The sequence below is a fragment of the Oppia nitens genome, unplaced genomic scaffold (assembly GCF_028296485.1).
Source record: "Oppia nitens isolate AA-2021 unplaced genomic scaffold, nextdenovo-longstitch-racon4-pilon3 scaffold5_pilon_pilon_pilon, whole genome shotgun sequence".
Classification (NCBI taxonomy): Eukaryota; Metazoa; Arthropoda; class Arachnida; order Sarcoptiformes; family Oppiidae; genus Oppia; species Oppia nitens.
In genome coordinates this window covers 832,555-976,733 of record NW_026533243.1, presented here as the reverse complement: position 1 = coordinate 976,733, position 144,179 = coordinate 832,555, and the positions used below count along the sequence as shown (strand labels likewise).

General features: G+C 22.5%; 17 protein-coding genes and 2 non-coding genes across 22 annotated transcripts; 9 read left to right on the top strand and 10 right to left on the bottom strand.

Annotated features, from left to right (window-relative positions):
* Positions 1–108: 108 nt before the first annotated feature.
* Positions 109–182, bottom strand: Trnai-aau (transfer RNA isoleucine (anticodon AAU)). The gene has a single exon. It is a non-coding gene; the product is annotated as a tRNA-Ile (tRNA).
* A 6,428-nt stretch (positions 183–6,610) lies between these two features.
* On the bottom strand, positions 6,611–8,177 carry LOC128961108 (uncharacterized). The gene is made up of 3 exons (XM_054307314.1): positions 8,153–8,177; positions 7,589–7,948; positions 6,611–7,518 (listed from the first exon to the last, which is right to left on the bottom strand). Exons 1-3 carry the CDS (start codon positions 8,175–8,177, stop codon positions 6,611–6,613), a joined length of 1,293 nt encoding a protein of 430 aa, XP_054163289.1.
* Positions 8,178–23,843: 15,666 nt separating this feature from the next.
* Positions 23,844–37,896, top strand: LOC128960954 (uncharacterized). Its single transcript, XM_054307134.1, has 7 exons — positions 23,844–24,377; positions 30,839–30,906; positions 31,083–31,126; positions 35,367–35,839; positions 36,816–37,021; positions 37,297–37,743; positions 37,831–37,896. Exons 1-7 carry the CDS (start codon positions 24,064–24,066, stop codon positions 37,854–37,856), a joined length of 1,578 nt encoding a protein of 525 aa, XP_054163109.1. The 5' UTR covers positions 23,844–24,063; the 3' UTR covers positions 37,857–37,896.
* A 32,708-nt stretch (positions 37,897–70,604) lies between these two features.
* Positions 70,605–88,771, top strand: LOC128961106 (peroxidase-like). Its single transcript, XM_054307312.1, has 10 exons — positions 70,605–70,782; positions 72,001–72,526; positions 79,726–80,276; positions 83,469–83,570; positions 85,124–85,382; positions 86,666–86,951; positions 87,230–87,423; positions 87,866–87,943; positions 88,305–88,474; positions 88,575–88,771. Exons 1-10 carry the CDS (start codon positions 70,605–70,607, stop codon positions 88,769–88,771), a joined length of 2,541 nt encoding a protein of 846 aa, XP_054163287.1.
* Positions 88,772–91,862: 3,091 nt separating this feature from the next.
* Positions 91,863–92,534, bottom strand: LOC128961970 (uncharacterized). The gene is made up of 2 exons (XM_054308314.1): positions 92,082–92,534; positions 91,863–91,909 (listed from the first exon to the last, which is right to left on the bottom strand). The coding sequence occupies exons 1-2, from the start codon at positions 92,439–92,441 to the stop codon at positions 91,892–91,894; spliced, it is 378 nt and encodes a 125-aa protein (XP_054164289.1). The 5' UTR covers positions 92,442–92,534; the 3' UTR covers positions 91,863–91,891.
* A 4,755-nt stretch (positions 92,535–97,289) lies between these two features.
* On the bottom strand, positions 97,290–98,041 carry LOC128961229 (uncharacterized). Its single transcript, XM_054307446.1, has 2 exons — positions 97,592–98,041; positions 97,290–97,532 (listed from the first exon to the last, which is right to left on the bottom strand). Exons 1-2 carry the CDS (start codon positions 97,971–97,973, stop codon positions 97,378–97,380), a joined length of 537 nt encoding a protein of 178 aa, XP_054163421.1. The 5' UTR covers positions 97,974–98,041; the 3' UTR covers positions 97,290–97,377.
* Positions 98,042–98,764: 723 nt separating this feature from the next.
* On the bottom strand, positions 98,765–99,984 carry LOC128961223 (uncharacterized). Of its 2 annotated transcripts, XM_054307437.1 has the most exons (3): positions 99,903–99,982; positions 99,291–99,759; positions 98,765–99,211 (listed from the first exon to the last, which is right to left on the bottom strand). In XM_054307437.1, exons 2-3 carry the CDS (start codon positions 99,712–99,714, stop codon positions 98,991–98,993), a joined length of 645 nt encoding a protein of 214 aa, XP_054163412.1. In that variant the 5' UTR covers positions 99,715–99,759; positions 99,903–99,982; the 3' UTR covers positions 98,765–98,990. The 2 variants fall into 2 exon arrangements, with proteins under 2 accessions (XP_054163412.1, XP_054163411.1); XM_054307436.1 differs by having other exon boundaries at positions 99,291–99,984.
* A 956-nt stretch (positions 99,985–100,940) lies between these two features.
* Positions 100,941–101,701, bottom strand: LOC128961227 (uncharacterized). 2 transcript variants are annotated; one of them, XM_054307444.1, is made up of 3 exons: positions 101,512–101,701; positions 101,175–101,442; positions 100,941–101,090 (listed from the first exon to the last, which is right to left on the bottom strand). In XM_054307444.1, exons 1-3 carry the CDS (start codon positions 101,575–101,577, stop codon positions 100,954–100,956), a joined length of 471 nt encoding a protein of 156 aa, XP_054163419.1. In that variant the 5' UTR covers positions 101,578–101,701; the 3' UTR covers positions 100,941–100,953. The 2 variants fall into 2 exon arrangements, with proteins under 2 accessions (XP_054163419.1, XP_054163418.1); XM_054307443.1 differs by having other exon boundaries at positions 101,175–101,701.
* Positions 101,702–102,208: 507 nt separating this feature from the next.
* Positions 102,209–103,261, bottom strand: LOC128961228 (uncharacterized). Its single transcript, XM_054307445.1, has 2 exons — positions 102,698–103,261; positions 102,209–102,603 (listed from the first exon to the last, which is right to left on the bottom strand). The coding sequence occupies exons 1-2, from the start codon at positions 103,095–103,097 to the stop codon at positions 102,467–102,469; spliced, it is 537 nt and encodes a 178-aa protein (XP_054163420.1). The 5' UTR covers positions 103,098–103,261; the 3' UTR covers positions 102,209–102,466.
* Positions 103,262–105,452: 2,191 nt separating this feature from the next.
* Positions 105,453–106,156, bottom strand: LOC128961226 (uncharacterized). Its single transcript, XM_054307442.1, has 2 exons — positions 105,721–106,156; positions 105,453–105,643 (listed from the first exon to the last, which is right to left on the bottom strand). Exons 1-2 carry the CDS (start codon positions 106,118–106,120, stop codon positions 105,498–105,500), a joined length of 546 nt encoding a protein of 181 aa, XP_054163417.1. The 5' UTR covers positions 106,121–106,156; the 3' UTR covers positions 105,453–105,497.
* A 2,827-nt stretch (positions 106,157–108,983) lies between these two features.
* LOC128961105 (uncharacterized) lies at positions 108,984–110,141 on the top strand. The gene is made up of 4 exons (XM_054307311.1): positions 108,984–109,062; positions 109,158–109,394; positions 109,483–109,702; positions 109,964–110,141. The coding sequence occupies exons 1-4, from the start codon at positions 108,984–108,986 to the stop codon at positions 110,139–110,141; spliced, it is 714 nt and encodes a 237-aa protein (XP_054163286.1).
* Positions 110,142–111,029: 888 nt separating this feature from the next.
* Trnad-guc (transfer RNA aspartic acid (anticodon GUC)) lies at positions 111,030–111,101 on the top strand. Its single transcript has one exon. It is a non-coding gene; the product is annotated as a tRNA-Asp (tRNA).
* A 3,452-nt stretch (positions 111,102–114,553) lies between these two features.
* Positions 114,554–116,815, top strand: LOC128961216 (BTB/POZ domain-containing protein 9-like). The gene is made up of 3 exons (XM_054307430.1): positions 114,554–115,145; positions 115,598–115,996; positions 116,076–116,815. The coding sequence occupies exons 1-3, from the start codon at positions 114,791–114,793 to the stop codon at positions 116,756–116,758; spliced, it is 1,437 nt and encodes a 478-aa protein (XP_054163405.1). The 5' UTR covers positions 114,554–114,790; the 3' UTR covers positions 116,759–116,815.
* A 945-nt stretch (positions 116,816–117,760) lies between these two features.
* Positions 117,761–119,007, bottom strand: LOC128961225 (mitochondrial inner membrane protease subunit 2-like). The gene is made up of 4 exons (XM_054307441.1): positions 118,725–119,007; positions 118,285–118,660; positions 118,078–118,180; positions 117,761–117,996 (listed from the first exon to the last, which is right to left on the bottom strand). Exons 2-4 carry the CDS (start codon positions 118,565–118,567, stop codon positions 117,780–117,782), a joined length of 603 nt encoding a protein of 200 aa, XP_054163416.1. The 5' UTR covers positions 118,568–118,660; positions 118,725–119,007; the 3' UTR covers positions 117,761–117,779.
* A 218-nt stretch (positions 119,008–119,225) lies between these two features.
* On the top strand, positions 119,226–120,761 carry LOC128961217 (uncharacterized). 2 transcript variants are annotated; one of them, XM_054307432.1, is made up of 3 exons: positions 119,226–119,790; positions 119,857–120,599; positions 120,740–120,761. In XM_054307432.1, the coding sequence occupies exons 1-2, from the start codon at positions 119,355–119,357 to the stop codon at positions 120,591–120,593; spliced, it is 1,173 nt and encodes a 390-aa protein (XP_054163407.1). In that variant the 5' UTR covers positions 119,226–119,354; the 3' UTR covers positions 120,594–120,599; positions 120,740–120,761. The 2 variants fall into 2 exon arrangements, with proteins under 2 accessions (XP_054163407.1, XP_054163406.1); XM_054307431.1 differs by lacking the exon at positions 120,740–120,761 and having other exon boundaries at positions 119,857–120,624.
* Positions 120,762–121,377: 616 nt separating this feature from the next.
* LOC128961219 (deoxyribonuclease-2-like) lies at positions 121,378–122,720 on the top strand. The gene is made up of 2 exons (XM_054307434.1): positions 121,378–121,875; positions 121,938–122,720. The coding sequence occupies exons 1-2, from the start codon at positions 121,447–121,449 to the stop codon at positions 122,580–122,582; spliced, it is 1,074 nt and encodes a 357-aa protein (XP_054163409.1). The 5' UTR covers positions 121,378–121,446; the 3' UTR covers positions 122,583–122,720.
* A 766-nt stretch (positions 122,721–123,486) lies between these two features.
* On the top strand, positions 123,487–124,664 carry LOC128961104 (deoxyribonuclease-2-like). Its single transcript, XM_054307310.1, has 2 exons — positions 123,487–123,915; positions 123,980–124,664. Exons 1-2 carry the CDS (start codon positions 123,487–123,489, stop codon positions 124,622–124,624), a joined length of 1,074 nt encoding a protein of 357 aa, XP_054163285.1. The 3' UTR covers positions 124,625–124,664.
* A 635-nt stretch (positions 124,665–125,299) lies between these two features.
* On the top strand, positions 125,300–126,539 carry LOC128961222 (deoxyribonuclease-2-like). Its single transcript, XM_054307435.1, has 2 exons — positions 125,300–125,790; positions 125,842–126,539. Exons 1-2 carry the CDS (start codon positions 125,362–125,364, stop codon positions 126,481–126,483), a joined length of 1,071 nt encoding a protein of 356 aa, XP_054163410.1. The 5' UTR covers positions 125,300–125,361; the 3' UTR covers positions 126,484–126,539.
* Positions 126,540–133,400: 6,861 nt separating this feature from the next.
* Positions 133,401–136,111, bottom strand: LOC128961218 (arylsulfatase B-like). Its single transcript, XM_054307433.1, has 5 exons — positions 135,721–136,111; positions 134,525–135,022; positions 134,415–134,471; positions 134,146–134,307; positions 133,401–134,084 (listed from the first exon to the last, which is right to left on the bottom strand). Exons 1-5 carry the CDS (start codon positions 136,109–136,111, stop codon positions 133,510–133,512), a joined length of 1,683 nt encoding a protein of 560 aa, XP_054163408.1. The 3' UTR covers positions 133,401–133,509.
* Positions 136,112–144,179: the final 8,068 nt, after the last annotated feature.

Here is a 144,179-nt window from a genome sequence, read left to right as displayed (position 1 = left end):
AAAAATAAAACAATATTAATAGAAATAACGTATAGGTTATACAGTATATATGATATTAACAATTAAATAAGTTATCCAATACTTAAATGCAAAAATAATAAAATATACTGGCCCGTGGGGGGATCGAACCCACGACTTCCGCGTTATTAGCACGGCGCTCTAACCAACTGAGCTAACGGGCCTTGGTAGGATGGTGCTCTCTATATATACAAATACTAGCATAGGTAACAAAAATAAGCTTGCTAATAAACATTAAAGCATATTACAGTATGTATAAATAGATGTACAAGTGTTTAATAATATTTATTATTATAAAAAATATAATGTGTAAATATATATATATTTACTACTATTGAATTATTAATATTTTTAAATTATTATCTATTGTACAATAGATTTGTATATTGATACATAATGTACATAAACTCAATTAGCAAAACATCTATATATATATATATATATAAAACAATTAATATTGTGATAAAATTAATTAAAATAATGTATTTATAGATTGTAATGTGAAAAAAATTAAGATAGAATACAAAATAATAATATAACATGGTCCATTTACAGTTATATACTAGTAAATAATAATTAATAAACACAATGTTAATTAATTAAATTTTTTACAACCTTTTAAAAACAAAATCTGTATAAAATAAGATATATTGTATTGTAATTTAAGATTTAGTTGAGTAAAGTATGTAAATAAATTATATATTAAATAATGCAAATAATATACTATGCAAATACAGTATTTTACTCATATCAGTCAAAAAAATAATAATAGAAAATATAAAAATAAATAAAATGTAAATATTTGTATAGTTTTTTTAAACAAATAAAATCATTTCTATTTTTTCATTTAGTTTATCTAATATTTAATTAAAAATATTTTTATTGTAGATTGAAACTATATTTAAACTAAAAATGAAAAACAAAAAAATTTCATTAACATCAAAGAAAAACTTAAACTTTAAATATGATTTTTAAAATATTATTTACACAATTAGAAAAAATAATTTTATTTGATATAAAAATTAAATGACATGAAATTTTTTTCAAATCCATTGATTTTAATTGCAAAAACATTTTTGATTTGTTTGCTAAACAAGAAAAAACTCAATTATTAAAATAAGTATTAATAATAATCAATGCTATTATAAGTAATAACATTCAATCAAACTTAAAGTTTTTGAATGTTAAATACAACATTAAATGGTAAATATCTCTCAATATTACTAAAAAAATAAATTATATACAATTTGTTTGTTTTTTTCACTGTTTATTTTTGTTGTTAATTCATTCAACTGAACATCAATAATATTGATAAATAAATACAGTAATTTTATTTAATTGAAAATAATCAATATATATATATATATTAAGGTTAATATTTGTTAAAGTTTATATACATTATATCCTATATACTGTATAAATGTCTATATTTTTTTAGTTATATTTAAATTATCTGATAGACACTCAATCAACAATCAATTGATGTTAACATTAAGTTTTTTTGCATTACTATTGCTAACTATTCAGTAAATTAAGTAATAATCCCAAAGCAAATGTTAAATTACTTTCATTATTATGATTGTTATTATTAATTTGTTTGTATTTTTTTCAACAAAAAAAACTATAGCCACGAGTGATAAATAAATGAGAAAATAAGAGGCAAACATATATATATATATATATATATATTTGATAAATGTCATAGAAATTGGTTGCATTTTAAGATCATTATAACAGTTACAAAAAATAATAATGATTTTAATAGTAAATAATAATAATAATATGTGGACCTGAACTTGAAATAATTGTTTGTTAGTTTGGGGCCACAATTTTGACCGATAATATTGTCATTATTTATATATATATATAGTTTTTCTATTTAAGTATATATACTTTATATATATATAATTTATTTTTGTAGCAAAGTTTATGCAAAATCTAGATTTTTTTTTGTGTATTTTTAAAATACTTAAATTCTATTAATTTGATACACTTTATAGTGTTTATAGGTTAGTATTATAGTAATGCAAAATAGCAACAAAAGTTTAATATAATTTTTTTATTAAAAAAAATATTTTAAAAATTTATATTAAATTCGTGTTTGAGTATTGAAATATAGAAAATATTTATATTTACTTTCGTAATAAAACTATATAATAATGAAAACAAACTAAATAAATATAAAATATTATTATTTTATATTTTGTAATATTTTAGTTCAAATACATATTCAACAGTAAAATAATATAATAAAAAATTATCTGTTATTTTTTTATATAAAAATAGTAAAAATATTAATTGAAATCATTTATACGTTTGACTTGTTATCTAAATATAGTACACCAATATATTTATATATATTATATATATACCAGTATTTGTGTGTTTGTTATATAAAATAACAATATTTGAATTTAAATTCAAAATTATAGTTTTTGAAAATAAATATCTTAAATTGTATAAATAAAATTAAATATATTAAAAGTTATTACATAATAAGATTATACACCCAATATAGTGTATAATAATAATAGAAAATCTGTTTTTATATATTAGTTTTACTACAAAAAAAATTTCAACAACAAAAAATAACAGTTTATTTTAATATATTTGATTTATAATTAAATTAAATGCATTTGAATTGATTTTATTAATATAAAAATATTCTTAAAAATAATTACATGTATTTTAAATGTTATCATCCCATTAATATAGCATAAATTTGGAGCATATATCGCATCAAATTTAAAAATATAATTTACTTTTTTTTGATAATAATGTAATAATAATAAAAAAGTTTAACAAAAAAAACTTTGTATTAAAAAACTTTTATTTTTGTTATTTAATATTATTATTATTGTTATATATATATTCTTTTTTTATGAATATAAATAACAATTCATCAGCAAATAAGTGCTATACTTATGTCAAAAATAACAACAATATTTTAATTAAATTGTATGTAATGTATTAAAAAATAATTTTATCTTTTATTTTTCAAAAAACAATAGATTCAATATTAAATCTTTATTCACATTTAGATATTTATACATTATTTTTCAAATTATAATAAATAGGAAAAACATTATTATTTCAACTATTATTATTATTATTATTATGTATATTAAATTATTATAATACTGTGATCCAATATTTATTATAATGAAATAAATAATAAATTGTATAAAAAATTGTAACAAAAAATATATGCATTTAATTTACCACCCTTTTCCTTATTATATRWAAAAATAATAATAATAACAAACTGTGCCATCGATTACCATATATTGTGCCATATATTTTATATACATATAAAAAATTGTTACTATTAATTTTAGACAAGTTATGTAAATTTAATTAAAAAAATAAGTTTTTTATTTCATTAAAAATTTTTGTGAATATTAGTGAACTATTATTAAATGTTTTATTTATAAACACTTTTATGTTAAAATATTAAAATAATTATGTTAATAATAATAATACTGTATAAATTTTACAATATATATATACTAATAATTGAAAATATTTTATTTGAAAAATATCGATACTATTATATTGTATAGTTATATTAATATAACAAAAAATTAATTAACAACTAATACTTTTAAAAATTAATTATTTAATTAATTGTTTAGTTTCTGACAATACAAGCTATAATTAACAGATAATTTTTTTTAAAAAATTTAATATACAGCATATAATTGTGGAAAAAATAAAACACACGAAAAAAAGTAAACATTTATTACAATGAATGATTGAAAAAAAAACTTTATGACTTTTTTTTGGTGAACTTCAAATTATTTAATTAGAAAAATTGCTCCAAATTTTTCAACAACAAAAATATTATATTATTAATGTTAATAAAGCACATCATATTGTTTAGTAGTTACTGTACTGTAAATTCTATGCCAAATATATATATATATATATATATATATATATATATATTCATATATACACCATATGACTGTCAAATGTCTTAAATAAAAATTTATATTTTTGGCATTTTGTGAAAATTAATTAATAAATTTTATTTAAAAAAATATTTATTTATATTCAAAATGCATAATATGTAACAAAAATTTACAAAAAAATAAGAAAACTATTAAAATAAATTTGTTCAAAAAATAATTAAAAAAAATTTTCTAGTAAAAATACTGTATATTATCTATAATATTAAACAGTAACCAATTTATAACAGTAATGGGTTATGATGTTATCAGTTATATTTGTTATCTATCACCTAATCTATTATCCAAAGTGACATAAACATTGACATATGAGCATGTTTAATTTTTATTATTATTATTATTATTATTATTACACAAGTTATTTAATAAAATTTAAACGATATTTAACTAAAGATAAATCATTGAACAAAATATATGGCAGATTCTAACTAACAAAAAAAACTAATAAATTTTGATAAATGACTTGTATTTAATAAAAAAAATTCAAATAATTTAAATGTACTGTACTGTATGCTCAATTAAATTATACATACAGTAATCTATTTAAAAATAATACGTATAGAAATTTATTATATATTATACATTTAATTATTATTTTTGTGTTTGTTTGAAAAAAAATAAATAGTAATTCACATTTAATTTGAATTGCAAACACGTTTAACTCACTCATATAGTGATCTTGTTTTATATATACTGTATATATAGTATTTATATATTTGTGTGTTTGTGATATATATATATAAAATATAATTTTGAAATAAAAATCAAAAAATTATTCTATACATATATAAATTTATATGTGTTATATTTATAATATATAAATATATATTCATTTTGCAATATTATAATAATAATGATAATAATATTTCAGACCTCAAAAAAGTTTTTTAACTCTCCAGTTATACAAAATTAGACTTTTATTTATATAACTATAACTATATAYATATATATATATGTTTTAATAATGATATACTTACTATTTATATAATTGTAATTTTTCAATGCATATGTATTGTTATTGTTGATTATTATTATTATTTATTGATAATAATAAACAGCATCAAAAAATTAAAACATACAGAAAAAAGCTATAACTAAAATGATATAATAATTATAATAAAAAGTAAATTAAAAAATTAAATTTACTTTACCTATAAAACAATTTTGAATAATATAACAATTATTTCATGTGTAAAAATAAAAAATAAATATCATAAAGATATGCAATTACTCTAATAAATTGATTACAATTAAAATATATGATTATTATTCAAATGCTATTTTCAAGTGTATTGTTATTCAATTTTCAAGTTTTATTATTTTTCAGTAGTTTTTTTTGTTTATTTGTCTGTATAACACATTTTGCTTTATTATTTTGTTATATAGTGTTTTGTTTGGTTAAGTTTAACAAAAAATAATTTATATTTTTTTATTATATTATACATTACGGTATATACTATATAGCATATAGTAATAAATACACTAAAAATAAATATATTGTATAATAATATCTTCAATAAAAAAGTATTGACAAATAATAATAATAATAACTATTATTATTATTTACAACTTTTTTATTTCTAATTTATAATTGATAAATTATTTTACGTTTCTAAAATAATAAATTATAAAAATATTTAAAAAATATTATTAGACAATAATATCAAGTTCAATGATTTAAAAACTATAAATTACTGATAAATAGGTTTATGAGACAATTATAAAAATTTAAATTTTTAATATAATTATCAAATATATCAGTAAATAATTGTCTAATAATATGACATCAAAATTACGTTTATTGAAATTTTTATTAATAAATTTTTACAACCATTTAGTTTGAAATATATGATAATTAATAATTAAAAATTGTTATGTTATATTGATTTTTAGAAAAATAGAAAAAAATGAAAGATTTGTTACAAAATATTTTTTATAGGTTTTTAAAAATATATAAATATATAATTTAAAAGTTAAAAAATTAGCAGTTTTTTTTAGAAAATTTCAAAATAAATCTATAAAATACACACCTATTAACAAATTATACTAAAATTGATGGCACATTATAAAAAAAATGAATAATAATAATAATAAATTATAAATAAAAGTATATTAATAGAAATCGTTGTTTAAAACATTTTACAAAATAATATATATTAATATAAATATAAATTGGATAATAAAATACAAGAAAAATGATAATAAAAAAATGATTTTTCAAATCTTACATATTATATCATTGTTACACCTAATTGAGGGCAATCTCGATATTATTTAAACATTATTATTTTATTATATATATATTGTATATTTATTATACTGTTATATTCTATATAATATTAACCTATAATAATGTGTTTTTTAAATAAAAAAATATAATAATTTATTGTTAAAAAATATAATGATTGATTTTGTTGGCGTTACCATTATCATCATTATTATTATTATTATGCTAACTATGAGTTAATAACAATAATATATATACTAAACTGCTATAAAAACAATTTATAATAAAATTAACTGAATTGAAAAAATAATATATATTGTATTGTTATTAGAATATTAATGATTTTATTATTATTATTATTATTATTATTATTAATTATTAATATTTAAAATATTTATGACTTAATTTTGATGGCATTTTTCTTGATGTGTCTCCACGAGTCTTTTCTGGACTCATGAGGTCGAAACCATTTATTATAGACATAAAATTTGTGACTTTTATGACATTTGACCCCTTCAAGTGGCTGACAGCTACCTGTTTGCTGATTGAACGCCTTATTTGGGTCACAGTATAACTGATAGTCTTTTAGTTTTCCTTTTGTTAGGGGAATGCATACGTGAAACATACGACAGTCGGCTTCAGGATCGGCGTATGCAATGCCGGGCACTTTGTCCTCGCAGTTGAATGATGTTATTATATGAGAAGCCGATAGAAAGTCAAAAGGCGACGGAAGTTGACCTTTACGTCGGGCGGGTGATGTAGTGTCACGTTTGCTACGGGCGGCACCAGCAGCTCCTGCAGCTGGTTGGACACCACTGACAGGTCGATTAAGTGCCGGCAAAGTTTCATTTGGTAACGGATAGTCAACATATTCGTATTCATATTCTACGGGTGCCGCAGCCGGTTGTGCTGGAGAATGCGGTTGCGGGGCAGCCGGTGCTGGTGTGACGGGAGCTGCTACAGGTTGTTGTGGTTGCGGTACAAACTGACTGCGTCTGGATGTCAGAGATGTTGGAGCAGCTGGTGCTGCGTTAGGCGTTGCCTGTATGGCAGGTCTAATGGGTTGAAGCCGGTCTCTTTGGATCTGTGGTCTCACCTGAGGCGCTGGCGATCTCGATTGAGGTTGCGGTGCTGCCTGAGGAGGACTGGGATGTGCCGGTGGTGGTGGTTGGGCTGGTCTGACGTTTTGTTGCTGTTTACGCCACGGCTGTAATGGCGTCGGTCGGTAGTGTTCTTCCTGGCCTTTGCTGTCGATATTTCCGTGAACGGCATCATAGAATCGCTCCGATAGTTGACAATAGACTACATATACAGTTCCCCACCATTTAGTTATCAATATTAGTAGTAGAAATAATACTAAATATATAAATACCTTGCTCGTGCGACGCGCACACACGTGTCGATTGGCTAAATATTGTGCCGTTAGGACAGGCAAAGCTCTGGGGACTTAGACCACCTCTTTCGTTAGCTATGCAAACATAGTAGACGGCGCACTTGGTCTCCGGGTCGGCGTAGTACTGGCCGGCCTGTTTGTCTGCACAGGTGAACTTGGTTTTCGGGTGTGTATAAACGTTGACAAACACAGGCACATCCCGGGAACCGGGAGCCTGAATTCCTGATATGTCGTCATCGTAGTCAATGTTGGCGTTATTGTTGTTGTTATTGGTGTTAACGGTTTGTGGGGGCCGTTGGGTCCATACAAGTGTTACACCCAATAGAGCGAAACAAAAAGCTATGAATAATAAGAGTAATAATTATATATAGAATAATCACATATTTATGAAATTTTTTAATTATATATTTCAATATTAAATTACAATAAATTATTTRACAATTTATTTATATAATCACTAGAAAAGAAAATTGCATTGCAATTACATTGCAAATGTRAAAAAATTAATTAAKTAATTAATTAACAAAAAAAATATATTAATACCTCTTAGAAAGTAATATTCAATCATTATTTCTGGTAATATAAYAAATTCACTGTTAAACTAAATTATTGTTTGGTCGACTAACTATACAATAAAAAAATGGACAGTTGTTGGAGCAATATAGACAACTTTCCTCTTGAATAGATAGAGATAGGATAGGATAGGGAGACAAATCACACGGCAATGGCTGACAACTAAAACTTTTAATGATTTTTTAGTGTATATAATCGCACACCAAAAAAAAAATCAGTCCGAAAAATGAGGAAAAGAAACTTTTTTTACATTTAGAGGAATAGTAGTAATTGAAACAACAAAAATAATAATAAAATCGGTGCACAGGTTAGGGCACTGGGAGCTCTCAAGGAACGACAGCTTAAACTAATGGGGTTCAAAGTCTCTCTCTATCTCACCAAAAAAACTTAATTTTTTTCAAAAGTAATATCTCTCTCAATACGTGTGCACACACTTAAGGTCGGAGATATTTTTATGAAACTAAACTGTGATTTTGTAATTTTGTAATTTCTAAGAAACCAAATGTTAATCACTTTTTTCATATATATATTTTATATAAAAATACTAATAAAATATATACAGTATATGTGTGTTTTATAGATAGACACCCAATATTGGCACCCAATCTGACTGTATTGGCAATGCCTCCCAATATTGGATGCCTGCGGAGTAATGCCTGTTCAATAAAGTAACAACAAAAACAATTATATTTATAAGGGAACTGTATGTTAAAAAACTGGTGTAACCATTGATGGATAGATTGTTAGCCAAATGATTAGCAAACACACCAAAAAAATTTTTTTAATCACCATTACAAACAAGTTATATATATAAAAAAGTGTATATATATATAAGTATATAAAATCGTAAAATTTATATATAAAATATAATTTTGGACTCATACACACAAAATGAGACCTCAATTTTACAAATTAGAGCACAAATATATATATATATATACAGTATATATATAAAGGGAGAGACCTTATTGAAGAAAATAAAGCTAACGGTCCTCACAGCCTAACACTAGTACTTTATTAATCCGATACACCAAAAAATGTATTAATAAACCATACGATTAGTTAGCATTTATAGTGTATATAATTAAATGATTTTATTGATCTCTTATTTTTTAGTGTGTGTGTGTGTATGTGTGTATGTATGTGTGTATGTATGTGTGTATGTATGTGTGTATGTATGTGTGTATGTATGTGTGTATGTGTGTATGTGTGTATGTGTGTATGTGTGTATGTGTGTATGTGTGTATGTGTGTATGTGTGTATGTGTGTATGTGTGTGTGTATGTGTGTGTGTGTATGTGTATGTGTGTATGTGTGTATGTGTGTATGTGTGTATGTGTGTATGTGTGTATGTATGTGTGTATGTATGTGTGTATTATGTGTGTWTGTGTGTGTTTGTGTTTGACATAACACTATTCCATGTATTAGTTATTTACAATAGTGTAAATGCTTGTTATTTTAAACTAGAAAAATTGATAAAAATAGAAATATATATTTTTAAACAAAAAAAATATTATTTTTGATTATAATTGACCTGGGAGGGGTGACTTAAAATATACTTTTTTAAAAACCTAAAAAATTGATTGACTTGTTTATACTATGAACTTCATAGTACAATATTATATGATAGATAATTGGTATCAATTTACTCGAAAAAAATAATTTTTTAAAAACAATTTATTTTATCACTTAATTTATCAAAATAAACAAATTAAGCTACCTTAGATTTAAATTGTAAACTACAAATTAATAAAAAAAACTAATGTTTATAAATATTTTATAATTATATATTACTTTATTAATGTTAGTAATAATGTTAGTAATGACATCTAAAAAATAATGATATTTAGTAATATCAATTTTTTTCTTAATGACCATCAATTTTAAGTTATCAAATAGTATACAGTATATACAATACAGTGTATATAATAAATATATATTTTTAAATTATCAAAATTAAATTACAGTATTATTTCTCAATAAATAAATAAATAACTGTTACTCGAAATAATTAGCTAATAGTGTAATATATATATATATATATATATATATATATATTAGATATTTGATGCAAACAATTTTTTTTGTTATCATTATTGTTATAATATTTAAGAAATTATTATTTTGTTTCACTGAACTTATGGCATACAAAATGTTTTTTTCTTGAATAGACTTACAATTATATCATACAAATATAATGTATTATTTTATATATTTTGTTGTTTATTTGTTTGTTATGTAATCCCAATTGTTTCTTCTCTCTYTCTCTCTCTCTCTCTCTCTCTCTCTCTCTCTCTCTCTCTCTCTCTCTCTCTCTCTCTCTCTCTCTCTTTCTTTCTCTCTCTCTCTCTCTCTCTCTCTCTCTCTCTCTCTCTTTMTTTATTCCTCTATCTACTGGTGAATCACGAAATATTTAATTTAAAAAAAATATTTTTATTTTATTTGTGAGGCCTTAATCATGATTTAAAAATGGGTTTTTTAAGTTAATTATAACAACAGTGTATTACCGTTTTGTTTGTAAATAATAATATATTATTTAAAATAACAATAAAAATTATATTTTTATTATTAATTATTATTACTTTATTGTATATATGTATTAATATAWTGTGTTGCCATAATTGCTACTTTTAATAATAGTATTATTGCAAAACTATTAATTATAAAACAAATAAATAAATTTTATTATTTATTTGTTTTTTGTGTTTATTTTTAAAGATCTCACCGTTGATTAGGAAAACATTTGAGAAATTGTTAAAAGTTTTAGTTTTAGTTTTTTATTAATTGTATTTTTAAAGATATTTTTGATTAAAAAAATGTAATTTCATTATTAATGTTATAATTAGTTATATATATAAATACTATATATTTTTATAAGAAAAAATGAATTATTAAATAAATAAACAAATAAAGGAAAATCAAATAAATTATAATAATTTCTCTCTCTCTCTCTCATCTATTTATTAGTTTTTAATTATTAAAAAATAAACAATAATTTTATATAATATTTTTTAGATGCCATAATATAATGGTATTTTTTTGTCTATAAATTGCATTATAATTATTCTCTAAGAGACATATTTATTATTATATTATATTTATAATTATTAAAAATAAATAACCTTTAATTAATAATTTTTTATTTTTGAAAAAATATAATTTAATATCTTTTTAATAATATACTTTCAGTGAGAAACTTTTGGTCTAATCTATATAATTGTATTTTAAAATTATTATTATTTGTATTTTTTCTTTAACTAATTAAAATAAAAGATATATTATAAGTAAACATTAGTCAAGCAAATAGCATATATTTAATTTTTATTTTTCACTGACATTATGTTGTTATATACTGTATATACGTATTGTAATACTTGTTGATTAACTAGAAAATAGTTAACTGAAGTTGTATTTAATTATTGAAACACTTGATTATTATTAAAGTTTATATTAAAAAAAAGTCGGAAGTGTTGTTTAAATAATGATAACAATTATTATATGAATACATAAAWTGTTTTTAATTTATTACACGAATTAGTTTTTATATGTAATCATACATAAACTGATGTCCAAAAACTGATTAAATTAATTTTTATTTTAAAAACATAAAGTTCATAACATTATTACATGTATAATGTTTATTACATTGATGTCACATAATAGTAATTTGTTTGATAAAACAAAAATGAAAATAAAACTAACTAAAAAAATTAAGATTATTATTTCCCATAAAATTATATAGTTTAATATATTATAATTAAGATTCAATTAGTTTAATTCAAAAACATAGTGATTATAAATTTTACATTATATGTTACCAGTTATTAAATTATTGTATATTTTAATAATTATTTYACTATAATTTTATGTACTATAATACGGTAGTATATTTTTAAAAAAAAATCAAATACAAATAATTTAGTTAATACTAATATTTAAATTTTTTATTGTCCACAATAAACTAATATAGTTTTTAAAAATAGTTTTAATAACATATTTATTATTATTAAAAATATTATAAAAATATTTTTGATGAAAGTTTAAATTATGTCATCAAAAGCAGTAAATAATCAATAAGTTAAGTGAAATTCTCTCTCTCTCTCTCTCTCTCTCTYTCTCTCTCTCTCTCTCTCTCTCTCTCTCTGTGTGTGTGTGTGTGTGTGTGTGTGTGTGTGTGTGTGTGTGTGTGAGTGAGWGAGTGAGTGTTAATAATATTAAAAATTAATTTAGTCTTATATAAAAAACTAACGGTGCATTTCATTGAGCACACATGCAATTTTCATTGATACAAAATTTTATTTATTTATTTATTTTAAATCTATTAATACTTAAATATTATACATTATTTATTGAGAATTTTCCCCCCAAAAAAAATATATATTTTAATTTACTATAAAATCAGGAAATTTGCTAAAACTAAAATTGTATTATTATTTATTTAACAATTTTTTCTCGTGTAGTATTAGTTATAATCTTAAAAAATTGTTTGATTGATTGAAAAGCGATTAATTGCAATATTTATAGACATAACTTAAGTAAGGCATAACTGGTAACAAAAAAATATCTGCGATTAGATTATTGACTCTTTAATTATTATGTGTCTCATTAGACAAGTGATTGAAAATTATATAATTTATTTTAAATTAACAGTACATGTGATCTAAATTATGACTTATTTGCTAAATATTTGAATATTAATAATAGATTTGTAATCTAATAGCTTAACCATTAATTATGCCATTGATTGTTAAAATAATTATAAAAAAATATTATTATCGCATTATTAATTTTAGATATGATTAAAATAATAATAAATTATATATCTAAACAATTACTATATTAAGCAGTAAATTAATATCATTTTAATTATTTTATATTAAATATAGATATATATAATTTAGAAAAATATATTTATAATAAATTAATTTTTTTCTGGCATTTTAATTAAAAACAAATATAAATGATTAATAATTATATAGATATATAGATTAATATTTAATATATTTGTAATAAATTTGTACTTAACTATAAGTTATTAGATAACAAATAATAAATTGTAAAAATAATTATTAATAAAATATATATTTATGTAATTAATTGACWATTTAAAAAAATATATAATTATTAAAATACTATTAAATGTTTTAGATATTGTTATATAATATAACAAGTTTGTCATTAGTTGTTAAACTGAAAATAAATCATTTATTTTGGATATAATCATAAAGTTTATTATGATTTTAAAGCTATCTATTAAGTCAATTGTGATATAGATAAAATTTTTGGATAAAATACAATTGTTTTTTTGTCACGAATTTTACAAACTTTAACACAATCTAAATGTATGTCTYTTTTTCCTAAAAAAAACAAAATTATTTAATTTTTTTATAAAATAAATTTGTTACCATTATATAAACAATTATATATACTGTATTATATATACTGTATGTATGTGTGATTGTTTATTATAATAAAATTTTAAATCCCATTTTCAGGTTTGTATCTTTAATTTGTATCTCAATTTAAACGGTTTATTATTATCATTTTACTATAGAGTTGTTTTAGACAATTGTTGAATAAACTATTATTTTTGTTGTTGTTATATATTTATTAAAATAATTGGTCATAAAAATGTGTCTCAAAATTTTTTTGAATTTTACTACCAAAAAAAATAAATAATATATACAAACAAAATAATATATTGACCTCTCATACAAATTGTTTAAAAAAAAGTCGGACATAATTTAAGCAAATCTATCAAATAAAAAATCAGTAATAATTATATATTTCACATAAACATACATTCATAACAATATCATATTTTATAATCACTGCTAAATTAACATTTTAAATATCAAGTATAATGTCATGTATTAACATAATAAATGTTTTTCAAACAGAGAGAGAGAGAGAGAGAGAGAGAGAGAGAGAGAGAGAGAGAGAGAGAGAGAGAAAGAGAGAACACAGTTATCTACTCAACAAAAAAGTGCCGATAAATGTTAGACCAGTTAGACTACGAAGAGATTAAGAAAAATAAATATAATATTTATTGTATGAAAAATGACACAAATTATAACAATTCATATTATTATTATTAATATTAAACGACTTAAATAATATTTAAATTTTTTTTGATATAATAATACAAACAATATATATATATGGTATATAAAAATAAGTAAAAAGTTTTGATCCGTTATTGTAATGAGATTTAGGTCGACACACACATACATACCATAAAAATGCTATTTTATTCTACAATATCTCTAACATCTTAGAAAAAATATGCAAATATTTCTCTTAATTTTTTTTTGTCAATTATTAGCTATATTTGAATAATACATCTATAAAAATACATTACATTTCTCAATGTGTGATATCAGTATGTTTTTTTTAAATGTGTATAATATATATGTCTTAATTTTGTATTCATAGCACGGGTGGTGGTGTGTGGGTTCAGTTAATAGAGTTATAAACTCCAAGCTTATCATATTATCTGAACAATATATATATATATATATATATATATATATTTATAAATTTTTAATAGACCACATGTCAATTACAACAACAAAAAAGTACAATAATTGTATTGAAAAATATGTCAAATATTTTTTCMCCAAATTAAAAAAAATTACTATTAATTCTAAACAATAATTTGATTTAATGCCAAAATAATCTAATTATTATTATTTTTATTGATTTATTAATTGCCCACAAATTAATTCCTAAATAATTGACTATTTAATAGTAGTAAATACAGTATAATAATAAATATTTTATAACATTGATTATAGGCGTTAAGAATTTATTTAAAATTATTATTTTATAGTTATTACTATTAATTTTTTATTTTTTGAAACAAAAATTATTTAGTATTAAACTATTATTATTTTTTTTATTGAATATGTTAAGTATTTAGATTGAAAATTTTCTACATTTTTTTCAATTAATATAATATATGCCAATTTTAGTAACATTTATTATCTTWACAAACATGCAATTTTGCATATTAATATATATTTTATCAAATGTTATTATCTCTGATATGCAAAACACGATCTAAACTATATTTACAAAAAAAATATATTTATTAACCCAACAATTGGTTATCCATTATTTTTTATATAACACACTACTCGATTAGAGTTGCTAAATAATTTTTAATTAAACACTGGACATACTAAATAATTAAAAAAAATAAAATTGGACATTAAGTAAAATATTTTTTTGAAAAAATATGAGACAAAAAATGCTAATTTTTTTTATTTAAAAATTGTAATCTAATTTTGTTTAATGATTTTATATGTCATTTAATGTGTATTGTTCATCAAGTATGTAGTAAACGTTTAGCAACCCTACTCACCAGTGGCTGCCAAACCTTTATGTTTGTCAAACATATATAATATTAATTATATAATTATATTGATGATTTATAAAATATTAGTTTAAACTATGCCATTAAACAGAAACAAAAATAAAACAAAAAACAAATTTATAATTAGCAGAAAATAATTTGTTTATTAAAATTTATATATCGATTAGTAATAGTTTATTAATATACTATACATTATTTATGAAATATATATATTATCGCTAAATAAAATCTATTTTTTTTATTTTCAAATTAATTGCATTTTTTATATATATATGTAATTATATTATCTATTTTTGCTGTTCATTCAATATTGTTGTTTAAAAGCAATTATAGAAAATAATTAATCCATTATTTATCTCTCTCTCTCTCTCTCTCTCTCTCTCTCTCTCTCTCTCTCTCTCTCTCTCTTTCTCTCTCTCTCATTAATAATTTGTTATAAGATATCAATTTAATTATATATAAATATGATATTTAGTTAATATTTATATCTTATTTAGTTAATATATTTATATTTTATTTACATATATATATAACATATAAAAAATATTTAGCGCTAAACACTTTATTTAATAAAGTTTATTATAAGTGTATAAATTATTACTTATAATAAATATTTAATATTATTTATATAAATATGTTTGTGTTAATTGTCTATAAAAATAATAAGAACCTAATAATAGCGTATTTTCATAATTACATATTATTTAATTAATATTTAATATCTAGTATTAATAGAAAATTTTAATTTTTGGAAAATAACGTTAATTACCATAATTTATTAAATTGGTATTATTTGTTTTATTTCTATAGTAATTACAATATAATAATATATTTTTATACCTTAAAACACAAAATTATAAAAATTAAGTAAAAAATTATTTAAACAATAGCTATTTATATTATATTATACTGAACTTACTGTAATTTTATTGATATTATATAAAGTATTGCAAAAATTATTCAAATCATTGTATTTTCAAACATGTTGTATATAATTTAAAATAAAATTATAATAATTAAAAAATAATAAATAACTCTTAAAATATTGTTTAGCGATTTTAAAAAACTATTAATTTAGTAATTATTAGTAATAATTTATTAAGACTCATAATATATATATTTAGTTTAAAAATTATTAAAATATATGTAATTTTTAAACAGTATTATTGTAAAACAAAAAGAGATTATCATAATAATAATTTTAATTAAAATTTATAAATAAATAGCATATGTTTTGATTTTAATTTCTATTTAAAAATTTGATGACTAATATAAATATAATACACATAAATAACATACAATTTAATTTAAAATAGTAATATAGTGTATTCAGTATAATAAACTTATAGTTTGAAAATTAAGCTATTATTTTAAAATGACACGCTAAGTTATAAATAGTAAAAATTTAAAATTAAAACAAAATTATTAATTATAGTGTATAAACATATACTAAATAATCGTGATTTTATATATAAGATAAAAAAATAAAAATTTATTACTAATAAAAATTTTTTTTGATTAATATAAATATTTGTTAATTTAAAACTGTATGAAATTATCCAATAAATATATATTTATTTATTACTTAATAATACATAGATTTTTTATGATAAAATATTTTTTGTTTATAAAAACTACAAATTTTGTTATTAATTGTTTTTTATTATAGTTAAAGTGACAGTCAGTCATTGGTGTCAAACGTCAAACTTATTTATAAATTACATTATTGTTATGTACTGTAAATTACAATCTGTAATATACCACAGATTTTTTTGTGGCAAAAAAAACTATTATTAAATTTATTTATATTTATGAAAATCAATGAAATTCATAAATAACAATATTTAACACAAAACAAACCTAAATATATAACAAATTGTTTAGACAGTCATTAATGATATTATGATTATTGTAACTATTATTGTAATGACAAATGATTTTCGTATTTTAAGTAAAATAAAAACATTTATAAATTATATCAGTGCTCTACATATTCATAGCTAATATATATATATGTTATTATATTATATATATATCACTCACTCTCTCASCCACTCACTCACCCCCAACTCAATCCATTTATAATATAATACATATTTAATTTATCAAATATTTCACATGACTTTTACCACCAATTTTTTCCGCCACACAAACCAAAGTCAATGCCTATTTAAATATTAATATCCATTTTTGTTATACATTTATAGTATTGTATAAATTGTATATATATTTTTAAACACGACTTTTGATATAAATGTCTATTTATTATATAATACAATATGTTATACATACACACTATTTGTGTATTATAAATAAACATTAAATTTGAAAAAAATTATATATAAAAATCAATTTGAATTATAAAGCCCTACATGAATAGGTTATTCAACTTCTAATGTTTTAAATGTATATATTTTGGCAAACCTTGTATTATTAAAATTTATATTTATATTCAATTTTATATTATATTTAATACAAAGTTTATATCATTAATATAAATATATTATTTTTGGAGGGGAATCACAAAGAGTGAGTTAAAAAAATGATGTTTTAATAATAATAAAATATCAATAACTAAAATATCAATCAAAATTTTAACCGATCAAATAAATTGAAACATGTTATACATAATATTATCGATAGTAATCTATATACATATATAATGTAATATCATATTTATAAAATAGTGTAAAATTTTCCAATTAATTAATATTATAATTTATTTTGTTGTCAATAAACTTTTTAAAAATAAAATATTTATTATTAAAATGAATATTTCTAAATGTTTAATATAGAATCTGAACAATAATTAAATATTTTTTTTWTTATATAAACATGTTTTTTATAAAATTTATAGTAATTTAAATGCAATAATAAAAGAACAATAAAGAAAATTTTAAAATAAAACTTTCTTTTTTATGAACTAATAATAAAATAACTAATGACTGGTTTTTATGACTAATTGTAGATTTAATTGAATTGAAATATCTCTCTCTCTCTCTCTCTCTCTCTCTCTCTCTCTCTCTCTCTCTCTCTCTCTCTCTCTCTCTCTCTCTCTCTCTCTCTCTCTCTCTCTCTGAGTGTCTTGAGAAGAGAGAGAGAGAGAGAGAGAGAGAGAGAGAGAGCAAAAAATGTTACATAAAAACGTGATATATTTAAATAATTCACCAAAAAAATTATATAAATATTCAATTAGTTTTTGTGGTAATACTCTGTTACCCCCAAAAAAAACATACACCACTATCACTCATGACATACAAATTGAGGACATTAGGGATTAAACCAAAACCAAGTGTTATATATAATATTTTTATAGTTAACAAAACGTTTCACCACTTATTTTTAGATACATTTTCTTTCCCCACATAAATTCCAAACTATTTTTGACTATATTATACATATTCATACCGTTCCCTTTGCTTTGGGATATTGACATTCACACACACACACACACACACACACACACTATATATATATATATACATGTCTGCCATAAATAAATTAATAATGATATTGTGTCGATGTTTCGTGTGATTTAAACAGTGAAATAAAATAGCAATTTGTGTGATAAGTTAAACAATTGAAAGTTAAATTTATTTTAATAATAATAATAACAATAATAACAATGATTATAAAAATAATAGTAAATGCATTTAACAAATATATATACAGTATATATATATTTTTTATTAATTTTTGTTATCACTTGTGGGCATTGTTTTGTTGTTTATTTTCTTTTAGTAGTTTTTTCATATTCACTAATCATCTCTCATTATTTTATTGAAAAATTAAAAAAATACAATTATATAATTATTAGTTTTTTTTGAAAAAAATCTATTCATTTTATTTATAAATGAAATCTATAAATATAAATATAATAATAAATTTTTAAATATAACATAATATTTATATTTTCATTGTTACAATAATGTTAATAATAATAATAACTGTTTATTAATAAATATGCAAAATAGCAAAAAATGCAACAACAAAAACTTATATTATATATATATATATTTTTATATAATTTATATATTTTTAGCAAATTTCTAATTTTCATGACTTACTTAGTATTAGTAAATATTAAAAAAGACAAAAAAATATTGAAATTTTTAGTTTAGTTTTGTTTATTTTGTTCATGTATTTTAAATAATAGTTATTTATTTGTTATATATCGATATTTATTTTGTTAACAAAAAAAAGTAATTTGTCTTAAATTTAGTTAAAAAAACAAACAAACAAATTAATGATTTTGTGTGTTATATTTGTTTAAACATAAATTAATGTTTTGTTTTGAGAGAAAACAAATGATGTGTTTTCTTGCATTACAAAACTTCCTTAAAAACAATATTATTATTATTATTATATTTTTAAAAAACCAAATTATTGGACACTAATTGTTTAGCTATATTTACACTGAATATACAATATATATATATATATATATATTGCTAATACCGGTTCAATTGACAGTAAATATAGGAAGATATTATTACATAATTATTAGAAAATAAAAATAAAACTATAAAACATTTGTACGCAAAAAAAACAAATAGTATTTTTTAATTTTAATTTAATATTATATTTACACTTTATTTTGTTAAGTAAAAAAATATATGAAAGAATTAGTGTAGTGTCTAATAATTAATATTATATAATATATTAGTGTTAGTGTTGGTTATTAATAGTTATATTAAATAATACTGAAAAAAATATCAATTGAATAAATATACTGAAGTTTTTGTCACAACAATAGTTGAGCAAATAATTTATGGTTTTTAGATGAAAAAAATATTTTTACTATAAAAACAATTTTTGCTGTGTGTGTGTGTATGCATGTGTGTAAATAAAAATATTATTATTATTTTATATATTTATATGATATAAATAGCTTTCAAACAAAAGTGAAACAATTTATTTCCTTAAATTGCAAAAAAATAATCACATTTTTGTAAAATAAACAAACTTTTATTTTTACAATAATTTTTTATAGCAATAAATAACTTATGTGTTTATGTATGTCGAGTGTCACTAAATTTAATAAGAAAGAAAAATATTGAATTTAATAATAATTTTTTTAAAAAAATTAATAGCAAATATATCAAAAAATAAATAGTTGTATTAAATAAAAATGTTTATTATAGTTTTTATATTTATTTTGACTCATCATAAAAAATATAAATATTTAAAATAAAAATTCAATTACTACAATGATATTAAAAAAAATCAAATGCTATTTTCAATGCAATTCATGTGTTTGAATAAAATAGTGTCAAAAAATCTAAAATATCGATAAAATATCAAAAACTATTGTGTACTTAACAATACATACATATATCTATACACACAGTAAATGTTATTTCAATAAAATATAAAAATAGCAAAAAAATATTTTTTGATAGTTTGTTTGGCAAGAAAAAAATTATGAGATAAACTAATGTTTAAATAATTGTTTTATTATTTATAAATAATAAATGAGAGATGAGTTGATAAAGCAAACAAACAAAACAAAAATACCATCGATTTATTAATGAACTTTCAAAATAGTTTTCTTTTATTATTTATTTATTTTTTGTAGATAAATAATTGCTAAATACAGTTAGTTTTGAAAATGTATGTATTATAAATAATTATAATGAAAACAATAAAAGTTATAATATATATATATATATATATTATACACTATATAATAACAATTATATTGAGTTAAGTATTTGCAAAATTTTTTTAGAGATATATTTGATAATAAATCTAATGTTTATATATATATATATATATATATATATATATATATATACTGTATATTTATAGTAAAGACAATGTAAGTAAAAACTATTTAAAAGAAAATATTATTATTATTATAATTATTATTAAACAAATAACTTTTGTTTTGCTAGATTTGTTTGTTTTGTTTTGTCGATAAAAAAGGACAAACAACAAGAATATTATAAATTAAAAAAAATCAATTTTTATTAAGTGATGAATGAGTACCAAATGTTTTTTGTTTTTGGTTTTTTGTGTTACGGTTTATCACAAATAGCAATCAAAAAATGTTGGTTATATTTTTTACGCTATATTTTTGTTAATTTTGTTGTTGTTGTTGATATTATTATTAATATTGTTGTTTATTGTTGAAACAATCATACAAATATAATATAAAGTTTACTTTATATATTGTATACAAACAAATATAATTTTTTTTATAAATATATATTGTATAAACTTTTTATTTAGCAAATATATTATAAAATTTATGATTTTTATTTTATTTGAATATATGCATAATTATTTTTAAAAATTATATTTTGTAAACTAAATTAATAGCCAAATTAATGTTAAAGTCTACACCAAATTTTTGTTGCAATTATTATAAACACATTTTTAAAAAACTATATGTATGTCTTGTTTCGGGACAAATGTTTCGGTCACTTAAAAACAAAGCAATTGTTTATTATATTTTAATTAAGGCTAAAACAGTTATATATTTATATTTAAATTTTTATCAAAGAGCAAAAAAATTACATAATAAATATTGTGATTATTTTATTTATGTCACATACATAAAAGTTTAATAATATTTTATTAGTGTTATAATAAACAATATTTATTTATGTTTTATTTTAGTAATAATACTATTAATAATAATAATCATAAATAAAATTAAAAATCTATTGTAAAGGGTTATTACAAAGTTGTTTATAATATAAATTATAATTTTAGTTATTATTTTACAATTGAAAATAAATGTTAATTTTTTCTATGAAAAATATAATATTATTAATATTATTATAAACATATAATAAATTTTAAAATGCATATTTATTTGCACACAAACTAATAATTAAAGTTTTATATTTTACGTAGAATTTGGATAATAAAAACAATAAAACTAAAATATAATTAATATATTTAAATAATACAAAAAATAATAACAATAATAAATATTTAAAAAAAATAAAAATAAATAAAATTTAAGGAAAAATAGTGCAATATAATTTTTTAAATCATAGATTAAGTAGACTTAATGTCTAAATAAACTATAAATTTATTGTTTAATGAATTACTTAATTAATGGTTTTATTATATAGTGTATAAACATATTAACAAAAAATAAAATAATAATAATAATATTTTTACGAAAACTGTTGACACAAAATATATCTATTATTTAAAATACATGACACTTGAGTTTTATAAACATATATAAAAAAAATTATTTTAAGATTTTTACAACAAATAACAATAACAAACACCTCTTATTAAATTTTATGTGAGTGAGTGAGTGAGTGAGTGAATGAGAGAGARTGAGAGAGAGAGAGAGAGAGAGAGAGAGAGAGAGAGAGAGAGAGAGAGAGAGAGAGAGAGAGAGAGCAGTTCAACAAACTTTAATTAAGTATTAAATGTTGTTTTTCATTACAAATAAAAGTCAAAAATATATCTGAAATTTACTTTTTTATATAATTTTATAGGGAGAGAGAGAAAAAAAATTAAATACAGTATAAGTGAAAAAATAGCAAAAAATGATAACAAATTCTATTTGTTTTTTGGCTGACAATAGAGGACTGAAACTATGGGTTAGGTATATAATACACACATACACATACACATACACATACACATACACATACACATACACATACACATACACATACACATACACATACACATACACATACACATACACATACACATACACATACACATACACATACACATACACATACACATACACATACACATACACATACACATACACATACACATACACATACACATACACATACACATACACATACACATACACATACACATACACATACACATACACATACACATACACATACACATACACATACACATACACATACACATACACATACACATACACATACACATACACATACACATACACATACACATACACATACACATACACATACACATACACATACACATACACATACACATACACATACACATACACATACACATACACATACACATACACATACACATACACATACACATACACATACACATACACATACACATACACATAGTCTATGTGATCCCCGTTATATGTATAATATGTATGTCAGCACACCGTTAGGGATAACTAGGGTAGTGAACCATCCGTCCCAATGGATGTATATGTAATATACAAAACCTAAAACAGGTTGAGCCGCTTTTTGAAGCACAGCCAACAACAACAACAGCACATACCTGTGCATAGCCTAATAGTTATAGAAAATACAGTAATAGTAATACCTGTATAACAAGTCCAGGTGCTGTGTTGATGGTGGCGGTGCTGTTCCCGTACTGTTTTATACTGTTGTAGTTATATAACTGTTTTACGCCAACCGCTGATTAGGCCAACTCTCCTGTTTTTAATACTATTAATACTAATACTACTACTATTATTGCTAATAATAATTTTTAGTCAAATTTGAGCGCTAGTAGTATAGCCGAAATATTTTTCAGTTTTAGTTATAAAAAGCTATGCGATGATGGCTGGAGCTCATTGTGCCCAGTGTTCAGACACCCGGAACATCTATATAAAGACCTGTGACTGTAGTAAACAACGAGTAGTCAATAATAGTAGTAATAATAATAAAACTATCAGTGCTGCAGCTGCTGCTGTTGATAATACCAATAAGCCATTGAATGAGAAGCTGCCCGTAGTATCAGTGATCAGCCATAATAATAATAAGGAGTTCCCGATAAAGACATCAGCTGTGGATCAAAAAACTGATAAACACCAACAAACTGAAGACACCGGCATAAAAGCCGTTAAGGCTGTTCTCTATCGCGTCGTCAGGTATGTTGAAGATCCCTGTCCACCAAACAAACAAACAAACATAAAATAAATATTTGTTTTTTTGTTGGTTTATTTTATGTTTGGTTTTTCTAGTTATTTGCAATAATTCCCAGGGAATTACTTAGTATTTTACCTCCCAGTTCTCAGTAATAGTTAATAATAATACTATATATTGCATATCAAATGTTTGCATATATATATATATTTTTCAAATTGCAATTATTTTTAATGTAAATTTTTACACAAAAAAAATTATTAATATCTATTTATTGATATRATTTATGATTTTTTGCTATAAGTTTTTTTTAAATGGTTTGTTGTTGTTTTTGTTTTACTTATAATTTTCAATTATTACTCATTTCATAAACATTTTTAAAAGCTTAAGGATTTTTAATAATTATTAATAATTATTCATATTATTATTATTATTATCATTATTAAGTACTGTATTATCGTATTATAATAAATAATTTATTCATTAATAATATAAATATAAAGTGAATTAACCTTATGTTTGGTTAGAATATTATGAGATAATAAAAATATTTTTAAAAAAAATTAGCATTGCATTTCAAGGATAATATTAATATTAAAATTTTTTAGTTATCCTATAAGTTATTATTATTATTATTAATTTTATTACTTATTATGATTAATAAGATTTAACTTTAAGTGAGACAATCAATAAAATAAAATAAAAACATTTCTCACAATTTGATGGCTTATATTAATAATTTGTTGAATAAAAACAAATAAAACACAAAAAACAAATATTATTTATACGATTTATAAGATTTGATTTAAGTTTGAAAAAATTATTTTAAAAAAACATAAATAAAAATTGAGTTCAAATATATATATCTTTGAAAATTATATGTAAGTAATTGTTTTTTTATATGTGGCAATCATTATATGATTATACAATTATAATATTAAATAAAGTATTGCAATATTTTATAAGCAATTTTTTAAAAATATTTTTGTTGTTATGTTTTTCCGTAAACATAAAACAAATGATTATAAGATTATAATATTAAATAAGTGTCTCTGAAATTTTTAAATGYTTTTAAAAACCTCAAGATTTTTATTATTATTATTATTTATACCATTTGTGTGATGAGAGATAATTGCCATTAACTTCAAGTACTCATTTTAAATCGCATAATAAATAAATACAACCAACAAAAATAAAAACAAAATAAAAATAAATGTTTTAGACATATAATTGACAATGAATAAAAAGTTAGACCAGTTGACTAATACAATGTCAATTAGGATATCAACAAAACAAAAAAATATGATATCGTGTGTGTGTTAGGACATCACCGACATCGGCACCAACCAAACACATGAGACTACTGGTCCTTATTTTTTTCAGTTAATCAACATTTTGATTATATTATCATATTAAAAGAGCTGCCTGAGCTCTGGGGTAGTTTAGATTAAAGCTCAGGGAAGTCAATGAAATTATATATACTGTATATATTTTTTTGTACAACCATTTCACACACCGTTAATGGATTGATGGTATATAATGCCCGACATATGTCGCGCACATCTCTCTCTTTTTTCTCATCTAATTTCAAACACAACACCAAAAAAAATATATGATATTATTATTATAGATATCATATAATCATATTTGATGTCATTTTAAAATCAGTGATATTCACCAGTGATTCTCATATAAATATAAAGACTGATTTCTGGTACCTATTGTTGGCCTGCTCTCAGCTGCTGGAAGTGTACCAACAAATTACTGTCCTCTGGAAACACCTGTAGGCATATCATAGCCAACAGTTCATTAAAAAAATAATTTTATACAATAATAAGGACTTTGTTTTGCCAATAAGTTAGTTAGTTATACAATATATATATATTATACAGTATATTATTGCCTAAAGACTGTGTCAACTAATACTAATGTATATATACTGTACAGTATATATAAAGACTTGGCCTGTCGTTTGACAGCATAACTGAGCCAATGATATATATGTTTATTATTTAAATTATCACTTTATATATATTGTATATATATATATATATATATATTTCTGGCATTTATCTCAATCTCTAAGACATAACTAATCATTTATTTTGCTTAGACTCTCAATACTAAACAAACTGCTTATTTAAATAGCAAATTGAGCGCAAAAAGTATGACAATCGACGACAAGAAGTCAATTGATAATAAAGATAACAACAACAAGAAAAAGTAGTTTTCAATTAAAGAAATATAGATATCTATTATACGGTATAATAAAAAATTTATATTTTTATAAAATACAACTCTTCTTCCGGTTTTGTTTTGGAGAGAAAATTTATAAAATAATTTTTTTGTTGATATTGTTGTTGAAAGCCATTACTCTCACTATTTGCCTAATAATTATTGAAGAGAGAAAAAAAGAGGTTACGGATCAACAAAACAAGAAAATATGTTTAAATTGCAATCATAATCAAAAATAATCATAATATACAGTACAGTATTATAATAATAATAATAATGATTATGTAATAGCCATCACTAGAAATAATTTTGCCATTAAATACATATTTATTTCATACAGTAATTACACTTTTGTATTTGATTTCATTTGTTTGTATGTATTTGTATGGAGAGAGAGAGAGATAGAGGGACACGACTTTTGCTTAAAAATTTTTGTTGTTGAGAGTATATACTGTATATTGAAAACCATTAAAAGTTTTTTTTAATAACAAAATTTAAACAATATTGGAGTGAAGTATACAAAAGTATTGTTTGGTTCTGCTTTACTAACATTTATAAACTATTATATATATGATTGTATATTAATATATTATTGTGTATTTTATTTATTTATATTATTATTATTTGAGACTAATTATATATATATGTTATAACTTTCATGTATATATATTAATAAACTGCATATACTATACAATATTGTCTAAAACATTGGAAAATTTTGTGTTTATTTATTTTTTCTCTTAATAGGAAATAATTTATTAGTAATATTTGATTTGATGATAAAAAACATCATAATAATAATAATTTATTAATAAGTAAATTGTTTTTTTTGTGAAATAAATGAGTTTAAATTATTACTTCCATATTAAGGAGAGACACAAATAGATAATAATAATACTCACTATATATTAATGAAAAAAACTTGTCTTTTATTATCAAATATTTTTTGGTTTTGACTTTTAAAATAAAAATGTTATTTCAATTAAAACCCAAACTGTTTGCTAAAAAGGCGTTCAATTCAATGTAAGTCATATATTTGTGTTATAAATAAATAATAATAAAAATAACATTAAAAACTTTAAAAACCTTTAAAACTTTATTTTTTAAAAACATTGCCTGATTTAGGGTTAGATAACCTCTCACTGTTAGTAGGAATACACACACACACACACACACACACACACACACACACACACACTATAAAACTGTATTTACAAACCACTTATAGATTTTAAACAAAAATTTACTGATCCCTCTATTTATGAGTATTGAGTATATTATAATAATAGTAGTAATAATAGTTGAGTTTTAAACACCTAAAATGACTTTTAAAATATTTTTTTTAAAGCTAAACGAAAATTATTATTATTATTATTATTCATAAACACACTAAATGACTGTTATAAGTATACTTTACAATACTTATTGAAATTTATATACAGTATTTATATATATAGATTTATGAATTGTATTTTTCAAAATTATTTTTATTGTCATCTATTAAAAGATATAATATTTTGTTGAACAAAAAAGGGGTGTATATTAAAAAAACATATATATATATATATATAACTTTACAACAATTACATACATAATTACAATAAGTATTATTTGGGATTATATTCAATATATAATTTTTTTGTATTATTGATATAATAATATTTTTACAAAACACAATTATAAATCATAACTTATTTTTTTCACTGTTGTTGTTGTTGTTGTTGCAAAAGTTGTAGTTATTGTTGTCGTTATTAACGATTGTGTTGTAAAAAAACATTCATAGCTTATGATTATATATAATATTTCTTTCTCTTTGGATTTTTATATGTTTTATCTGAAAATTTCGTGAACTTTTCAATATTAATGTTTTTAAAAAAATATTTTTTGTTATTCCAGTGTTTTGTTGTTGTTTAAAAAACTGACACCTTTTTTGTAGAAATATATATTATTGTAATTATTATCGTTTGTATTATGTAAGCGAAAGAAAGAGAGAGAGAGAAAGAGAGAAAATAGCATAAAAAGTAAAATTCATTTATAAATTGTTAGCTAAGAAATTATTATTGTATTGTATTATTATTATTTCAAATTTATATATTAATGTTTTTTTAAAACAAAATTATAATTCAATTTATTTTATATTTTCTCCTCAAAAGAAACTTATGTATTAAATGATACAATTTTTTTTTTGGGAACAATCAGAGGGTTTAATAGTCATGTTGTCTAATAGGTGTTGTAGTAGTAGTTATAATATTATATCTTGTGGTTCAGGGAGTAGTAGTTAGTTGTGTCTATCGGTGTGTAGAGAAAGTTATAACATATGTCATAACTATATGTATATGAAATTACACGACTTTATTGGTCATATCATACATTATATTGATCTGAATTATGGTTGTCATTGTCGTCGTCGTTGTTGTTAATCGTTGTCCGCATGAATTGTTTGGCCAACAGGTATGACAAACAGCTCTGTTATTGGGGTTTTCACTCATCAAATGATGTGATGGATCAGAAAGAGGTGTCAGAAAATCTGTGGTGCAGTCAATCATCACTTTTTTGGGATATCATCAATGGTTAGGATTTTTTTTGGAAAAATTGATCTCTCCTTTCACATACACACATATTATTAAATAAAAATTATAGCATTTTTTTGTTGTTGCATACCTGTCCCTCCTCTATGACAGTTTAATATATAATAACTACTGGTGTAGGTATTGAAGTCGTTGATCAGCTTTTGTATGTTCATTGGCCTAAATTAATGACAATCGCTTTTTTCGTCCCATTTCTCACTCGACTTCACACCATATGATTGAGTGATAGAGAGAGAGAGAGAGAGAGAGAGAGAGAGAGAGAGAATCAGGACTACAAAAACTGTATTATTATAGTTATTATTATTATTATATAGTTGTGTTAATTTTTATATTACAATATGATTGTGTATGTCTACTGTATAATAGGATCGGGAGCTGACAATAGATAAAGAAAGACAGATATAATTTTTATATACTATAAAACACCCATAAATTCACTACAATTCAAATCATATCTGTATATTATACATATTAAACATAAAAACAACAGTTTTTGTAACTGTTGTATTGGTGTGTATGGGGTTATGTGTCGAGCACTGATAGTAGGAGCTCAGGGCACCGTTAGCTCAGTTGTATGACAGCAGCCCAGGCAGTAGCGCGAAGGTCAGCCCAGGTTATCGTCCGCAAAGACACCTCAAGCAAATCATTAGACTCTTTTCAAACTTTAATAGCTAACTGTGCTGTAGTTGCTGCTGCTGTGCAGTCCTTTTATTATATTATTAGAGTCATACAAGAAAACATTTAACACACACATACATACACAGACATACACACACATACACACCTTATAAAGTCATTTATGAGAGGTGTTGTCTTACGACACGATAGGAGTATATCTGACAAATAGTATAATCTTTATTAGACAATAATAGTAAACACAATGCAATTTCATAGACAAAGTTGTCTCAACACTTAAGTGGCTTTTTAAAAACTTTTATATAACTATTATTATTATTATTTCAATTAAATTATAATTGGAGAGAACCAGTRTGTGTTTATAATATAAACTTTATATCACACTGTCCTCTATACTATATATCTCTCTCTCATTCAGTCATTTATATACAATCAGTTTATAACAGTCTATGTCTTAAAGTGGCAATCAATACACACTATGACATTAGCAGTAATATCAAAAAGTTGTGATCAAAAATCAAATACAAATGCTGTGTCCACTAAAAGTGATACTAACAATACAACTAATAATAATAATGATAATACTAAAAAATCTGGTCATAAATCATATCAACCAATAGTTAATAAAATTTCCATTTATGCCAACAAGTTAGTGTTAATAAAAATATTTTTAACTAATTTATTAGATATTTAATATAATTATATTTAACCAAAAAATATTTAATCGTAATTGTTAAAATATATGCATATTTTTTCTAATAATTAAGTTTTTTTTAAATTTTCTATTTGTTATTTGAAATATATAATATATGATACATATATTCAATATCATAWTATATGTGTTTTTTCTTTTAAAAAAATAATTAATTGTTATTACTTGACTGTCATAATCATAATCAGTAAAAATACTACAATGTTTTGTAACYGATTTTGTGTTTTAACTAAATTATTTGATTATTTATATATATATATATATATATATCTTTTCCTATATTTTTTGGTGTTAGGGTATATGAAACGGTCCCATCAAAAACAATGAAGTTTGTCGGAGCCATAACTTTGCTACTATTATTAGGTAAATAAAAATTATTATAAATAATTTAAATTTTTAAAATCTTTCTTTTAACCTAAAAGTTAAAACTTTTAAGTTTTAAATTGAAATATTTTTGTTGTTTTTTTGTTTATAATTATTATTATTAAAAATTATTTATTTTCTATTTAAATTTATTATAATTAAATCAATAAAACCAGTGGCCGTGTGTTCAATCGCTTTGGCACAGAATAAGGAAGAAACGGTATGTATATATCTAACTGTTCCGCTCCTATCATACCTTATTTTTATCATAACATAGCCATAACATACCTTTAAAAAATACATATCGCACATAACATATACGGTAATCGTATATATAAATCTAACCCAAATTAATATATTAATTTTTTAAAAAAATTTTTAATTATAAATTATATATTCATGCATATTATTAAAATATTATATAATGTTTATATAGTGTATATATATATATATAGCGCGCTATTCATCAATTGTGTGGTTATTTTTTGTTTGTTTTTTTATTATTGTTAGCTGTAATTATAATTATATGATTATTATTTTGAAATAAATACACTAACTTTCCTTATAATTAAGGACGTGTCCCTATTTTTTGCTTATATTTTTTTAATATTATAGTTTCATATATGCTTTCAACAAAAAAAGTATAAATAAAAATAAAATTAAACTTATAGATAATCCTAACGCTAAAAAGTAAAAAAACTAAAAAACTAACAGCACTTGAATGCTATATATATGTCTACCTGTGCTGTATTGTGTACAACAACCCAAACATAGAAATAATAATAATACAGTAAACATGTATTATATAACAGTTTTAAATATAGAAAGAAAAATAAAGAAAAATTTTATTTTTCATTCAATGTTTAGTTAAAATTGAAGTCTATATTTGTGTTATAATGCATGAAATAATTTTTTGTTTATTTTATTGTATAGTTATTTATATGCTATTTATGTTAGTAAAGTACTGTATCTAATGTTTAAAAATACTTTTAACTATTAAACATTTAGATTTAAATAATAATAATAGAAAAATAAAAATATTTGTATAATAACTAAATAATATAATCAAATAACTTTTCATTTGTATWTTAAAAAGACTTTTCGCTTATTTTCTCTCTATTCAAATGTTTTTAAAAAAATGTTTTTAAATAAAAATAGTGTTTTATATTCATTTTATTCAACAATGTTTTTATATTTACATTTTCTGTTTATGTATAAACTATGAAAATATAATACTATGTATATTWTATATATATATATATATATATATTATTTATTTACCCTGAATATTTATTTATACGATGAGAAACTACTATAGTTATTAACATTAACTACCAGTAAATATCTATGGGAAAATTTTTTTTATAATGCTAATTAATTGGCTAGAAATTATATATACTGTATATAAATTTTATAAATAACATTTAATTATAGCAATATATTTAGCATATTTGAAAAATACAATAATTATTATACTTAATTATGGTGACATTTATTAATAATAATAAAAAAATATTTTTTTGTGAATACAAAAATTTAGTCACACAATAGTAAAATTAAATTTAACAAAAAACAAATTTTCATACATTTATTTTTTGTTGTTGTATTGTTATATTCAATACATTTAAAAAAGTTCATTAAACTATATCATGTATTTTATTTTGAAAATTATTTTTTCATTCAATATTATTATTATTATTATTATTATATATATATATAAATTTATAAAAAATAATTATAATTTTAAATGTTATGCCAAGTCATGAAAAGTGATATCTATTTTGTTTAATATGTTATTCACTATTTACTAATGTTAGCTTACATGGGAAATGATAGACTAATGTTAATTTTAAAAATATATTTTTAGTATATTTGTTATACAATTATATTATATTTTTAGATGCGATCCCATATCATGATAATGCTAACTATTAATATAAGATAAATAAWTAATAGTAACTATGTTTTGATGATTTTACATTTGATTATCGATAGTAATATCAATTGTAAAAATATTTTAATTTAATTATTAGTTGTTTTTTATTACTTTATATATTTATRATTAAAAAAATTATTTATAGTTTTATAACTAATACAGTATACTATAAAATAGATATTTATTTGAGACTTTATTTTTCTAGTAATTGAAATATTAGTCTCACGTTTGTGATATCAATCTGAGATATGATATATTTTTCTGATCCTTAAAATACACAATTACTTAACAAATTAGCGGACAATTAAATGATAAAAACTTTATTTATTTCAATTATATTTAGGTTAGTATTTGTATAATAGTATTTCAAAATAAATTTATAATAGTTTTCTTTTTTTAAAAAAACAGATATTTATCTATTTATTATTTTATTCTAAAACAATTTACAAGTATTTATTTTTTTAAATTTATAATCATATTATAATATCTTTATATATATTGTATGTTGTGTACAATATTGTATAAAAATTTTTAGTTTTAATTAAACAACAAAATTTTAGGCTAACTTTTTTTATGAGTATTTAAACTTTTAAATTATACCACTAATTACTATAGACTCACAAATGTCTACTAAAATTAATGGGCAAATATTTTTGTTGTTTCTTTAGTATATTGTCTCACAAAAAAAAGTGAGTCAACCATTTCTCTTGAGTAAAGTTATTGTTTCGTTATATTTATAATAATAATAATAATAATGAAAAAATTAAGATATAAATTAAACTTAATAACAAACTAAGCAAAACTGTTGACGGATTCACAACAACAATCATAATAATAATAATAATAATAATAATAATAATAATAATAATAATAATAATAATCACAGCTAACAGTGCCCTAACAGTTGAACAGTGCCAACAGTGCCCGATAACATACCCCATACGACAATATTAATTGATCTACAATTTTGTTATTATTTTATTTTTATTATTTTTTTATTTTTATTATTTTTTAAAAAAACTTTTGTTTGTTTCAAAACTCTATTGTTATAATATTATATAACGCATATAAATTATATATATATATACTGTATATATATATATAAATTAATGTATTAATAGATAAATAATTAGCAAAAGCAACTATTTTTCAGCTCTAATTTTATATTTTAGAATTTAAACAATAAAAAACAAATAATAATAAATCAAAACTTTTAAAGACATTTATATTATTTTAACATTATATGATATCTATCTTGTACAGGTATAGATAGCATATACTATATATATATATATATATATATACTGTATATATAAATAAGTAAATTGTCTGTATTTTTAAAAGATAAATTAAGAGAGCATTAAAAACTACTTTTGTATCTAAAAAATTGTATTATAAATTATAATATTGTGTAATCTATGTATATATATACTGTATAATATATATATAGTTTTTTATTTATTTATTTTTTTTAGTTCAAACTTTCCTAACAGACATCCCCTGACAAATGCTAATTTATTTTTAATTTTTATCATTTTTAAAAAAGTCTCTCATAGAGATTACACACAAATTTGAATTTAATTTAAATTAATTATCATTCAAATTGACTGTATATATCTAATCGATGAGAAAATAAACATACTTTTTTTGTAGAAATAGAAATAGTTACAAAAAAATATAAAAATAAATTATTACTTAAAATAAAATAAATATTCATATAAATCTGTATAAATCTTTTGAAAAAAAATAATTTTTTATTTCTCTAATTTTATTAATGATAACTTCCTATTTGCTAATAAATTTATTTCTGCAGTTATAATAATYTATTAGTTTCACAGAATAAAAACTTATTAATTTTTATTTAATATATACAATATATATATATATATTATAGTACTTAAGTATACAATTGACAATTAATTAATCAATTATTTTTGTTTGATTTAAAAAAATAATAAAAACAGACATGAATTGATAATACAATATAAATATTTCATATATATTATAATATTTATTAATAATATGTAATTTATTTTATTAATCATTTATAAAAACAGAAGTTATTTTTAATTAAATAATTTGAGTAATTTTAGAGATAATTACTATTAATATTTATAATAATCTAATGATTTTAGTTATTTTATAATTAAATTTTGTTGTTGTTGTTGATTCAATGATATTAAATCTAATAATTTCATGAGAAAATTTTTTTTGATGCGTAAACAGACAATCAAATTATTATTAATTAAAAAATTAATGCACTTTTTAAAAAAATAATATATATAGACATTCTAACTAATAACACATTAGATAACTGAAAATTATAATTTTGATTACTAAATATAATCCTTGAATTATATTAATATTTATATAAAAAAATTAATAATTAAAAAAACAATTTTATCACAACATCCTAATTATTATTATTATTATTATTATTATTATTAACTAATTACTTAARATTTAAATAGATTTAATTTGATAACATAATAATGATTCTGTCCTCTAATTATATATATATTAGAAAAGTCAATATGGAATGGCATTCCCTTTGGAGGACAGTCAGCCGTTAGGCTCAACCGAACAACGAATATCGATAATAGGTTCGGTTCCCGGCGAAGGTGTTCCGTCATCGACCGTAGACTCGACAAGCGAGTCGCCGGTGACAACAACATTGACGCCGACCACCGAAGAGTCGGTGATCACCACCACTACCACTTCGGATGACTCCGAACGCGGAGGAATCAACTCTGACAGCGACAGCCAAACTAATGATAGTCCGGCGCTTATTATTGCCAACGCCAACGCCGCCGACGATGACGAGGACAAGATTGGAGATAACGGTGCCGTCGGCGATGAAAAGCAAAACCCTAGACTGGTGTTCATCGAGCGGCTGATGGGTTTGCATTTGAGTGCACCGTTTAATAAGGACAGGGAGGAGGAAAAAGATGACAACAGTGCCGTCAATGACAATAATGAGGCACAGTTACCGTTCAGGTATGATATTAATGTCATATAAAAATAATTGAAGAATAGATGTCACACATCATAATTGATGTGTTGTTGTTGTTTTTGTATGACTTTTTTGTTGTATATATTTGACATTTACTATACAATACTATATATGATCAATGAGATGATTACTCAATGAGATGATTGTATGTATGTATGACAGTTCCCCTATAATTAGCCCTAAAAATTATGAGGACATGGATTAAGAGTAGTTTGTATTTTGTTTTTTTTCTATCTCTCTCTCTCTCTCTCTCTCTCTCTCTCTCATTGTCTAAGTGTTTGTGTCGTTAGGATTACATAATGTTTGATAAGTTTTTTTTGCAAACAATAGTGAAGATATCTTTGAAGGTAATATTGAATAGTATTGTCGGCATTCAAAAGCATTGGTAGTTTGGTTTCATAAGTGACATCTAATATATAAGTGGTTTCTTATTTGAATAGAAAGTGATTGAGTGATGAAAAGGAGAGAAAGAGAAAGAGAGAGAGAGAGAGAGAGAGAGAGAGAGAGAGAGATTGCAAACAATAAGTAAAAGTTATAATTAAAAACTAAAAATTTATTTCAAGTAATAGTTTATAAATATAGAAAATTATATTTTCTAAACTAACCATTTTTTGGTTCAATGACTGCCTTTAAATAGTAATAAAAATCATAATAATAACAATCACACAAATATGATGATAATAATAGACACRCAAACAATCAGCACGGTTTGGGCACGGGATTGAAATAAAAATAGTAATAATAAAAAAATGTTTAATGAGTTTTTAATAACCACACCAAACATAATTATATACATAAATAGCTAACAAAACAATACACACAAAAAAAACAATTAAAAGAAAGAAAGTTTGAAACAAATAAATCTCTAAAAATATAACTATTTTACTATATTTTTATACTATAATATTTATATATATATAAAATAATAATATTTGTTTGACATAATAATCAATCTACCAGTGCTGGTGGTGGTGACAGTGATGACTCCCGTAACCCATTTGACAAAGTAAACGCTAAATGGGCCACAAGAATGAGGAAGTTTTCAATTCCGCTGCAAATGCAACAACAGTTGACACCACCCGAAACACCCAACCCGTTGCTCCGGATGGCCGCCGCAGCTATGATGACCAGATTGTTGGCCGCCGCCGCACGAGCTCATCATAATGGTTAGGACCAATTAATAGAGAGACTAAACAATCAAATTAAAAAAAACAGGCATTTGAGTAGTGGTCAGTTAGATTAAAGTCATGTATAATCCAAATTAGCGATAAAATTGTTGRACAACAATATGACAATCAATATTATATATATAATAACTCTAGTATTAATACAGTATAAGTTAGTTACAGTAGTTATATTAGTTAACAATTAGTAAATAATATTATTTATAAAATTTTATAAAATGGAAATAAAATTTATTAAAAATAATGTCAAATATTAGGTCCAATGATGGCTAAAGACAAGGACGATGATGCCGAAGACGAGACAATGCCCCTATTGTTGGCCAGTATGCGGTCAGATGATAGCCGCGAACCTCCGATGTACGGTCGACCAATGCCGCGACCACCGATGATGCGCCAGCCTATGCGTCCACCAATCAGAATCATTGCCCAACCGCAACAGCAGCGCATGGCATCGATAGCTATACCGCAACGTTCCTATGCAGCACCTATGCTACCACAGAGAGCACAGATAGCCCATCGACCGTTGCCACCCGTCCAGCCAGTGCTTGTCATGTTGGCCCACGTGCCAATGCCCATGCAAATGGCCGAATCACGTATGAGCCATCATAGCCAACCCGATSATCATTATTACGGCTCACAACAACAACAACAACACAGAGTTCAATGCCAATGTACCAACAGATGCCTTACGCTCTACCCGTCGGGTATGTTGTCCACAACCAGAGTTGCTATTTAAAGCTTTGATATTAATGAGGAAAATCTCATCCCATTGTTGTCTCCTCTTGTTTTAGATACCATTCCTTGCAGCGACAAGTGATTCCGGTTGAAATTCCGACTCCAGTCCATATGCCCGTACCGGTGGCCTCATACCAAAGACCAGTATATCAGTCCCCATATCAAAGTTCCGCTGCCAACGGCGGACCTACCATCCAGTATCAGCGCCAATCTATGCGGCCAGTGATCGAGATTCCTATTGAAATCCCGGTACCCTATCACGTACCGATGCCCGTCCAGTACCAATCGGCCGGTGGCGTTCAACAACAGTCCAATCACATCGATTCGGATCACGACACGTCCCCTTCCGAGGCCGCCGAACAAGTGGCCATTGTCTATTACGATCCGGACGGCAACGATGGGCCCAATGACGACAACAACGATCAATTGGAGCCGCAGACGTCCGAAAGTCACGATAATATGTACGCCATGTCTCCCGTCGGACAGGGAAAAGGTTTTCACTTTATGTCCAAACCGTTGCCCGATATCCAGTCGGCTACAAAACTGAAACTGTGGCGCGAATACGTCGGCGCCAAACACGCCGCCCAACCCGGTGTCCGATACATACCAGTGGCCATCAATTCAGGTCCGGCCGCTGCCGATTCGGAACCGATGCACCAGCAAGTGGTCATCAGTTCAGATCAGATCGATAGTCAATCTAATGGAGAATCGTCAGCCGGTGAGACATCGGCTGCCGAATCTCAATCGCAGCCGGCATTTGTTATATTAGCCGACGATTCGGCCAACGGTGCCGATAATACCGCCGAATTACCGCTAAATCATTAAAAAAACATACAAAAAATCATCGAATTTTATTAATTTATTTTTTTAGTATTCAATTGAAATTACACTAAAAATTACACTTATTTTTATTATCGTTTTTACAATTTTTATTTGTTTAATTGACTTAAATTTTTTTGATTCTTATATTTTAGACTTTATTTTAAATATTTTATTTAATTATTACTTTAACTTTATAACTTTATATTTTTCATTTATTTTATTAGTATAGTTTAATCTGTTAAAATAATCAATTATTTTGTTATTTACTTTAATAGTGAAAAGATATTAATTTTTAGTTTATTTTAATTTTTTTAGTATTTTAATTTATATGATAAAAATATTTATCCATATTATCCTTAAAAATAACATTTTGTTTAAACTTTTTTTTTCATTTACTCAATGTTCAAAATACTAACAAATATTTAAACATTTATTATAATTATAATAATAATTATTATTATTAAATAGCTCTCTAATATTTAATTAATATTTACCGGTAGATGTATTTTAATTGAATACTGAAAAACAACATAACATAATGTTTTTTTGTTGAACAGTATTATTTAATGTTTGATGTAAATTTTTTTTTCTTAAAAATACATATATAAAAAAATAATTTATATAATTATATTTATATATATAAATCTCAAACTAAAAAACCAACTAATAATAAGTGATATAATTATTGTTTTAATTAAAAAAAATAGTCTCAAACATCTCAAAGACTGACTATAATCCACATAAGATCTTAAAAAAATATTTTTGTATAAAAAAAATATTAGTGAAAACAAATAGCTTTGTTTTATAAATATTAAAATTATTATAAAATTCATTAAATTTTCTGTTAAAAATATATATATAAATCTATTTTGTTTGCCCAGACAAACAAATTAAAAACTGATAATTATTTTATGTAAAATAATTATAAAACTCTATATAATATATCAAATATTATTATTATTAATATTATTATTATTTGTACAGAAAATGAAATGTTTGTTTTTATTTTATAAATTGATTTTTTGTCATAAAAATATAATATCAATAAAATAAATTTATATTTTACAAATTTTTTTAATTTGAATTTATTTAATTTGATAATTTAAAAAATTAAAAATTATTAAATTAGCATATGATTAGCAATTAAATCAATTAAATATAAATTTTGTCGTAAAAATTGTAATTATTTTATCAATAATTTAGGTTAAACTATAAATTTATATTTCTAATATAAAAGTTTAAAAACAAAAATAAGTAATTATTAGATATTAATTAAATAATTAAATCCTTTGAATTTTTACTACCAATTATTTGATAATTTAATTAAAAAGCATTTTAATTGTTAATTACATATTATAAAAATAGTCTAAATATTTTATATTATAAAAAATTTAATTTAATAATTTTTTAATTAAACAATTTTAAGTATGCCAAACCATATAACTAATTGTTTAATGAGTTATTTATTGTAATTTGAAAAAATATATCTAAAAAACATATATAATCGATAAAAAAATTTGGATTAATATTAATGATAAGTTAGTTAAACATAAATTTTAGCTAAAAGTTTTTATAAATATACAGTAAATATTGTATTTTTTATTGTTTATTTTAAAAAATATATTACTTATTTTTGTTGTTGTTGTTTTATATTTTTTTAAAAACTCATTTAAAATTCATATAAATAATAAAGTACTTAAAAATGTTTTTTTTAAATAAGTATTACTTAACAGTAATTTATGATTAATTGTCGCCTAATGAGAGCTATAGTATTGTATTTTGTAATCATTTATTGTGCGATTAAATAGTTCAATATCTTTGGATAATATTATATAAAATAAAACAAAACATGTTTTTTTAAAAATATTATTTTAATATAAAACATTTTTTTTATAAAAATGATTATCTCAATGATTTATTAAAAGTGATGGCCATAACACCACCCATCTCATAATGTATTATAAAATACAAATATAATAGTTTATGTAATACCTGTGCTGATAAAAATTTATACACCCTTTCCCTTATATTTAACTTATGAGTCAACAGATGGCATAACATGTTTTGCATTTCAATATATTGTTGTGTTTTTTGTTATAACAGTAAATAATGTAATAAAAAAAACTGTAAGAAATATACTGTTTATTAGACAACGATTTGTGTTGAACTGTAAGACTTTATTAACTTTTATAACATATTTATTGAAAAATTTTTAAAAGTAAAAGATAACAAATTTTGTTGTTGTTGTTTAGGTTAATATTTGTTTTATTTTTACTAAATATTTGTATATATATTTTTTAAGGAAATACCTTTTAATCACACTTTTTTAGTATATATATTTATTGTACAATAGATAGTGATTTAGTTAGGTTACTGGTTAGTTAGCTTAAGGTGTGTCCAGTGATAACAAAAAAAACATAAAAAAATATKTTTTTTATATTTAAAATTCATYAATGATTTTTTGTAATGATAAATTTTGTTGCACTTATGTGTTTTTAAAATCAAATTTATATTTAATTATTAAGAAAGAGAGAGAGAGAGAGAGAGAAATGATTTAATTTTAAATTTATTAAAAAATAACACTTAAAAACATATAAATTATATCTTTTAAATATAATTAGTTTTTAAATTATTTGGGATATGCAGTATATAYCTGTACTTATACTACAGTATTTGTGTAAATACTRTATATAATTTTTTTCATTTTTCATAACCGATAATCACATAATTATAGTTTCGCATTATATTATATCTAAATCCTATTAAATAATAATAATAATAATATAAATTTATAATGAAATGAGATATAATAAACAGATATATTTATATAAATCATATATTATTTATATATACTCTATATGAGAGAGAGAGAGAGAGAGAGAGAGAGAGAGAGAGAGAGAGAGAGAGAGAGAGAGAGAGTAATCAGTTTTAAAAAGCCTGTCCTTAGCCTGAAAAAATATTTTTTAATTTAAATATATTTTTATTTTGTTAATAATAATTATAAATTATTATAATATATTTAAAAACACAAATTCACTTTCAAATCTCATTGATTTTTCAAAAAGAAAAAAAAACTGATTTTCTTGTCTTTTATTTGAGATTAAAGATTATTATTATTATATATATATATATATATATTATCACAAGTTTGACATCAATTGTATCGTTTGTTTCCCACCTCTTATGTCTGTTAATTATATATAAATTTTGTATTAGAAAAAAATAAATAAAAATGATTAACAAGTTTTGTTGTTAAAATAATATATTAAATAAATATTAGTCAATACATAGACAAAATAATGAGTGTCGAAAAAAGTAAATTTTAATCGCTTTTATATTTAAAATAAGTTTTTATTATAATTTTACGATTATATTGCACTTAATATATTATTATATTAAAGTTTTTTTTAAAGGTAATAGAAATATCAAAAAACAATATCAATAGAAAAAAATGATAATCTGTTTCATTAATTTATTATATTTTATATGCCATTTATAATTTTATGAAATAATGTTAATAATAATAATAATATTAAATAATAATTATATCAAGAAAAAATTAATTATATTCAAAAACTTGTTTTAATTGCTATACTATTGTAATTTCAAATTTTCAATGTCAGTCAAATTAGTAAAGTATTATTTTATATACATTTTTCAAATATTTTTTATATAATAATAATTATAAAAATATGATTATTATTATTATTACAAAACAAAAGATTTTTTTATGAAAATGCTAAAAAATTTTGTGATACTAACAATTCACATAAGATTTTTTAAATCAATGATTTATTGACTTTCATTAACACTAATGGTTTATTTGTTTTGTTTGTTTGCTTGAATGTTATGGGTTTGTACTGTTAATTACTGTATTATACCGTATATACGATAATTTATACGATATATACTGTTATCAATATTACTAAATATATTATTTTATGATAAAATATCAAATAATAATAATAACAATTTAAAATAAAATTGTATCACAAAAGTTTGAATTTTTATGAGAATTTTGATTTAATAATCCATAAATTATTTTTCATAAAATAACCTTAAAGTTTGAATACATAGTTTTTTAATTTTTAACCAATTTTTATTAAATAAATTTATTTTGATATTATAATAAACACTATTTTATATTAATTATGTATAAAATTTTAAATAATGAATTTAGATTATATTATATAAATTAAGATTTTTATGGGAATCAATTGTTTTTTATTATTATTACAAAAAAAATAATTTTAAAATAACCTTAAGTTTTATTGATATGTGAGTAAAATATGTAAAAATTAATTGTTAAATAAGTTTATAAATTATATTATATATTAATAATATGAAAACTGTGTGAAATTTTTCCAATTGTTTTAAATTAGTAATAAGCTTTAGTAATAATGTAAAATATATTTATCAAGTTTGAAATAATATTTTTTGTAGTTTTAATATAAAGATTTATTTCTATTAAATTATAATTTCTAATATTTATAATCTATATCTTAATAATTATCAATAATATTTTCTAATTAAGATTTATAATATAACAACTTTAAATGACAATGATTTTTGAAAATTATAAAAAATGTAATAAAATATAAAATTTTAAATTATTTATAAGTACAAAATTAATGATTTAAAAATAATAAAAATTTACTAAAATTATCGATTTTAATTTATTTTTTAGTTATTTGTATTAAAAAGTTTACTCTAAATAAAAGTTGTTAATGAATTATCAATAAAATAAAATTATATTTAATTAATTTTTCATTGACCTCTAAAACTATTTTATAATTGATTGAATGCATTAATAAACACATCATAATAATGATTGAGAAACAATGAGATACTAAACACCATTTAATGGATTCAAAAAAAATTTAAACAATTTTATTTTATTTATTATGAAATATTAATAATGAAAAATTAAATTAATCTTTTATTAAAAACATAATAAATCGCATAACTAATGACGAAATGAAATATTCAGATTTAATTAAAACATAGAAAAATATAATTTTGTTTTGTTTTATAAAAGTACTCTAATTTATAATTTTTAAAAATTGATTTATTATAAAAAATACTTTTTTTCTTAGTTTTTAAATACTTATTGGAAGTAATCTGTGATTATAAGTTTATAATAATATAGAGTATATCTACTATTTGTTATAATTATAAACAAAATTATTAATTAAATTATAATATATACTGTATTTTTAAAATAAGCAGAAAATATTTTAGTTGTCTCTCTCTCTCTCTCTCTCTCTCTCTCTCTCTCTCTCTCTCTCTCTCTCTCTCTTCAATCATCTTTATAAATATAATTAGCAAAATTTAATATATCAATTAAAATATCAAATAAATAGTATATTGGTAAAAAAATAATCATACTATTAAATAAATAATTTATACTATAATATAATTTATTATCTATAATTAATAAATAATAAATTTTAAGGTTTATTGCCAACAATTTTTTTTCTGTCGGTATAATTTTGTGACCAATTTATGCATTTTGGTCGTTGAGGACACACCTTTGTGTTTCATTATATATCATATTATATATAAAAAATTAATAATACTGTATAATATACTGTAGTTATACTTAATACATATATTGACAAAATCAATAGTTCAAAAAAAACTAATTAGAGATTATCTTATTTGACACTTTTTGTTTTTTTTGTTTATGATTATAAGTAACACAAAAAACTTTATGAGGATATTTGACTAAAATTAATTGAATATTTTAGACAATTTTTTGTATATGTTTTTTATGGTCGCTATTAATTATTAACTAAATTATTTGCCAAGCATTTGCTTCATTAAAAAATCATATGATTATATTGTTTATACAGTAAACTTTATATATATATAAATATAAATTTATTAAAAAAAATTATATATAAATCAATCAAAATTTATGTTACAAATAGCTGACACATAGTGACTGATTTGATTGCAATCTATCAGTCAGTGAATCGTTCAATAATTAGGTTTTATTTTGAATTAAAAATATTTTTTGTTTGTTTGTTATACTTTTTTTTTGTTTTCGTAACTATCCTCAAGTGTATTGGCAATACAAACAATTTTTTTTGTATATTTATTAATAATTTTATAATAAATTTTTATAATTTAAGTCAATTGTAAGCCAATCAAGTAACTAATAAATAATTTATTAAATGTTAATTAAATTGTTTTTATTTATATTATTTTTTTAAAAACATATAAATATAAATTTAATTTAAAAGTTAACTAATTATTTTATGATCAACATTTTTAAACTAACCAATCAATAATTAAAGTAATTGTGTAATAAAAGTAAAAATGTGTTTTTTTAAAAAGTTAGTATCAACCAAAAAAAATCAAAAATAACTTTTTAAAACAAAAATATATATTAAACTTGTATAATAACTCATCTGATATTTTTAAAGTTATTTTTTAGGCTGTAATTTATTAAAATTAATAGAATAAACATAACAAATCATTAATTTCATTAGCAAATGATGTAAAAAATAAGTTAAAGAAAACTAAATTTTTGGGACATATGTTTGTTATGTGTACTGTATTTGTTATACATTAGATAAAAAATTTTTGGTATCATTTATTTAATTTTCTAACATATTTACTATAGATATTTAAAAATATTTTTTATATTATATCATATATATATATACACATGTATACTGTATATAAAAATAAAACAAATAAATTACAGAGATTTTAAAGAAAATTTTTTAATAATTTTCTCATAAGATTTTATCGATAAGTTAAGGAAATGTTAGTTTACAGAAAGGTTTTTGTTTTTTTTATTATTATTTATTTTTTTTTGTTTATTTGGAAAGTTTTAGGTAAATATTCAAATTTATATATATATGGTTAGTTTTTTTTGCAGATAAAATAAAATCATAATTGACTAAACGATATATACGAAAAAAATATTTTTTTATAGCTTTTATAGGAAATAAATATGAAAATAATTTTGGTCAAAATAATAATTCAACTTTTTATATATAAATTTGTTTGAATCACGATTTTATCAATATATTAAACTAAATCCTAAATCCAATTGATTTTTGCCTTTAATGTAATTTATAATAATAAAAAAAAAGTTTCAGAGTTTTACTTTCAAAAATGACATTAATATGTTTTTCAATCAGACTAATGAAAATAAAATTAAATACATGTTTATATTTAATATTAAATATTTATATACTATATATACTGTATATATACTGTATATATACTGTATATAAAGTTATATATATAAAATCATATATTTATATAAAGTCATATATATAAATTGTCTGAACTTTCAATTAGTTTTGTTTGAACTTAATTTTTTTGATTACATAAAACAATGATTGCATACTTATATACTGTACATTAAAGTATATAATAAATAATATTTAATAAAGTTACTTAAAATTAAATTAGATTTTTTTCACTATATAGTCGATTAAGACAAAATCAAAAGTTTTTATTTTTTAGATTATATAATACATAATCATTGTGTGTTTGTTTATTCAACAAAAAAAAATATTTAATAATAAAATTATAAAATATTGGTTAACCTGGAGTATGATTAATATGTTTTAAATGAATAGTTTATATTATATAAGTAATATATGAATTATTTTATATTAAATAATATATATATATATATTGTGGGCTTAACATTATTGATATATTGTATTTAAAAAGCGGGTAAAAAATGTTGATTTAATTGTTTTTTATATAAAAAAATAATGTTTTTAATATTTTAATATAACGTTTAAAGAATCGTAACGGGAATTAATGACTTTTTTGCAGACAATGAAATTTATTATACATTAATCTCTTAGACATATAGTAATAGTGTATATTAAATATTACTATGATTTCATAATGCGTTACATTTTTGAACAAATTTTAATGATTTAACTAAAACACTGCCCAAAAAATAATTTAATATATATTTTTTAGTAATAACTGTAATATTTTCAACATTTGTTTTATTATGTTATGTAAGTAAAGAGTTAGTAATTAAAGAGAGAGAGAGAGAGAGAGAGAGAGAGAGAGAGAGAGAGAGAGAGAGAGAGAGAGAGTAATAATTTAATATTTAATTTTGTGATCAATTTATAAATGAGAGAGAGAGTGAAAAAATATATTAATGTTTACTTTCTTTATCTGATTGATTGATTAGTGAAATAATTGTAAAAATTATTAAAGATATTAAAGACTCTTATCTTAAATAGCGTATCGGATAAACTGTGTGATTGAATAACCAATTATTTTTCATTAAAAATTCATTCATTATTTTTTTGTTTTGGTTAATAAGTTTGCCATCAATTGCTATGTATTTATAGACATAATAATTATAATTGCATTTCGATAAGTTTAGTTGTTTTTTGATAGCATTTTTTTGTAATTAATGTCCGGTTTAATTAAAATAATACTTTAATTTTAATATTATATAATAAGTCATATTAGCAAAAAATATATTAATAATTGTTATTAATTTGATCTAATAATAATAAGTTAATAATATTAATATTATTTTTAGGATTAGGTTTTTTCTCACGTTTTATATCATAAGTAGATATATACAGTAAATACATTATATGTTTCCGCATATAAATCATTATTTATTAATTATAATTATTTAATAATAATTCACTATTCAAAAAGTTGAACAAAATTAGTATTTATTTTTATTTTATTTTCTAAATATTAAATTACAGAACTGTATTATAAAATTTTACTAAAATAGCAATTCAATAACAAAAATATAAATTTTTATTAAATTTAATGACACTTATAAAATGAATTAGTTTATAAAAATAGATATTAAAATTATTTTAATATTAATTTTAATACTGTCTATATATATAATATTATGTGCTATATTTACATATAGTAATGCACTTAATAATTGAATATTTTAATATAAATATTATATACATTATTTAAGTTGACATTAATTGTTATACATAATAATAATAATGATAATACTCGACATATAAATTTATATTAATATTTATAAATAAACACAATAATAATTTTTTATATATATTATATAATGTACTTTATGATTAAATGACAATTGAATATTAATTTAATAACTATTATTTAATAGTATATTTTTTATAAGGTATTGACAAATTATTTGATGTATTATATAATATTAATAGTGTAAATATTATAATAAGCTATAATTAGAAAATTTTCAAACAATCATAAACTTGTTTATATACTAAAACTAAATAAAATAATAATAATTATTTTACATAAAAATCTAACTGTAAACAATACTATTGTTTTATTAATATTATTATTACGTTTTAATTATTATTTATTTTTTATATATCTATATATAAAATATTTTTTTATATTCAGTATATTGGTTTAATATTTTATACACTAAAAATACTTCAATTACTTTTATTAATATATTTATTGACACACAAATTTAGAAGAAATAAATAGTAAACAACATTTATTATATTATTTAATAAAAAAAATTATTTATATATTATTTATATGGTTTGTTATACACAATTGAAAATATATATTAAATAAATAAACATAATACATATTTATTATTAGATTATTTTTATTTATTGTTTGAATATATTATTAAAATTTAATTTTAATTATCTATTTAATTATTTTTTAATATAAAAAATATATTAAAATATATGTCTATTTTAATAGCTATATAATAATAATACTAATAATAATAGTTTTAGTTAATAGTCTACAATAATAACTTAATTCTATTTTTTATATATTACAATATACAACAACAATAACAAAAACAACATAAACATAGAGATAATTTTTAATAAAAAAATATATACAAATTACTATTAAATGCAAAAACAGATAATTGTTAGGTTAGGTATGCACTGTATGGTAATTCTTGGTAATGAAAAACTAAGATATCATATTATTATTATTATTAATAGTGGTTGAATAGGGCACAGGGATGTTCCTACTGTTCCTACTAATAATACATACATACATACACACACAATATATATACACTATATATTTTGCGATACGAAATTAATTTATATATACAGTATATATATAGTGTGCAGTAAATTATCTGCTAATACTTACGGTTATTTAATGCCATTGTAAACATATACACAATCAGTGCATTACAACTAACAATGCATTCAATTTCAAAGAGTTATTACAATAAGTTTGTACTCACAAAATATGATATTAAAAATAAACTATAGTTTCGTCTACCAGTCCTTAAATCCATTTCCCAGTGAATAACAAAAAATATATAAATAAAGGTAAAGTACTCGAGTACTGAATGTTCGACTTTTGCATATTTATTATATATTGTATATATAGTACAATATTTATAACTATTACCTCCCTGTGCTTCAACAACAACAAAAAAAACGATATGTTCTCTACAATGTTAAACAATGATAAAAATTGTCTAAATTAGTCACAATAACAGTATTAGTTGATTGTCTCAATCGTGAAAAATTTTAAGAAATTGTTTTTTCCAAAGATTATCTGTTATTTTCAAACTATTTGTCTAACTATTTATATTTGAGTTTATAGTTTTTTTTATTATATAATATAATATGTAAAATAATTTTTGTATTTAAATGTATCAATTTTTGTTTTATTTTCTAAAAATACATATATAGACGCACGCAATCGTTGGCCACAAAATTTTTCGTAAAAAATACATACAAATTATTATTATTACATATTTTTAKTATATTTTGACAGTATTTTTGTTATTTTCTTGTGTATTACTACTACTATTACCTTAATATACCTATTTATATATATTGTTTACACAAAACAAAAAATTTAACAATTTTTGAATTATTTAAAATATACGCCTTTACATGTATGCGTAAAAAAATAAATCAATTCAAATATTATTTTATAATTATATAATATTTATATATAATTATAAATTTATTAATGACATTCAAACACACACACAATAAATAGATATATTAAATATAATTTTAGTAAAATAAATTAATATGAAAATTTGTAGATTGTTTTGCAGCTTATATATTATTAATATAAATTAAAAAAATTATTAAWTTCATTTAGTATACTGATAATTAAAAAATAATATAAAAATTAAATTTTGTTTATTAGATTAACACATCAAATGTTTTGATACAATAATATAAATTTTTTAAAATATATTATTATTATTATATAATAATAATTATTATCACATTTGTTTAATATGATAAATGCCTACACATCATTAATTTTTCATAACTGTGTTTAATTTAAATTTTGAAATTTAAAATAATTACTATAAATGCTCTGAATTGTGTAATTATTTATATAAAACACATATAAAATAAATAGTTTGTCTGTATAAATACAATAGAAATTAATTGATGATAATTTTTTCGGGTAAACTGTTGATTAAACTTTTTGATTACTTATTAGATTATACTGTACTCCGTTTAAATAAATTATTTTTTTATTTGAATATAACTTATATATTAATTATTATAAATTATTATTTATATTATGGTATTTAATATCATATTTGTATATATAAAAAAAAWATATATGAAAAAAACAGATTGAAATCATTTGACGTGACATAAAAAAATAGTTTATTTTTTCTCAGAGATATCTTTAAGAGATGCCTTCAATTATCACTAATTATAATCAAGTGTTTTATATATCAGTATTTTGATTGTGATTTTTATTTTATATATTTTCTATTAAATTTGTTTGTTATCGATTGATTAGAAATTATGATTTTTATGTCAATTAATTAGTTGTTAATAAAATAAATAATAGCTTACAAAATAATATCAATGAAAAAAATTTGAAAGTATTTTCTTATTTGTTGAGAAATGCCGGAAAAATATTATCAAACTTTGATAAGTAGTTATATAAATATAATTTAGTATAAAATATTGTAAAAGTTTTTTTAGTAGTCTATAATAATAATGAAAATGTGTGTAAAAATTCAATATTATAATTATTATTTTTTTGTTGGTAAAATTTTTCAAGTGAAAGTTTCCCATTTAATTTATCAATTTATTTATTTTTTAAATATAATATGTCAGTATTAAACAGTGTATAATGATAGACCAACAATATATTTTATAGTATATATAAAATAAATATAATTATATTTAAGGAAAATTTTGTTGACTAAATTATTATAGATAAACTATAACTTTATAAAATTCCATAAAAACCATTACTTTAATTTATAGATATATAAAAAACAAATAATTATATACATAAAAAATTGATAATAAATTAAGAATATTAAATAACTGTTAATTTGGTATATGTTTTTAGTTAAAATATTAAAATATTAAAAAATATAAATTATTAATTTGTAAAAATTTAAGTATTAAAAACTTTATTTTTTCTAATGTACATAAAAATAATTACAATCAATCATAAAAAATAAACTTAAAATCTGTTACAATATGTTTGTGTGTTTTGTCGTGCATTTGATGCCCTAATAGAAAGTAATTTTCATTTTTTTTATTTCATTTATTAAATATGATTTCAAATATATCGGTTAATCGATTAAATACACAGAAAAAACAATATTAAAAAAATAATGTTTGCGAGTGTGTGAGTGAGTGAGTGAGTGAGTGTGTGTGTGTGTGTGTGTGTGTGTGTGTGTGTGTGTTAATAAATATTTTATTATAGTCTTATTTAAACAACGTTAAGATTAATTACAGATATTTTTAATACATGTAATAAAAAAAAGTATTTTACGAAAAAAATTTAATTAAATTTTTAAAAGAATAATAATAATTAATTAATAATAAAATTGTATGCAAAATAATTACTCATTTAATAAAAAATAATAAAAAACAATGTGTCGCTTATTACTTAAAAAAATAATTATTATTTTTTAAAAATAAATTTTTGTTAGTATTAACTTAGATTTAATTGACGTTAAGAAATTGATGTTAAATACCTGTATAATAAAACATTATTAAAACTAAAAATTAATGTCATTTATACATTTAAAATATTTATTGAAATTAACATGTAATTAATATTGTAAAATTTATTAGTTAACATTTATTGAAAAAAATAATAAAATATATAATTTAAAATATAATATACAGAAATTTACATTTTATTATAATTAAACAAATTTTTATAATTTATAATTTGATATATATAATATATATAATTTCTCACATAATTTAGTTATAATTGATTTTCATATAAATATATTATAAATTTTTATTAAAAATAATATTGTGTAATGCTTTTGAACATTATTCAAAGGGTTATAATTATTAAATATTAATTTTTTTAGGATTTAACTCATTTATCAATTTAAAAAAACTAATTGAAAATAAGTTTTCAATAATTTTAACAATTTTGTCGATTATTTATTTTATTGATTTAATAAAACTAAATTAGCTAAAATATTTTTTTAAAATATAGATGAATCTAAATTTAAAAATATAATATTGACTAATAATGTAACCACAAAAAAACATAACTAACAAATGTACAAATATTTAGTAAAAAAATAAATTTTACAAATATATTAATAGAAACTATTTATGTTTTAAAAAAATATAACTTTTAAATCTGATAACAATTTTCCAGTGAGTGAGTGAGTGAGTCAATGAGTGGGTGAGTGAGACTAGTATTTTTCACCCAATTATATTAAGTCCCCCCAAAAAAGTTTCAGACACTCTAGTAATGAACTTCAAATAAAACTAAAATTGTCAGTAAAATCATTTTATTTTATACATCAAATTAATTAAAACCTTAGGATAATAAATCTATAATTATAATTTTTCAACGAAAGCATATATATATATATATATATATAAACATTCAAATAAACTAAACTACAGAATATAAATATATATAACTGCATGAGCACCGGGATATGTCATTAGATAACAACTGTCTCCAAAAAAAATTAAAATAAAACTTTAAACATTTTTCTGGTTTATTTAGATTTACTGTTTGTCATATATATATATATATATATATATATATATATATATATATATATATAAAATTTAATGGTATACTATATATTTTATAATTATTATCTCAGTATTTAATCGGGTTTAACATTACATTTGGTTACAAACAAATATACCGTTTATTTTACAAATTTATAGTATCAAATGATATACAGTATATAATATAATATATAAATATTTTTTTTATATAGCAATTCATCACAATTTTTTGGTTAAATAGGATTAGATAATATCATTTATCATTATATTATACAGGTATAGAGTATATAAGTTTTATTTACAAATAAAAATAAAATCAAAGTTAATAGCAAAAGATGCTTTCAATGTTATAATACTGTATTTTTTTTATTTCTATAATCAAAGTTTCATGTATTAGATATATTTTACATTTTCACCCAATTGTATACTTATAATAATAATTACCATTAAAAATTTTAATACACTTGTGAATAGATGTTTATCATTGTTATATTGTTTGACTGTGTGTTTGTATTTTAATTTAATAAATAAAAACACATACAATTGTATTTAACAAACAAAAAAAAACATTATGAATAAATTTTATGGTCAATTATTTGCATAATTAACTGTGAAACACCTTTATAGTGGACGTCCTATAGAGTGTTATCATATCTATGGAAAAATATCCTATTCTGATGCACATTGAGTTAGACGGTGGACGTCCTTTAAGCTTAGTTTCTAATAAAGTGTATGTTTAAATAATGCAAATTTGTTACAAATACATAGCAAAAAAATAAATAAAAATAAAATTAACATAAGATGTGTTGTTATTGTAATACAATATAAACGGTAATTGTTATGAATGACCGGCAAAAACAATGCCGTAAACACAATAATAATGGGCAACAAATATGTTAAACTAAATAAAATATTTATATATTTTTTTAAATTTACAATTACTGTAATAATTTAATAATAATATAGTTTGTTTGTAATAATAATCGCTATATTCTATACCATACAACTTATAGTAAATTTGTATTAATCGAAATTTTTGTTTATTATTTTTTTATAACACTTTCGCTATTAAATATAATATATAGTTTTAAATAAATATATTATTTATTAGTGATTTAAAAAAAATAGTAAATCAATAGCTAATTTATTATGTGCATGTTTTATATTAAATTATCGTATCGTTTTTATTTTGTTATTGTTTTTTTATCTAAATAAATATACATATACTGTATTGACACAAGTTATGTAATATATAATTATAATGTACATTAAATACCGGTATATATATATATATTTAATATTGTAATAATAACATAGGGTTCATATTACTACATAATATACTGTGTATTTGTTTCATCATTATTGGCGTTAACTTTTTATTTCTAATAAATTCTAAACCAATTTGTGTATTAAATAATTTTATTTTATTTTTACTATTATATCATTCCTAATATATATACAATATATATATGAAATCCTTGAGTTATATATCGTTTGAAATATAAATGATATAATTTTTTTCTCGCTTATATGCTATCAGACAAACACAATTGTACAACAAATAAGTCATTTAATACTTTTATTTTTTATTTTGTTGTTGTTATGTATTGTTGTGTTATGTTTTGATATTTGTAACATTTTATAACACAATAATTAATGGCATTTTATATTGTTTTTTTATTATTATTATTAAATGCTGTACATATTTTTTGATGAGTTTATGATTAATAGTTATTTATTTATCAAATATATTTTTTTAAAAAAGTATGAAAGGCGCGATCATAAGTTACCATTAAATAATAATAATAATAATATCCTTGATATATATAAATATATTATGATATTTTTTTGTAGTGAAATATAGGTTTGATTTGGTATAAATATGAAAAAAAATATATTTTGTTGTTTTATTTATTATTAGATTTATAATTGACTTGAAAATGATTTTGCAATAATTTCATAAATTAATAATAAGTTTTAAAAAATTTGTTTTTTTAATTGATTAACTAGAAACACGCTATAAACTTTAAATTATTTTAATTGATTATGTTAAAATATTAACAATTAAAACACACACACACACACACACACACACACACACACATTAACACTATAATATTTTATCTATAAATTAATTGCTATACCTATAACTTTAGGTCAAGTAAAAAAATATTATAAAAATATGTATTTTTTATAAAACCTAAATTTTTAAAATTTATGGATTTCATATTTGTTAATATAAATTTTTTAAAAAAATTTCCTAATATTTATAGTAAACATTAATGGCTTATTAATCTAATTAATCATAAATTAAATAAATAATTTATAATACAAAAATATTTTATCAGTAAATTCAATCAAAACATACATATCATATTTGTCTAATAATTTTTTTTTCAAATTAGATTAAATGGTTTATTATCAATATTATAATATAATGATTGTTAAAATGTCAATTGATATTAGAGATTGTAAGTATTAAATAGCATTAGACACCATAAAAAATGAATTTATAATAAATACAGTATTTATAATATATAATGATATTTGATATATCATACAAAGCAATGAATATAATTACCTTACAATTATATATCTTAATAATAACTATAATAATGATAATAATATAATAAAATATTTTTTTTATTGTAATTTGTTTTTTATTTGAATTTTTTATTGACTCCGGGTTTGGTTCAGCCTTAAAAATATTTAATTCAATTTAGGCTTTTATAAGTATATATTATTATTATTATAATAATTAAAAAATTAATATACTGTATTTTAACTATTTATAAAACAAAAACAAAATTATTATAGCAAAAATAAAATAACAAATATTGAAATGTATTTTTATTTGAATAAAAAGATAAGAATGTAAAGGACTTACTAATAATAACAATTATTTATCAAATAATATGCAAAAATAAATAAATAAAATATTTACTATAATTAATAATAATATTTAATTTATTTGGTGCCACACAACTCTATATAATTATAAATTATTGTATTTACTGTATTAGTATATTAAATATAATAAACTTAAGTTTAGTAGAGAGCCCTTCAAATATATGGCACATAATGTATAAAAAAATTTAGAAAAAATTAATAAAAATAATAATAAAATATTTTCCAATAAAACAAAAATATTAATTTATCAAAAAAACTAGCAATCATATGAAAATATAACTGAAAAAAATTATTTAAATATTTATTAAGATAATATTTATCAGTTATACATTGAAAGTTCATTTACWGAACATTTATTTTATAATTTACATAACATTTATATATAATAATAATAATAATAAATAAAATCAAATATCTTTCAATAATTTTTTTATTAATTTTATTTTTATAAAATGTCAATTAAACTTAAAATACTATTATGTCATTTATTTTTTTTCTCTCAATTTATTTATTTATCCTAACATTTTGTGGTTTCAATTTTTGACCCCTAAATGAGTGCCCAATAAGTTGCTAAATATGTGTCTATAAATTAATTTTGATGACTATCTTTAAATACAACTCTCATAGATTTATTAGTTAGTTATCATTAAATAGAGAGAGAGAGAGAGAGAGAGAGAGAGAGAGAGAGAGAGAGAGAGAGAGAGAGAGAGAGAGAGAGAGAGAGAGAGAGAGAGAGAGAGAGAGAGAGAGAGAGAGAGAGAGAGAGAGAGAATTAAATTAAATGTTTTTAAGGTCTTAACAAACATTACTTATTTTAGTTATAGCAAAAAAAATTATAACACAATTTTTCTAAATATTTAATACCTAAAATTACCGCAAAAAACTAAACCATCATATCTTCATTGATGTAGTTTTGATAACAGTTTAGTTTGATTTTTTGGGTAAAACCGTTTGGGACTTAATTATATTACAATTAATTGTAGCTTAAATTATATGTGCATCTCATTTAATGACATAAAAATTTTATTTAATAATCGCATTGCTAATGATTTTTACTTTAGTTTAGTATTGTGTCACACAATGTGTGCAAATAGTATACTATGAATAGTATTTAGATAAAACATTTTTAGAAAAAAAAATATTTATGTGGTTTACAAATATTTATATTACATTAACAAACAGTTTATATTTAAATACTAAATAATATTATATATATATATATATAATATACTGTATTATAAATATATATGTCATTTTATGCAAATAATAAGGACTTATAATGTGTATAATATGGTTTGACCTCTAAAAAATTAAAATGTTAATTAAATCCAAATTTACTACTATTATTACTAGACGGGTATAACTAAATTATATTTTTTAAAAAAGTCAAATTTTATATTAACATCAATRATATATAGACATTAAAATTGATTTAAAAGTTAATTATAGTTGAATTATTTCCATCATTATATTCTATCTTTATTATTATTATTATTATTTTATTATAATATTATTCATGAGTAATTTATATATTATTAAAATATAATACTAGAATTTTAATATAAAATTATTAAATGTATTTTTTGTTGTTGGTATAGAAATGCTCATCAAAAACATTTAGGTTTAGTCAATGATATTCAACATAAAAAATATACACAATAAATATAATATAAAATATATTATAATAATTATAATAATATATAACAATAWTTAAATYCATATATTTATAATAAAAAATATTTTGTATATATATTATTACATATGTGTTGAATAAAAAACTGTTTAAACAMATCATTAACGGGTCAAATACAATATAATATATAAATATATGTATCAAAACAATTATGATTTTTTTTGTGTGACATTTTTTTGGTATTGTATTTGTCATACCATATGAATGACTAAGTAAGTGGTAGTATCTATGTTAGCTAACTGAGCGAAACAATACTATATTATTATTATTATAAATATTGTACAATAATATACACATACAGTAAATAAATTGTCGTCAGATTAGCACCCGATTTAATTGTATAGTAATCTTAAAGGAAAATGAGATTTGGTTTTCCACCTGTCTGTTAGTATTTACTGGCACTGGTAGGTAACTAACTGGTCGGCACAGACACCTCTCTCTCTCTCTCTCTCTCTCAATAATAAAGACTGTGCCCTATAATTGACATCGTTTTTCAAGTACTCGTCACTAAAACAATTTAAAATTTTWAAAAAAATTTGTTTCATTTTTTAACATAARCATTTTTTGTTTATATAAAAAAAATAATTATTTATTTATTATACGTGAATATAATTTATTWAGTTAGAATAGGAAAAATATAAATAATAATAATAATAATAACAATAAAATTAGTGCTAAATATACATTTAAAGTCTATGTATATAAATAAAAATAAAATATTAAACATGTTTATATAAACTTTAAACTATAGTATATTCTTTATAAATATATATATATATATATATAAATTGCGGTTAAATGATTTTTCAATTGCTTTAATAAAAATAGTTTTATGTTACTAAATAAATAATAAATAAATAGATTTAAATGTAAAATAATATGTTTTCAATGATATATACCTTTCATTAAACTTGTACCACACATACAAATAAACACACATTGAGGCAATAAATTTTATTTATTTGTCATATATTTATTTATTTATTTAGATTATTAAGGATCTAATTTTAAATTAATTTATATTAAATCTAAATACATTATATATATAGTGTATGTGATGTGTGTGTTATAATATTTATTACTAATTACAAAATTATTTAAATTAATTATTTTATTTTCAAAATTAATTTATAATTAAGGAATTGAATAAACAGTAAATGTTTTTTAAAAATTTATATGACATTTACTATTATTTATATACTTTAATTAAATTATAATTGTTTAAATAAAATTTATTTTTAAAATTAGCTTAATTAAATTATAACCCTGTAACTGTTTAAATAATAAATTAGCATACTAAATATATAAAAACTACATGGTATAAGCATTTATTATTGTATTTTATAATTAACTAATAATGTTTAGCAAAATCAACTTTACTTGTATATTGTATATAACATTATACAGTAAACTGTATTAATAATTTGAATAAATTAAAATATAATTGTTTGATAAAGTCATTGATCATCAATGAATATAAATTTATTTTATATAATGTTTATCATTAAAAGTAGTAAARASTATACGTGAGTTATTTGTTTCAATAAAATAATTATATTTATTTAGTTTTCTGTCATTATTTATACATTATTTATATAATTTTTAATATTATATATACATAATTATGATTATATAAACAGTGTAAATATTATCGCAATATTTAATCGCTGAAAACATTGTATTAAACAAATCACAAAACAGTAGAAATTACTAATAAAACAAATTATATTATTGTATTTCATTTGTTTTTTGTTGTTTTATTTAATAAATGTACAGTTTATACAAAAAAGTATTCAAATATTAGTTTTAAAAAATGTAATAATAATAATAATTATAATTAAAAAAAATAATTATAATTAAGAAAAATAAATAAATACTATGATTTAGACAATGATTTATGAATGATTTTTGTATTATTTAGTATTGTTATAAACAATAATTTTTTTGCAAGTATTTAATACTTAAGGGGATTTTTTTTATAAATATAAATCGTTTTTATATAATAAATGATTTAATGGTTTAATTTAATTCCAAACAGTTATTTTAAAATAATTATATAAAAAACAGTTATATATCATATTATTTTAATTTGTAAGTTATGTTATGAAATGTATATTTAATATTGTGTTTAATACTATTTAATAACAGAAAATACAAAATAATATTTTTTTATAAGTAATTTTAATGAATGAATGAATAAATAAGTATTTACTAGTATATGACAAAACATTTATATTATTATATATTTATGTATAGTATATAATTATTAGAAAAAATAGATCAAAAAAATTAATACACATTTAATCCCTCACATAATTAATGGTTTGTATTAATTTTTTWGTACAAAATAAAATAAATACTATAATGATATGTATACTATACATATAAAATTATTATTTAAGATATTAAACTGTTTTAATAGATTCTAGCAATTAATAGTCACACTCACACAACAAAAAACTGCAAATCGATATATAATATAATATTATATAATAATATTAATAATCGATATGTTTTTTCACTAATGATTGACTGATTGGTAAAATTTTTTTTTTAAAAAAGAGAAATCGTTTACAAAACTTATTTTGTTATATATATATAATCACTTAATCAAATATATGAAAGTATTATACATATTATACAAAGTGGTGAAAGCAATTTAATAATAATTACTATTACAGTATTAAAATAATGTTAATATCTACTCTAGTTATCTACCTGTGCTCTCTCTCTCTCTCTCTCTCTCTCTCTCACTCACTCACCCATACATACCCACACATTCATAAGCTTTCATTGTGTATTAAATCTTACAAATATCTAATATCTGATTGAGTTGTTTAATATGAAAATTAGTTTTTTTTTCATTTAGTGTTATATATTATTAACAGATCCGGAAATAATTTTTAATGTAAAAGTTTTCTCACACATTTAAAAAAATAAATATAATAATAATAATATTGTATCTCAAAATACAATACATTTTTGCGGTTTTTTTATTATTATTGTTTATACTATTTAAAAAAAATTTGTTTGGACAAGTGATATGTAAATTAGTTACAAATAAAATTATAAAAATAAAGATTACAAATAAAATGCACTAATTGTTTGAATGAGTTTTTTTCATATAAACACAATTGAGATATAAATTACTGATAGACAGTAATTCAATGAATTTGATGTGTATTTTATTTAATATAGTTAAGAGTTAATCTAATTTTAATATAGAGGAACTTATTTTTTTAATATTAGCATCTATTATATTTATTTATGTTTTATTTAATAATGGATACATTAGTTAGAGAGTGAGTTAGTGAGTAAATAAGTAAAATTATTATTTATTTTTTTAAAAAATAAAAATTGTCAGACATTTAGATTAAAATGTTTTTTAATATTTTTAAATTAAAGGCACCATTAAATGCTAAATGAAATGTGAAATGAAAGTATTATAAAAAAAATTAAGTCATTTTATTTTTAATAAAATAATTATAAAACAATTTTTTTCCCAGTTTACAATTGTATTATATTTATTTATCTGTTTTGTTACACTAATTTTTTTTATTATATTTAATAATGATGTTATGATATTTGCTTAATAAAGTTTTAACTCTCTCTCTCTCTCTCTCTCTCTCTCTCTCTCTCTCTCTCTCTCTCTTTCTTTCTTTCTTTCTTTCTTTCTTTCTTCAATTGCCCCAAAAAATTACTTTAAATTTATTTTAGATTGTTTTTTAAATGCTTGAAAAGAAAATATTTATTAAAATTATTATTAATAATAACAATAATAAAAACAAACAAAAAAATAATAATAGTTTTGTTAAGAGTTACGCAAATATTTAAATTAGTGACAAAATTTCAATTATGAAGATTTATAAACATTGTTATTATTTATTATAAAACTTATTATTATTTATTTTAGTATAGATAAAACATAGTATTTTTATTACATTATTATATTTATATATTAAGTACATAAATTACAGTATATTCACATTATGTCAATGGCTTGTATAGTATACTTTTAAAAAAATGTATTTATATTTGTTTTTAATTTTATTATTATTATAAAAAACAATGAATATATTCAAATTAATTAAATTAATTTGTAGACTCCCTATAGGCTGTCATAAAATAATGGCTTAATTATATAAGCATTATAAATAAAATTTACATATTTTATTTTTATTTTTAAATATTTAAAAACAGTTAGTTGTAGTAATAATAATAATAATATTAAAATAAAAATAATATAATTGTTTAGACAGAGTGTATTTACCTTTAATAGCAATATTTTTTTATAATATACTGTATATTACGTATATTAAAATTGTTATGTAACATGTTATAAATCAATTTATATCTAAATATTTTATTGGAAATTTCAAAACAAATTTTTTTAATATCTAATGTATAAATAATACAATATTAATAATGTATTTCTATGATTTCATATATTGTATATAAATTATTTATGTAAATCAATTTTTGAAAAACTAATTCAAAAGTATTGCATTATTTATTGACAAAAAAWATATTATAAATTGAAATATTTTCTGCAATTATAATAATAAATATATTATTTCATATAAGTATATAAAAAGTATTTTCTTTCTTTACATTCATTTGACTGAACAACAAAAAAAATTGTTGAATAATAATGATGTTTGTATTTAAGTGAAGTTGCATTAGTTTGACATTAATTGAGTATTTGTTGTATTATTTTGTTGTATGATATTTAATATTTTAGTAAATATTTTTATTATGTAATAAATCCTTAATAATAATAATAATAATATAATATCTATATTTGTATTAACAATCAACTTAACAGAGCGTTAGCACCATATCTGATATATTAATTGACTTATATAAATGCAAATATCTATTATTGTAAACTATATTAATATAATAATTAAATATTGTAATTAATTTTAACCGATTCAGAGTATAGTTTGCGTTTTTACAACTAATGATAGTTGAAATTATATTTAATATTATTTAATTTCAATGATTGACAAGTAATGAACAAACAAACAAATAAATTTAAACACAATATTTTGTTAAAAATATTTTTTATATATCAATATAATTAAGAGACAACTTTATATGTAAAATGTAAAACATTAGTTGAGTTTTACGGCATTTACTCATTTGACGCACCAATAGATTAAAAAACTAATTTTATTTTTATTAAAACATTTTATTTTAATATGAAATTGTATTACAATTTTAGTTTATATGTTGCAGTCGTGAAGCACAGGTATATCTAAGCATAAAATGTGAGGTCAGTGCTGACCCTTATAAAGGGATTTTAGGCAATACTTGACCCATAAAATAGTCGGCAGTTATTTGAAAACTAATAAACATATAGAAAGTAAATACTTTCTATAAATGGCAAAAATGCTAAATTTAAGTCTATTTGATAATTAAATTATTGCTAAATTTTAGTGAAATATTGATATTTAAAAGTTATTTTTAAACATAAAGTGTTTATACTTTACATATATATATATATATATATATATATTAAACATTTTTTGTTGTTAAGATATTTAATTTATTTGATGAAATACTGATGAAATTTGATAAAGATAAATAAAAACAAATAAATAGCTTATATTTTTGTTTAGTTATTGTAAAATATTTTTTTGTAAAATAATAAAAATACTGTATTTACCTCTAAAATGGAGAGAGACATATTTATTTTTATTTATTTATTATTATAATTGTTACAATATCATAATGTTTCAATTGATATTGATCTATATATATATATATATATATATATAGATAGATTTGTGAGTTTGTTTGCAATTAAAGTTTTTTTTTTTTGTTGAAATTTTACTAAATTTCAAATTAGTTATTAAAAAAACAATACACAAAAACAAAATAAGGGTTTTCCTGACATACAATTGCCAGTAATGTCACGAAATCGTTATATTATGGCTAAAATAAATTTAAAAACCAATTTTTTGAAAAAATTGAAAAAAATGTGATCAATAAACGATAATATTTTTAAATTTTTTTTCTAAACATTGAATATATTGATAATAATTATTGAGTGTTTGAGTTGGGAGTGTGTGTGTGTGTGTTATAACTGTGAACAACAAAAAATAGGTGTTCAATAAAAACTATACTAATCTAATAATTTATGAGTTTATTTTAAATAGATTTTTTTCAATAGATAGATAGATATTATTGATACCCAAACAATTCAGTGTTAAATAAATGGCAGTTTAACAAAAAATAATAATAATTGAAATGAAAAAACTAAATAAATTAATAGCAAACACATGACTATATTATTAACTAACTCTCTATTATATTAAGTTGTATATCAATTTTGATGCAATGATTTCTTAACCACTCATTTGCACCACAAAAGAGAGTGAAATTTTTTTGTTGAAAAAATTTAATTTAATATATTATACAGTATTTATATATATATTGTTTGTTTGTTATGAAAAATTAGTGTTTTGTTTGTTTTGTTTTTTTATTGTATGACAAACCAGATATATAATACAATAATCCATAAAATGTTATTATTATTTTTGTTTTGTTTTTAATTGTTATTTTTAATTTCATTTAATATCATGTCTATGTGTCTATGATATGTATGTGTTATAATACTATATAATTTTCATATACTGTATATACTTTATATTATAAAAGCATTGTTAATTTTTTTTTAATTTACTTTTTGTTTTTTTTTGTTTGTTAGTTAGTTTGAGTGAAAGTTATTTAGTTCATGTTTTTATGTTTTATTTTATATATAAATATATTTACTAATAAATGAATGTAAATATTTTTAATAAATATTATTATATAATTACAGGTGGATTATTATTGTAATAATAATAATAATATTATTATTATTTCATTTTTWAAAAAAAAMAATAACTAATGTCAAGTTTAGTAGATTAGTAATATTAATGTTAATATTTTTTGAACATATATTTTGCATAATATTATACATACTGTATAGTGAATGCATTATTTTATATATAAATTGATAAAAGATTAGGATCATAAAAATATTTTCAATTATTAGTCATAAATTTTTATTATATTTTATTTTAGTCAATACAAACTATTAAGGATTTAAGAGTCCCTTAATATAAACATATGTTTTTTATATAAAGAAATTAGTTTTTATTTATAACAATTATATTTTATTTATAAGTTATTATATTACGCTTTTAATACAAGTATATCATAAATAAATAAAAATAATAATAATGTTATTTAGTGAAAGCTTTACACGAGTTTCAATAAATTATAACAAAATAAAAATTATTTCAACAATAAAATAAAACATTTGAAATGTTTATTATATATATATATTTACAATTATTATCATAATTGCAATTATTATTTGTTTATTAATAGTTTGCATGAATTAACTTTTATTTCATTTTATTGTTATTACATAACTTTAGGCCAAATGGTATTATTATTTATTTTTTATTTTTTGGTTAAAATCTATATTTATATCATTACCGTCTGTCTAGTAAAATAAAAATATTTTTATTTATATAAATATATGTGAAAACACATTGTGTGTGTGTGTGTGTGTGTGTGTGTGTGTGTGTGTGTTATGTAATGTGTGTATAGGTGTATATAAAACACGATAATCACTACTGTTTTTTCACTGAACAGTGAAATTATTTTCAAACATAAATTATTGTTTACTTTATTTTAAAGGTTATTGTGTTATATACTGTATTTTAGACTATGAATTGAAATAAAAAAACTATTTTTCTATTATTTTGTGTACAATTTTTTTCAACAATGAATTTTTGTTGTTGGATGGGGTGGGGGTTATAGACCTACATCTTTCACATTAAAACGCATTTATTGTATATTAAAATAATATTAAATAAAAACTTTAGTTTTTTAATACAATATTTTTTMTCGACATACCTTTCAATATAAATTTATTTCAATTTTAAACGGTAATCACTGTTAGAAATCTATGGCTATTTAATAACTCATTATTATCAGTGAAAACTTTTAAGTTTAACTTATTTATTATATCGCAAATGTCATCAATTATTATATGATTCAATGCTTTACCGATTTGATAACTATGTTTTACTTACGTTTTAATATAACATAACAAATGTTTGGCCTTAACTTTTTTTTGTTGCAATAAAAGTCATATTATATAACACTTATCCTGTCTATTGTTTTTTTTTGTTTTTTTTTTGATTGAGAAAAAGTAAAATAAAAGTTATATATTTGTATTATATATATAAATTGTTATATACAATAAGTATATCTAATGAGTTTTGATAGATATATATATATATAATTTATATATAAATTTTGTATCTATTTTGTTGATATTGAGACTAATGATAATAAGTATTATTATTATTAATTGTCAAAACAAAAGTAAACTCTATGTCGAAGACCTGTTGATGACATTTAAAAAAATTTATGTCTTAATTCACATTAATTTAAATAAATAAATTGTTATATACAGTATATGATGATAATAATGATAATAATAATAACAAATGTATTATATTATATATTTTTATGTTAATTATAATTAAGAAAAAAACATTTATGCAAATTAAGTTATTTTCTATACATATTGTATTGTTTGCAACAAAATTATAATATATAATAGTAGTATTTATTGTACACTAYATTAGTGATTAACCAGTAAATGATATCTTATTTTCAAATAATATAGTTAATAGTAGACATAATAATAAACATCACAACTGAAAAAATAAAGTAATTATTAKTCACACACTCACACACATACACACAAACATATATAYACATATAYACATACATCAGGGTTAAGCAAGGTTTTGGATTTTAGGGGGGTAGACCGGGGTAAAATAAAATTCTCATAGGGGGGGGGGGTATTGGGTGGGGTAAGATTTTTATTGCATTTTTAAACGGCAATTTTTTCAAAAATCCAAAATCAAGGGGGGGGGTCAGAAAATTCCCTAAAAATTCCTTAAGTTCCCGAATATTCCCATGTAAATTCAATAAAATTCCCACAAGTTCCCGTATAAATTCCCGGGAAAATAGGTAAAATTTCCAAAAATATAAAAAAAAACTTAAAAAACTTAAAAATTAACAAAAATTTAAATTTTAATAAAAAATAAATATTTTTTAAAAAATTTTTTTTAAATTAATAAAAACTTAAATTTTAACAAAAAAAATAAAATAATGTATTTAAGATTTAAAAATAGTTGATAAAAGCATTAATGATACACTATGAGTTATTTTTAGTATTTTAATAATTTTTAACAACATAATTAATTTTTTAAACAATACTTAATGTTTATAGTTTGTTATATATTTTTATTTTTATACAAATACTGACTGAATACTACATTTAACTCAAATTTCGTTAAAGTTTAATTATATTAAGTACACAATACATAAGTATTTATTGTTTTACACACACATATTTAAATTGTAATATGATTACACACAACGTTATTTTAACTATTTTTAATCAATAATTAGACACACACTAAAATATACACACAATTAAAATTTTTATACACACAAAAATTTTCGGCGCCTTCGGCGCCGAAATATACACACACAATTTGGTCAAAAAGTACACACACACCCCCCCCCCCCCCCCCCTACACACACATATACACACACATATACACACACATATACACACACATATACACACACATATACACACACATATACACACACATACACACAATATTTTAGGCCAAACATACATTAGAGTTTGGGTGGTTTCCCAATTAATAACACAACAACAACAACATAATATATATTATAATATATTATATAACAAAATGATTCATAAAAAGGGACTACCATTGCATAAATACCTGTATATATAGTATTGGGTACTATGTATTACAAAAGTAATATATATAAAATTGATGGGAAAACACGATACGGAAAGTGGTTTTACAAATCATTGTGTAAAAAACAGTTATGAAAAAAGTCATACAATTATATACTGATAGTTATAGATAGAGATATTATAAGACATTCATATACACAGTATATATACTGATATATATTTATATAGAGATTATAATATGTGATCCAAATCTCAGATAAATTAGACACACGTTGTGGTGAATCGTATCTCAAATGTTAATCTCAAACGAATGTTTAATTTCTTTTATTATTATTTTTTATTATATATTATTAAATAGTTTGCGAAATATTTATATATATACATAAATTTATGTATAAATATATATTAATAAAAAGTTTTTAAAAATTGTTTCACAACAAAAAAAAACTTTTGTTCCGCTATTTTTTCTCTCATAAATACTAATTACATTATATATGGTACAGTATTTAGTATATAAAATATTTTTATTTAAATAATAATTGTTTATATATATATACTGTATATTTTTTTGTTAAGTAAATCGTAATTTTGGGTTTGTTTTTTATAATAGTTATTTTTTCCATTACTTATTGAAAAAAAGTATATCTATCTGATTGCATCTGCACTTTGCAAACATTATTTCACAGTTTAATAAAAAAAATTTATTGGTATTAATAGATTTGGGTCTTTTTATTTGACCCCATAGTGAATATTATTAATAATAATAATAATACTGTATTAAAAATTAGTATCATTATTATAATAGCAATTTTACTCCCAAATTAAACAATTTTGATTGCACTCTCTCTCTACCTCCAAAAAACATGTTTTTTGATTATATAAATATTTTTTTGTAGCAGTTGTTAGGGCTATAATTTAGATTAATTTTGAAACTAAAAAAAATAAATATATATTATATTAATATATACTGTATATATATACAAACTCACAATATTATAACAAGTCTCTCAATCAAAATAAAAAAAATATATTTATATATTATTTAATATGTTAAAAAAGTTATTTGCGAGTCTAAAATTAACTCTGAAAACTAAATAAATAAAAATTAAATGCCATTTATTTTCTACTGTTGGTTGTATATTACATACCATTTCAAAAACCCTATATTTATTGCTATATATATTATTATTATTATAGTTAATATGATTTGTGTTTATTTTCATTTAAAATAATGGACACACATATAAATAATATCTAAATAATATATWTTTTTAAAAAGTACTGTTTAATGTTTTATTTATTATATTAAAATATAGTACCGAAACTTTTTGTTTTGTTTTTTAAAAACATAAAAAATATTTTATTAAATTATTTAATATAAAATAATATTTCAGAACAAGTCGTGTGTCTAATAAATTATTAATATATGTATAACATTAAAAAATAATTTAATTAAAATTATCATTAAATTATTTTCAACTAAATTATTAAAACCTATATTAGGCAACATATGATTAGGGAAATTAAAATTGCAAATTTAACTATAGTTTTACTACTATTTTTTTAGACAATAATATTGCAATTATTATTATATAATGTTTATAATGCTATTTTAATTGTATAGAAAATTCTTGTAAATGATAATAAATATTATAATTTTTCCTCAAAAAATAATAGTAGTAATAATAGCTTATACCATATATTTTCAGGTTATAGTTGTCTTAAAAATTAGTAACAATATATCACACCTCATGGGATGCAATTAAAGTTCAGTTATTTTATTAAAAAATTATTATTACTATTACTACTAAATATAACAAACATTTCTTTTTATTTTGTTTCTCTCATTTAGACAATTAGTTAGTGATTATTGTGTTGTACTGTATTTCGCAAAAATAAAAAATAATAATAAATAAATAAAAATTATTTATCTTTGAGAATTTTTGGAAAATTTAAATAATTAATGTGAAATATTTAGTCAATTATAATATTTTACTACTATTTATATAACAATTAAAATATGATAAAAATAGATTACTTTTTTTTGTAAGACATTTTTATTTTTGCAAATTACTTTAAAAAAGTAAAATTAAATATAAAAAAATTTAAACAAGATAAAAAAATTATTTAAATTAATTTTATTATAATGAATTTTAATTGCTTACAAAAAAACATTAAAAAATTTCATGTGTAAATACCCTAATAGGTTAGTTCATGGGTCAGTTAGATTAATGACATCTAACCATAATTTCCTTTAGCCATAAATTATATCACATGAGTAGACACTATGACAATGTTTATTGAATGTGTTTATAAATTTATTTTCTGTTATATAAAATTATAAATAAATGCTTTTAATAACTATTAATAACTATTAAAATAAATTATGTGTTAATTAATGTATGCAATAATCAGTCTCTCTCTCTCTCTCTCTCTCTCTCTCTCTCTCTCTCTCTCTCTCTCTCTCTCTCTCTCTCTCTCTCTCTCTCTCTCTCTCTCTCTCTCTCTCTCTCTCTCTCTCTCTCTCTCTCTTACTGACTGACTGACTATCTTATTCACCCACACTATACTACTAGTGCCACTAATAATGCRCTTAATAAGTATTTCATTGAGTAAATGTCATCAAAATTTTACGCTAAACTGATTTAATAACGGAATCTCCGAAAAACTATAAAAAAAGCTCAAAAATATATTATTTGAAATGAACTCAAAAAACAACTCTAATTACTGTCGACTGACTTCTCAAATAAGTGTTTTATAAATAAAAATAATTCAATCATTTTAGCAAATGTGAGTGAGTGAGTGAGTGATTATATAATACTATATATAAATTACTCATTGACTAACAGTCTCTCTCTYTCTCTCTCTCTCTCTCTCTTGCTGCCTGATTGCTACCCCCGCCCCCCCCCCTAAAATATATGAAATGTATGACAGTAGGTATGGTTTTTTCTGTACATATGTAAGAAAAAGTGGCGCAAAACTAGTCAAGACATAGAGTCMTCTATGAAAGTGGAGCACACCGTCATAATATTCTAACGGTGCGCTCATATACTTGTATATACACACACACACACACACACACACACACACACACACACACTCACTCACACAACACTTACTCACTCTCAATATAACTGGAAAAATATGAATTGAAAAGCATTTCAATGATTGCAAGCCTTTCTCAGTTGATATCCATTCGCCGATGAATTAACATTACATTAAGTTTTTTAACTAAAAGACAGTAATGACTGACTGTTGTCTCGGCTTAATGTTTTGAAAAGTTTTGCTAATATATTGTTTGTCTCCAAAAAAGCTAAAGTTTTATCTTTTTGTTGTTATCTTTATATTTTATTGTTTGTTTGTTTGTTGCATACATATATTGATGTGTGACTTATGATTTAAAAAAAAAAATATTATGTATTGATTTTTGTTGAATATAAAATGTGATTTTTTTTAAATTTAACAATTAGTATTAATTATATATTATTTTTGTAGAATTTTTTATTGTTGATAAAAATATATATTTTTGATATATAAAAAAGATTAAAAAAGATTAATCTTTTATTTATTACTTAATCTTTAATATATATATTTAAGCATTTAAAACAAATAGTCATGAATTTAATAATACTCGTAACGACACTACTATTAAGTTTGTGGCAAACTTACAATTATGTCAATTGTAACAATCATTTATCATATATTCAACACATCAATCACACCGCACAGCCCTCACAAACGTCCGGTGCCGCACAGGCACCGAGTTTTGCCAAATCTTATCCATCAAAATTAGGTAAATAAATATTATTATTTTTTATTTCAATGACTTTTTTTCTATTGAGATTGAATAGAAATGTTAATATATATATAAATGCATATTTTAATATAAATATAATGTACATATATATACAGTAAATTCTGTATTTATTTTTCAATATATGTTATATATATATATTTGTAGAAATTCTTTATTTTTGTTGTTTTATTTGTTTGCAAATATTTTTCTTTAAGTTTTTGTTTGTTATTTTTATTTATTTTTATTTACTCTACTTAACCATACATAAAATATTTCATTTAATTTTTATAACATTTATATTATATTGTATGTGTTATATAAACTACAGTATACTTTATATAAAGTATTTTATATACCATAATATATTCAAAATAATATAAAAAGTAACAAAAAATTATTATTACATAAACAGCGTGCAATAAATTTAGTTTTTTCATTTGTTTTAATTATAAATATATAATTTTTGAAAAAAATTAAATTAAATACAATGTTATACATTTTAGTTGTCATATATTAGACTCAATCCGTTAAAATAGCTGTCAAAAAACCATTTAGAGATTTAACAGTTTTAATATTTAAAATATATATATTTTTATTATTTATACTATATTTCAAATATTCTTTTTTATAAAAATATTAAATTTATATAAATATATTATATTTTGCAAGAATATTGTTATTACATTGAATTTTTATGACAACACTTTTCAATTAACTTATTATTTTTATTTTTTGTTTTGTTTTGTTTGTTTGCACTCAATATTATTAATATATTTATAATAAATTCATACAATAATATCTAATGAAAATATGGATTTATTATTATTATTATTTTATATATAAACTGTTGAAAAATACTTGATAATAACATTGTAATACAAACAGAGATTATAAATTATTAATATATAAATCATAACAAACATTCATAATATTTTAGTATTTTTTATTATTATTATTAACATTCATAGCAAATAACTATATCTTTATTATTATAATAATTATTATATTATGGATATATTTATTCCGTAAAAAAACATTTAAATATAAACAAATATATACATACCGTAGAGTATAAATGTAAATATATTATAACTGTTGTATAATCTCTTGTATAATAAGTGTTATTGAAATTAATTAACTGTTTATATCTCCCAAAAAAAGACAAACTAAAACAACTGTCTCTTTATTATTATTATTATTATTATTATTCTTAAGGTGAACCACAAGAATCAATCATAGGATTAGATAACATACAGTTGCCTCACTTCATGGATCCGATGGATGGCCTCAATCTTGTCGAGCACGTGGAGACACTGCCCAATTGGGGAACGTTTGGTCACGAACCGAAACAACAGGTACTAATCAAACCGCCGCCACAATTGCTATCGGTTCCAGTGGCCAGAGATATCCTATTTTCGTCGGACGGCAAATACGTACCCTTTGATATCGACCACAAAAATATTTACCGCCATTATCTACGATCCGATTTGTATCTACTGGACTGTCAAAGTTATGCCGACAAACCCGAAACACCGGCCATTATGATGGAAGACTTGCACGAGGCGTTCCGTTACGCCGATTCGGCCGTCCAATGGTATTCACAGACTATACAATCGGCTTCGGCCGGATCAACAACAATGGACCGATACGGTCGCCGACGTCCAGCAAAGTCTCCAACACTGCCCAATGGTGTACTGCCGGCTAAATTTTTGGAGTATACCTCCCAGTTCTTGTTGTCCAAGTGAGTCATATATTTTATTAATAATATATATATATATATATAAATATTTAATAATAAATACAATATTTTTTTATCTATACAATAGAATCTATTGAATAGATATTATTTTTAAAAAATGATCATTTATTTTAATAAATAGTTAGTCTATTAAACAAATTAATTGCTTTGAAAAATGTTTTCTATAAATGTATTGAGTTTAGTATAGCATAAAGAGAGAAACAAAAAAGTTCATTACTACTCATTAAGTAATCTATGGTTAAAAGTATAGTAAGTTTTTTTAAAAAAAAAGTGTGTGTGTGTTATGTTTGGGTGAGTAATGATTGATATATTAATTTTGAGACAATTGTCTCTCAATGACCTAATTAGCTTAAATAAAAACCAATACTCGCAACACACACACAAGTATATTCACAAATCATATTTCATATAAAATTGAAATTTTTTAAAATACAAAAAATAAAATAATTGTGAGCTTTTAAAATCACATGCAATTATTAAGTAATACAAGTGCTATAGTACAGTAATAATTTTTTTATGATAATAAATATTACTTAAAACGGTATATCTATTGATGTGGGGGACAGGGCTTTATATATATACTGTATATATATATATATATATATATATAGAAAAAGATTTCCTTTAGGATAACGAAAACAATAAAAAATAAAAAGTATTATTATTTTTTTATTTGTTTTATAGATATTTGTGTGGTAGGTATGGTGTGGTGTAATGTGTTGTGTTATGATATAGTTTTTGTTTGTTTGTTTGTTATACACATTATTACCACATATCATATTTTTTAGTGTGTGTGTGTGAAAGTGTAGGTATTATATAACAATGTATATTATTAAAAAAACTACTGTATAATATTGTATATACTTTAAAATACAGTATAAATATAATATATACAATTGACTGCACCCTTGAAAATATTCCCAATTTTACTTTCATTATTATAATTCACTTTTATATATTATATTCAAATATTAAATATAATTTTTATTGTTATTATTGTATAATATTTTTTTGATTGAATAATAAAATTTTATTATTTTTTTATTAAACCCCTACACACACACACATACATTATTACATAACAATATTCACATTAATARCCGTAATATTAATAAATAAACTAATGATTTATTAACAATCAATTTTTTTGAAATATATTGAATTTTTGTTGTTATTAAAAATCTACATTTATCTATGACTTAGATCTTTATATATATATATTGTATAATATATAGTTTAATGTTAGTTGATATATAAAATAAATTTTTGACAAACCATTAGTAAAAATGTAAATTAATTTTTTTTTATTAAATAAGATCAGTATTTAAAAAAAAATAACTGTTTATATTTAAAGAGTCACAAACTAAATGAGATTATATACAGTATATGATGTGTGATACGTCTATCTCATTAAAAAAAATCATTACTAAATTTAAAATAAGTTTACTATGTTTTGAGTTTATTTGCAAAAAAAACTTGATGTCATTGCCGTTATATATTATATATATATATGTGTTGTGTTTTACATTTAATATAAAACTAAAGTATTTCATCAAATAAAACAAAGTTTAAATAATATATTTATATATGAATTGAGATGAATTATCCAAACACCGGGTACCACATATCTCATGCAATTATTTATATTATTTTATTTTTTTTCAAGTTATATACATGTAATTAAAGTCCAGATAATTAGACTAATCTATGTTTTTAATTGAAATTAATTAAAACAGAGTAAAGAAAATATTTTGCAGATTTTTTTTAAATAAAATTTTATACAACAAAATATTTACTGTTATATTTCAGATATACTTTTTTGATATTAATTATTTGAAAAAAAATTTAGATATATTTTACTCTTTAATTTTGTTATCCAAATATGTGGTTTGTTTTTAATGCTATGTTTTTATGAAAGGAAATATGATTTTATTAAGTGATATCAGTATATTTTATTAATATATGTTTTAAGTAATCTTTAAATTAAATTACTTTTTTGAGATAATTTTATATATAACAGGAATTGAAAGTAAAATTTTTAAAGTAAAATATAAAATATTTTATAATAGATAGTGAAAGTAATTTATTAGAAAATATGTATATTAATAAAAAAATATTGTAATAAATAATTACATTTTTTTGGTTTTATTAGCAATTTTGTTTTTGTTATTTTAATAAATTTTATTTATATAGTGCATAGGTTATGTATTTTTTTTATTTAAAAAAAATTATATTTATATTTAAATGCACCCATTTTTATGGGAGCCAATCCTCCCATAGAAAAAAAATAAAATTCATTAATTATATAATTATAATAATTTTCAAATATTTCATAGACCGTACATGTGTTTGTGTTATAAAAATAAAACCAAAAATTAATAATTTTTTCAAACACACAACTTTCACCATAAATATWATWTATATATAWTATATATATATAATTTAGTTTATATACTATTATATATTTATATGATTAATTGTAAGTGTTAAACAAATTTAGATACATTGTTGTTTTATTTAATGTATGTAATTTTTTAATTGATTTTTTTAATCGCTTAACAATGAGAAATCTAGATTAGGAAACATTTTTAATTAAACAACAAAAATTAATTTCCGATATCTTTTAATGTGTATCATAAACTGTATATTTTATACTATAATAAACTAAATAATAATATTATTTTTTGTTGTTGTTGATATTATTAGATATTTTTCATACAAAAAAAACTTAAATAATACAAAAAGGGTTACATTTGTGCATGTTTTGCAAAATTAAACTATTTTTTTTGATCAATCATTAATTTAGATAATCATATTAAACGCTATAAAATGCATTTTAAGATAATTGTTAATTCAGTTTAGAAAAAATTACATTTAATTTATTAGGACATTACACACACACACACACACACACACACACACACACACACACACACACACACACACACACACACACACACATACATACATACATACATACATACATACACACACTTGACTTATATATTGATTTATTTGTGTATCTTTTATGTATAAATATTGTATATATAATAATAATAATATTAAATTGGGGTTTCATTAGTTGGCGGCACTGTTACTAAAAATATCAAATATATATTTAAATATACAGTATATTTGGTGCAACAATTAAAATTGTTAAATGCAATTACCATCAATGTTTAATATAATTAAAAAAATGTGTGCATCTATTTTTGATAGGGCTATGAAAGCAAAAGCTATTTATTGTGTGTGTGTGTGTTGTCTCTAAATATAGATATATATAGAAAATATGAATTACTTTTTATCGATAACTGATTTAATAACATTATTATATTATATTGTAATACTTTGACAAAAAAATATAATAACATATAATTATTGTTAATTAAATCACATTTAAAAAAATCATCGGTGAGTTGAGTTTTTTGTTAATTCAAACTAATTAATGCTGTTAACTAACATTAAAAACTGATAACAAAAATATCTATAATATCATAAAAAAATATTTTATTATTTATTATTATTATGAAAATTATATGAATCAGATGAGGAAGTTATGTATTGAATATTTCATTTTCAAAATCACTTACACTATTACTTAACTATATTATTGTTAAATATAATATTTTGGATGTTTAGTAAAATGTGTTTTTTAGTTATCATATGTATTACAGTTATCATTACATAACACACGTGAGACTAATATATAATACTGTATTATTTATTATTTAAAAAACATAGAGAAACTGTATTTTAATTTATTTATTTATCACTAGATATTGGCAAAAGTGTTGAAAATGTAATTTTTCATTATATTATTAAGTGCTCTCTCTCTCTCTCTCTCTCTCTCTCTCTCTCTCTCTCTCTCTCTTATTCAAAGGTTTTTTAACCAATATCTTAGTAAAACTTTTATGTATTAAATTATAATTTATAAAAAGTATTATCTCTTAATAAATCCCTTTTAAAAAACACTTAAGATTTGGTTTTCATAGAAAAAAAATATATTTTATTATTTTATTTATATACCGTATATGAATTGTTATATATATATATATATATATATATATATATATATATATATATATATATATATATATATATATATACAGTATAATGTATATTTAAATTTATTTGTTTTTTAAATTTTATATTGTCGCTCTCAATAAGTTTTTATTGTTATTAGTATTATTTTAATCATCGTTATTATTATTATTATTATATTATATTAATATATGTATGTAAAACACTATTTTTTGTATAATTTAAAATTAGCATCATTTTATAGCTCACTATTTTTTATTGTTATTTTAATATTAAAAAAACATTCAATTTTTTTATTGTTTTATACTATTTTGTTGTTGTTTTTGTTATCTAATTATTTTAAAAATAAATATTCAGTCGATTACTTACATAATTATTTTGTCTGAAAGTCATAATGTTATTCAACTTAATGTTTTTTGCCGACAAATAATTACAAAATATTTTTTGTTGAAACTTATTTTTACATAATCTTAATGTCTTATATTTAAATTTAGATTTAGTTTTTTTACTATCACTTGACTCACATAACTTGTTGAATAAATAATGTATTTTTTTACAAAATACTTAAATATATAATGGCTTTTATAACTTATTAATATTGTTTATAAATTATAATATAACAAAAAAGGCATTTAATAAACATAATTACTGGATTTTGAAATTAATTTTTTAAGTCTAATTCAAATAATAAAATTAAGACATTAAACAAATATTAGTCACACAAAAAATTGTTACATTTTTTTCAGTAAACTATTAATTTTAATAAACATTTCCACACAAAACAAAAAATTAAACAAATTTGTATTAAAACCTCTTTATTGAAATGTCAAATCAATTCCGGTTTTATTTAAAAAAAACACAAATTATTTGTTTTTTATGGTTTGTTTGTCTAATAATAATATAAATAATGTAGAGTACAGTCAATTTAATTTATAAGTATTTCAATTTGAAATGACATTTATGTCAATTAAAATAAGATTTAAGTCGTGTAAAACTTATAATATAAATAATAATAATAAAAAGGAAAATCCCCAATAAATATGCAAATTTTTTTTATTACTAATATATTTATTAACTTTATTTAAAAATCTATTTATTAATACCAGAGTATTAATGCTATTATTATTATTATTTAAACACTTAGACTATATATAGTTAAAAGATTTGTAAAGCAAATCCCGGAAAAAAATTAATTGAAATTAAAAATTTTATTTTAAATATTAGTAGTATATTTGTATATTAATGTTATCATTAGATATTAAAAACTACATTATAAACAATAAAACCATTTATAGATAGATAAGCCAAAATAAACATATAATAGGTTTGGTTTTAATGGTTTATTTTTTTTATTTGAATTGCTTTTTATGATTTAATTATTTTATATAAAAAAAATTATGGTCAAAATTTAGTGACTATAATACACTAGTAAATAAAAAAGGGCTTTAATTTAGTTTTTATTATTTTATTGAAATTATCTAGATTATAATTAAATACATATTTTATTGTTAATAATATTTTTTCAAAAGATATATATATATTATATGTATATATTAAATATGGATTACATAATTTATTATGTAATTACATACTTATTTAACATTTTTAAAAATTATGTGTTTTTGTTGTTTACTATTTGTATTTATGAGTGAAGAGATTTTTTGTGCTATACAACAAAAATAATAATAATAATATTTAAATTATTTTAACCCTTAATATTATATAATACTATATAATAAAAATGTTTGCAAAAAAATCAAAAAATAAAATAAATAAATATAAATTATTTAATTGTATAAGCAGTTTGTTTGTAATGATATTATAATGAAAGAGAGAGAGACAATACAATAGATAATCTGCTTTTACTTTCAATAATAAAAACATAATAATAATAATGTATAACAACATCAATGTTTACAAAAAATTATTTATTTTTTTAATAAATTTTAAATACATATAGCTTTTTACAGTAAAAGTCTGGGTGAAAGTCAAGTATAAACTAACAATTAGTTTATATATAATATTATCCTCTATTATCTCAATTATTACTTGAATTAAATGCCTAAAAAACATAATAATAATGTGTTATTTTATTTTGTGATAACACAATTACATTTTAGGTGATTATATTAGTAAAAATGTTGTGAATTATTTTAAAACGATTATATAAAAAATATAATAATAATAATAACGACAAACATTGTATGAGTTTTTTTAATGAACAAAAAATACTATATATACAGTATATACAGGTATATACAATAAGGTATATACAGTATGTATATATAATTTGATTGCAATTTGATTATTATTATATCAAAAACAATAACAAAATTAATGAGATTTTTGGACCTAATTTTTTTGGTGTGTTAAACGGTTAACACTATTGTAAACGGAAAAAAATTATAAAATATTAAAAATTTGGTAGCAATTATCTATATTAAATAGTGGGTGAGTGTGTGTGTGTGTTTGTGTTAGTGATACTGATATTATAAAAAAATATATTATTAATTATAATTTGTTTTTAATTAATTTAATCTAAATTAYATATCGTTAAATGTTTGCTTTCTAATATAATAGATAATAGTAAATGTAATATTAATAATAATAATATGATAATTCATATAATAGGTGTTTAGCATAAAATTCAAATATATTATTGCTATTGTTTTTTTCTCATTTTTATAATAAAACGTTTTATTATAAATTATTAAATGTGCTGACAAAATGATTATTTGGTTTATAAACATATATAGATTATAACAATAGCATATTTAATGATATTTAAATCAGTAGTGATGTAAACATTTGGAAAAAAAATTATTTAATAAATTTAATTTTAATATGAGTTTAAATTGTAATTTTGAAAATAATGCAAATTTTTATAATCTAATTAAAATAATAATAATAATAATATCTATTGCACTTACAATAGTTTAAAAGCAATTGAATACGCTATTAATAGACACTAATTGTTATATATAAAAAAAATACAAATAATTTTTTATAATTATATTTCAACGGAGAAAATAAAACACACTATAAAACAATAAAACAATTATTTTATTCAATTATAAATTATAAAACAATAAAACTATTTTTAAAAAATATTATTATTATTATTAACCAAAAAAATATAGGAAGTGCATCAGTAAATATGATGCGTCGGCACTGTTACCCAAAATAGACGTCCAAAAAGTGCTGCTCCAGCGCTACCGCAATAACGACTGTTCGAGTGCCGTAATGTTGGCCTGCGATCCGAACGCCCGGTTCCGTACAATAGACGGTTCGTGCAATAATCTACGCAACCAAAACTGGGCCCGAGCTAACTCATGCCACCGACGGCTACTGCCGCCCGACTACGCCGACGGTATCGAAGTACCGCGTGTAGCCCACGACGGCTCTGACCTCCCAAATGTACGATTACTATCCAATCATTTGTTACCCGACATTCCCATTGCCGACAACAAACTGACATCGATGACCATGGCTTTCGGCCAGTTTATTGTACACGACATTGCCCGTACGGCACCGTTTCCTGGAGAAATACAGTGCTGTCCCGGTGCTCAAGCTAGACATCCCGAATGTATACCCATAGAACCGTTACACCATGATGACTTTCTATTCCAGGCCTACAATCAGACCTGTATCAATTTGGTCCGATCCACTATTTGCAATCCATGCAGCTTAGGTATGTACTCATTCATTCATATTATATTATACTACTTTTAATTAATATACAGTATTAGATATGCATGTTTTTTATATATTTATAAAAAAATAATTTATAGCTAATTGTGCTCAATGTTTACATCATCATATAATTAGTTTAATATAATAATTATAAAATTATTATATTTTTCAAAAATTTTTGTTCAAATTATATGCACACTTAGACATTAAAATTTATATTTTTCTCGTTGTTGTTATTAATTCAATTAAATGACTCTAATTTGAAGTGAAATTAGTTCATAATATTTACTAACATATCATATTATAGTAATTAATTTAATAATAATAATAAAAAGTAAGTCATATGCAAACTGTTTTTTATTAATAATAATAATAATCCTTATATACTGTCCTATCCTAATAAAAAATATTATCCACCCTTTCCTTTTGTATGACCACAACATATAACAGTTTACTCTAAATAAAAAATATATGTTGTGTAATATTAATAAAGAAAAAAAGATATATTTTTACCACAAAATATTTATATTAATAATAATAAATAATTATTATTAATTAACTCTATATATCTATATAATATATACTGTAAGAGCACTGGTATTATTGGGGACCGACTCGGCGCCTATCCCTACCTCTCTTAACTTTCCATTAACTTTCATTGTTTTTTGTTGTTTCAATAAGTAAACTAAATTGAATTATATATTAAATATTTATATATAAATATGAGAATTGTATGTCTTATTTAATAATAATATTTCATTAATTTTTATAAAAATAAACAAATTGTTTGAAACAATAGATAGAGAGAGAGAAAAAAAACTTCACATTTGTTTGAGGTATGAAAAAACAACATAAAACAAACTAATTTAATGTTATTTATTGTGTAATAAAATCCGAAAATTTTCACTTAATTTCCCCATAAATTTTCAAAAAAAATCAAAATTAAAATAAAAACTCACGCTTTGCTCTGGTATTATGTTATAGTGAGTRAGTGAGTGTGAGAGCACAGGTATGCAGATTTTAGGATTAAGCCTTCAATACCAGTGACTTTACATAGAGAGAGACCCACACCCATACCATACAGTTAGTTATATGATATATAACTGTTTTAATATTCAACTTTAAAAAAACAATAACAACAAGAAAAATGATTTTTTTATTGATAGCTCATTAAAAATTTTCAATGATATTACATACAGTTTATGCCTAATTTAATATAAAATTGTATAAAATATAGTGTATTTAATAACACAATAATTTTTATTGAAGTGTTATGTAATCTTACAAATGATTTATCAAATTAGACACTTATTAGGGATAAATATATCGACATATAAATCATTAAAAACTTAAGTATACAATGTATAGTGTATTATGTATTTTTTATGTGTGATATAATTGTGGCAAATATTTTTTTCTCATTGCATTACATAATACTGTACATGTACAGTATATAAGTTATATACATTTTTTTGTTTACTTAAAACTACATTTTTTTGCATTATTATTATATCTATACAAACATATCATTCATTAAAACTCATTATATTATTCATTCAATTGAATTCATAAGTTATAATAATTATATATGAAATTATTATAACAGATATATAATTTATTGGGGAAAAAACAAAAAAATATTTACTTATGAATAGTTTATATGTGACACACTATTATTGACTCCTAAATTATTATGAGTTTTTTTACACACACACACACACCAAAAAAAATATTGTTATATAATAATTACTATTTATTATATTTTATGTATTTAATATTAAATATATAATATACTGATTGTAAATGTATAATTGAGTAAAATAATATATTTCATGAAATTAATTATCATTACTATTATAATATTTATTTTTTTCCTTTCACATTGTGTTTGTGTGTGTTTTTTTAATAAATCATTTTTCACTAAGTTTTTACTTTTTTTCATATAAAATATATATTATTAAGTTTTCAAAAAAATAATTGTTTGTTTTATACACTTTTGATTTTATCAAATGGTTTTTCTTAAGATAATTATTTTTAATACAAATTTGCCTCATTTTTCATTCACTCAATAAATCTATTTAATTTTATTTATTTGTTTTTATTTTATTTACTTATTGTATTTTATTTATATATATATATATATATATATATATTATAACTATTTATGTGATGAACTGATTTTTTGGGAGACAATAATATTAAACGAAATAAATATTTTATTTTTGAATCCTTTTATGGTTTTTAAAGTTAGTTAAGAAATATTTTCTATTCAAATATAATGTTTTTAAATTTTTGTTTTATTAAATATATAATATTATTTTTGTCGATATTTTTATTTTATTATTATTACTATTATTAATGTTATTATCTATTTCATTGAGGAATATATAAAAAAATAAAAATAAATTTAAAAATAAAAATTATAAAAAGTCTTTACAACATAACAAATGACTAAAATGAATAGTAGTAAAAACTAATAATAATAATAATAATAAAAATTAATAAAAATAAAAGTAATAAAACTAATAAAAAAAATAAATTTTAAATACAGTAAACTAATATAAATCAATAGCGATATTTTTTTTGAATACAAAATGCTATTTGTTTCGCATGACATACATGTATGTAATACAGTATATGCATATTATTGTATATATTTATGTATATATACTGTATATATGTATTTATAACGACACATACACTTACACTATACAAGTGAGACTTATTATATAGTATTATCACCTAAATTAAGATCAATCACACCTTTTTCGCTCATTAATCATAAGATGATTTCAATTTTAAGCTATCATTTAAGCCACTAATATCTGACAAATATACCATTAATATTATATACAGTATTATTATTATTATTATTATGTTTGAAGACAATTACAGAGACATATTATATAAAAATGAAAAAAACAACTCATTTTTGCATATGAATTATATCTACACTATTAAATAGATATGAATAATAAAATAATAATAATAATAAATTATAAAATACAAAACAAACATAAATAAAAAATTTTAAATAAATTTAATTACATTCCTTTATGTTATGCAATATTATGTAATTATTTTTTTAATAATTTATATATTCTTTGTATTACTAATTTTTTTCTTTATTTAAAAATTTTAATTAATTACTATATATTTTATTTTTTGTTTTATTTTTATGAAAATCCAGGACCACGTGAACAGCAAAATCAAGCGACACAAGTGTTTGATATGTCACAGATATACGGTCTCAATGCCAATGAATCGTTTCAATTGAGACAATTGGAGGGAGGTTAGTATATATRTATTTATTGATACATACATGAGCCACATGATAAATATAAATAAATAAATGCATACATAAAAAATACTGGCAGTTATTATATATTATTGATAATTTTCCGGTTCACTATTATATAATAATAATTAAGATTTTAATAATATACTGTATATATATAATGTATTGTCTAAATAACTAGTGTGATAATTATACTGTTTAAACTGTTAAGTACTATATATATTAGTGTCTAAAGTTAGTAGCAATTGTTAATTGTTGTAAATATATAAATATTTTTATTGTTTGTTTGTTTGTTTGTTTTTGTTAATAATTATATAAATTTTTGAACATTTAAAAAATATTATATACAGTAGTAGGTAACACCTCCAGTTTAATAATAATACTAATATTTTTATTGTTTTTTTTACTATGTTTATCATTATTATTAATTATCAATATTTTATGATTAATGGATACATTTATCCAAATACAGTATATATATTATATATATTATAGTTTATATCCAAAAACGGTTAGTGGAGTTCATGATAGATGCTATCGAGAAATATATAATTATAAGATATGGGTATTATAGTAATTATTATTATTATAAAAATTATAATTAATAGTTTAAATATTAAGTGTTGAAAATATATATAAGTTTAAGTAAAAGTTTACACTTTTATTTTCTGTGAAATTACAATGAAAATTAACAACATTTATATTTATCTTTATTTTGAACCAAAAAAAAACTGAAAGATTTGTTTATTAATACTAATAATTATTAGTTTTTTTAGTTAAAGTTTTGTTTTTCATTTATTAGAGATTTTACTGTTTTTTCTTTTTTAAAAAAATAATAATACATTTTATCAGTTAATTAGTTTTTCAAACAGTTTTTATGGTGTTTTGGGCGATAATTTGTTATTCACGACACAAAACATATAACATTTATTTAATGTTTTTGGTAATAATTGTGCTAATATTGTCATCATTTTTTGGTTTAATTATCATAAATAATAAGTATATAATAAACATATGTTTTTAAACCCGATCTAAAAATATATTATATTTATTTGTTTATAAAATTCATTTAACATATTTATGAATTTTAAAGTTTTAAACTAACAAACAAATAAACAAAAAGTTAAACCATATTTTATGTTTGCAACAAAAAAATGCTTTATTATCTAGAATTACATATATTTTTCTATTTAAATCATTTTACATGTATTATCTCTATATTAAAAAAAATATCCTAAAAAACATAAATTTTACAAATAGTTTTCCAACAACAATTTTATTAAGGAAACAATATATTTATTTTTACACTCAAAAAAATAAATAAAAAAATAATAGACAGTAATAAAGATAACAAAATATTATTATTATTATTTTTGTTGAGAAAACGTGATTTTCGAAAAAAAAACATTTAAATAAATAAATAATAAAAATTATAACAAATGCCGGGAGTTTTTATTAGATTATTATTTATAAATCAATTTTTTTATTTATACGGTTACTAACCCCTATACACCCGTTCCCTATCTTATTAAAAAATACATCTACAGGTAAATTGACTGTTATGTTGGACGCTCGCCAACGGGAAACCCTACCGCCAGCCCAAACAAATCCCGACTCTAGTTGTAATATGAGACCATCGGCTCCGAGATTCCGGTGTTTTCAGAGCGGTGACGGTATCCGAGCCTCACAACACCCGGCACTTCAGTCACTGCACGTAACGTTTCACAGACGCCATAATCGTCACGCCGAGGCACTGGCCTCTGTAAACCCCCATTGGGACGATGAACGCCTTTATCAGGAGTCCAGGTATGTGATATATGCAYCCATTATATATTGATAATAAGTACTGTTATAATTATATATATATWTWTATATATTTGATGTTTAATTTAGCGTAACTTTAATAAACAATAATTAACACTTAAAAAGTATAAAATGTCATTAACACCTATTTTTATATTGTCCTAAATATAAATATAATAATGTATATAAATTATATGATAGATAAATGATAGCTAAAGTGATTAATTAGTGATCAATAATTATTATTATTGTTTTTTTCTGATAGACTTAAAAATAAGTTTAAATTTATTATTATTTTAGTTAAGTTGAGTGACAACTTTCCTAATATGAGATAATAATTTTTTAGATTTTTATTTTTTTATAGTTTTTTTTTGATGCACAGATAAATTTTTGCCAATAGTTTTATTGGGGAGAAAAAATAATAATCAGCTAATAGGTTATAGATGTCAATTAAAAAATCGTTTTTAACTATTAAAGCATCACTTTTCAAATCTATCAATTTTTTATGAGTCTTATCCATACATCAAATCTTAAAGCCATAAAAATCCGATTTTTTCAGCTCCTCAGTGAAAATCCTATTTAATTTTATATTGATTTATATACAATATGTTATATAATTACTACAAAAAACTGCTGTTAATATATTAAGTACATTATATATATATATATATCTGTATATATAAATTGTATAATATAATAATAAACTGATTAATTTAAAATCCTAGCCATAACTGCATGTCTAATATGACTTTAAGCTATATTACAATTTACTTGAAAATCATTTTTAAAAAAATCTATTTATATACTGAATATTGAATTTATATGTAAGTTATAGTTACAATATATATATAATTATTTAATCTATATATTGGTTAATAAATTATTTTAGATTATTGAAGGCAAAGGGAAACCCTATTAATTAACTATTTTAAAAAATATATAAACTTATAAAATGTTTTAACGACAACAACGAAAAAATTAGTTCAAAAAATATATTAAAAATCATTTGCTTATCTAATAAAACTTAAAAACTATTCCCAAAATTTTTTTAGTTCAATATTTATTTATGTTAATTATAATAATTAAAAATATATATAATTATTTGAACAGAAATAAATTCAGTATTTATGTGTTGATTACTAAATAAGGTTTTTTTTAATTGTTAGGCAAACAGATTGCATTAAATTTTTGTTGTTGTATTAATAATTAATTAACTTATTATATATTAGATATAAATTATTGATTAATTATTACACATTTATTATTATTTTTCATTACACTTATAGACGACTATTGATTGCCGAAGAAAATGCTATCATTTATGGTGAATATTTGCCGGCAATTATGGGCAAAACATTGACCAAACACTTTGATCTGGACGTCCAGTACTCGGGTCACACCACATACGATCCGACTACCAATCCGTCCACTATTCAGGAGTACATTGTGGCCGCCGGCCGTTTTGGTCACTCGCAGATCAACGAAATGTTTAAAGTTTTATTGGGCGCCCAGTCCTACAGTTTTCTGCTAAGAGAAAACTTTTTCGAGCCCACGGCTGTCAGTTTGGGTCACGTGAGTATTTTCATACCTTTCCTCTCATATATATATTATATATATATATACAGTATATGACATACTTTTCACTCAAATAAATCTATAGTTATTTATAAATACTTTATATATACTTATATATATATATATATAACATTTATATTGATTTTTATATGGTTTGAGGCATACAATTGATATCTTTTTTTTATTGATATTATTATTTATTAATTCATTTGATTGACTGACTTATGGTTTTGTTTTATTTTTAATTTTTCCCATCTGTATGTATGTATGTATAGACTGGAGGCATATTGAAAGGTCTGGTCTCAGACCCGACGGCATCGATGGACCCGTTTTTTACGGGTGACGTCAAAAACTTTCTCTACAAAAGTCGGACAGAAAACTTTGGCAGAGATTTGCCGGCGTTTAACATACAGAGAGGCAGAGATCACGGAGTTCCCGGTTATGCCTATTATCTTGACTACTGTTTCGGGTAATTATTTATGTCGTCAATAAATTGCATATATATATATACAGTATATATTTTTTTGTTGAGAAAATAAATTTAACATTAATTGCTCTCTTAATTTATAGCATTAATTGCTTAAATAAATATGATATATAAATAGTACTGAAATTATTATTATTTTCTGCCTTATGTATGAAAGAGAGAGAGAGAGAGAGAGAGAGAGAGAGAGAGAGAGAGAGAGCAATAATAATAAAAAATAAGTTAAAAATAATTTTTTAAAAATTATAAAATTAATTAAATAATAGATACTCTTCTTATTCTTCTCAGTTAATAAAACAATTAAAAAAATATATAATAAAATAAAAAGATAGATAAAATATATTTATATCAATAATAATAATAAAAATAGCTTTAATAATAAATATATTTTTTATAATAATATAAATATAATTTTTTTAAACAATAGTTTTAAAGTAAAATCCTGGAATGATTTGCTGACATTTATACCGAAAAAACAATTGAAGAAAATCCAGACATTTTATAAGTGAGTACCGATTAAATAAAGTATTTGTTTTTTTGTTGATTGATTTGATTTTATATTTAGTAACATATCATTGTTAACATATGATTATTATTATATTAATTTTTTTTATAAAATTAAATATAATTAAAATAAAATAAAAAATCACAATTGCACACACATTTATTATACACCCAATTATATATAATTTGTGTTTTTGATATCAAACCCATCAATCACAAGATTAAATTTTAGTATTATTTAAAATATCAATTATTTTCTAAATTTAATTTTTTCAAAAAAATAAAATAATCTAATCTATTGTTATTTTTTTCTCGGGTGAATATTTTTTATATATATATATATATTAACACCCAATTCCCAGACACTGGCGAGACATTGATTTATTTGTCGGCGGAGTATCCGAGCGCCGGATATCGGACGCCGCATTTGGGCCGACATTTGCCTGTATTAATGGCATTCAGTTTTATCATTTTAAGTTTGGCGATCGTTTCTACTTTGAGCACGGCTACCAACCCGGCTCATTTAGTCAAGGTAACTGAGCCCCCCTCACCCTCCCTTAATCTATAAAAAAATAACACTATTAATAATGCTTATGTATGTTTGTTTGTTATTTTGTTTGATTACCCAATAGCCCAATTGGATAACATCCGCAAGTCGGCCAGTCTGGCCAATATCATCTGTAAGACATCGATGGACGTCCACGCGATTCAGCCCAACGTGTTTTTCCACGCCTCGCCCCACAACCCGCTGATGCCGTGTCAGGCGTACCCCGAGATTGACTACTCGCTGTGGGCCGAGAGTCCATATCCAGCATCGTATCATTTATAATCAAAAATAAATAAATAATAATAATGTGCTATTATTCAAAATATAAATAATAGCTATTTATTGTTGATTTATAAATATATATATATATATATATTTTTTTTTTTAATTTGAAAACACAGTTATTGTTGATATTTTTAGTATATTTTTATTTTCTATATTTTTTTGAATCATTGATTGCATCAGATATTTCCCTCAAAATTATTTCATTGATTTTTTTTGTTTTGTTTTTTATTGTTGTTATTATATTTAAATTTTATTATTATTATTTTTTTAAACGATTAGTTCCTTATAATTTCCGATAGTTACCCATTCCCACACATATATATGTTTAAAAATATATGTTAAATATTTTTTTGTTTGTTAAAAAACGTTATTTTAGATAAAAAAGATACATTTCTTAACTATAGCTACAATACATAACAATCTATCTATACATTGAAAAAATAACAACAAATAAATAACACATAAATCAGTGAAAAAAAATCAAATTTATAAATCAAAACTCGTTTTCATTGCACTTATTATTTTTATAATAATATTTCCTATAAAAAAATAATATCCAAATCAACAACAAAACAATACACACACACAAAATTGTTATCAAATTTGATTTATATTTGTCCATATTTATGACAGATTTATTGTTATTTTTTTAATTATTATGATTATTATATGTTATGAGAGTGAGAAAAAAGTTATTTGTGTTTTTAATAGGCGTACAAACAAATAGTTTTTTTTGTTAATTTAAAGAAAAAAATTATTTAGTAGATAAAAAACGGAACAGATTTTTTTAAGAGAGAGAGAGAGAGAGAGAGAGAGAGAAAGAAAGATATATATCGTAAATAATTTATAGATATTTTATATAAACTAATAATTATATGTATTATTATTGTTATAATTAATATCGGTTTCGTATATCTTTTACTTATTTTGTTTTTTTTTCTAAATCAAACAATATTGTAATATATTAAACATAAACAAAATAATTATTTATATTTATACTGTATTAGTAAATAATATACAGATACAAAATTAGCGTATAATACGAGTTAACACTAGTTATGAGATAATTTTGATGGAAATTTAAAACAAGTTTATTTTGAATGACAATAACAACATAAATCTAAATTAATTTCAAACTTATATTTTATTTTTTGATATAAATTATGGTAAATATTATCTAATTTTGAGCTCATTTTTATGTCATTAGTTTATTTTTAAAAAATATATATATAACGACATATAGACAACATAAATATATATATATAAATTTGTAAATACATAATTATTATTTTATAAATATATATATACACATCAAATTAAAAACCATAAGTGCCGTAAAAATATATATATATATATATATATATATATATTTTTATATATAATTATTTGATTGCCAAAACTAATATAATTTTATTTTTATTATTATTATTTTATATTATAAATATTTTTTTGATATATTTGTATTAATATTATTTTTTATATATAATGTAATTAATGCTATAAATATATTTTTAATGTTGCTAAATATATATCATGTATTAAATCATTGATTTGCAACTAAATTATGTTTTTTWTTTAAAAAAATGTTTGCCAAAAACAGTGATTGTTATTATTGATTATAATAATTATTGATTAATTTAATTAATTATTAAAATTAACAACACGTATTATATAAATAGTTTGTTTGGTTGATAAACAAATTGATTAATAAAATAATAAAAACATAAATTTTCTAAAAAATTATTTGTATACAATTTTTTTTGCAGTGCATATATTATAATATATTTACTGCAATAAACTATAAATTTTAATTTATAAATATCATATAATTAGTATCCATATTAATGTTTTATAGCTTTAAAACATATTTTGATCCATTTTTTCTGAAAAAATTTAAATAAAAACTGTTTCATTACATCAAAATGTTTTTTTTATAGTTTTTTATTTTCAATAAATTATTTTATATTTATTGCAACTTTTCTATGTTATTAATAAATACTTTTAGTAACAATATATCATTTAAATGAATGATTGAAATTACCTATCACTTTTAGTGACATGAAATTATAATTAAAAGTGATTTTTAATTTAAAAACTATTATTATCAAGTAATTGGTTTAATTTATCAGAAATATTCAAAATAAATAGTTTTGCAAAAAAAATTGTTTGTCACGTTTAAAATATTTTCAATTTCTAATTATATACTCAAAAAATTTTTTAAAAAAGTATTTTACTTAAAATAATGTAATTCATATAAATTATTAAATAATTGGTAATATATAAAACATTAAATATTTTTAATCTCTATATAATTTAATGATATTATAAACATTTAATACATAGTTATCTATTTAATACATAATTATAATTTTTTTATAATAAATATATAATTATTAAATTATATGTCTACTGAATATTAAAAAAAAACAATATGTTATTAGGTCTTCAATCAATGAATATATCATTTATTATTTCTAGATAATAGACTATTTCCTTATAGTAGATTAATATATCAAAAAAATATATATATAATTCACATTTGTATTAAAAGTGCAGTCATATTGTATCATCGTATCAATTCAATAAATTACTGATATAATTATAATATTATTTTTATATAGTCTACTAAACTTTTGTTTCATACTCTGAAAAACATTGAAAATTATGTGGTTTTTAGTAATTTTTTTAAAAGAAAATACAATATATCTCTATAATTATTGCACAATGAGATGACAGGACTTATACATCAATTTGTATTAAAGTTAATACTTTTATTATAATTATATAAATTTTTGTATTATAAACTTTTATAATATTAAATATATATATATATATATATATATATATATTAATTATATATATACAATAATTATGTGTCAGAACTCTTTGTTAAATATTATTAAAAATACTAAATGATTTATATATTATAATTATTTAATTAAATTTTTAGTCAAAAAAAAGTTGATCAAAAATATGGTTAATTTACATTATTATTATTATTATTAAAATTAATTTTATTAATATTATATATGATATCATTATATTTTTTAAATATTGTAAAACTTTATTTCAATGATTCATATATGTAAACCACTAATAGTATGAAACTGATGACCATTAAAATGTAGATATGGACTGAAATGATTACCAAAAAAATAAATTATTTATAAAATTAGATTATTTTTTAAGATACAATTTACATATTAATTATAGTTATTATAATTAGCAGATTATCTTCAAGTTATAGCTACTACACACACATATATATATATATATTATATATACAGTATATAACGTTTATACATACCCGGGAAGCACATCCATGCTTTGTAAACATGACAATGAGTGACACAATTWCGCCAAACTGTTCATTAGTGAAATTGTTGAGCAAATTGTAGTCACAATGTTGTTCAGTCAATTCACGTCCAATACATTGCCGATAGTATATTAATTGGCAGCAAAATCTACGTTTTCCCACAATAGAGTCAATAACATGGTTACAGCCGTCCGATTGGTTATCGTAAGGAAGACAGTTGGCCGACACACTATTCCGGTCACAATAGTTAACGGCTGTGTCAACCATATCGGTAGCATTGGTGGTGGTGTTTGTGACCATCATAGGCATAATGATCACTAATGCAATCAACAATGAGTACAAGATCTTCATCTTTTTGTGGATGAAAGTGTGGATCAGATTGATGTCCAAATATCCCACGAAAACTATTACTATTGCTTTACTTTAGATCTGAAATGTTATCACTGATTCAAATTTATATATATATATATATATATATATAAATAAATATACAAATAATTTGTGCATGCTAATACTTTAATCACATGATTAAGTTATTAGTTTTTTTATTTTCAAGTTCAAAATTAATACATTTAATTATTATTAAATTATTTTTCCTAAAAATCTTATATTAAATTTGAGTCATTTTATTTTATTTATTTATTTCTTTTTATTAAAAGTACAGTTTCACAGTTTAATTATTAATTACATTTATAATATTTTTAGATATAGTAAGTCTATTTGTACTTTTAGTTATTAAAACTAATTATCTATTAATTAATATGTTTATACAAATATTTATAGTAGTAAAAGTACTAATTTTAACTAAATAAACATACAATATATTCAATAATATTTAAGAGTTTTTTTTAGTAAATCATTTATTAATAAAATGTTAAATGCATTAAAAAATTATGTAAAATATTTTGAAATATGACATTTAAAAAAATTACAATTGTATTATTTTAAATACAAATATATAAATTAACTTAAATTATATCATATATATTATATCTTAAACAACAAAACTACTTTAAAAAATTTCTAAATTTCCAAAAATATTAACAAAATAATTCAACAACAAAAAACAATTACAATAAAAATACAATAGTATTGCCACTAATTTMTCAATTAAAAGATCCGGTATGTATGCATATGACTGTGTGTGTGTAGGGGGAAGGGGTTGATTAGCAAATYATTGATACCCGACAACAGATCCTCGATAGGATTGTTGGCCACCAACACACCGATCGCCAATAAGACTGCTATCATCACCATCAATGTGGTCAATGTTGTAGTCATCGGTATATATGTTAGGAATATATCTAAACTATTAGCGGTTATTAGTTGTGTGTGTTTTGAATAATGATATCAATCGTTAATGTTTTAAAAATCATAAATTACAGTAGATTTGAATATACAGAATATTCTCTATAAAGTTTATATTACAGTATTATAAACTGATATATAATTTCAAAGTGTTTCAACGATAAGAAAAAACATTGACAATAATTTAAAAAAGTTTTTATATATTTATAAAACTTTAAAAATACTGGTATTAATTTCAATTGTATTAATTCAATTGTTTATCAAATTACTCTAATATTATTTTATATTTATTTTTTATTAGACATATTAGAAAAATTAGTCTCAGTTGAAAAAGTTAATAATTATTTATACAAAATACAATATAATGTTTATAAAAAAAAGATAATAATTAAAATAATATGATGTTATTGTATGATTTGTGTCAACAGTGAATTTATAAATTAATAAGAAAAATTAATATCAAATTTCATAGTATCATCAAAATAGTAATATTACTTATATTATTTAAATTTATTGTATTAACAAAAATCTATTCAGTATACTTTAATATTTAACATCAATTAGTTATAATAATTAATTAAATTATATTTTAGAAAAAAATTTACCCCTTAAATTTTAAATAAATAGCTAATAGTAATCAACTATTTTAATTATTAAAATTATACTAAAAGATATATATATATATATATTTCAATATTATTATTTTTAAAATTTAAAAGCTCTCAAATTTTGTAATAATATATTCAGTAAATTTAAATAATTTGATAATTGAAATCTAATATTATTGAAAATTATTGCAATACCTGTATATAATATAATGCATATTTTAAGTATAAAGTTTAATACTTTTGTCAATTAAATATTGAACATATAATTTGTTTATTAATCAATTTTTAAAAAAGTGTTTCAAATGTTTTAAATAATAACAATAGAATTGTTTGAATAAATTTTTAGTTACAATTAAAATATCGTAAGATTTAGAAAAATTAATTTTATTTGAATATTATTTTTGTCAAAAAAAACAAACAAAAAAAAACTTTGATCAGTGTTTGCAATGGCATTGGACTAGAAATTGGTAATAAACGCGAACATAATGGACATCAATGAGTGTAGATATCACTCGTGAATAGCAACTGATGAACGACCGGTACTTTTTAATGGCAATGATTTGATGTATTCCTCCTCTTTTAGAGACTATATCGTTGACTATAGAGAAGAATGACATCAAATCACGACTCGTATGCCATTAAAAAGCACCGATCGTTCATCAGTTGCTACTCACGAGTGATATCCACACTCATTGATGTCCATTATGTTCGCGTTTATTACCAATTTCTAGTCCAATGCCATTGCAAACACTGATCAAAGTTTTTATTTGTTTGTTTTTTTTTTGACAAAAAATATTCAAATAAAATTAATTTTTCTAAATCTTACGATATTTTAGTTCATCAGTTGTTATCATTCACACAGAGAGGGATGAGTAGCCATATATATATTGGGTACAAATCGAGAGAAGTGGAAAAAAATAACCAGAGATTTAGTATAAATTTATTTATAAATAATTTTCATAAAAACTGTTTAATAATAAAAAAAATCATTATTTGGACAGTATTTGAATATTTTTTATTTGTAAATAATAATAATAATAATAATTATAAAATTATCTATTTCTAGCTCTAGATGTACGGCACCAGTCATTGGATCCTATCGGCGGCGCCTATCGTTTTGATGACTACAATGCCGAGTGTTTTCAAAAATAATAATAACAAACAAATTGTTAAATATAGAAATTGTGATCTAAAACAAAAAAAAAGATAATTACATTGCGTTAATCAATGGTGAAGACATCTATAAATCAAAATTAATACATTAATTTTTTTGAGTGAATATACATATAAAAATTAATATTAATACTATTGGTAATTAATTTATTGATTAATATGAATAAAAATATTATTGTTATAAAATAACTTGGAATATATAGTAGTTTTAAATTACTGTAAATACATTTATACAAAAAACAAATTTTATTTACTTTATTAATAAATCAAATTATTATTTTATTGATACAAAATATTAATACTGTAGTATGAAAAGTAGTCAAAATTAACAGTGTTTTTATATTCACAAAAAAGTATATATTTCAAATAATAAAAAAACAATTAAAGTTTCATAACCAATCAATACAAAACTAATTTATAACTATATATACTATATATATTATTTATAGATAATATCTAATCTAATAGATATAATAGAGATATTAATATGTAATTGTATTAAAATTGTGATAATGAATGTATTAATTTGTTGATATTATTGATTATGATAATAGTTAAGAATATAATTTTTTTCTAAAAACAATTGTCTTATTATACACATTAATATATTAATACAGTATAATATTATACATAATACTAAACATAATAAATCAGAGATCAGCGCCGGTATGTAATAATTATATATCTAACGGTGCAGTTAAGTCGGCGTATAACTAGAATTAATGCCAGCAATTGATAGATGACGGAAATATTGACAGTGCCGTCGGCTGATTACTGTTTYTACGACACCAACCACTGCCACCATCACCTCTACGTCGATACTAATACAGAAAACAATAACAACCGATGGCCAGAATTAGTATCAGTAACAATACCGTCACAACAATGAACACATAGTCTGCGGGAAAAAACATAAATGATTTGAAAATAGTGGATACATATATTGGTTGGCATAATACMAGGTGTGCACATCCATGAACTTGTGCCGTACGATTTGCAGTCATAATTGCTTACTACAGATGTTTCCTTCACAAATAAGTCGAAAGCCTGGTTCACTTCATCAATGGTAATGCCGTTACACTTGAGGATTTCATTGACGAAACAGTGGCGTAACCGTTGTAATGAACAGCACACCTGTCGTTGCCGTCCAAACCAAACGGGAAATCGGATAATCTTTTTATAGAAATCGTATTCGCAATCGACTATTACTTTAGTTTTAATGTTCACACAATTCATGTAATCCAAAATGCTTGCGTTTTTCGTCATCACTGATACCAATGCAATGATGGCCAACAGTATGACCACCGATGATGATTGTCCACTGATTGTCATCATTTATGCCAATGATTGCACCAATTTATTAGTAAATCTGTCAACAGTTAGCTGTTAGTAGTTTTTTATTATTAGTTATAGTAGTTAACCTATTAATTAGTTATACAATGCTAATAATAATAATTACTATTGTAAAACTATTTTAACAATCAATTAATTTTAATTGTAAACCATATATCTTATAGTTTAATATTAATACAGTATTATTAGTACAAACACTCAACAATACGTCAACTTATGTTATAATATGACTCATAGTTAATATTAAATAAAATTTTATAAAAATTAATATTAATATTAATACTATCAGTAATTAATTTATTGATTAATATGAATAAAAATATTATTMTTATAAAATAACTTGGAATATATAGTAGTTTTAAATTACTGTAAATATATTTATACAAAAAAACAAAGTTTATTTACTTATTAATAAATCAAATTATTATTTTACAAAATATTAATACTGTAGTATGAAATGTAGTCAAAATTAATAGTGTTTTTATATTCACAAAAAAGTATATAGCTGTATTTCAAATAACAAAAAAACAATTAAAGTTTCATAACCAATCAATACAAAACTAATTTATAACTATATATATTATATATATTATTATATAATTGTATGAAAATTGCGATAACGAATGTATTAATTTGTTGATATTATTGGTTATGATAATAGTTTAGTAAATAATTTTTTTCTGAAAACAATTGTCTTATTATAATAATATATTATAATTTTTCTTATCTGATAAAAAAACATAATAAATCAGCGCCGGTATGTAATAATTATATATCTAACGGTGCAATTATGTCGGCGTATAACTAGAATTTTTGCAATTGAATTAATACCAGCAATCGATAAATCACGGAAACAATGGCGGTGCAGTCGGTTGATTAGTGTTTTTACGACACCAACCACTGCCACCACCTCTACGCCGATACCAATAGAGAAAACAATAGTAACAGGTGGCCAGCATTAGTATCAGTAGCCCGACCGCCACAATAATGAACACATAGCCTGCGGGAAAAATCAAATGATTTGAAAATAGTGTATACATATATTGGTTGGCATAATACCGGGCGCGCACATCCATGAACTTGTGCCGTACGATTTGCAATCATAATTGCTTACTAGAGCTACTCCCTTCACAACTACGTCGAAAACCTGGTTCACTTCCTCATCGGTGATGCCGTGGCACTTGTTGCCGAGTTCATTGACGACACAGTGGCGTAACCGTTGTAATGAACAGCACACCTGTCGTCGCCGCAGTTCATACCAATCGGACAATTGGCTCATATCTTTACGGAAATCTTTTCCGCAATTGGCTATTACTTTAGTTTTAATGACCCCACAATTCACGTAATCAAAAATGCTTGCGTTTGTCGTCATCACTGATACCAATGCAATGATGACCAACACTATGACCACCGATGATGACTGTACGCTGATTGTCATCATTGATGTCAGTTATTGCACCGATTAATTGATTAATTAGTAAATCTGTCAACAGTTAGCTGTTAATAGTTTTTTTTAATATTAGTAGTAGTTAACCTATTAATTAGTTATACAATGCTAATAATAATAATAATAATAATAATAATAATAATACTATTATAAAACTATTTTAACAATCAATTAATTTTAATTATAAACCATATATTCTATAGTTTAATATTAATACAGTATTATTACTACAAATACTCAACAATACGTCAACTTATAGTCAGACTCGCAAATTATGTTGTAATTTGACTCATAGTTAATATTAAATAAGCTAGATAAGTTCAATAGATGATGATAAAACTTATTAATTTAAATAAAATACCTAGCTTATTTAATGTTAACAATTATTAATAGTTAACTTACTCATCCATCAATCAATTTTTACATAATTGTTTTGTGGGGTCTGATTATARTACAGATATATAAMATTGATATAAATTTATTTATAATATAATTTCAAATCAATCCTATTATTATTATTATTTTAAATTTTTATTATAGAAATGTATCAAAAGTATAAATAGTCAAAATTAACAAATTTAGTTTTGTTTTGTGTATACAATTAAAAATTATTATATAATGTATATATTAAGATTACAAAAAAAAACAATTAGCGATTCATTTAACCGTAATCACAATACAAGTAGTAATTTATAAATAATTTATATATATATATATATATATATATAGCCGATAATTTAGATATTTATATGAAATATTTGGATAGAAAAAATAGCATTAATAGTAGTAATTACCGATAATTATATATTACAATCATAGTGTATTAATTTAGTTAGTTATTGATTATAAATTATAGTCAAAAAAATACGATTTGTTTTCAAAACAATTGTCTAATTATATAATATTTTCCTCTTTTTTTCTGACAAAATAAATCATAATTTTTTTTAAGATCAGCGCCGGTATGCAAATGATAACTATTATATATTCAATATATAGCCGACGGCCGATTGACTAGAATTTTTTTGGCGTCTGAATTAAGGGTTGCAACTGATAGTTGGTTGACGAGGACAGTGGCGGTGCCGACGGCTCATAGTGATGACCATTATTAATGACGGCTACGTGTTTACGATCGCGACGACGATCGCTGCGTCGACAACAAGACGTACAACAGTAGCAACAGGTGACCAGCATTAGGAACAGTAGAGCGGCCGCTACAGGAATGGTCACATAGTCTGCGGCGATAAAAAAAATGATTAGTTTAAGTGATGGTCACACACACCTATCGTTCAGATAGATAGCTGGGGGACATACCGGGTGCGCACAGCCACGAACTATCGTCATACCATTTGCAGTCAACATTAGCCGCCTTCTCAACCGTCTTGAATACCCCGCCGACCAATCCGTCCACTGTCTTACTCTTGACACCGACGGGACAGTCATCGCCCACTTTATCGACAAAACATTGTCGCAATCTTTGCATTGAACAGCACATCTGTCGTCGCTGTAGTTCATACCAGTCGGGCAATCGGTCGGTCAAATCAATTTGTCGTTTGAACTCTTGGCCACATTTGGCCACTTCATTAGCGTTGATGGCCGCACATAACGGTGTCGCCACAACACCGAACAAGTCTTTCCAAAGGTCAGCATTGGTGGTCATTACCGATACGGTTGCAATGATAACCAYCAATACTATGACCACCGATGATGATGTTGATGATTGTCTACTGATTGTCATCGTTGATGGCAGTGATTGTAACGATTGATTCACTGATTAGTGGATCTGTTTTTTATATATATAGTGGTTGTCTTATGTCAATACAGTTGTTAATAGTTATTATTAATAATAATAATAGTTATTATTAGTTAAATAATTAGTTGATTTAAAAATAATTATAATAATAATTGTGAAACTATTTTACATACAAATTGATTCATTCAATTGATTGTATATTTTATTAACACATTTGATGGCAAAAAACCATATGTCGTATACTTTTAATACAGTATTACTAATACATTAATAGTAATATAAAGGATTGATTGCAYACTTAAAATACAAATATACTTATCATATAAAACATACATAACATTCACATTGAATACTATGGATGGGCTTAAAAAACACATGTATTATTAATATATATTATGTAAATATGGGGGCAATAAATCAATATAATATTAAACACGTTGTATTTGTATTTGTTTAATGTTATGAAATAATAGTTATGCAATGCTATTTGTATTATATGAAAATATAATATRATAGCCAAATGTCAAATTTATGTATTTTTTAAAATTTTATTTTGAAAAAATTATTATATTAATATATATAATTAAACTTTTTTGGTTTTATAAATTTTATTTGATATATATATATATATATATATATTGTGTGTGTGTGTGTGTGTGTGTATTGATTTTGTTATAATAATAGTTATTATAAAAGTTTTATGATAAAAGTGTAAAACATTTTTTTTAGTCGCTTATCTAAAAAAGATAAGCAAAAGTTAATTGTTTTTATTTAAAGTTTTATCATTTATATAAACTAGAGATTTGTTAACTAATGATTTTATCACAATTTTTTACAATTCTATTATCAGTATATTTGAATATTTATTTTAATTTAATCATTATCTAAATATAACTATCATAATTGTTTTTTGTTTAATTTAGTTAATTGTTAATATTTCTATAATAAATATTTTAATAAGAATAATTAGCAAATATTATATCATATATTATTATAATTTAAACAAATAATAAAATATTAATATTATATCAATATATAATTAGATTTAATACTAAATTTTATTGTAATTTTTATACTAGTAATTGAAAGATACAAAAATAAAATAATATAAACACAAAAATGATCTCAGAATTAGTTATTAACAAATAGTTTAAATTTTGACCATTTTTATAGAAAGTTATAGAAAAAATGATAATTTTTTTAAGTATGGGAAACGATATGTGTTTAGTAACGGTGTTCGGGAAGTATCATAAATCTGACCGAATCGCGGCGCCCACTCTTGCGGGCCCTACAACAACAAATGTACACCAAAGCCAACAATAGTACAACTAAGCCGACGGCCACCAACACAAACACATAATCTGTTTAAACAATTGACTGGTTTTCAAAACACTAGTATTTTACAGTAAAAACATTGTATGTTAAACACTATAATAATGACATACCGGGTGCGCACAACCACGAGCCGTCCTCATAGTACTGACAGTCGATGTCGGCGCTAAACTCGACCCCTTTGACCGCTAGTTTGAATACAGAGTCAAACATTTCGTTTTCATCATTAATGGGACACTTGTCGTCCAAGTTGTCGGACATACACTGGCGGTAGTGATTAAGTGCACAGCAAACCTGCCGACGCTGTAGCTCATAGACAGGTAATTCGTTGGCATCATTGATATCTCGCTTAAAATCTTGGCTACATTTGGTTGTGCATACCTGTATGGATACAAAATCATCGGTGTCGGCAGTTTGCAGTTGGAGCACATTTATCTCGTCACCCCTTACCCCAGTCAGACACATCATTAAGCTAATGATAACTGTCCCGAAAATTTGATATATTGTGATCATCATTGTTTGAGTAGTTGTATGTCTAGTGAAATAATTTATACTAAACTTCTAGCACTACATATACAGTTTAATTAAAATTTATTTAATTTATAAAAATAAAACTATACAAAACTGATACAACAATTATTACTTTAATAGTTTTGTTAGTTTTAAAATTTAACTGTTGTATAAATTTTGTTTAAAAATTAGTAATTTGCAAATTGATATCCAACAAGAAAATAATTATATCATCTAATGTTATCCAATTTGAAAATATAATATTTATATCAAAACTTTCAACAACAAAACAAATGTTATATTACCGGTAATCTAAAGTGAAATATATATGTTTTAAATTACATTTGCATTATACAGTAATTTGTCACCAATGAAGTATAGTTTGCATATTTTTTGATATTAATATTACTCATAAAACACAACAACTAAAAAACATAGACAAGAAACTAGAATTTTTACTAAACTAATTATTTTTATAGATTTATTAATAATTAATTAACTTTATATTAGTTTATGAATATAACTTAATATAATATTATAATTTTTGTTTAGTTAGTAAACACTTTTGTTTAATTCTTTCTTTAAAAAAATACATATAATATTTAAACAAATAAACTATTTTTATATATTTTTATTTAATATAAACAATTAGCAAAAATTACATCATATATGATAACATAATATAAACATATATAATAATATATTAATATCAACTGTTTAACTAGATTTCATAATAATCGTAATGTTTAGGTTAGTAATTGAAAGATACAAAAAAAACTATGAACACAAAAAAAATTTGATCCTATAATTAGTTATTATCAAATAGTTTTATACTAATGATAAGGCAGACAAAAAAATGATCATTTTTATTGAGGATCTGGGGAACAGTATATGTTTAGTAACGGTGTTCGGGAAGTATCATGAATTTGGCTGAATCGCGGCGCCCACTCTTACGGGACCGACAACAACAACTGCACACCGACCCCAACAATAGTACAACTAAGCCGACGGCCGCCAACACAAACACATAATCTGTTTAAACAAAACAAAAAAATTTACTGTTTTTCAAAACACTAGTATTTTACAGTAAAAACACTGTATGTTAAACACTATAATAATGACATACCGGGTGCGCACAGCCACGAGCCGTCCTCATAGTACTGGCAGTCAAGTTGTGCGCTAAACTCGACTCCTTTGACCGCTAGTTTGAACACAGAGTCAAACAAATCGTTTGTCTGACCAATTGGACACTTGTCGCCCAAGTTGTCGGACAAACACTTGCGATAGTGATTGAGTGAACAGCAAACCTCCCGACGCTGTAGCTCATAGACAGGCAATTCGTTGGCCAAATTGATCCCTCTTTCAAGGTCTTTATGACATTCAGCTAAAGCATCAGATTTTATGGCCGCGCATATGGGTGTCGACACCATATTGAACATATCCATTAAGCCGACACCCGATACTATGGTCAGACACATAGATAGACCAATGATAAYTKTCCCAAAAATCTGATATATTGTGATCATCGTTATTAGCCCAGTTGTTTGCCCAGTAAACTAAATTATACTAATTTCTAATATAGTTTTATTAAACAATATCACTGTATATACTATAGTATACAAAACTGATATCAATGACTACTATAATAGTTGTGTTGGTTTTAAATTTAACTTTTAATAACTTGCAAATTAATATCTATCACGTAAATAATGATATCATATAGTATAGTGTTATGCAATTTTGAAAATATAATATTATATAAACATTTCCAACAACAACAAAAAACAAATGTTATCAATACTAAAGTGAAATATTTATGTTTTAAATTGCATTTACATTATAATTGGCACCAATGGAGTAGAGTTTGCATATTTTATTATTAATATTAATCATTAAAAAATGACAAAACTAACATATACWGTACAAACTATTTAAATTGACGAGCATGACCAAGTTAGTAATTTAATTGAACTAGCTAATTTTAATAGCCAATTAAAAATTACAGTCAAATAATAGTCAATCTAATAAATAAAATAACAGCCAAATAATATTTAATAAATAATAAGTAAAAAATCTCAATCATCTTATTTATTGTAAAATATTATTAAAAAGCTAAAAAAATTTAATTAGCTATCTTGATCATAGTTTATCTAAATCATGTACTTGTATATCCGCTAATATATATATATATATATATATATATTCAACTATATATATATTCAAATTACTTAAATAATTATAGACCAAAATTCAATGTTACTTATATTACAAATAAGTATTTTAAGTGTTTTTGTTAACATTATTATTAATAATTTATTATATTAGAAACAAACAAATCTTAATAAAATAATTTGTTATAATAATAAAAAAATAATATTTCATTATAAATTTCTTAACAATTCTTTTATTGATTATTATTTAATTTTATAAATTTTTATTTAATAATATTAATACTAATTAACAAAGATTATAATAATATATGATTATATTTATAATAAATAATTTATTATTAATATCTATATAAATACTTAATAGATTTCATAATAATTGTAATGTTTATGTCAATAATGAAAATATTATATTATAGTTGATAGAAATCAACAGAAAAAAAATTTAATCTTATATTTAGTTTTAATTAAACAGTTTTATACTAATGTATAAGTCATACAAAATAATGATTTTTTTTTTGGGGGGGGGGCRGGGGAGTTGAACGGTATACATGTTTAATACAAAGGTATTAGTGAAATATCTTTGATATGACCAAATTAATGGCCCAACAACCGCAACAACAACAACAACCAAACACCAAAGCCAACAATAGTACAACTAAGGCGACGGCCATCAACACAATCACATAATCTGTTTAAACAAAAACAAAAACATGATTTTTAATTTTTAGAAACACTTATATTTTAGGGTAATTTTTWTATATATATATTATAATGACTAACCGGAACACAAATACGAGTTGTCATCATAGAAATCACAGTCAGGATTGGTGGTAAACCTCACTTCTCTGACCACAGTACCATATATTTCGTATTTCTGGCCAATTAGACACTTGTTGATCAAGTTGTTGTTGGTGTTGTTGGACAAACAGTGGCGATAGTTAACAATAGCACAACAAGCCTTCCTGGGCTTAATCCAATCGGTGGTAATTTCTTTGGCATTTTTGACCTCTCTTTCAAACTCATTATGACATTCATTAAAAGCGTCTGATTTTTTGTCCACGCATTTCAACACTATATTGACTATATCGTTGAAGCCATCGACACCCGATACTATGGTCAAACCAATCGATAGGCCAATGATAACTGTCCTAAAATATATTGAGATCATTGTTGTTAGCGTWTATGGTAATGACTATTAATATAAATTACAATAATTTAATAATAATATAGTTTTGTTTAAACGATATTATAATACAAAACTAATGACTGATTTAGTTTTTAAAAACTAATAAATAATTTGTAAAATAAAAGATGAATAATTAAATTAACTGTATATTTATCATAGTTTATATAAAATTAATTTATAGTTGAATTTTTTTGTTAACAATTGTTAATCATAATTATACATYCATAGCAATAATGGTAAATTGACTCATAGATGACTATGTTAACTATGACAATYAATTAATTAATTAATATATCACTATTATTATTTCATTTATTCAACTTATTTAATGTTAAATTATACAATGTCAACTTGTTTAATGTTATAATAATTACTAATAATTATGTTAGTAATTGAAAGATACAAAAAAATCATAATATTATAGTTGATAGAAATAAATGCAAACTAAAGTTTTTTTTATTTCATCYTAAAATTAATTATAAAATAGTTTTATATTTAATATTAAATACTAAAAATAAGGCGTATAAAAAAGCTGTCTATTTTTTAAAAAATAGAGGAACGGTATATAATTAGAAACAGTGTTCGGTTTGGGTAATTGTCATGAATTTAGTGGAATCGCGGCGCCAACTACTGCGCGCCCGATAACAGCAAACGCATACCGACGCCAACAATAGTACAACTAAGCCGACGGCCACCAACACAACAACAACATAATCTGTTTATTAATTAACAATTATTTGTTTGTCTGTTAAATACTGGTATTTTTACGATAAATATGCAAATAAGACATACCGAGTGCGCACAGCCACAAGTTGTCCTCATAGTAATGGCAGTCGAGTTTAGCACTAAACTGGACTCCTTTGACCACTAGTTTGAATATTGAGTCAAACATTGCGTTTTTTAAGCCAATGGGACACTTGTCGCCCAAGTTGTCGGACACACACTGGCGGTAGTGTTTGAACGCACAGCAAACCTCCCGAAGCTGTAGCTCATAGACGGGCAACTCATTGGCAAAATTGATATCTCGCTGAAAGTCTTTTTGACAATCAGCCAAAGCATTAGATTTTATGGCCGCGCATATCGGTGTCGACACCATTTTGATCATATCCATCAATTGGAAACCAGATACTATGGTCAGACACATAGATAGGCCAATGATAACTGTCCCAAAAATCTGATATATTGTCATCATTGTTGTTAGCCTAATTGTTTGCCCAGTAAATTAAATTACACTAATTTCTAATATAGTTTGATTAAACTATTTATACGGTATATTATAATAGAAAACTGTATTCAAAACTGATATCAATAACTTTGTAATAGTTTTTTTTTGGTTTTAAATTTAATAGTTAAAATAAAATTTTAAAAATTATTAAGATACAAATCAATATCTATTACAACAATAATGATAAAATATTGTAATCCAATTTGAAAATATAATATTTATTATGAAAATTTTCTATTAAAAATGTTATATTATACTAAAGTGAAATATGTATGTTTTAAATTGTTTTTACATTATAATTGTTATCAATGAAGTAGATATTGCATATTTATTTGTAATATTAAACATAAAAACATATATAAATTATGATATTTTAATTGCCAAGTATGACCAAGTTTAATTTAATTTGCTAATTTTAATAGAAGCAACAATAAATAATATTAATCTTTTAGAAAATAATAATTAACAAATAAATAACTTACAAATATTATAATTATTTATTTAATAGATTATTAAGTATTTTTTAACAAAAATTATTATGAAAAATTTAATTAGTTATCTTGATCACAGTTGATTTTAAACCGTGTGATTTTAATATCCGTTAATATATTTAGGTTACTTAAATAGTTATAGACTATAATTCCTTTAAAAATGTTACTTATATTAAAACAAAAATATTTTAAATATTATTTATAATTTTATTAAAAACAAAGTAATCTTAATAAAATTAGTTTTTTAAAATAAAAAATTTATATAAAAATATTTAATCATATTTTTTAGCAATTGAAAATTGTTCATGATTATTATTATTTTATAAAAAATACTACTACTTTTTAATTCATATATATAATTTATATATTAGTTTATTATAACTATCAAATAATTTTTATTTTAATAATTTTGGTTAATTTATTGTATTAATAAATATTTTTATGCATTAGTTATATTTATAAATAAAATAATAAATGTTATTTTTGTGGCTATTGAATAGATTTTCAATATATGTAAAAAATGAAATTTAATTCAATAGTAGTTTTAAAAGTAGTGAAAATAACTTATTAATACTTATTTTATTTGATTAAATGATTATCTATTAAAGATCATTAATTATTTATATAATAAAATAAAATTACTTATAATTATCTTGTTTTTTAATGCAATTAAAATGCAATCTTTGGTCTCCTATCGGGATATCTATAGTTATCAGTAGCCATCACTCCATCCGTGTAGTCATCCATTTCCGATATCTCTTCTATAGTGTCGATATAATAATTACTATTATAGTTAAAATAGTTTATATTTGACAGATCACTATCCCGTCTATGCAATGCCTGTCCAGTTATCGTTGACTCACTTTTCATATCTTCATCAGTGACAACAATGTCAGTGCTTTTCGGCGACGACTTCTGGTTATGATCTTTGAGTTCGTGATGTCTCAGATGTATAATATCATTGATGGCATATTTGAAGGCATTTTCTTCCATATAGTTAAATAAGTACAACGCTATCAATATGACGGTAAGCACTGATGGCATCAATATTGAACCATATTTTAGGCTAACCGTCCAAATAAATGTCAACAATAGCAAATGCATTACAGGAACTAATAGGATGGGTTAGACATTATTTCAAGAGATATTTTACAAAAAAAATATATTTGTTAATCTACTGTATAAGCACCGGTAGGTTATAAAACTTACTGATACACTTCATAAACGTTTCTTTAAGAAATCGTTTAGTGTCGTCCTCGAAAAGACACTCCCAAATGTCGTTACTATTATTATTACTACCAGTTTGTGACACTGTATCGGCAACATCATCGGTATCCGATGCCTTCCAGTCAACAAAAATTAAAGCCATAATCCTTTAATTATTTTTTTTAATAATACTTTTATTATGTTTTATTAATTTTTTTCAACAAACAAAAAAATCCTTATATACCTGTGCCGTAACAAACAACACAAATAAGTGACTATAAAAATTTTTGGCACAAAAATGTAAAAATTAATTATATGAAACAAAAATCTCAATATTTTAATCAATTAACGTGTGTGTGTGTGTGTGTGTGTGTGTGTGTGTGTGTGTGTGTGTGTGTGTGTGTGTGTGTGTGCTATTAATAAATATATTTTTATTTTTAATATACCAATATTTTTTTTATTTATTAATAATCAGTTGAATGTCAATTTTGATGTGCAAGCAATGCATGAATGGACAAAAAAAATTGGATAACAAAAATATATTTAATTTTATATTATATCCTAAATATGACTGCAATAGGTAAATGTTATGCATATTATTAGTTCAAAAATATATTATATATTTTGTTACATATAATTTGTTAAATGTGTGGGTATATTATGATGTGTCAAAAAAAATAATTCTTATAAATTAAAACTAACAGTAAAACTAATAATATTTATATATGTTTTTTAAAAATTAATTAAACATTTTTAAAAAATAATCAATGAATTCATTAATTGATTAACCAGTTAATAAGCAAATAAAAAAATAGTTTAATATAATAAACAAACAATTATTTTAGACAAGGATAGATTAAAAATATAATACATTGTATTAAAGTAGATAAAGGAAGTATGAGATTATGTATTAATCCAAAAATGTAGGTTAAGATCAGGGGACAGTTAGATTAGCCGGACATGTCATACAAAACTATTGTCTATATAAATAGGCATACATTTGTTGGGCGATAAATAATTCAAACATATATTGCAAGTGAATCACAACTATCTTTAAAAAAATAGTGAATAAACTGAAATATTTTTAGACATAAAATTAACTAAATTTTTGTAATTTTTTTTTTGGTGTTCACATGAATTTAACTATACTATTGGTTACAGTTATTTCACTTATAGTTATTACATTAACAAGTGGTAGTGAAGTATCTCATTGTATGTTAATATATTTATATATATTTTTTTAAAAAAAACTATTTGTTTGTGATTATAAATATTAAATATTTTATGAATGATATGTTTTATTGTAGTGAGAAAACCAAAAGCGCCGCTAAAACCGGTACCGAAATCGTTGACCGAAGCATTTGCCGATTTTTTGGGACACATATCCTTTCACGTAGTGGCCGCTACACTATCACCTGTCATACTAAARGTGGCATTAATGCCATTGTTTGTTATATTGAAGTTTATATCCACACCGTTAATAATGATCGGACTGACTGGCTATCTAATGGTGGCCACCACTGCCCTAACATTAGTCAAATCGGGTAAATAATTACAACAAAAAACTATTTTTTTCTTCATATAAAACTTAACTAACAATTTATATTTTTTTGTGTGTAATACCGCTCTCAGGTATGATGAGTCCCGTATTTGACGCCCGATCGGCCGAGTCGGACAGCTTTTTATCATCAATGGGAGAGCTATTGTCTACAAATCTATCGACAATTACCACCGAAATGATGAACTTCTTTGAGCTAAACAACAACGACTGTAAAATGGAGATGACCTGTCGTTTTGGCAAACGTATGGCCCATACTATACCATACGTACAGTACTTTCTCGCACAGTCCGGGTATGTGTCCAGAAGGAGTGGGTTTAGGGTTGGGATTGGGATTGTATACCTTATAGAAATTATAGTATTTTATTTAGTGGTTGACTATATAGTAAGAAAAATATCTATTGACTTAATTGCAAAAAAACTATATATATATATWTATTTTTCTCTTTTCTGAATAACTCTTATTGATAACCAATAAATGACAATAATTTTTATAGTATTATAATTATTTAAAAAATTAATTAAATTATTTATTTATTTAAATTATTAATTAAGTGCGGCCAACTGGATTGAAAACCCGTATATCTCACATATGGTCCGTGCAATGACCGGCCAGATTGACTGTCCCCGTAAGTGTAGATCCATGCAAACCGATGGCGACAGGTATGCCTCCACTAGCTATACATCCGATGATGGAAACGCCGCCGACACTGTATTTCAATGGTTGGGATAATATCTAGTAATAAAAAAAGTTTTATATTATTAAAGATATTTATTATTATAAAAATATATTATTTATGAAAAATAAAACCAAAATAAATTATTTGTTATTTAAATTGTTTTTTTGTTGTTGTTGGTGTCAATAATTATAATTTTATTATAATTTTATTTATAATAATAAATATTAATAATAATAAATAGCAATTTGATATACAATTTTTTCCCAATTATCCATAAATACTTATGTAATATATTTTTTCCCATTATTATTTTTTAAATTAAAAATGTCATTATTAAACTTAAATTCAAAAAATATATGTTTCATGATTTTTTTATGTTAAAATTAAATTTAATGTTTTTTTCAAAAGGAAAATTATTAGGAAACTCAAAAGTTTAATATGATTTTGTAAAAATATATCAGTATTGTTAACAACAAATAAAACAAAACCACACAATTAGTCATTATACTATATATTATATATATATATATATATATATAAAATATATAMTTATATAAATTTACATATATAATKTTAACTTATCTATTAAATTTAAAATAACATCAATACTAATAATAATAGTACACTATATTCCTATAAACTACTACAGTATTACAKTATTATTATTATTAWTAATATAGAAATTTGACATATATGAATTTTCATAAAAATTAATATAACAATTAATATATTTGTGATTATTACTATTATTATAAGTTAACTATAAATATATTTTATTTATAATTAACTTTATTTTTTTTTAAATGATAATTTTGTGATTACAATAAAATATAATAATTCACTATACAGTAGATAAACCGTATAATACATAAAATGTATATAAATATATAGATATTATAGTATGTATATATACCATAATATTAATCAAGTATAGTATCTAATCCTCGGTAGTATAGTGGTTAGTATCCCCGCCTGTCACGCGGGAGACCGGGGTTCGATTCCCCGCCGGGGAGTATTTTTTGTACATTTATATATTATTTTTTGTACAGTTATTTTKAACATTTTAAATAATTTTTGTGCATATTTTTTAACTAAACATAAAGTATATAATTTTTTGTGGTTAAATTTTTTTAATCCAGCTAAACTAAACTAAATATAAATCAAATTAAATAAGTTATAATTTTTTAAGTTGTTTAGTTAAAACATTGTTTACTACACATTATATATTAAATTGAATACAAACATAACTAGAGGGCACTGTTTCTGTTTGTTGGGCTCCTGTATGTTTAAGTGTGTTAGTTGGGTATTGTGTGTGTGTGTTGATGTTGGGTTGGGGTCATTCACACCATGCGATTGGGATAACACATACATACAGTGTGTAAGTAAGTATATAACTTTCCATTATTTTCTAATGTAGTTTTTTTTTGAATATAAAAATGTTTATGTCATATATTCATACATATAATATATCATAGATATTATATACAGTATATTTGCAAACCTGAATTGCAATATAGTATAGTATATTATATTTATTTAATTTTAATTTGTTTTTTATTTGACATATATTTTTTCAATAATTTTTCAATGTATTTGTTGTGGACTTGTGGTGTGTGTTTGCTTATAATATCAAATTTGTTTTAATTTAATATTTTTATAATATTTGTTTAGTCAAATTATTTTATTAGTGTTACAATAAAAAAATAATAATAAATATTTTATATCATATAATTTGTTTTGTTTGTTTATTTTATTATTATTGATTTATTTTCGTCTATATTCATACATTATTCACCAAATTGTATATTAATAATAAATATTTTTATTTAATGATATTATTATTTTTTGTTGTATTACTTATACGATATATGATATAATAAGTTAGTTGTGTCAGTACTTTAACCATTGGATATAAGTGTAAAATATATAGTATTTTTGATTAGTAGTATAACTTATTGAAACAAAACTATATTATCTATTTATTAGCAATTTTCTAATGTTGACATTTATTAGTATCATATTATTATTATTATTTTTATCGATGTTTTAATCAAACAAATTGAGCCAACAGTATATGATATATAAACTATTGAATTAAATGTAAGTGTTTTTTATGTTACTTTTATTTATTTTTTTCCTTAAAAATATCAAAAGTAAGTTTACTTTTAGGGGAAAGTTTTTTTTTGTTTTAATAAAAAAAACTATCGGTTATTTTGTATAAAATATACACAAAACCAGTCAAGTTGTATGAACTCACCTCCCGGTGCTCAGGTGTGTGTGTGTGTGTGTGTGTATTATTTTTATTATGTGTCCTCTATTTTATTGCCCATATGTGCAGCTCCTATATATATGTTATTGTACGACTAAATAAATATTATTTTTCAAATAATAACAAATAGTTTATATTTCAAAATATTATTATTATTTGATTAGTTTTAATAATTATTTAAAGTTAGATATAATAATAGTTATTATATAATATAATATTAAATATCTATAACATATAACTTATAATAGTTATTTTTTATTAGTGCATATATCAATAGTTATTTAAATGTGTTAATAATCAACTAAATTATACCTGTACATATTTATTTGTATTATTATTTTTTATTTGTTATTTAATGGTAAGATAATTTTATTAAAATTTGTTTAATTTTAATTATTATTTTTTTGTAAAATTACCAATATTTGATTAAATGTAATTTATTAATAAATTTAGATATTTTATTTAGAAAACTGTGCTAGATTAGTTATAATTTATTGATTATTATTAAATTAAATATTTTATTTTGAAATTCAATTATATTGTTTTTACTTTCTATAATTACACAAGTTATTTTTTAATTTTTAAAAATAATAATAATTATTATAATTATTATTTACTAATTAATAAACAATCAAATTATTTATTTATTTTTGATAGATTTCATTTTCCTTCTAATTAAATAATTATTACTATTAATTAGGTCTCTGAGATAATAATTAAATTAAAAATGTAAATAAATTATTTATGTATCTTATTGTAGAATTTGAAATATAAATAATGATTAGTTATTACTATTTATTTTATTTAATTTTTTAAAAAATTTAAACTTTTGGACTTTCCTCCCGGACAGTGCTCAATATGACACACTTTTATTTTTTAAACGGCATAATTTATAAAATATAATTACAAGTTTAAATTGTAATTTTTTAAAATATTAAAAGCTAAAGTTTACCTGTTACATATACTGTATTTGATAAAAAAAATTTTATACAATATTTTATTTTATATAAAATATTTTAACTATTAGAGTGTTTTAATTCGTTTATAAATAAATATACAGAATTTTATAGAAAGTTAATATAGATATACCTTTATATATATACAAATATATATATATATATATTATATATATATTTATGAAAAAAATTTTGAAATATAATAGCATTTTTGTATGACAGTGTGTATGTGTGTGTGTGAGTGAGTAAGTGAAAAATAAATTGTCTACCAGTCCTTGAGTGAATTTTTTTAAAAGTTTTGTTTTCAATAAAGAAAAAACATGTTTTTGACATAATGTCATTGAAAAAAGGGTAGCTAAATATGTACAATATATATATACTGTATACAGTATATATGTTACAATAATAATAACTAGTATATAATTATATATTATATTTAAAATCCAGGTATTTTGATGTTATTGTTGTTGTTCATTGTGTTATAACTACTTATATACAGTATTTGTACTAAATATACATTATATTGTATGATATCACTAAATCACAAGTTTTTATTAGGATTGTTTGATAATTTTTTTTTATAAATGCTAAAAGGTATTTAAAAAAAATTATTTATAATTTTAAAAATATGTAATAAAAATATTTATAWATATATATTTATATAAGTTATATATATTATTAATGTTGCAACTATTATAGCTATAAATTAAAAAATAATTATTTTGCATTTATTTTTACTGTTAAATAAATTTTTAAATGCATGTATTTTTCTAATTATATGTATTTTTAAAATTTAAGTATTACATATTATTAATAATTATTTATAACTTCAATTAGTTTTCAATTAATATTAATTAAATGCAATAATATATTGTTTTTATTGCGATATGTTGTTATATGTGTGTTTTATTTACTTTTATAATATAATTAATTAGAAATATGTAGACATATTAAATGTTTTTTAAAGAAAATTATTTTTTTGCTAATTTAATATTTAATTAAAATAATTATGTAACTGATACCAACAAAAAAAAGTTATATAAAAAATTAAATTTATATTATTATACTGATTCTAGAAAGTAATAATAATAATATTAAAATTGATTTTGTTTTTTGTCTCATTTTTTGTGTGCATTCAATTACAGGTGATTTCACGTGAATTTACATTTATTTTGATGTGGTTTTCCTAACAATAATATATTATAATTATATTATCCATATGTTAATTGTAAAATCACCACTTTTTTGCGTCAATTATGATCATTATATTATGATAATGTACTACCAGTCCTGACAAGCAGCTCCGGGAGGAGGAAAAACACACACASAGACACATTAAACATTAATAATATTAACAACAATAGCTCTTTACTTGATCACTGCTAACACACCTCCCAGTCTAGTCCAGGGCTAACTGAGCTTACGGGTCGATCATTTTTTTGAGACAACTATTTTACCGAGAAATACGAGCAAAAAAATGATGGACTCACCATACAAATCATCGGCACCGGGCGATGATGATGACGATCGCATAGACCTGTCCGACGCACTGCTCGCACAACTATCAGGATTATATATGAACGAAATGGCCAGCGATATAGTATTCATAGTCGACGGCCAACGAATCTGTGGCCACAAGTTTGTCGTTTGTTTGCGTTGCGATTATTTTCGGCTAATGTTTGGCTCCGGACTACGGGAGTCCATCTCTCACGAAGTGGAGATCAAAGATACACCGATAACGGCATTCAAAGATGTTCTCTATTTTATGTATACCGGAGTCATCCATCTGAACAACAAATCAATTGACGACATCATCGATATATTATATTTAGGTAATTATTAGTTAGTTTTTTTAGTTAAAAATTTATATACCTTTTATTTGTATATATTTTTATTCCTATTTAGTATTGAAAATGTAGTTTTTTTATCATCTATTTATATATTTACTACTTTTTATTTTTAATATTTTGTTTTGTAAATTTGAATATATTTATTTAGTAAAAATTAAATTATTTAAGCAACAACAAAAAATATTTTTCGATACATTAATAGATATGTTTTTCACGTTTACCACATATGATGGCATTGAGATTAATATTTACTGTATTTAATTTAAATTTTTATTTGATTAGAAAAAATATTATTTTTTTTTGTATAAAAATTTTATTTATTCTAATTTAGTTATACAAAGACAACAAAAAATATTTTATTTATAAAAATGTATTAAATGTCTTATTAATTAGTTTTTTTTTCTTACAATTATATTTATGATATAAATCTATAGGCCATCGATACGAAATGCGTGAACTGGTAGTAGCCATCACTGACTATATGTCTTTGCATATAACAATAGACACGGTATGTGTCATTCATGAAACGGCTTCACTGTTTGGCCTGACATCGCTGGAGAGACAGTGCCAACAATTTATGTTATATAACGGCTATCAATTGCTGGCCAACGACCAGCTCATGACTTTGGACGCACAGACACTGATCCAACTGTTAACTAGTGACGAGTTTTGTGCCGAAGAGATTGATATATTCAACGCAGTCGTCAAATATATCCAAATAAACACCGCCTGCGGCTCCGATACCGATGAGGACACTGGCCGTAAACTGTTGGCAACTGTCCGCTTGTCGCACATTTCGTGGAACGATCTGATTGCTTATGTCTGGCCATCGGGTATGTCGTAACTATCATAAGCTATTGATTTGAAGATTAAAAATTTTAAACAATTTTGTTGTTTTAACTTAAATATCAGGTTATTATCAAAGAGACGAACTCTTGTCCACAATTGACAACAACAACACCAACACCGCCGCCGGCGCCTGTAATCGACAAGTGGTCGACAATTATCGCAACAACTCGAGAATGTGCTGTAAATCAATAATGAGTTTACAGGAAATGTCTCCATATCTTGTCGAACAATCGGTACTCTATTGTCGCCGATTTGATCCAAACGTTTCGTCCATTGTCCAGAAGATTCCCGGTTCGGTAACCTTTGACCTGAATTGTGTACATTTTTGCAATTATCTTGAACTGGATTTTGGTAATTGCGAAAAAACTGGTTATTCCTATTATATTGAAGTTGCAGCCGATAATAGTGATCACAATTGGAGACGTATTATCGACTATACAGACTACCGGTGCCATTCAGTACAGTACATATACTTTTCGAAGACAGCCGTCAAACGATTGCGCATACATTGTACGTATAGCAAGAGTGGCGGAACCAACTTTATCATCAACAATATTAAACTGACTGTCCAGGACGTGCCCACCAAACTCTATACTAATGGTTTACGGGGTGCCGGCAGACTAGATACTAGTAGTGACTATACCTGTCATAATACAAACAAATGCTATGAACCGCTATACGGCCCACAATTGGATATATCGAAAGCCCTGTCCGCCAAACAACAGTCCATTTTGAAGACACAATAACTAAGTTATATAGTGATATGATTTTTTATTTATGTTTTATTTTTATAAATATAAGTTTTATATACACAAAATAATGTGAGATTTTTATAAATATGTTTTTTAAATATCATTATTTTACAAGTTATGGTAATCATTATATAATACATTTAATTATTGTTTTTTTAATTTTAAATGTTATTGTGTTTTAGCAATTGTATTTTTAAATAGATTTAAGATATAATTTTTTTAAATATTTGTAATCGTGTCATATATTTATATATAGATTTATATACAGTATATTTTTAATGTATAAATTTTTWWWAAAAAAATAGTTTTATCTATTTGATTCATAAACAACATTGTTTCTAATTTTTATAATTTTTTATTAAAAATAAATTGAAAAATTTTAATATATATATATAAACAATTATAATTTGTTGGTTTTCAGTGACTTGAATGACAACAATAATAATAATAATAGTATCAGTAATTGTTTTTATTTTTTTCCAACTTTTACCTGTAATTTTCATTATGTTTGACCACTTATGCTACTTAAACATAGATATAAAGATTAATAATTATTTTTTTTATCTAAAGTTAAATAACAATATTTATTTATTTAATTATAATCTTTTTTATTAAAATATTGTTGTTGTAATTTTGTTATTAATAAATACTTTATAAATTGTTAACATTATAATAAATTGTATATCAATTATGGTATATCTATGAATTGTAAATGTTTTATTACCGGTATATAAATATATATAAAAAAAATATTTGATTCACAGAATATAGAGTATTATTTATCAATAGACATATAAAAAAAAACAATTTTTTTAAAAAATACTAAATTCAAAATATTAAATTAAATTATTTACAGTAATACTATTTATATAAAAAATTGTATAATTTTGTAATGTATTAATAATCTAATTATTTAATAATGAAAATAATAATAATAATATATTAAATATAATGTACGATAATAACGATAACAATCTAAACAAACAGATAATTCAATAATTATAATAACAGTCCACTACTGGTGTTCAATAAGACTGAGACCGTCGGTGTCGTCCAGATCTTTGTAGTCGTCAAACGTATTGAACGCCACCAAACACTTGTCGTTTGAATAGTGGACGTACTGGCGATCGGCGGGCAGTGACGGCTCCACTTTGGTCCACCTCTTTGGCGGCCATATTATGTACTGACAAATGGCTGATATGAGACCCAATGGCACACAACCAAAGGTATTGCTTTTAATAATAATATTTAAAAAAAACATTAGTGTGATTGACATTATTGTATAGTTGTCAGAGTCCTAATGACTAAACTACCTGTCCATGGATTTGTCTGAATTGTCGCCCTCAACCCAACAGTGACCTTTCGGTACGATAATAGTCCGGTGACGATATCGGGGACGCGTCACTACTGTATCGCCTAAACATTGGTGACCGCAACAAAAAAACATTAACAAACAAAATCAATGTATTCATACTTATAATATGCGGACAACTCTGGCGCCGCCGTCGGTGGACACTAACCTTCGAGAGCGACAACCCGTTTGATGATGAGTTGATTGGGTTCTCGGGGCGACACAAGTGACACAATTTGACCGCGTTTTACGTCAAACTTGCGGGCGGACCAGTGCGACAACAACACCACATCCGGAGCGTCCGATTCGCATGCATTGAACGTCGGCTGCATTGACCAGCCGTCAACTTTGGCCATATAACCAAAACAATCGGTCACTACTATGGTTACCGGCACTGTTACGGCCAACGATCGCATCAGTGCCCGCACTGAGGCTACTATCGTCGATACCATTATAGCAGTTATTATTGTTATTACTTTCACCGATAGCTTAATCGATCGATTGGTCACAACATTACCGACTTGTTGTTGTTGTTGTGGTCATCACTGGTCATCGCCGATAAACAATCAATCAATCATTTGGTAAACATTTATTTCACTTTTTACTTACTGTTTATGTAATCAAAAAAAAAAATGTTTCACAAAAAACAAATCCAAACAAACTATTGAATTAAAATCTAAATATTTTTTGTTTTATCGCTAAATAAATGGATAAACAAAACGAAAATAAAAAATTCAATCAAAATATATGTTTTAATATTTGTTTTGATGACTCAATCGGTGAAACAAATTGCAAACATTTCATTACATTTGAAAATAAATTGATAAATAAAATTGCAATCGAATTGTTTGTGTGTTTGAAAATCGAATTTATTTAACAAAACACTTATAATAATAACAACAAAATCGACTTTCAATTCACAAACACACAGATATAATCACACATCACTTTAATACTAAAAATGTTCATCAATAACGTCTAATAAATAATATACATATTTTGTTCCCTTTATTTAAAAAAAAAAAATTAGATATTCATATTTGTATTGTTTTTAAATGCAATGTTTTTTAAAATTTGATTAATAATAAACATTATTTGTTTTTCATAGCAATTTGTAATAATGTAAACATATATTTATGACACAATTGAATGACACGATTGCAATAACCGATTAATTAATTGACAGTTAGTTAACATAACAATACAATTGTCCGATCAGTCAGTCAGTCCGATACAGTTATGGCCACCACTACTACTACTACCACCAACACTGACCGCCGCCATCAATACATATCGCTAGAGTTGGACGCGTCAACCGAACTTCGCGACTGCAAACATGCGGCCCATTGTCTGCTATATTCTTCCGCCGACTGTTCTGGCCGTCACTTAGTGTTACTGCAGATGCGTTTTGACGGACTATTGGGATTTGCCGGCGGCGAAGTAGAAGTGGCCGATGTTACCGTCGCTGATATTGTCGACGCCACCAATCGTGAACTCGAAGAAGAAATTAACTATCGTTTCGATGGTGTCACGCGTGACGACTGGATTTGTACCCATCGTGACAGTGGTTCGCCATTTGTTCAGCACTTCTTTGCCAAAGAGCTGACCGCCGATCAGTTGCGTCAATTGGAGACGACTCACACCACTGCTGAACACTTTCCTTGCGAGTCATTAGGTCTGTGAGAGTCTCACTATTTTTGTCTGTCATTCTTCTGTGACAACAAAATCCTATTAAAATTAGGTTTATTTCGGGTCCCAATCGGCGGTTTCGATCAGAAGGGAACGTCGCGAAAGTTTTTGATCAACTTTTTGGGCCAACGTTTTGCCGGTAATGCCAGACAACAGTTCATTGAAACAGTTAAAAAGCTATCGCTGGTCAGCGATGACGACCTCAAATGGATGGAAAGTCACTCTGAGTTGACAACTGATAGTGGTTTGGCTGTCGGTAGCGAAACCGGTATCGAAATTAAGACTCTGTTGCGTACGGATCTCGACGTTCATTATTATGACGAATCGGTAAACGTAACGTACGGACTGATGATTGTCAGAGAGGACGGACTGTTCGACTTTGTTGGCCGACATTATGTTAGCTCTGGTGATAACGTCGGCGGCGGCGACGACACCGATAGCAACCGTAAACTTTGGTTACAATCCTTAAGACAACATATTGTCCACGATTTGGGCAAAGATATCATACCTCTGGAACAGACAACTAGTGATGTGATATCTGTCGACAATAATTTGTGCCATATTTTCGACATACAATTAAGTGATAGCCATTTCTGTCAAATCGAAACCAATTTAGTCGAGTCGACAAACTATGGCTGCAAAGTGTTCGGCATTTTTCGAGTTCCGCTTGTATTTCGCGGTTCGACCTCAAAGGCCAACCAATATGTTCAGCGATTCTTCAATGGATTTCTTAGTCAACGATTTGCCGGCAATTCTAGGAATCATATCAAACATATTTACGACAAATAATATTTAGTATAGAAAATGCTTATGTTTTAAGACAACAATTTCCAAAATTAATTATATATTTATTTTATCAATAATAATAAGTTTATATTTTTTAAAATATAGGGTTTTTTATTTAATAAAATTAATTTGTTATATAATTTTTTTAGGGTTTATATAAGTTACAAATAGTAACTATGATACCGGTGGAAATTTTTTACGCTATTAATTTTGTTTTAAATAAATTGTTTTACACTATTATTTATATCAATATATAAATTTGTTGCTAATATATATATATATATAACATACATATATATACAGTATATATAATGCTATTTTCATGTATAGTATTTAATAAATTAGTTGAATTATTTACGTAAAATTTTTGTTTGTTTGTTAACATATGCTAACAGGATTTAGTAACATTTATTTTATTAGATAATTATTTTTTATACAATTTATACATTTTAGTTAACGCAATGAATTTTTGTTAACCTGTGGTAATACAAAGTTTATTAGTATTATTATGACATAAATCAATTTCACATATTATCAGCTTATTATATCTAAATTAATGATAATAAATTGTTGTTTAAATAATTATTTATTATAGATTATATATAAATTTCGAAAAATAAAAAAAAAAAGATTAATAATAATTATTAATTTAATACATAATAAATTAGAGTTAATACGAGAATTATGAGCTATTATAACATGTGTTACCAAATAGATATCGAAATAATCTAATTTTCTATATAAATACAATTGTTAAAAAAATAAAATTATATAATTACCGGTAATAGTTATTTTATTTTTTTTAGTTTGTAAAACTAAACTAATTTAAGTGAAAATATTTTTTTATAAATAAAAAATGATTTATTTGTCATTATTGGCATTACTGGCTATTTGTTTTATAGACCAAACATACGGTCAGCTTCAATGTCGCGACGAATCGGGCAAATCGGTTGACTGGTATGTGGTCTATAAGTTTCCCCGACTGTCTGGCGGTGAGGCGCCAGTGGACACCGGTTTTCACTACGCTTTCATTACCAGCGAATCCAAGTCGGGTTGGATTTTGTCCGACTTAGGGATTACAGATAAGAAGTCGATATTTGGACAGACATTGCAACCCCTATACGACAAGTTCATTGACTCGCATATTAGTTATATCAACTATAACGATCAGACGCCCGACAATAAAACTACGAGTGGCGGAGCTCACGCCAAGGGTGTTGTCGGTATTGATAAAACACACGGGTTTTGGCTCATTCATAGTGTGCCAAAGTTTGCCTCAAAAGAGGTATAAGTTTTAAAAATTTATTTATTTACCTAAATTTCTTACATTTATTATCTACATTATAGTCGACCCATACCTACGAATATCCGAAAACCGGTGGCCGTTACGGACAGACAGCATTGTGTATATCCATCAGCATCGCTGAAGTGGACAAAGTTATTGAACAATTGCTTTATATGCAGCCACAGGTCTATTCAATTAAGGTGTCGTCCGACTTGAAGTCAGTGTCCAAAAATATAGCGGCACTTGAAAATAAAGATTGGGAAACGGGTCAATTGAACGTACGGTACATTCAGAGTACAGGTGGTGTCAATTATACCAGTTTTAGTAAGAGTCCCGGCGATCACGTAGATCTTTATGCCGATATAGTTGCTCCCAAACTCAGTACAGACCTATACGCCGAAACCTGGCGTCAGGGTGTCGGCACACCGTTGCCATCTGAGTGTGACCTCAAGAAAACGGTCGAAAATGTTCACACAATTGGCTATAAGTTTTCCAACTCTAAGCTTAGCGGACAGTTTGATTATCTCAACGATCACAGCAAATGGGCCATTGGTAAGACTTCGGCCAAACCCTATGTATGTTTCGGTGATATGAATCGTATGAAAAGTCAGTTCAAAAGAGGCGGCGGAACCACTTGTTTCGAGACGCCGACGGTTTGGAAGAATATGAACGAATGGGTGGCACGAGTGGACAAATGCAAGAGTTAATTGATATTTAGATATAAAAAAGACAAAATAAAACATTAATATAAAAATCCACTGAAAAAAGTTTTTTATGATTAAATTAAATAATAAAACATAATAAGAATAAATCTTAAATTAATTTTAAATAATAAATTTTAATATACCGGTTCTGTAATAAATATATACAATAAATTATATACTGTACACATACAGTATATGTATTGTATAAATGTATTATATAATTAAAATAAATTTTAAAAATCTATTTCTCGACAATATGGCAGCATATAATTTATATTATTTTTAAAAAAAATTATTAAAATATAAACTAGATATATTTAATATAAAATGTGAAAATATTAAAATTAATCTATAATTTATTAAATGTGTATATTTTATTTATTTATTTCATTAATTATTTTCATAAATTATATAATACTATATTTTTTAAGTTTTTATTTGTTTGTTTTAATTGAGAATATTTTTAAAATCTTAACTTATATTTGAATTTTTTAATAAATTAAGTTATTCACAATTGAAACACAAAAAATCAAAATTTTAAAATAATTATAAAAAAAACTTTTGATAAGTATAAAAGCTATGATAAAAAAAACTAATTAATTAACCCATCATTAGTTTAAATCAAATAAATTTTTAAGTTTAGTTTAAGTTTTAATTTAGTTTTAAAGTTTTTTAATACGTTTTATAAATCTTTATTTTGTAGTCATTTAATTATTTCGGTATTACTTAAGACAGGAAATAAAAATTTATATTTTTGAACAAAAAAAAACTAATTATTTAATTAAATACATTTACGTCAATATAAATCAATTAATATGACATAAATATATTGAATATATTTTATTAGTAACGATAAACTAATTTAATTGAAATTGTTTTTATAATTAAAATTTTTATATATTAAAAAATGATTTGTTTGTCTTTATTGGCATTACTGGCAATTGGTTTAATAGACCAAACATACGGTCAGCTTCAATGTCGCGACGAATCGGGCAAATCGGTTGACTGGTATGTGGTCTATAAATTCCCACACGTGTCTGGCGGTGAGCCGCCAGTGGACACCGGTTTTCGCTACGCCTTCATTACCAGCGAATCCATGTCGGGCTGGACTTTGTCCGACTTAGAGATTACAGATAAGAAGTCGATATTTGGACAGACATTGCAGCCGCTGTACGACAAATCTGCCGATTCGTATATCAGTTATATCAACTATAATGACGAAACTCCCGACGATAAGACCACAAGTGGCGGCGCTCACGCCAAGGGTGTTGTGGGCGCTGATAAAACACACGGGTTTTGGCTCATTCATAGTGTGCCAAAGTTTCCCTCGAAGGAGGTATAAGTTATAAAAGATTATATAATATTTTTTTAACTAAATTATTATTGTTTATTCTCTATAGTCAACCCATAGATATGAATATCCGGAAACTGGTGGCCGTTACGGACAGACAGCTTTGTGTATATCCATCAGTATCGACGAAGTGGACAAAGTTATTGAACAATTGCTTTATATGCGGCCACATGTCTATTCAATTAAGGTGTCGTCCGACTTGAAGTCAGTGTCCAAAAATATAGCGGCACTCAAGAGTAAAGACTGGAAAACGGGTCAAATGAATATACGGCAAATCCAAAGTACAGGTGGTGTCAAGTATACCAGTTTTAGTAAGAGTCCCGGCGATCACGTAGATCTCTATGACGAGATAGTGGCCCCACATCTCAGTACAAACCTATACGTCGAAACCTGGCGTAAGGGTGTCGGCACACCTTTGGACTCCGAGTGTGACCTCAAGAAAACTGTCGAAAATGTTCTAACAATTGGCTATAAGTTTACTAACTCTAAGCTTAGCGGACAGTTTAATTATCTTCACGATCACAGCAAATGGGCAATCGGTAAAACATCAGCCAAACCCTATGTATGTATCGGTGATATAAATCGTATGAAAAGTCAGTTCAAGAGAGGCGGCGGAACCACTTGTTTCGAGTCGCCGACGGTCTGGAAGAATCTGAACGAATGGGTAGCAGAAGTGGACAAATGCAAGAGTTAATTGTTATTTAGATATAAAAAAAGATAAAATAAAATATCACATAATATAGTAATTCAGTCAACAAAACAAGTTTTTTTTAATAAAATTTAATTATAATAAATATTTAGGTAATTTTAAATAATTGAATAAAACAAAAATAATAATAATTTTTAAAAATACTGTAATTAATATAAACATGTTTATAAAAAACCAATACTTTATATTTTCAATAAATTAGATAAGTTATACATATATATGTTTAGATGTGATTTATATAAATTTAATTATAATCACTTAAAAAAACAAACACAGATACAAATTAAAATTAAAAAGTTAAATAATTAAAACAAAACTTTTCTTTGAAAAATTTTGAAACTGTGATAAATAAATATTTTATAATCAATTTAGCCTATATTTAGTTTAAATCAAACTAATATATTAGAATAAATAAATATTATACATAAAGTCATAATATAATAATTATTATTTTGATTCAATTATTTCAGTATAAAATTAAAAAGAGTAAATAGATGTTTTTAATGTTTAAATATTTTTAAATAATATAAATAGTAAATGAAGTCCATGTAAATGTTTTTAAAGAAAAAATTAATTATTTAATTAAATAATTTTACGTCAATTTAAATCAATTAATATAACATAATATGTTTAATTATACAGTATATTTTTTGCATTTTATTTGTAACGATAAACTAATTTAATTGAAACTGTTTTTATAATTAAAAATTTAATATTAAATAATGATTTGTTTGTCTTTATTGGCATTACTGGCAATTGGTTTAATAGACCAAACATACGGTCAGCTTCAATGTCGCGACGAATCGGGCAAATCGGTTGACTGGTATGTGGTCTATAAGTTTCCCCGTCTGTCTGGCGGTGAGCCGCCAGTGGACAGCGGTTTTCGCTACGCTTTCCTTACCAGCGAATCCAATTCCGGCTGGACTTTGTCCGACTTGGATATTACGGACAAAAAATCGATATTTGGTCAGACATTGCAACCCATTTACGACAAGTCTATTGACTCGCATATCAGTTATATCAACTATAATGACGAAACTCCCGACGCAAAGACCACGAGTGGCGGCGCTCACGCCAAGGGTGTTGTCGGCACTGATAAAACACACGGATTTTGGCTCATTCATAGTGTGCCAAAGTTTCCCTCAAAAGAGGTATATTTTATCATAATTTTTTAGTATATTATTATTATATACTTTATATAGTCAACTCATACATATGAATATCCGGAAACCGGTAGCCTTTACGGACAGACAGCTCTGTGTATATCCATCAGTATCGACGAAGTGGACAAAGTTATTGAACAATTGTTATATATGCGGCCACATATCTATTCAATTAGGGTGTCGTCCCACTTGAAGTCAGTGTCCAAAAATATAGCGGCACTTGAAAATAATGATTGGGAAACGGGTGATCTAAATGTACGGTACATCCAGAGTACTGGTCGCATGAATTTTATTAGTTTTAGTAAGAGTCCCGGCGATCACGTTGATCTCTATGCCGATATAGTTGCACCGCATCTCAATACAAACCTATTTGTCGAAACCTGGCGTAAAGGTGTCGGCACACCATTGCCATCCGAGTGTAACCTGGATGAAATTGTCGAAAATGTCTATACAATTGGCTATAGGTTTGCCAATACTAAGCTTATGGGTGAATTCAATTATCTACACGATCACAGCAAATGGGCAATCAGTAAGATTTCGCATAAACCCTATGTATGTGTCGGTGATATGAATCGTATGAAAAGTCAGTTCAAAAGAGGCGGCGGAACCACTTGTTTCGAGTCGCCAAATGTCTGGAAGAATATGGACGACTGGGTCGTAGAAGTGGAAGAATGCAAATAGTTTTCATTGATTTTGAACTAAAACATAGTAAATATAATAAATTATTATTATATTAAACTTATTTTTAATAATTTAGTTAACATTTTTTTAAAAATGAAATTAAATAATAAATATTTATTATATAYTTTAATAAATATATAAAGTATATACCAATTTAGTAAATTTGATTTTTATATAATGGTATTTAAAAATAAATTTTAATTATAATCATTTTAATACTAATCATATTTTTCTATAATAATGCCAACAATTATTTTAGTCATATTAGTATTGATATTAGTTTTATTATTATCTATTACTTTAACCAACTTTTTTAATATATATAATAATCTAATGATTTATGAAACAAAATATATTAAAATAAATTATAATATTTTACTAAATTTTCTAACTTTAATTTTTTCTTTTATAAAACTTTCTAGTAATGTATAATATTTTAAGCATATATATATAACTTATTTTTTAAAACAATTATTGTACAAAAAATTTATAGTTATATAATGTTTATGTGTTAATAATTAATTACTGTTAATACATAAATATATATATAAATTATTATAAAACACAAATATATGTTTTTATTGTTGTAAATATTGTTTGATAAATTGATTGTCTGAAATAGTTTGAAATTTGAAAACAATAGTTTGTAATATATTATATATATATATATAGTATATACAATATATATATGCGAATGATTTTGAAATTAATGTTATTATATAATAATTAGTATTGTCAGCCAAGAGGCCGACAATTAGATAAAATGATGGTTTGGTTGAGAGATGATAATAACGATTACATATAGTGATTGGGTTGAGGGACAAAACTTTACTAAAGGGTGGAAAGGGATGTGATGTCAGTATGTGCGGTGTGTCTGTATGTATGAGTGTGTAATACTGTCGACATCTGGTCGACAATTCCCCGACCGCGAAGACAAGAGTCTATACGGCGCGGACGAATCGGGTGAACGTTTGCCAACTTGTACGGCCAAATGGACGGTCTATGAACGCATGAAACGAATTCATCCGCTGATGGATTGATGGGTGGCGTTGAGAATCGGTTCATAATGCGATGGCTTCGGTGTTGTTGCCTTGACTGATGGCGATATGTGACCAAACGATTTGATGACGTGAACGACATGTCGTTACGTTTACTATCGGGAGTCACACGTGAATGATGTGACGCGTTCAGATGCATCATCTGATTTGAACGACTTCTTGTCGTATATGTAAAAGTATGTTGTCGTCGACTTGGGGTGTTATTCATATACGACGTATAGAGCGATGGTGATAGCGAAACGATATTTGTTACGACGTTTACATCTTTGTCTACGTCTTGAGAGGTGGTGGCGGCGATTTCTCGTCCAATAGTGATAGTGTCTGTCGCCCGAAGGATGCCGAGGACAGTCGGTGTCACAATAGGACGATATGTTTCGGTTAGTGGTGTCGACTGAATCGCTTGTGAGTCTTCAGTGATAGCGATATCCTTATCGATGTTTGAATCGATTTTTGGTACGATTTGAACGCAAATCGTGATGTCTTTGTTTGTTGAGCTGTCCGATGACGAGCTTTCGGTGATAGTGTCCGTTGAATGACCGGCATCGCCGTCAGTGTGGTAACGAAGAGCCGAAGCGATGAGACGCTCCTTTTCGATGTCTTCGGTGGTGAGTAACGTGAATACGCGGTGCCACTCCTTTAATGAGTCTTTGGCTGCGCAGTGAATCAATGCCGTCAGTGGTAAGCTGTTGTCATTTCGTTATTACGAGCGACCGATTTGTGCGGTAAAACTGAACCGTCGGTTGTGCGAAACCGTGAGACCCGTGCTGCGAAGGTCTGATTGTGTTGGCCGCTTACGTCTTCGTCCGCGCTGTCTTCGGTGTTTGTCCTGTTGATAACGTTGCGGTTGACACGTTGTCTGCGAAGTGAGGCCCGTATGCGCTCAGCACGTGTTGGGCACATCGTACTGTATCTGTGCGGCATTTTCGACGATTCACGATTTTTGTCGATGAAATCAACTACAATAATGCGTTATCCTACCGACTGCGCCAATAATGTCAGCCAAGAGGCCGACAATTAGATGAAAAGATGGTTTGATTGTATGATAATTATAACGATTACATGTAGTGATTGGGTTGAGGGACAAAACGTTACTAAAAGGTGGAAAGGGATGTGATGTCAGTATGTGCGGTGTGTCTGTATGTATGAGTGTGTAATACTGTCGACATCTGGTCGACAGTATAATAATAATATCATAATTTATAGATTAGAAACTGTTAACAGTATCGATAATATTATTTAAACTATCATTTTTTAGCAATAAGTTTTAAAATTATTTTTTAATTTAATTATAAATTAACTTTAATTATATTATAACTATTTTCAAGCAATAATCAAGTGGTGAAATTTTTTAAAAATTTTATTCAATTACTAATTATTATTAAAATATGAAAAACAACAAATATGTTGTAATAGAAATTAATTAAATACATAAATTTAATTATTTAATAAAATTGACTTTATTTATTATTACTAATTATAAAAATATAGATTTTTATATTTTATTTTGATATTTAAAATATATTAATTATTTATAATATAATATCTTATAAAAAAGTTAGATAATTATGAAATTATTTTACATTCATAAACATATTTCTATAGAAATAATAAATTATGAAAATTGTCACTAAAATACATCTAAAAATTTATTTACTTTCAATTAATAGTATTGTATTTTCGATAAAATTATTGATTACTATTTTAGAGAAACATATTTTTTGTTGTTATAATTTATGCATTTGATCGACAATTGATTAATATATATTAAAACAAGCAATTTATTTAACAAAAATTAATATACAAAAAAATATCAAACGTTGGCTATCAGTGGTTGGCTATAAACTGTCGCGACTTACTATTTAGAACTATTGTTTTATTATAAACAATTGATAAAATAGATATACAGCGAAAAATTGAAACAATGAAATAAAATTCAATTATAATATTAAATGAATCAAAAAATATTAATTTATATTTAAAAACTACAAATAGTTATTAATGTCTAACTAAATATAAAATAAATCATTAATAAAAGTTATAAAAGTGTATTAATGGTCTGCTTTACTAATATTGATAAATAAAATATTGAGTTAATATTTGGTGATCACTAAAGAAGCGAATCAAATAAGAGATAAATTTGTTTAATAAAATTATCATTTAATTTATTTTATTAATTAATAATATATTAATATTTGTGTTTTTTATTTCAACATATTTTAATGATTTTTTTGCATTGAGTTATAGTTTTTATTCATTTTTTATAAAATACAATAATTCCCGACAGTAGGTCTCACCAATTTATACGAGTGTTTGCCAACGTTTGGTACGTATAGAAATTACATTAAATATTAATTTTTAAAATATAATTCATATMTCTTAACAAAGTAYTAAACAAATGCTTGAAGTAATTAATAAAAAATTATTACATAAAATATTAATATTATTTTTTAAAAATATAGAATATTATGAAATTTTACAAATATTTATACTATTAATTATCAATTGACAATTGATTTATGAATTCAAATCTTTATATTAGACTTCAATGTATTAAATTTATAAAACTAAATCTAAATAAATCGTATAATTAGATTAGATTTTTCTGACAATATATATTTGACTAAGAATATAGTTAACTATAAACTTAGTATATAAATATATATATATTAATTATACAGTAGTTATTTATTTTTTAAATAAATAGTCCATTAACAATAACTAGATTACTAGAAAAATGTATAAATTTAACTATACTTTARCTATTGTTTAAATACTCTATCATTATTAGTATTATTTTCTTAAAATTCGTGGTCCGGAAAATGTGGAGAAAAAAAGAGAAAATCTTTTTAAACGGAATGTATCCGATAGTTATGATATAAAACGAATTAATGGTCGACACGTCTATATAGTTTAGACATTGTTGTGACATAATTAAAATTGTCAGTAGAACGATGATAATTTCAATATTTGGCAGTAGTCTAATTAGTGATAAAAAGGGTATTAATGGTCTCATACTGTTTTACTAATATTGATAATTTTTTAGTTAGTATTTGGTGATCATAAAAGAAGCGAATCAAATAAGAGAAAAGTCTTTAAAAAAAATATAGCTGAAGTAAATTGTCTATATTCTAATGATTTAAATTAAATATGTCGATATACCAGATCTCTCTCTCTCTCTCTCTCTCTATACATTGTATACAATTTAATATAACAAGTATTGTGATATTGCTTTACTACAATTAGACAGTCCGTTTGATTCTATACGATATAATAAATACGATAAATAATTTTTAAAAATAAGAATTTTAAAAATACTGTCAACAATAATATCAATAACTAAATATTATAAATGTATTACGTATTACTCTCATGGGTGGTCATAATGCCCAGTCTCAGCCATTACTACTGTACTCGCACTACACGTGCTCTCATTTATCATATTTTTACCGATATTTTAACCATTGTTTTAATTCACATTAAATTACAATAAAATGTTTCACTTATAGCTTTGTTAAACTTCATTATCATTGTTGTCAAACCTCAAGAGTTCTACCAATTATTATACCGATTAGTATCGCCAACGCTTACCGATTGATAACTACTTACCGATAGTATTATCACTACCTGATTGTCGTGTGCAAGGATTTGGATCATCAATTGGCCACCACTTGGTTATCACAGCTGCACAGTGATCACACATATCATCTGAGAAGTCCTCTAAAGACCTATTGGGTGATCTCACTCCGTGTATCAGTAATTAACAGTCTAGTATTGATCTCATACCGACCCACGCTGCATACCTGACCGGTTAATTAGTACCGAGTATTGATTTACCGATAGTTAATTACCGGTATACAACAACAATAGGCACAGTCAGCAGGATTATCATTGGATCCCAGACCATGTCACAACAACTTATTATCTAATTTGCGTTTTTTTCCGTCAATTTTTTAACCTGCTTATTTACTAAACAATGTCAATTTTCATGTCCCTTACCCGCTCACTCATTCGCATACTTTCTCTATAATGTACTATTTAATTAACCTGGTCAGTTTTTTATAATTATAATTTGATGATTCCATGCTATTCACTTCAGTTCCAAATTGGAACTTCCAATGATAGACTTGTTTACCCCACTATTCGTTATTGTTGTCAAAGCATTTGTGTCTTATCTATACTCTATTTAATGATATTTTATCAATTGAAATGATACCACAATTAATGTATTTATCAGACAAATGGATGATTAATGGGAATGTGAAAAAAACAAGTTTTAAAAAAACCAAAAATTTTTTCATTTAAAAACACAAGTTTATTATAAATGATTTTTGTTATAACAAATAATTACAGTTTTTTATAAATATTAAAGTGTATGGGAGAGTATGATTTTTTTTGTTTTTTTATTTATATATATGTAAAGTATACCGAAAATTAAAACTATATATACAATTAATACATTTATTTTTAAATGCATTTATAATTGAAAACTTACAGTAAATATATTTATACTGTATTTTATTACACATATTTTATACCTATACTTATACACAAAATCTATTATCAATTGTTAAACACAATACACAAAAATTGGAAATACATATTTGATAATTGATACAAAAGTACCGATAAAAGTACTAAAATTTAAATATAACTTCACTTTCAATATTTACAATATATTTAACATTATCTTAACTTTTCAAATATTTTAATTATTATATTTGACTTGAATTTTGTATCCCAAATATGGGTCACCAGTAATGTAGGTATCCTTGAGTCCCACCATAAATAGGGAGACTCACTGGACATACCTCACGGTGTCATATGAGAGCACATACAGTATATTTGTGCCAAAACTTATATTATAATAATATTAATACTGTATTTGAAAAAATGTTTTATTAATGAATTAAATAAAGTTTGATTTTTATATTACAACTATACGACTGCCAATTGATTTAAATAGTTTTTATAAATTAAAAATTAATATTATATTATAATAGTTTTTAAAATCCATAATTATCCTACATATATAATTTAAATTATAATTAAAATATATTTTTTAATTATATATTATTTTTCTAAAACAACTTATATTGACCACTTGACCACTGGTCAGTTATGATAAAAATTATTTAAAAATAATTAAAAAGTATTTATATTATATAATTATTAGATTTTATCATTGAATTTAATTTTATTGACCACTAGTTACCAATTGTCATATTTAGTCAATATTAACAGAAAATTTTTTTATCAAAATATTATAATTATTTATTATTATAAATAATTTAAAAACTACTTTTAATAAATGTTGACCAGTTGTCAAAATTGGTAAATATAATTAAATTCAATGATAAAATCTAATTATTTAAATAATATAAATGCCTTATAATTACTTAAAAATTATTAAAAATACATTGAGATAATATATAATATACATAAATACTGTCCATTAAAAAAATTCGACTTTAATGTCGAATATCTCGAATTGCTGAGTTCGGACAGATATGTGAATGATATTGGGATACTCAGGGATGTCTGGGCTATCATCACTTATCTGGATTTTTTAGGATCTTATTGGTCTCTTCGAAACCGACCAGTCATTCAATTCAACCGAACGAATCAAATTTGTAGTCTTTTATAAGATATTATGATTATTATTATTATCTCAATTAATATTGATTTAAATGTTTAAAAAATTATTATGTTTTCCTCATTATTATTATATTTATTTAGTATAGCAATCAAATTGTTTTAACATTTATATTATTAATTACCTATTGATTGAATTGCATCTCAAATAAGAATTTAATGTTTTTATTAAGAATTGATTTTTATTTGTATTTATATACAGACGGCTGAGTTTATGTATATTTGACGACCCGATCACTATTGTGTCGGTATTTGTTTGTTATATTTAACAACATTTTAGATATACATTTAACCGACACCTCCTCCAGTCGACTGGTTAGTGACGCCAACAACTCCAAGCATAGTCATGAAGTGCCGGATCACATACGGGATCACTTGGCTGAGTGCCCGGTTCACGGGCTGTAGTGTTGAACGATACCAACTGATGCCACAATTGATCCACAACTTTGGGGTAGATTTGGGCCAAATTGTTGTATTCGCACGGATCGGCTGTTATATTGAAGAGACAGTGTTCAACATCCGGCCGACAGTTTACCGATGCGTTTGTCGGTTTTGGTCCGCAGTCTATGTTAACGTTTTCGGTCAACACTTTATAGTCGACAAATCTGTTGAACTGTCGTAACACACGATTCGCTGCACATTCGCTTCGATGTCTACGTTGTTGTCTCAACAATGGTGTGATCAATGAGTTGTTGTCCGCACCGATGTTTGTGTCAATTTGATGACCAAACGGTGGATACCATTGCGACCAATTGCCAAACACCAGTCCCTGAATCAGTTTCCAATCGCCCGATCGAATGGCCGAAACATTCCAAATGGGATCCACATTGTGGACAATTGCCGAACGACCCGATGTCTGGTTCAGCGATAGTGTAGACCATTGAGACACACCTTAATTTTACAGGTCAGACATCAAACTTAAATAATAAACTGTATTTTTGTGTGTGATTACCATAAATAGGATATTTTTTCGTTAGTTTATATCGATTGTGTTGGTCGGCACCGATAGCTTCGAGAACAGTAGGCATCAGGTCTGTCACGTGAATCAGTGCATCGGATGTATAACCAGTTTTGTTCAACAGTGGACTCCATATAAACGCCGGAACTCTTATGCCTAATCGTCATAAAAAATATTACAAATAGCATTATCTTAAAAAATTTTGACTACAAGTGCTATATAATAGACAATATTTATAAAACATTGTCATAAACTATGTATACCTCCCTCCCAGAGCGTCGCTTTGACACCTCTGAGTGGCCAATTTGAGGCGGCATTACCTAAAAAATATATCTATACAGGTATTTAAAGTATACAGTTTTTAATGCCAAACCTGTAAAACCACTGGCGGGCCCCCCGTTGTCACTGACAAATACTATGACGCTGTTGGTGAGCATATGTTGCTGTTTTAGGGCGTCCACCAAAATGCCGATCGATTCGTCCATTGCATAAGTCATGGCCGCAAAAACTCGTCGATCGGCTGATTTGATATACGAAAACTTATCGATATAGCGTTGAGGCGCCTGTAGTCTAGCGTACGAATTGGCCCCGTGAACGGCCTGATAGGCCATATAGAGAAACAGTGGTCGCGACTGATTGTGCTCTCGTATTACTTGGACAGCCCTATCTGTGAAATAGTGAGTCGAGTAGACACCGGTAGCATTGGTTATGAGATCCATGTTGTGTCTGAAGTCTAGTCCCCAGTAATAACTGTTCTCAAGTGCCGTGTGATCAAAGTAGTCGCCACTACCCGACCAATAGCCCACATGCGAGTCAAAGCCCCGATAGGTCGGTGTGTACTCTCGTTTAAAAAATCCTAAATGCCATTTACCTAACAATTATGTGATTTAATTAATATTATAAATAACTATAAAATTTTATAATAATTTTTTTAAATAACTATAATTACCTTAGATTAATGATTTTACAATAATTATTATTTATTGTTAAAACAACAAAAATATAAAAAAATTGTTTTAATTAATTAAGTCTATTATTATTATTATTATAAATGAAAATATAGTTTGTTACTACAATATTATTTTTATTAATCAAATGTTTTTTGTTTATCTATTAGAAAATAAAAATAAATAATTAATATATTTTTTCTGTGTTTAAAATCCGGAATTTGAACTAAAGTGAACACAAAAACACAGTATTTATTATTTTTATGATATAATAACTTATTATTATTATTATTAAATGTCAGAAAAAAACAACAAAAGCAGATAAAATATATATTTAAATAATGTTTTTTAAAAAATCTAAAATCAAAAATGATGATAGCATTTGATAGGATCGACAATCAGATAATATTATATCAGATAAACTTATAATAATATGATATATTAATAAATTTATAACAATAAAAAAATAAAAATATATAAATAAAAAAAATAATCCATTATATTTAATTGACTAACTATGAAAATTGTTTTTATCAAAATTTAATTTAGATTTTATTGATAATTATTAATAATATCTAAAATTATTAATATTAATAATTAATATCTGCTAAACAGTACAAACCAATTGCATGGGTGTTATATCCATAATCTTTGAGATATTCGGGCAATGTCTTGATATCTAATGGCAGACCCCACGGGGCGGCTGTCAATATGACATAGTTTTGTAGGCCACTGTGTACTGGATGTACGCCAGTAAGTAGCGCACCCCTACTCGGACTACACACCGGTGACGTATAGTATCGGTTGAGTACAATACCGTCGGCGGCCAATGTATCGATATTGGGCGTCAATATCTGATCGGATCGGTAGCCGACATCACCCCAACCGAGATCATCGGCTACCAGTAGTATCACATTTGGCCGATTAGTAGTAGTACTGTACCCACCTATCGACACATATATTGTTATTATAACAAAATAAAATAAACAATTATCGAAATATTTGGATGACATTTAAATTACAACTGAAAACAATTATCTTATTTATAAAAACATTGAATTTTTCAAAATACGTGTTTATGTGTCTGTATATCAGTTATACTGTACTTTATTTGTAATTTATTGAGAAATTTTTATAATCAGTTTATTGACATTAATTAATGTTTAAAATGACATGTATTTTGATGTCATCTCTAAGATAGTAAGTAAATGGGCGGGTGAGTGAGTGAGTGAGTGAGTGAGAGAAAAATTGATATTATCATATGACTTGACTTTGATTTTGGCGATATATAATATATATATACTTTATGTGTGATTACACTGTGTGTATGTATATATGTTTAAGTAATTTAAAGAAAAAAATGTAAATTAATTATAATTATTAATAAAATTTCTCTTTTAAAGTGAAAACTATATGAGAAAGTGTTGACGAAAATTAATTTATTGGGAATTATTTGTGACATTAATTTGATTTTGAATATTCACACAAAAATCATTCATTAAAATCTGTATTTTTGTGTGAATTCTTATGTAATAATGAACTAAATTAATTATTATTTCAATATTTTATTTTTACATTTTCACAGCAATTATCAGAAAAAACAACGTTTATGTTTGAAGCATAAAAAACTCAAAAAATTTTCAAATTAAAAAAAAACTAAAATAAATTATATTTATAAAAAAATCTAAACATTTTACAAGTAATATAAATTGTATTTTTTTGTATTTATATATTATAATTTCTATACAGTATTAATTCGGTTTAAAAAAAATCTTAATATATATATATATTTTTTATATACCATATATATAATATAGTATAGTATAGGTATTGTATTGAAAATGAAAGTCAAAATTGCAATTTATTTATTCGCTCCAAATATGATATATAAAATAAATGTCTGAAATACTATATTATTGTATTATTTATTTTAGTGATGTGAATGTTTAGATCATTATATTTTAATACAATAATTGTTTGTCTATCTATCCATATATGACATTATTATTATTGTTGTTGTTATTTGATGTTTGATAACCGGGTCGTCAGTCAGCCACTTGACGGTGTCAATCATATACATAGTTTGTTTAGCAATTATTACAGTAAAAAAATAATAATTTGAAAAAAACGAGATTACAATTTAGTTTAGACTTTTTTTCTTTAAAAAAAACAGTGCACTTCAAAGTCATAGCTATTATGTTAATAATACAAAACTTTTGAAAAAAATTAATTTTATTTGCCAAACAATTTTTGTTTACTATTATATTTCGTATGTGTATTACTGTATTATATAATTATAAATGTAATCCAGTCAAGGATCGGCTTATTTTTWWWAAAAATGTATTGTTAGTAAATTAACAATAATTTGCCGCCAATTAAAACAAATTGTTTAAAATTGTTTACACGTGAAACACATATACAATACAGTTAAATAAGGTATACAAACATTATAAAAAAAAATTTTGTTGGTATAAACTTAATAATAGTCTAATCATTTAATTCAATAAACTTTTACTAAATGTCTCATAAAATTATTAATAAAAAGTTTTCCTCAAATATATACTGTTTATTATAATATATTTACATTAAATGTCAAACAAAATCAAAATGCAAATATATTTGCAAATTAATAATGATCTCAATTTTATAAGTAAAAAAATTATTCGATTTTTGTTTGTTTGTTCAAATATTTACAATAATGATTATATGCATTGAAAATGCATTACAGTTTGCTCTAAATTTTATTAATGTAAAGTTATAAATTATTTTGGGAGTAAATCTTAATCATAAAAACATTTAATTATTATAATCTTTATATATGAAAAAAGTTAAGTGAAATTGAAATTATTTTATTGTTTAACATTTAAAATATATTGAAAAATAAAATGTTTACTAATTGAATACCAGTAATCTTATTAATGTTTTTAATTAAACATTTCGTAAAAACATTAATTATTTTTATTTATAAAATTAAATTATGGAAAATTGTATTAGTTTAACTAAAATATATTGTATTTAAGTATCAATTATTTTATAATGAAATGGTAATATTTTTTTATTACTGAATAACATAATTTTATTAACTATAATACTGTATTATATATACAGTAAAATAATTATAATATAATGATTATTTTTATTGACTATTAAAAAAAAGTAACTAAACTTTTAATTTTAATTTTTTTAATTAGTTAGTAATAGAAATATACTTTTATAATAAAACAATAATTATTATGTAATTTTTCTAATTAACCAAAACTGAATTTATTTATTTACTTATTAAAAATACTGTTATTTATTTTAAAAATTATCACACTTTTGATTTGATAATAGTTATCAAAATATAAATATATATAAATATATCACTTTATTTATATTTTTATGCAAAATATTATATATATTTAAAAATTTTATTTATGTTTTTTTTTAGATAACAACGTACAGTATATAACATAATAAATTATATTTATGTAAATTATATACCGGTATATATAAATATTTTGCAATAAATTTATGTCAATTTTTATTTATTTAGTCAAACTTATTATTTTTGTTATATTACTTGTTATGCAATAACGAGCTATGATTTTATTTAATTTATTCAATTTTATTATCATTATTATTTTGCTATTAAAAAACCATTGCTAACAAAATCAAAAACTCTTTTATTATTATTATTGAATATAATATTACTTAACAACCGTTACATATAAGGAAAAGAAATGATTGCATCGTTTTATTTGCCAATAAAATTCAAATTTTTTCATTTTATTAATTTTAATCCAATAATTGTTTAAATATATTTTATTTCTATTATATAAATTATGATATAATTTATTATAGGCATAAAAGTTAATCCATAATTAAAAATGTGATGAAGAAAAACACTGTTACGACTTTAGGTATGACCTAAATATTAGATTACATATACAGACAACAACAACAACAACAATAATAACAACAACAAAAAAATCCCTAAAACTAAAGGAAAATGTCAATTGAATAATGAATATAATAATAATTGTTTTAATAATATACTGTTATACTAATTATATGTGAATTTAATTGATCGCTATTTTACAAATTATATATAAAAAATATAATTATGAAAAAAAATCAAGTACTTTATAAAATAAATTCCTAATTAAAAATAATATAATTGAAATTTTTTTCTCATAATAAACTTTATTAATAAAACAATTATTATCTCAAAGTTGTGTACTGTAATAACATTGCCAACCAATGAAATAGTAAAATTGAATTTTTATAAAATTAATATTTTTTATTTAAATATTAATTTTTTGAATAAATTACAAACAATTTTTTATGGAAAATATTACACTTTTACTAAGATTTGAACAACAATTTGAAATAAAAAAAAACATTTTTAGTAGTATTTAAACTCATTTACAATATTAAAAAAAATTTAGTCTATTGTTTGATAAACTAGTATTTCAAAAAAATACAGGTATATCCCCGAAAAAACACATAAACTTCAACATCAATACCACTACCAACAGCAGCAGCACTGGCAAACCTACCCGAGCTTTTCGTCATCACATTAACARAGCTTTTTTATTGGCTTACCGTCTATTATTATTTTAAAAAAAGTTAGGTATATCAGAGCTCATGAGCGGCACAGGGAGAGGGGGAAAGTATGTATGTATTCAATGCACCGATTGACTGACTGACTGGTGCTTACAGTACATACATGTGTTGGTTGTTATTCTTGTAGGATGACTGGTCTCTGAGTAGTAGTAGTAGTAGTAGTAATATATGTGTGTTTTTTAAAAGAGGAGAGAGAACTGTTAGTTTTTGTAGGCATTTCCCAGACACACACACACATACACACAGTCAAACATAGACATATACAGCATCCTCCCAGTGCTCATATGGATTGTTATTGTTTTGTTGTGTTGATGTTTAAATAAAATATGAGATGAGATGACTGACTGATTAGCTATAACCTAACTAACTGTCTGTCTGTCTCTGGTTGTCTGTAATTTGAATAATATAATTGCAGTTTATATTTAGTGGTGACTATAAAATATAAACTAAAAAAACTTTGTCTAAAATTTCATGTCATTTGCATTTCAAGATATTTTTTACAAATATTTAAAAAAAAAATATATCAACTATTTTTATTTGTTTGTTTGTTTGCAAATTGCCATTAGTGTCTAAGTTTGGCATTAAATTATATAAATAACTGTAGTTATATATTATTGTAAACTTATAAATTATTATATGATATATTTAGTAAGTTTTTTATATTTGTATTTATTTGTGTAATAATAATAATAAGTGTAATAAGTTTGCAAATAATAATAATAATAATAAATTAATATTACTCTAGATTAAAGTGTTAATTTCTAAATATAAACTGTACTAGTTAACTTTGGTATTGTTAATTATTGATTTTATTGGTTATCAAGATAATATTAATATTTCTAAATCATCATATAAAATGGTAAGTTTTTGTTATTTTACTATTATTTTGATAWTAAAAACTAAATTTAATTTTATTTTTATGTAAATCAATAATTAGTAATCTACAAATTTATCATCTTAATTTGCATTAATTTAATTAAWTTTATTAAATTATATAAAAGTTTTAAAATAATAAACAAACAATGTTTAAAATAAAATTTGTTTTAATTATTATAAATGTTATTTAAAATTAAATTAAATTAGTTAATTAAAAAATTATATACTATATATTATTATCATTTTGTCAGTTTAATTAAATTATAATTATTTGAGATTTATTTTAAGGGTTAAACTAAATTATTTTTTCTTGGTTAGGAAAACCCTTAAAAATAGTTTTTTTTGTAGTTTTATATATTATATATACAATTTAAATATTTTTTGTATATATATAGTAGGCTTATTAACACGTTTTTCAAGTTATGCCTAATTTATATACATGTCAAATATATACTAGTATATGTATATAATATATTTTTTTATATGTAGAGTACATTAATATAAATAAAGTTTATTAAAATGTGGTTTTTTGTTAAGAGTTTTGTTCACAAAAAAATAGYTACAATTTCCTGAACTATTGATATGATTATTACACTATTTATATACAGTATGTATATACACCTGTTTATTATATAACCATATTGTAAGTCAATAAATATACTGGTGTATGAATAATGAAATAGGTGTATATCAAATATATATAAATATAAAGTATATATAATATATTAAAATAAAAATCGCTTTATTATAATTGTCATTAACCGACACATAAGAAAATCATATGTGTTTATGATATTAATGGCAAACAGGATATCAACTTTTTATATTCAATGCATATTCAATGACTTACAGTTATTATTACAATTTTGGGCAAACATTTTATTATTTGTGAGTATATAAATATATATATATATATRKTATAGATATTGTACAAAATTTTAACATTGAATGTTATTTGTAGAGCAATAATAATACTACAATAATAATAATTTGATATTTACATATAAAAATAAATATTAACATTTTATAACAAATAAAAACTAAATCTAATATAACAATAATTGTAGGAAATTTTTTTGTTTGGTCACAAATGCTAAGTCTATTTATAACTTAAAACATTAATGAAAATTGTATAATTTTGATAAAATAGAAAAAATATTATGATTAAATACTATAACCAAATTTTATTTTAATAATAATTACTATTACTATTAATTATATGTAAACATAGTTTAGTCAATTAGTGTAGCTTTTAAACTTAGTATTAAAATAATATATTATTAAAAAAATACAGTACAGTATAATTATTGTTTGCAAATTATAATGTCATACACACACACACAKACACACACACACACACACACACACACACACACACACACTTTTATTATTATCTCCTAAATTGTCTTTTAAAAAATAACAATTTTGCTATTAATTTGTCTAATAATCTTTGTTTAAATTTCCACACAAAAGAAATTTCTACAACTATCACATGTTTTTTATCGTTAATTTATTTATTGTTTATATATATACACACTATTAAAGATATATTAGTATTGAATAAATATATTTATAAATTTATATATAGCTTTCCTCCCCATCCCAGACATAGCTAAATACAGTATATAATTGATATAAACAAGTATTACTTTAAAAGTTTCCGAAAATATTTGTTGTTAGTGTTGTTGATATTTTAAAATTATCTAATTATATGTCACAAAAAAAACATTATATATATATCATAGTATACTGTATTAAATATTTGTATGGTATCAAAAAATAGTATTTTTATGTTATGATAAAGCATTGAAATCACGTAAATCTTATAACGAGAGAGAGAGAGAGAGAGAGAGAGAGAGAGAGAGAGAGAGAGAGAGAGAGAGAGAGAGAGAGAGAGAGAGAGAGAGAGAGAGAGAGAAGTAAAAATGCATTACAAAACATATGGGAGATAATATTATTTTTTTGCCACAAAATAAAATAACATTATTATCATTATATTAATAGTATTTAGTATTTTTAAAAAATAAAAGAAAATCCTTCAAAAAATATCAGTCGCTTATAAGTTATAATATACTCTATGTGTGTGTTTGTATTAATAAGCCGTAAATTATATGTATTTATATAAAGAGAGAGAGAAAAAAACTACTAAAATATTTGTATATACAAAATATACGGTATAATAATTGTGATAAAAAAGCTTTTAATTCTCATGTGTTTTCGTTTAATATATATATATATATATTATAAAAAATAATAATATGAATATTATGATTCATATATGTGTAGAAAGCGTGTGAGTGTGTGATATGCATATAAAATATGTATTAAATAGTTTTAAAATACTAAATATTTTAGTTATAATAAAAAACTGTTATTTTTTTGGTTATTTCTATATTTTAATAATATTAATATTACATTTTCAACACATAAATATATCATAATATTATAATCACATTAATCTATCATTATTACGTGTACACCATTAATGGGTAATAATAATAATTTGCATAATAATATTAAAATAAATATTTTCTGACATTTATTTTCTGTATACTTATCATATAGTATATAACAATTTTCTATATATTACTATTTGATAACTGTAATGATAATAAATGAAAAAAATAATAAAATAAATTCACATTTTAAAGATCAAAATTAAAGGTGAAAACGCCTGCAATATTTTTGGCGCCCCTAATATAGTCATAAATATATATATATATTTGAAATTAATTTATTATTATTATATTATTTTGTAAGTTTTAAAATATCTGTTAGTGTGATATTAAACATTAACATAAAAGTAGTTGTATTTTTTCTCAAAAAAAATTATTATTATTATTATATTTTTGCATTTAATTTTTCAAAGAAAATATTTAAATTTTTTGTTTCAAAGAAAAAAGTTATTGAGGGTTTACCTTATCATTGATATTACCATTTAAATTATATATTAATATTTATTTTTTTTATTTTTTTTATTGATGACTTCCCTCAATGTAATGAAATTATATGATGAAAACACAATCAATGTTTTTTTTTTGAATCAAATAATATTGAAATATATTATTGGTTTAAATAAAAAACAACTTTGGCCTAAATTTTATGTAACTTATATACAATGTATTGAATATATATTTATTTGAATTTTTAAATTTCATAGTAAATGATTTTTCAAAAAAATAAATAAATATTTATTCATAACATTATATTTTAATAGTAAATGAAACGATAAAATTAAATTTATTAAAATAATCATAATTTTAATGATTGTTTCTAACAAAATGAATGACAATTTTTTTCTCACCAAAAAAAATAATAAAAAAACAGTTATTTATTTTGCTTTCTTATATATAAATTTATATTGAGATAAAAACCCCTAAAATAGCCACAAAAAACAACTTTTTGTTTCAATATATATAATTTTATATATACTCTCAATGTTTGTAGTAGTCATCAAAAAACAATGCAATTGTAATATAATTATTAGAGTGAAGCCAAAAAAACAATATGTATGACACAGTCAGTGCACCCGAAAACATATGTCTCTCCAAAACAAACCTACCAGTGCTCCGATAGCACCGTCAGTTTAATAGCCTA

Bases quoted from the DNA above. Each gene is read 5' to 3' on its own strand.
- LOC128961108 (XM_054307314.1), bottom strand. From the start codon at position 8,177: ATGATTGAATATTACTTTCTAAGAG. The intron at 7,949-8,152 runs GTATTAATATAT...TATTATTCATAG, and splicing joins TGAATATTACTTTCTAAGAG to CTTTTTGTTTCGCTCTATTG. The intron at 7,519-7,588 runs GTATTTATATAT...CTGTATATGTAG, and splicing joins GTGCGCGTCGCACGAGCAAG to TCTATTGTCAACTATCGGAG.
- LOC128961106 (XM_054307312.1), top strand. From the start codon at position 70,605: ATGAATTTAATAATACTCGTAACGACACTACTATTAAGTTTGTGGCAA. The intron at 72,527-79,725 runs GTGAGTCATATA...AAAAAAATATAG, and splicing joins TCCCAGTTCTTGTTGTCCAA to GAAGTGCATCAGTAAATATG. The intron at 87,424-87,865 runs GTAATTATTTAT...TTTAAACAATAG, and splicing joins TATCTTGACTACTGTTTCGG to TTTTAAAGTAAAATCCTGGA.
- LOC128961229 (XM_054307446.1), bottom strand. From the start codon at position 97,973: ATGATGACAATCAGCGTACAGTCATCATCGGTGGTCATAGTGTTGGTC. The intron at 97,533-97,591 runs GTATTATGCCAA...TTTTTCCCGCAG, and splicing joins TTCATGGATGTGCGCGCCCG to GCTATGTGTTCATTATTGTG.
- LOC128961227 (XM_054307443.1), bottom strand. From the start codon at position 101,577: ATGATGATCACAATATATCAAATTTTCGGGACAGTTATCATTAGCTTA. The intron at 101,091-101,174 runs GTATGTCATTAT...TTGTTTAAACAG, and splicing joins CTCGTGGTTGTGCGCACCCG to ATTATGTGTTTGTGTTGGTG.
- LOC128961226 (XM_054307442.1), bottom strand. From the start codon at position 106,120: ATGATGACAATATATCAGATTTTTGGGACAGTTATCATTGGCCTATCT. The intron at 105,644-105,720 runs GTATGTCTTATT...ATTAATAAACAG, and splicing joins CTTGTGGCTGTGCGCACTCG to ATTATGTTGTTGTTGTGTTG.
- LOC128961216 (XM_054307430.1), top strand. From the start codon at position 114,791: ATGATGGACTCACCATACAAATCATCGGCACCGGGCGATGATGATGAC. The intron at 115,146-115,597 runs GTAATTATTAGT...ATAAATCTATAG, and splicing joins CATCGATATATTATATTTAG to GCCATCGATACGAAATGCGT. The intron at 115,997-116,075 runs GTATGTCGTAAC...CTTAAATATCAG, and splicing joins TGCTTATGTCTGGCCATCGG to GTTATTATCAAAGAGACGAA.
- LOC128961225 (XM_054307441.1), bottom strand. From the start codon at position 118,567: ATGGTATCGACGATAGTAGCCTCAGTGCGGGCACTGATGCGATCGTTG. The intron at 118,181-118,284 runs GTTAGTGTCCAC...ACCAATGTTTAG, and splicing joins ACGGGTTGTCGCTCTCGAAG to GCGATACAGTAGTGACGCGT. The intron at 117,997-118,077 runs GTAGTTTAGTCA...TATTATTAAAAG, and splicing joins TCAGACAAATCCATGGACAG to CAATACCTTTGGTTGTGTGC.
- LOC128961217 (XM_054307432.1), top strand. From the start codon at position 119,355: ATGGCCACCACTACTACTACTACCACCAACACTGACCGCCGCCATCAA. The intron at 119,791-119,856 runs GTCTGTGAGAGT...TATTAAAATTAG, and splicing joins CTTTCCTTGCGAGTCATTAG to GTTTATTTCGGGTCCCAATC.
- LOC128961219 (XM_054307434.1), top strand. From the start codon at position 121,447: ATGATTTATTTGTCATTATTGGCATTACTGGCTATTTGTTTTATAGAC. The intron at 121,876-121,937 runs GTATAAGTTTTA...TCTACATTATAG, and splicing joins CAAAGTTTGCCTCAAAAGAG to TCGACCCATACCTACGAATA.
- LOC128961104 (XM_054307310.1), top strand. From the start codon at position 123,487: ATGATTTGTTTGTCTTTATTGGCATTACTGGCAATTGGTTTAATAGAC. The intron at 123,916-123,979 runs GTATAAGTTATA...TATTCTCTATAG, and splicing joins CAAAGTTTCCCTCGAAGGAG to TCAACCCATAGATATGAATA.
- LOC128961222 (XM_054307435.1), top strand. From the start codon at position 125,362: ATGATTTGTTTGTCTTTATTGGCATTACTGGCAATTGGTTTAATAGAC. The intron at 125,791-125,841 runs GTATATTTTATC...TACTTTATATAG, and splicing joins CAAAGTTTCCCTCAAAAGAG to TCAACTCATACATATGAATA.
- LOC128961218 (XM_054307433.1), bottom strand. From the start codon at position 136,111: ATGTCATCCAAATATTTCGATAATTGTTTATTTTATTTTGTTATAATA. The intron at 135,023-135,720 runs GTTTGTACTGTT...CATAATTGTTAG, and splicing joins ATATAACACCCATGCAATTG to GTAAATGGCATTTAGGATTT. The intron at 134,308-134,414 runs GTATACATAGTT...TATGACGATTAG, and splicing joins AGCGACGCTCTGGGAGGGAG to GCATAAGAGTTCCGGCGTTT.